We start from the raw sequence: 142,937 nt of genomic DNA on the forward strand, positions 1-142,937 counted from the left end.
AAAATAAGGTCGTTGATTGTTAAACCTGTCTCTGCCAATCACCACAACTGTGTCTGTAGCCATGGGCACCTGATTTTGGGTGAAAGCGAGGGAGCAATTTTTGGCAGGGGGGGGGTTGAACAAGGGTGTGAACTGATGCTAAAATATCATAACTATCAAACATTAGTCAGCTATAATCATTTGCACATGCGTGTGTTTAATGATATAGGGGTGTTCAAAGGCCAGTGCTACATTTATTGTTTAGAACGTTGTGGAAGTGTCGGCTTGCAAATAAGTCATTATATTAACATAAAATAAGGCATCATTTCGAAATAATCAGTCAAAATCTTGAGATAATTAAACATTATTTCAACATAGTCAAAATCTTGAGATAATAAGACATTATTTCGACACCATCAAAATCCTGAGATAATAACACATTATTTTGTCATAATCAGTCAAAATATCGATATACTAAGACATTATTTTGACATAGTCATAATATGGAGACATTTAATCATTATTTTGATATACCTGATCAAAATCTTGACCTTATTTTGTCGTAATCAGTCAAAATCTTGAGATAGTACACCATTATTTTTTCATAATCAGTCAAAATCCAGAGAAAATTAGACATTATTTCAACATAGAGAATAAATCATTAGACATTATTTCAACATAGAGAATAAATCATTAGACATTATTTCAACATGTAGAGAATAAATCATTATGTTGACATAATTAAAATCTTGAGAAAATAAACCATAAATTTCACATTATCAGTCATAATCTTTAGAAAATACATAACTGCTTTGAGATAAAAAGAAATACTGCTGTTAGAAACAGAGAGAAAAAAAATCAGGCAGTATTTTTTCTGCTCCACCTGGCTTCCAAATGAATAAACTCTGCTGTGTTGTGTGGCGTGCCTTGTTCCTGCTTAAATATCTCAGCAAAATGTGAGGCATTTTCACTGATCTTCTCTCATGACAGTTGTGTTTTACGGGAGGCTGATAAAATGTCATGAAAAATACAAGCGTACAAGTTAAACTTGTGCTCACGCAGTTATTTCCACTGGAAGTTAAATATTCTTTTAAATAAAAGGTGTGGGTGTGTTTATTTGCTCCCCCTCTAAGTGCACATGCTCCACTAGGTCTGCAGCAACAGGTGAATGTGAATATCTGACCCGTGCTGCGTTAAGTTAAAAACCTCCTGCCTAGTGCCCTGAATTAGAACGCCCTTTAAAGACTACAGTGAGCTGCTCTATTTGGATTGGTGGCTTGTGATTGTAATCTGGCAGAGTAGAAACTGACCCTGCTCAAGTGTGCAAGCTCCATCTGCATGGTGGAGTGGGCCCTGGAGGCTCTGGCTGGCCTTCTATTCCCAGCAGTACTTTATAAGAGCCTGTGCCTGAGCCAGCTAAATATCAACTCATTAGCTCAGGCAAATGGAACTGCTGTAAAAAATAGAATATTGAATCCATTTAAGTCTGAGTGAGGAGCAGTGAGAACGTATACGGAGACGGGTGGAAGTACAAATTTAAGCATCCTTTCAGCACATATTTGCTTGTTTTCTCGTCTCGGCTCGTCTTTCCCGTCCTTGGGCTGCCCTTGTGTCTTTTCTTTGTCTTTACTACCCTTTGCACTCTCTCTCTGTCCTTCCCTCCCCTCCTGTTCTTCTTTTTTTTCCATCAGTCTCTTCCCTCCAAAGGCTGGTCCTTTCTCTCTGACTCTGTGTCCTGTACTGTGTCTACCTCTTTCACCTTCCCATCTGTAATTTCCTGGAAAAAAATGCAACATCATACTGAATTTTGCTCCCTCCTGTCTGTCCTTCCTTTTAAATCTAATTAATTCTGTGATTGCTGAACATTCTTACGCAAGGTCACAGTGCTGCCTGTTGATTGCTTTCCTTGCACTGCTGAATATGTCAGGGACAACCAGCGTATGCATTCACCACAGAAACTACTTAAAGCACAAAGTGTATTTTTGGACACACAAAGCCATATTATTATTTTTCTTCTATAGTGTGATGGTGCTTTGGGGTCAGGGCCGGTCCCCGGCGCGGTCCGCCTTTCAGAAAATGACTCGCGTGCAGAGAATATGCGCCAAGTAATGCGTCCGAGGTGCGAGAAATTGAAACGCAGCACTCTTCATTCTGTCGGAGGAATGGAGAGCGGCGTCGCAAACCAAATGAAGATGCGTGTTTATGAAAATGACAGAACTGATTTTGCCACTTGCGCGTCAAATGGAGAAATGGCAATTTGCAACCAGTAGCTAATGATGGTGTTTCTTTATGTAAGCAAATTGCAGCGAAATGATTATTAAGCACTCTAAAAGAGGACTTGTGTGCCGAGGCATGCCCAGGGTATCTTGAGTCTGGCCTAGAACATTGGTATGTGAGTGAGCACTACTCCAGGCTAGTGCACGGCGCCTCATCTCCGAAGTGAGGGACAAGGCTAGACCTGAATGAGAGGAAGCCATTTTCAGCCTGCATGAAATTCTATCACTGTCAGACCTCGAGACCTGGAGTGCCATGGAAAAAAAGCAGCTCCTTGTTGACAGAATGCTGTTTTTTTTGAAGCTGCACAATACATTGCTGAAAGCTTATACTTAGGAGATCGGCTTTTTTAGTGTAAATCAGAAGGAAACGTGACTGATGCTGGGGTTTTTTTTTGTGTGTTTTTGAAGTGAGATTTCCTTGATGTACTCTTGGTGTGGTCAGGTTCTAGTGAGGAAGTCTTGCTGGGATTGGATTATGCATGCTGGGGATTCTAGATGAAGACGAGGCATTAATGGTGTATCTTAAGAGCACATTTTAAAATGGTACACAATTGGAACGGTCCGTTTTTTTTTTTCTCCAAATACGTGATAGGCTGTCAGCAAATTTAGTATTTCTTTGGCTAATAAATAATGTGAGGGAGTGCACTTGGACTGTATTTGAATGCTGCTGCTATAAGTTTACCAGAATATGATAGCATAATCAGGCATAACTCATTGCGCTAAATAGTCAGCTTAGCACTTTATTTGGTTCATGTTATTTAAATAAGCAACTGATTTTTCATTTATGAATTAAAAATTGGCCTAGTACGGGGCAGTATGACGATCCTGATTGTTATGGTGATAAATTATGTCACAATATGCTTTTCTGAATATATCCTGCATATCATCAGTGCTTAAAGAACATTGGGCTTCACTCACCAACGTCTTCCAGAGCCTCATTAGTCCCGTTTAATTGGATTTAGTGAAGTGCAGAATGTAAAATGTTAAATAAAATTATTGTTTTGATAGTTTTGATTTTTTTAAATTTGGCATTACTAGTTATTTTAATAGTTATCAGATGTCATAAAAAATCGTATTGTGAAAAGTTTTTGAGGTATCATGATGTTATATTTTTGCCATATTGCCCATCCTCAATTTGGCTCATTAAAGAGCAAATGATGTTATTTACGTTGTAACCATTGTAGGTTTTGGCTGATAGAAAGTGCTGGAAATGTGCTAGTTTGTTTCATGTGTTTCTTTAGATTCAGGCAAAAAAAGGCTAATAAAAATCAGCCAGAGAAAAAAAAACATTGGCCAAATTGGGTGTTATGAAATTAGAATCGGCCTCATGATTAGTACTTCTCTAGTTTGAAATGTTGGTGTCACTTCTATACATCTGGACTGATACGTAGGTGGACACTTTCCTGTTCACCCCCTTTTGTTACAGATATGAGTAGGCAGATCCACGGTGATGCTCAGGGTAATTGCACGCCGTGGACACAGTATAAAGCAGAAGGTCACCATGACCATGGTGCTATTGCACTTATGGCACCCGTTACTTCATTATTTTGAGGAGGAAAGAAGAGCTGAATATGGCCAAAGTGTTCATTAGCAAACTGAGGGCTGTACTTTTCTTCAGCATGGCCTTAGTCAAACAGTGCTGTGCAAAAATCAGAGAAAACCCTTCATTTATTTAATATACAGTCAGAACAGCCATTAAACACAAGTTTTTTCACTTTTCAGGAGAAATTTCTGGAGGAGAGTTCATATAAGACAATCCAGTTGCATAAGGAAGAGGAAGGTCAAAGGAAAATAAGAGAAAAGAAAAAACTTTCCACAAAATTACCTCTTTGAGAAATAGGAGCAAATCAAGCTCTACTCTTGTTTCAGATCTGAAAAAATCCACAGATGTTTCTGTCCATCATTCCACTGTGAGAAGACAGATCAACACTATGAGTCTGAAAGGATGTGTAGATGTCACAAAGTCACATCAAGTTACTACAGAGCCCCGCTGGTGACATCCTGTATAAATAAAAATAATGCATAGCCGCGACTAGTAAGGCGTGGGCACAAGATAATTTAACTGTGGCCACGACTTAGTAAGGCGTGGGAATGAGATCATGCCTTACTAAGTCATGGCCACGCATTAGGATCTCGTTCCTACATCTTACTAAGTTGTGGGAACAAGATAATTAAGTCATTGCCACGACTTAGTAATTGGTTGGAACGAGATCATGTCTTACTAAGTCGTGGCCATGCATTAGGATCTCATTCCAAAATCTTACTAAGTCATGGCCACGTGGGAACAAGATAATTAAGTCATGGCCACAACTTAGTAAAGCGTGGGAACGAGATCATGTCTTACTAAGTCGTGGCCATGCATTAGGATCTCATTCCTACGTTTTACTAAGTCGTGGCCACGTGGGAACAAGATAATTAAGCATTAGGATCTCATTCACACGTCTTACTAAGTTGTGGCCACGACTTAATTATTTCCTTTCCACGCCTTACTAAGTCATGGTCACACATTTGGATCTCGTTCCCACGTGTTAATAAGGCGTAGCCACGCATTATTTTTATTTATATGGGATGTCACCAGCAGGGCTCCATATGTTACTGATGAAAGGAAACATGCAAAAAAAAGAACATCAGACAAAGAAGCTGCTGGTGTTCTCAGAACAATGGACTGACCAACCCAGAGTCCAGACCTCACCATCACTGAATGTGTTTGGAATTTCTTGGTAAAATATCTCTGCAGATTTTTTTGACAACCTGTAAGCAAAACTTCCGAAAAGAATGTTTTTTCCTGATGCTAAAAAATGAGTAACTTGTACTAAATGGCCATTTTGACTGGAAATTAAATAAATGAAGGGTGACCTCTGGTTTTTGCACAGCACTGTATGAAATTAGAGACATTTTATCGTCTGATGAGATATTTCAGAGCTGACATTTCAGCCGTATAAGAAAATTTGTCATTCACAGTGTTACATGTATCCCTTCCACTGGACAGTGTGTGGCATCAGAATGAGGCATTTGCTGAGCATGCGCTGTGAACTGAAAATGATGAAGAGCGTGTGCTACTAGATGAGACGTTGTGGAATCAACCATAACTCATCTCCATGCTGGTACTATAGATAACCGCTTGTCGGACAGTGCTGCGTCACAGTGTTTTGATGTGCCCGGATCTTTCGCAGCGGCTCGGGTGGAAAAAGACAACAGCAACGGCAACAAAGAGGAACCTGCAGGGCTTGCAGATAGATAAGATCCACACTGCTGGCAGAAACTAGGGGAGCGTTTGATACTGTGTGTTTTAAAATCAATAGCGTCCAGACTTCGAAGGAGCCAGGAAGGAGGTTGCAGTGGTTCTTTCACATGCTGATGTATGCTAAAGCGACGCGGTACGGGGCTGCCCACATTAGAGCTGTGTGTGTGTTTTTTTTATAGAGTCATTCTGGATAAGTGGCTCTCTCTGGGGAACAATAGCCCACTGCAGACCTATGATCTGAACAAGTGACCATCTGCTCGCCCCTCCATTCTTCCCTGACACAGCCTGCGTTTGCGTAAAATACACAAGCCACTCAAAAAAACATGCCCTCGCAGATGTTGTGGAGTAGTGCACCATAGTATTTATAGCCAGTGTTGATTTGACACTGATTAGGGATTTTGATCACGATGAGCTGTAATGCTGTAAATTGACTGACTGCCAGATCCTCTGAGAGGAAGCACATCTCTGTGACCCATAGATTTTAGACATCACGGGTCAATGTTTGGGTCAGACTGCGGACTTAAGAGCTGACTGGGGTTCTAAAGTTAATTTAGGGTGTGCCGTTGAAGTAGCTTATAGAGGCAAATGTTCTCAAAGCTGAGGGCAAATGATTCTTGGAGGAAGCCAAGGATTACTCTGCAGAGAGCAGTAGGTCCCACTAAGTACCTTGTTTAGTTTGAAACGCTGAGTTCGGAATTCCTCGAAGGATGAATTGAGAGCGACTACACTTTGATAGTGTCCCTTAGAGGACCAATCCAAGGTACTTCAAGGGTCAACACATGTGCACGCAAGCTTATAAGAGGCATGCTGTTGCGGCATCCGTTCCTGGCATGCAATCTCCTTTTTTGTGCGAACAAGAAAGTGGCACTCTCAAGGCCTGCTTCCCTGGAGAGTACCCCACAAGGAAAGCAATCTCTGGATATGGAACACCTGAGTGGAGGTCCCCTGAGCCAGCCAATCCTTTGAATCAGTCAGTTAGGTCCTTCAGAAATGCAGGTTGACACTTTCGTACCCCCGAATGAGGCATCTTGAAAAGGGAACGAGCTCGTCAAGAAGCGAGTAGTTATGACAACACTCTCGTTTCATTTGCATCTTTCAATTAGCATGGCAGGTTCCACAATCTATTATGTTTGGTGTCACTTACTGGGATCTACAAGATGTTGCCAGAAGACTGCCATCACATAGCGCCAATTAATATGAATTGAGACACAATTTGAGCCACTGACTGCTGGTTCACGGCTGCGCTCTGTCTTTTGCTTCATCAGTAATTACAGCATGCTAGACGTAGACACAGTTCCTGCGGAGAGCGGCGGTGAGCGAAATGAGATTCTTGCCTCAGTTCTCCACAGACGTACCTGACTTTATTTTGTGGTGAAGCTTGGATCGACTGACAAGCAGAATCAGACAGAATCAGTTATTCTGGGCTGACGAAGACCAAAGCTTGCTATTCCGAGTTCATGTCCTGCTGTTAAGGTCAGGACCAGACATATTTTTCCTCACCGTTCATTTGAATTCTTCTTTCAGCACAAACCTCCATGCTGTTTTCCTACAGCTATCACTCTGGCCTCACACAAGGATAACACAAGAAGTGTTATAATCTAGTGTAGTCGACAGAACTGGGACGTTCGAGTGAGGGAGTGGCTCAGTCTCAATCAAATGCCGCAGTCTGATGCTGTATTCTCTGTCCTCTTACTACAGGCCATTCAGAGCAAGCATATGGGGCTTAACGCCTCCACAGCTACATTTACAATCACAGCTAACTATTTAAACCAGATGGTCCTATCCTGCCCTTTAGCGCACTGTAGTTAATGAACACTCTTGAATGTTGGAACATTAAAGGCTTTGCAGCGGTGCTCGCCTGAGTGGCATTTTCTTTTATATGTGATAAAAGAAAGTGTCATCATTATTATTATCATTATTATGCATTTTATTTGCTTTGGATTTAACCATGACAAATTATGAGCATTTTGAAGTCCATAAGCTGGAGAACATTTGTGATGTTACACTAGCATTCAAAAGTTTGGAATCACTGGTCATATTAATAATCTATGACGTTTTATATACAGTAATAAATAGGGATGCAAATTTTGGAAAATCTCTTTTGACCATCAGAAGATCATCTGTAGCTAATGGTTACAGATATTAAATATTAACTGGCAAGCCTTAAGTCAAGGATGCAACTCATCAAAATATCAATTAGATAGTCAATTGGATAGTTCTGGTTCTGAAATCAGATTGGCTGAACTAAACTAGTAAAAGTCTAAAGTCATATTTACCACTCATTACTAGCCCAATATAAAATGAACATAAACACCATCACTGAGTTAGCTTTGGCTTAATGTACCTCAGCAGTCCTTGAAAGGTGTCGCCGTCTGTCGAGCCATCATTCTCGATAATTTTACACACCCGTGTGTGAGTTCCTCAATTTGTCGTGCATCACACTTTCTCTCTGAGAACATGGACGAAATATTTGTCTGTCTTATTGCTTGAACAGTGGTCCCGAACACCTTTTCTAGCTGCAGGCTACATTTTTTAGTAAGACTATCTAGCAGAATCAATTGTTGTCTAGTGTGCCCTCATGTGTAAAGTGCAGAATCACTCCTCAACTTGAATGGAATGAATAGGAAATGCTGTTTATTGAAAATGAAATATATACAGTACAGTAAAAAAAATGTAAGTGCCTGAGAAAATTAGATTGAGCAAGCTATTAATCTGGTCAGTAAGCTTTTATTTGCTCAAAAAAACATTAAAATTACAACGAATAGTAAAAAATTTACATTTGGACTATTAAATCTGCATTTTCTGTGTATATATATATATATATATATATATATATATATATATATATATATCTTCTGTGAAGTGAAGAATCAGGCTTCTCTATTTGGCAGACTGATGGATGAGTCTGGGTTTGGTGAATGCCAGGAGAGTGTTACCTGCCAGACTGCAACTGCCATCTGCAAAGTTTGGTGGAGGAGGCATAATGCTATGGGGTTGTTTTTCAGGGGTTGGTCTAGGACCCTTAGTTCCAGTGAAGGGAAATCTTAATGCTTCAGCATAACAAGACATTTTGAACAACTGTATGCTTCAAACTTTGTGGGAACAGTCTGGGGAAGGCCCTTTTCTGTTCCAGCATAGCTGAGCCCCAGTGCACAAAGCAAGGTCCATAAAGACATGGCTGGGTGAGTTTGGTGTGGAAGAACTTGACTATCCTGCACAGAGCCCTGACTTCAACCCCATCAAACACCTCTGAGATGAACTAGAACAGAGATTGTGAGCCAGGTCCTCTCGTCCAGCATCTGTGTCTGACCTCCCAAATGCTCTTCTGGATGAATGGACAAAAAAATCCCACACACTCCAAAATCTGTAAAAAAGCTTCCCAGAAGCGTCCACAGCTGTTATATCTGCAAAAGGGGGTCCAACTCCAACGATCAAGTGTTTTGGGCTTGGCACGTTATTTTTTTTTATGTTAGCCTATAGCATTGGTCGAACAATTGTTTAGTTGTCGGTTAATTGTTTAATCGGTTAATCATTTAAATTACAGTGTAGATACAGTTTTTTCAGTCATTTTAGAATCATACATATTTACTGTACGGCTTCATCATTCTGGACACATCTAAAATTTCCTTTTTGCACAGGACAAGCACATTCAAATCCTTTCATCCATTTTCCTACAAAAAAAATTGGTTTTATATTACTGAAAGCACTGATTTGAAACTTTTGAAGTGTAGTGTATGCCTGAGTGATCTCCGTTTGGACTGCTCATCCAGACCACAGTGTTTGTTGGTGAGCAGCATGGTGTGAGTTGCTGGGAGATCCCCGTGTGTATGTGCAGGCTCGGGCTGCAATGCTACTGCTCTACTCCCCAATGCTGTCTTTGCCCATAGGCCAACATGAGTGCAGTAATAATGCACTGAATAATGCAACAGCCTGTCTGATGGGGCGTTTTTCTTTCCTTCAAGCGCCTTTGACTTGAGCCTCTGTCCTAGTGCCTTATTGAGCTTTCCTTTAAATATTTCTCTTTCTACATTTCTACCTTCTCTGCTTCTCTCTCTCTCTCTCTCCCTCTCTCGCTCTATCTCATGTTCATGGATCCCTCTATCTTCTCCTACAATGCCACTCTTCACATTTTTTGACATCTCTCCTCTCTGTGTCCTCTTGCTTCTCCACACTGAGACTGCTTTTCCCATGTCTTAATCCCCATTCTCTGAGTGTCTTCTTTCTGTTTTTTTTCCCCCTCAGATGACTCCACAGTGTCAAAAGATGGTGGAATGAGCTGGTAGAATTAGTAGGAGTGCGAGAGAAAGGAAAAAGAAATGAGGGAGAAATTATGACGTCAGGCTCCTTCTGGTTTAAAGCAATGACATTAGCATCTCCAGCCTTGAAAGGCAGATATGGATTATTTTTTCAGTGAATGTTGGTGTATGCATGCCTCAGAGCACTGGAGTTGGAGTGTAAGTGCTAATTATTGTGTATGCGTGTGACTGAAGGTGGTTTGTGGGTTCGGGTTTGTGGTATACGAGGGTGGCTCGATAGGATAGATGCCTCGCAGTTTGTGCGTGTGCGTGTTTAGTGAAAGGTTAATTAAAGAGAGTGCGCGCGGGGACGGGGAGGAGTGGTGGCTGCTGTACAAAGTGACTTGAAAATGATTCATGGAGTTGCTAGTGCTTCACTTCGTCTGCCATTTGTATCGCTGAGCCGCCTCTCGATCGTGAAGCCCCCCACCCTTTCCGCCTTTGTTGTTGTTTGAGGAGCGCAAACAAAAGGTCCAGAGGGCAGCGCCTAGCCCTTCTGTAGTCCTCTGCATGTTTTTTGTTTGTTTTTATTTACTTGATCTGTTTGGGGTTGCCAGAGGCTTTACTTTTAAACATAAAAATGCCAAAAAGGGCTGTTTGGTGCAAGAACCGCATTCAATGGTTCTTAATCCTGGTCCATGGGATATTGGACAATTGGAGTACCACTGGACATTTTAGAGTTTTCTCTTCTCTCAATACTCCTGATGAACTGACTGCCAAGCCCTACCTAATTTCAATTGGATTATTATACTGTATCAGGGCAAAGAAAACAATACAGCATGCAGAACTAAGAAATACTGCTCTAAAGGACCTTTCAGTGGGTGGTTCTTTAAAGAATAACTGGTAACATTTAACTGAAGGGCAGCATTCATAAGGATACATGAGACCTACACGAGCCTTTCATGACCATGACAATTATAAAGGCTTATTCTAAAAAGTATCAGTTCATAAAAGCTGCCTTTGTCATTGCTGATGTGATTTCATCAGTGAGCAGATGTGTAGCTAGAACTTTTAGAATGGGGTAAAAAAAAAACAAATAACACTGCATTACTGCATGAAAATGAAATGCGTTGTTTTTTCAATACCACTATTGCCAAAAGTAAACTGAAAGATAAAACTTCATTTTTTTCATGAGAAAATTACATTTTTGAATCAAGTAAATGAAATGCATCTCTTTTTCCAGGGCACAGCGTTAAGAACAAAACATTTCATACAGGCCATGGAAGTTATTCATTTAGGCTGCCTTCACTGCCGGTTAGACATGAGTGTACTGATTAGAAAGCTAGCCAGACGGCACAAGTTAACCCCTTAAAATCACAGGCTTATTAGATAGTAAGGCTTATTATTCAGTAACCACAGGGATTTCAGTGCAAACTAGCTGAGCTATTTTTAGGTCATAGAAATGTGTAATAACATTTTGGGCCATTTAAGGGGTTACCCTACAACACATGCATGTATTCAACTGTAAAACATAATTAGCATGATAAGCGATCATATCTGATAGTTAACTTATATTACCATTGTAGAGCCTACTTCATAATAAAGCTCACAAAGCAGTACTGCTGAAGGGACCCAGCCAACATTCAGTCGCCTGTGTGCTGAGCAAATTAGCCTATCACAGCAAGACATGCTAATTATAACTGCAGCATCATACTCATATAACTGATTGGTAAGTACCCTGATGACTAATTTTCACCATAAAGTGTAATTGATGATTTATTGCGGATGGGTGACTGATAATGGTTGACTGTATCACTTGCCACAGTTTGGAAGGGTACCCTTCTTCTAAGTTGTATTGACTCCACACATCCCATCTCGTCCCCAGGCTTTTTATTTTATTGATCTGTTTTAAAACATTAAGTTATGAAAATGTACAAATATGTACTTTTACAGTAGAAAAAACTTATTTAAAGTACACAATTTGACCTTAAAACCACCGTTGTACCTTTGAGAGACATTTATATTGTTTGGACCTTGATGAAAGAAAAATGTACCTGCACAGAACCTTTATGTCTATTTTCACAGTGTAAGATAATTTTACTTGAGAAGATTTTTGCAGTGTAAGCCTTTATAAATGTCTCTGTATGTTTATATCAGTAATCAGGAAAGGTTTATTTAGGTGCTGTGTGGTCTTATGAACACTTTTCTTCAGTAAAGTGTTACCAAACATAATAACCTCTTTTAGGCTAAAGTTAAAAGAACTTGTCAGTGTCTGTGTCAGTGCTCTATAAAAGGGTGCACTGATCAGAATTTTTATGGCTAAATTGGTGTAAAAATAACATGAAACAAATAAAGTGTTTCATTATAAGTATTTAAGTGTTACCACTCTAAGTTATGCATAATTATGCTACAGCATTTTGGTACAGGTGTATTAGCAGCATTCAAATACTGTGCAAGTCCACTAATTTGGCTCATGTTACTTTAGAAAACAGCAACACAGTTCAGCCAGAAGCAACACAATAAACTGCCACATTGCCGATTGTTTGTTTGGAGCGAAAAACGGCTGATTCTGATCTTGGCCAGTTCTTTTTATGCATCCGTAGTTCTATGCCAATGAAAGAATTTTCCAAGAATTGTCCTAGAAAATGCCCAAACCAAGAACCATTAAAGAGGTTTGTATAATGTACAGAATGATGCCGAACCAGGTTCAGGATGATGACTAGACTTAAGAGTTATTGTGTTCATTGTGTTGTAGTGCTGCTGCAGATACCATGGCTTCTGTGTATTCCTTAAAAAAGGCTTGGAGCAGCTGCCCCACTATGTTGAAATATTTCTTTCACGTAGGTTTGACTCATGCTTATATGCTATAAACATTGCGCTGAGATTTGAACACAGTAGTGGTTTCTCTCGTACACCCCCACCCTGTGAGAACGCCAGCTGACAAATATCGATACACCTCTTGCCATATTGATTGGCATATTGCGTTTATTCACAGTATATTACCATATCGATATTTCGAACTCAGCCTTACTGCTGCACCGTAGATGCTTTATCGCCTAAATGATTTATAGTGTAGATCGGCGCTCTCTCCTTGTGTTGTGGGGCTAAAGCATGAATCAGCTGGGGGCGGGGGTAATGAATTCTCACGTCTCTCGGGGAGTGCTAAGGTTCATGGTGGTGAACTGGGTTAGTATTGCTTCTGTGGCCCCTGCACTGGACCTCCGCCAGTTTGATCAATCTGTGTTTGACCGACCCTTAATTGCTATACAGTGATTTTGCAGTGGCTGCTTCTGCTGCTCCTCTTTGTTGATGCATTTTGCTTATCGTGTACTCGTAAATGTGTTTTGCCCACTTCCATTTTCTGTACCATTTCTCTTTCCCCCTCTCTCTCTTGTTCTCTCTTTCATCTGCACTCTCCCTGTTCCATTTATATTCCATACCTCCCCACTCAGTGCTTGTCTTGATGACTGCAGTAATTTTTCACTTAACCCCTTAAACTGGAAAAAAAAGGACCAGGGCTGCAGTGAAGTACTGGTATTGCAGTTTCATTGCTTCACGCTGCAGCTGTGAAATGCCTTGCAACATATTAAAAATGCATTAACCAATAAAGTAACATGGTTGAAGATTAGCCTGTGTTATTTTTTGTAATTTACGTTTGATGGATTCACAACCTGGATACACAAAAACACCCACAGAAGCCCTAATCTGGGACTGTAATTGCTCAGGATGCTCACAGATCAGTTAAACATTTTGAGGTTGGTGTGAGGGCTTGTAAAAGCCAATTTTATGGTAACAACAAATGCTATATTCTGGAACCCTGCTAAGGACCTACTGGCAGGACCAGATTCTACAACTAGAGACAATGTTTTCAGCAGTATTAAACCAATTTGGTTTCAGATAAATGTATAAAGTTATTGTAATATGCTAGTTATGTGCAAGTTCATAGCTTTCAAACAATTAATAGGAAGTAAGAAAGATGTAAAATTCAGAGTATATAATTTTAAATCTTTATCCTCCTTGAAATATAGAAAAAATATCTAAAGATGCAGTACTGTACAAAAATCAGAGACCCTTCATGTATTTAATTTCCAGTCAAAATGGCCAACTTATTATTTTTCAGTGATAGGAAAAAAGGACATCGTATTATACAGAAAATTACACAAAAGCATAAAAAAAATCAGTATTTACTGTGTTCACACCTTTCCTTTATTATAGCTTCCATTCTTTTGGCAGACTTTCATTCTTTTTGCATATCCCTGTTGTCGGAACAAAACCTCGTTTTCTCCAAAATGATAACTTTACAGGAGAAAGAAAAAACCTTCTATACTTTAATGTAAGTCAGTGGAGCCAGACCTTTTCCCAAGTCATTTTAGACCATTTCTTTAGGTCCATTTAGAATGAAATCTACACACAATGTAAAGGGCCGCAGCTATTTTCAAATTATGTCAAAAACTGAGGAAGGTCAAAAATGGAGTTACAAGGTTTTGTTGCAACAGCAGCGATATATGTTTCCACAGCTTCACAGTTCAGTCTTAGAAGCTGCTTGCATTTTTTGCTTCTCACATTCAAATGATGTTCAGGTCTAGACTCAGGGGTGGTCAGTCCACTGTTCTGAGAACACCAGCAGCTTCTTTATTTGATTTGCAGTTTTTCTTTATTTTCTTGTTCTCTGCACATCCTTTCAGACCTGTTGCGTTGGGTTGTCTTCTCACAGTGGAAGGACAGAAACACCTATGGATTTTTTCCTGCAGCAAGAGTAGAGCTTCATTATCTGAATGTGACAGTTTTGGTGGTCTAACAGGTCTTGTGGTTTACCACGGTTGTCCCATTTGAGTCCCATGTGCTCTATATATTTTATTAACTCTCAGTAATTTCTTTTGAAAAATTAATAACTTGTGCTTTAAGGCTCTTTTGACTAGAAAATGAAATAAATGCAAGCTGGTCTATGACTTTTGTGCAGTACTGTACCTTTTGGTGAATAAGACACTGTGTAAGTTATTATATATATATATTGTATATACAGTCACACAAATTGTTGATAATAATAAGTGAAGCTTTGAAAGTAGGTCGTGAATAGTACTTAAAACCTTGTTACCTGAAATAATTATCTAATTATAAGGGATATTTTCTTTATTTTAAGTCCTGTTTCTGCTAATAGCTAGAACCTGTCAGAAACAGCTCATAGTCCATAGTTGTTTTTGGATAATAAGCCTTAAGCTAATAAGCTTAGAGTTTAAGGGGTTAAACTTACACTACACTCTTCACAATCTGCCTCCTTTTCCTTTAACAGCACTCATTTACATTTCCTCTCTCTTGTTCTCTCTCTTTCTCTCTCTGTCAAGGTCGTGTACCTGAACAAAGCTTTGTGAGCCCCCCCCCACGGTCTCTGCACCTCGTCAATGGCGGTGAGGCCCGCCCTCTCGTTCCTGCTGGCTGTGCTGGCGTGCAGCGGGCCGGCCCGGCCTTCCCCCCCACTGCTGCTCCGACCCCGGGAGAGAGAGAGGGACTCGGGCGGGGCTTCGGGCGGGGTCAACATCGCCGTGGTCCACTCCGGCTCCTCCCACCTCCCGGAGACGAGCGTTGGGGGGGGCTCGGGGGCGGGGCCGGGGACAGGGACGGGCGGTCCAAGCCGGGCCTGGTCGGGCCAGGTGGGCGAGAGCGTGATGACGCCATGGGGTCCGGCCAACGTCATCTGGCTGGCGGTGAACGAGAGCAGCCCGGGCAGCCTGCTGCTGCAGCTGTGTGAGCTGCTGGCCACCACGCCACTGCAAGGCCTCGTCTTCGAGGAGGAGAAGCCGCCGCCCCCCAACCGCGCCCCGCTGGCGCCCATGCTGGAGTTTGTCTCCGCGCAGACCGGCGTGCCCGTCCTGGCTGTGGGGGGAGGAGCCGGCCTGGGCAGGGAACCGCAGGTGAGGCCTTCCTGAACTCTTATTCGTGGTAATTCGACAAAACATGGCACTCAGCGGTGCAGAGATTTCTCATGTACGCGCTGAAACAAATCACACACCACTGTAGGGGTTAGCTTGATTTCATGGAGGCTTTTATGAGCTGTGCACTGAATTTTAATTGAAATCGGATAGACTCCAGCTACTCCCCCTTCCTACTGCTGCCAGAGCTCAGAGGTGGGTACAGTCTGCTTGCATTTACACAATTACGGGTATTTTAGTAGTATATTCTATTTATTTGTACTTGCTTGAGCATTTACAAAAGATTATATCATATATTTATGAGAAAATCTACCTTTTAGTTCCACCTTAACATTGATACTGAGTTACTAATCCTCTTTTGGTTTAATTGCATTCTGTTCTGTTGGTTCAGCATCTGAGCTGCTCTGTGGTTTCAGACACTTTACATTTTTGCACCATAAGGATCCCAATAGGAAAAGAATAGCACCTATTATACTTAGAGCTCCTATACTAATATATGCCGAATGTACAAATATGTTTCACTGCAGTTACATTTTTTTGCTCAAATTGGCTTTTGCTTAAATATTTGACCCTTTAAATTTGGCTATGTCTGCTGTTTAATCTGCTCTTCTCCATTAATAACATGATTTCTTTTTGAACAATCAGTCACATTTTGTTGTTATTCTGATTAAGCAAAGCAATAATAACGGCTTACTGATCTGAATTGCACTGTGACTGAGCTTTATTGCATCCAGCCATAAAGAAGGACTCATGCATCTTTTATACACTGATAGAAAACACAGTAGCCCACAGAAAGCTCTGGTTCTGCACGCTGGTAAGTTTCACTCTGGCTAATGTGGACATGCATGTACCATTTAAGTGAGATTCTCAGAATGGATCACTAGTGAGATGCTCAGTTCCGTAGGGTTAATTACCTCTACTTGAGTCATAATGTCATTGAATTAACAATATTTTATCTGAATTTGAATATTAAGCAACGCCTCGTTGCTGTTTTGTTTCATTTTATGTCTATATTTTACATCATTAGAGCACAAAAACATAATGACAAACATATTGGCTCAGGAAATGCCTGTTAATTAGCAGCATTTCTGTTTATCTGTTTACCATCTAATATCACTTTTATGTTTTTCGTTTTCTCTATTCCCTGCCACCTTCTACAATGTTCTGTAGTTAATGCCAAGCAAAAACAGAAATTTGCTATCAAACATATGATTATTTACATTTACGTTCCTTATTTGGCAAATGCATTTGCATTATGATTTATCACTTTCTTTCTTTTATTTTGGCAAAAAGGTATCAACCTTAAGAGATTGTACAAACTAAAATGCAGATTTTGTAGATTTTATTCTATATTTGCAGTTTCCATCAAGTCTGTTTTATTTGCTTTGTCACAATATACAAAAAAATGCTGAATACGTATGTGTAAACTACAAGCATGACAAATTATTATGAAATTATTAATTGTCAAAAAAGGTAGCAAATACAACAAAGTTGTGTCTATGTTTTTATAAAGTTGTGTCAAATGTTATTTCATGTTGGCCTGTGCTTGTATTTTTACGGGACTGTCAGTACTCACATAGAAGTGGTCGTGTAGTAACACTTTAACTCTTTGTCTTCAGGATAACACTGTCCTGGGTTTGCCATGACATTGACATATGCCATAGACCTCCATGACAAGGAATGTCAGTTCTTTGCATTTATCCACACACTGACAGAACTGGCTGACTGACAGTATGACATAGTGTACACTGTGGCACTGGCCACATTGACACTGGTCCTGTGAAGGTGACTGGGTTTTGCAGGCTGACTTGTCAGGGCCAGAGCAGTATGTCAGCGTTTTCAGACTACGTAATACTATAGACATGCTAGATATGCCGTAACTTTGCTCTGAAATGTGGAAAAATCAGGGAACGCTTCATTTGAATGGACTTCATGACACATGCATAAGCAGTACTTGAGTTTTTGTGAATAGCTGAAGTCAGTATTTGCAGGATGACATAAGATGTTTTATGAAGTCAATGAAATTGTATTGACAGCCTTCAACTGAGGCGTTAAACTAAAGTGTTGGACATTTGTTCCATTTGTAAGACTGTTATGGAGAACTTCTAAGGCAGATGCCTAGTGAATATCACCACATTCTCTGTCAGTAAAATGTGTATGAACACTTTTAAGATGTATGATCACTTTACGGCATCAGAATCATCCATAGAACTGATATATGGAGTTCTTAACTAGGCTTCTGCATTATACGTTGAATTATATGGTAATTATGTTTCATAAAAGTGTTATAAGTGGAACAAATGTCCATCACTTTAAGGCCCCTTATGCTTACATAATGTGATTTACTTCATAAACATCTAATGTCATCTTGCGAATACTGACATAGTGTGTTCATAAATCCTCATGGTTTTTTTAAATAACTTATTCAATGGTTATGCATGTGTTATGAAGACCCTATGTAGGTATCCTTTAAATAAAGTCTTACCAAAATCAAATGATGGATGGATGTTTTTTGCGTAAACCTATTTGTTATTGAAAGTCCTTATTTGTCTGCTTTAGCTGTAAAAAATGGCCTGTAGATATGGTAGAAAAGTAATTTTTCAGCCATTACATGTGGCAGTGCATAATTCTGTCACTGTTATTTTCATTGACATGTGACAGAGCTTTGGTCCTGCTAAGTTGACTAGAAAAATCTGATTTATTCAACTTATTTATTCAATTTATTTATGCCAACTCATGTCATAAAATACATAACATCAGTTGGAAACTATGACATAACAGCATTGTGACATTAAGTTATGAAAACACACTGTCATAATTGTTCATTGCATCTGTTTTGACAAGTGCAGGCATGTAATCCTAATTTCTGATGGTTCAATCAAAGCATTCCTCAGTGGATAAAAACCCCATAGTAAACACTGTTGAGGTCACTATGTAATCAGCAGCTGCCTGCCAGAGGGGAAGTTATGCCCACTCATGATCTAAATTTAGTAAAACACTGTCTAGTTATTCGAATAATTAATGCAAATTAGCATTAGTCAACAATACAGGCCATCTGGGGTCATGCAGTTTCCTGGCACCTGCAATGACCCAATGACTAGATATAAGCAGAAGCATTATTTAAAGCGCTGCGTTAATGTGCTGTACCACAGTAAGTTTTTTTCCTGTATTCATAAGAATATATGTCTTTATTAAAGAAAGCTCTAAACACACACTATTGTTCAAAAGTTTGGAATGAATGTTTTCAACAATATGAAATCAATTACACTGTTAAAAATGAAAGTCAGCTCAATTTAAAAGTATAAGAGAACAGATTACACTGCTTGTCTTGAGTTAACTCAACTAGCTTCCCCTCTAGCTAGAACTCTGTCCATCTCATAGTCCCACAATGCATTTTCTCCTCTTGGGCTCCCAGTTATGGATAGCTATGTCATTATTGGAGTCCAAACTCACAACCTCATAGTGGGGATAAATGCTTAGTCTGTTGCACTAAATGTTTAGTACACTGTAAAAAAGAATTTGTTGTTTTAACCTTATCTAGATCACTGTACCGATACCGGCACACTTCCGTAGAGGCGTTAACTTGTGTTTTTTTTAATCATTGTTTTTATGCGTCAAATCGTCCAGTGATACAATGATGCAATAAACCACTAGAAAGTCTGACATCTCAGGATTAAATACCCACAAACCATTTTATTATCCGTTATTCACAGCAGTAATGATTGTCTCTTTTGCAACATAAGCACTGAATGAGCAAACACTAGCAAATCTGTGGGCTCTGACTGTCAAAGCCATCCACAGCTAACCACAGAGACATTGTAATCCGGAACATGCGGTCTTGATAACAGGGCAAGAGTTAGAGATCAGTTTAGAGATCTGTGAGTTAGGCTGAAATAAACTCCTCCACTCTAGCCTCTGTTACTCTGTGTATAATTATTATACAATTATTATATGCACAATTATTCCATTCTTTCAAATGAGACCAAGGTTATGACTGTAGCCCAAAGTATTTAGGAACAGTGCCCCCTTTTACTTTGGCTATGCTGTTTCAGGCAAAAGTAAGGTGACAGTTAACAGGACAACTTTGGACAGTGATACAGTAACATGTGCAATGGTCTAAGAATTTACCCCAGCATCAGGAGATTATGAGTTTGAAGCCCAAGCGAACCCATAGCTGTCCATATCTGGAAGCCCAGGAGGAAAAAATGCCTGGTTGGATTGTATGATCTGATTGTAACTGTCTGTTTCTTCAGCTGACATTACTAGTCTAAGAACATTGTAGCTTATTTCACCTCCAAAACCTGGAAAACAGCAAACTTGTGAAAAGTTAGAAAGCTGGTAGCTGATGTGATAAATTCGCAAAATTATGTTCATTGTTTTATTGCACTGAATCTATAAGAGTAGCCACTTTCCTGTGGTGCTTCCTATGTGATAGAGCTGCGTTTTGTACTGTCTGCTACGCGGCTTCTCGTCTGGTGCCTGGTAGCCTTTAGTCTGCTGCAGTGGTCCTCCTCTGCTTCCTTTATTGAACTAAACAAGGCCCAGTTTCCCTCAAGATGTTTTGGGAAACCCAGTCCAGATAAGAGCCATATTAATTTACTGTTCATTTTTATAAAAATTCATGACTATTTGAAATTTGACAATTCTGTCTTATTCCTGCTCTGTGCTCTGCAATTTTACAGTTTTCAAATAATTAGTAAAAAAAAAAGAAAGAAAGTTTAGATGTGTCTGGAATGATGGACAGAGCTTTAAAAGATTCTAAAATGTCTGTTATAATAAAATTAGTATCCATCAGAATGCCTTTTATTTGTAAATAGTGGTGATCAGTCTTGAGGTATATAGAAAATTGCATTGTAGAACTTACAGTATATAATAACTTAAAATCCTTGAAACATTGAATAAAACATCTAGAAAAAAAGTTTATAGTAGCCCTCTGGGGTCAAACTCGCCATGTGTCAAATCCGATGTTTCTATGTATGTTTCTCTATCTTGGCAATAATATAGCACAGAAATATGGTTCATATTTCCTGAATCTGTAGAGTCGCCCTTTCCATTCCAACTTATCACGAGATCATTATGAGGCTATGAGGCTATGAAGAGGGGTTGAGATGCACATCAGCTGCCTATCACCATGTGTAATTGGTGGATTTATCCACATTTTGTGTGAAACTAACAAATGGACACTCAGGAAATGACAACGGACTCACCCAAAACATCAAGAACCGGAAACACATGTGAAATGGCATGCAAAGACTTTACAGCTGCTGAAGTTGCTGCAGCGGTTTTGGAAAGTAGTGACGAAGATAATGGAGCATTTTGATATGAAACACGTGGGTGCCATGGCGAATTTAAGAAGATGTGCAAAAATCAAGAAAATGCCTTTAGACTCCAGACAGTTATATCTACACTGTGAAAGTTAATATTGCATTTAAAATAAGACACTTTTTTAAATATGTGATTCCAAACCTTTGATCAGTAGTGAGTATATTTATATTTATAATACAATCTAAATGCTCAAGACTGCCATGGTAACTGTTTCAAACTTTATTCTGACAGTAAGTGTGTTAAGCCAGTAAAATACAATAAGGGAAATATAACAGGAACTGAACTTCAGTCACTGCATGAATTTGTTAAATTGGATCACTGATTTTATGAAGGACTGAAGCAGGTATTGGATGGTATCAGGGCTGCACGATATTGACATAAAATGCAATGTTCGATAAAGCTGTTGAATATCACAATGATGATGTGAGGAGTGATAAATTACTGTTATAATAATGTGTCTCTGGCTGGATGAAATGCAAGTGCAGACATTTTGTTGGGATGTGTAAACAGAAATCTTACTAACCTTTCTTTAAACCCCTCTTTAAACAAATAGCAAAATAAAAAAATACAAAAGCACAATTTACTATTCTGCAAAATAAAAAGAAATTAAATACTAACAGCTACTTACATCAGAACTGCAAACACACTTTTTGTGCACTGAACAACTGAGAAACAGTCAGCATTACGTCTACAACCGTTTTCTATAAAGGTTACAAAACCAAAAAAATCTACATTTCTTTATTTATATAGGCACACAAGAACAAATACATATTTTTGTTTCATTTTATTTTTTTGCTTAGCTATTAAATATTGTGACGTCAGACATGCTGGGTTGTATTTATTTTAAAAATAACATTGTTCTTGATTGTAGATGAGTGTAGTCAGGCATCGTGTTCTTAGTTGGTCCGGGACTCTTATTTTGAAGGACTCTAGAGGTAGCAAGCTTCAGTAGACCAGCTGGCTAGCAGAAAACAGTAGAGCCTGAGCTAGCCTGTGTGTTGCATGTTTTCCTTTGTGCTGCATGCTGCTTTGAGTTGAATTTCCGTTAAAGCTGAGTTAGGGGTGACATTTTAAGGTCTGTGAGTGTGTTCTGTTGTTGGCCATTTGGCCAAATGGTTAAGTCACTCACCCCCAGTCTGGAAGAGGCCCGGCGCAGTAATGACGTCTCTCTGTCGCTCTGCGTATGAGGTAATTGTATATTTTCTGTCATTGCCGCTCTTCATGATTATCGTGGAAACTCGTTGCGATAACAATAAAAATACGATATGTTGTGCAGCCCTAGATGGTAGCTTACTGTAAACCTACCTCGAGGATAGCTTTGGAAATGGTAACGCTAATACACTCACACACATCAAATCACAATGTACTGTGTATGTATTTACCTGTAGTCAGTGTAATGTTCATGCTTTTTGAACAAATAAATGCCCAAATGAATGGCTTTACATATCATTTTCTCATATGCCTTCATGTGTTTGTTCATAATCATAGGGACTGTTATGTCCAAGTGGGATCAAATAGGCAAGCTGCTTGAAAGCACACCTCAGCTTGCTGCGCATTTACAGACCCGTCAGATCTCTGCATACTGTATTTCACACTTGTTTACTGCTCTGCACAAATGCAGAATTCCTGAATAAACCTTGAATAATTCATCTTTGGCCCTCATGCCGCTTCCGGTGTTTGCTGCGGCTTTAAATATGATTACAGCTGAACTGAAATGACCGCAAATCTCAATCCAAATTACTACTTCCTAGCTGCACAACTTCCATTCAACACATTTCATTCACATGATAAACATTAAGCTCCATTTCCATTTGTTCATTTAGATTTTAATGAACTGTCTAGAGAGGAACACTCATCTGTTGTGGATTGGCGGGAAGTGGAGTTAACGCAAGCTCGAGCAGGGCATCTCTCCAGAGATTTGCTCTGACTCTTCACAAACCGCCAACCGGAGTGCGGAGGAGTTGTTTAATTGGTTGAATTAGGACAGTAATTAATTATATCATGTGGTTAAATGCTTTCAAGTAAGAATAGGGTGGTGGAGCTCTGATCTTGCATTGTACGGGCACAAGAACAGCAGAACAGGAAGAGGCAAAACACACTGGAATTCTAACGATTGGGGAAAATAACAGAAAGCTGTTTGCGTCATACTGCTACCCTCTTAAAATTACAAACAAACACGCTGGGTTAGGTTTGCCTTTGCTGAATCTGCGGCTGAATGAAAAGCTCTGAAGATTAGACTGCATAGTGATTTTTCAAGATTATTATTATTGGGTCTGTTATTTTCTGTTGCATTGATTGACTTTCAGAGTTCATTTAACGTCCTGAGTGCTTCTGAATGCTTAGAATAGATTGTTTTCTTCCATCTGGACTCCAGTCTGGCCTGTAATGTGCTCCAGCAGACAATCTGTATCTCTGAGGCACAAGACTATCAATTGCAGAGCTTCTGGTTCAAGTGTGACGCAGTACATTTTTTAACCAGAGGGCTGCTGACACAATTGTAGTGCAGAGCTTAAGCCTAAGGAGTTTTTCCACCTGTTTTTCACATTTGCAAGCGTGGCCTTACTAATAGCGCTTTTTTCAGCGTGAGGTACAGTCATTTCTGGAGCTGTGTGCCCAGAGTAAAAAGACTACATAATGAGAGCTTGTGAGGCTGAGATGGCAGCCTCATTAAAGGCGGGATGTTAACCCCATGAGCTCCTCTCATACATACATCAGAAACTTATGAAACATAGCATTAATAAAGCATCCGTTCCCTGGACAAGGTTAGGCAAGGCGTAGGACTTCATGGACACATGAAACGTTTCGTAAACTCTTAGAAGTCGGTGTTGTGAAAGCAGGTTCAAACCTGTCGATACAGCACGTACATCCAATATAACTGTATTTGATTGCCTAATATACTATATCAATAAATTTGTAGTTAGATAATTACATTTGAATGGTAGAACTCTTGACTTTTGAAGGTTAACCGTTGTCTAGGTCATTTCTGAAAGATGAATTTTTGTTTTCAGTGGCTGTAAACTACAAAAGGTCCCTACTTCCTCATTAGTTTTGTGCTATATAGGGAAGAAAATACTTTACTTTAGTTTACTGAATAACAGTAAATGCACAGGAATAAATAACTGATTTTGAACACTTTCTCCAAGAATCAGCCTCAGTATTCATCACTGACAAAAAAAAAAATCAACACTAGTTGCTTGAGCGAGGCTGAAGTTGGATTGTTATTCATAGCTGTACAAATGGGTGTACCATAATTCTTGGCCTATGAAGTTTTTGAAAGTTTTTGCTGTATGTTGAGCAGCAAACAGTAAATGTATTTAGGTCTTTGTTTTTAACTGTACTGTCATTTGTCCTATTTTTGTGTTCCAGTAGAGAGTCAATAGATCTAATAAGTTTCCTTTACATTACACTAAGGCTGAATGATGTTGTCTTAACACGTTTTAAGTGGGGAAACACTTATGCAGCGTTAACATGTTGGCAGTAGACCGACGACAGTAAACCAGATATTCTATTGTTTTCAATGGAGTCGCAACGGAATATTCCTCCTTAGCCATTGCCGTAACTAGAATCAAAATTTTTCTGAGGTCCATTTTGCAGAAATGTGACCTACATAGTGAGTAAAATAATTGCCTTTTCTTTGTATTTGTTCCTGATGAACAGTGAACTTTCTCATGCTTGTTGCTGTATGCTATGAGTAGGTAACACATTAGCTACAACTTTAACTTCTCATCTAATTGCTAATATAGCCAACTGAAGAGCTTGTAGCCTAAACTGAGCAGCTACTAGAACTAGACTAAAGCATGCTGATTTATCTAGCAACGTTACGGGTGGGACAAATAAAAAAATACATTATGGAGTTTGCATTTTACAATCTATAATTATAATCTGTTAATTATGCTCATAAACTCTTACATTTTCACCATAGTGATGCTGTATATTAGCCTATAGCATGTGTGCTACATACCTTAACATCTCAAGAGGTCAAAGTTACTCTGGTATTCAGGGCTGTGTAGCGTCTGGTAGAGATGAGCAGAGCAGGCAGTTCAGTCCAGGACCAAAGCACAGCATTTCTGAGGTCATCTAAGAGCCTCTTACTGCTCGCTGTGTAGTTTCATTACTTTTTCCACACCATAATACAGAGACAGTAAACAAATCAAATTTCATTATTCTGAAAAATGCAACATAAATATTCTGTCCCCATTTGGTTGTGGTACTGTGGCTGTGCACTGAGTATAAAGTATTATCGTAATGGCATTTCTAAATTTAATCTCATGAGTGAAGAAAAGTGAAAAAACTTTCCTACCGGTGTCCTCACAGCTAGTTACAGCCATGACCGCAGCTAGCGTCACCAGCCCACTGACCACAGTGGTAAGCGAAAAGTTCTGTCAAGAGTTCAGTGTTTGCATCTTTTTGCGCTGACTACAGTGGTGAAAGACACTAGATATTGTTTTTTGGGTCTCAGTGTAAGTCCAGGATCACCCAGTCTTATACAAAAAAAACTAAAAGAGCCAAAGCTTAAAGAAAATCGACATTGCTGAAGCTCACCTTAGAGTCATCCTTTTTCACTGGTTAAGCCATCACCATGACAACGTTTCCATTTGGTGACACATGGAATGACAGCACTTTGACCGCCAACATGTGAGCACAGCATAATAACATAGAGTAGTCTAGCACACTACATTCAGCATTCAAGCTTCAAGCCAAAAAAAAGTATTTTTGATGCTGTGGGCAAAAATGATGTAATGAAGGATTATTAGAATTGTTTAGAAAAAGATAATAGAAAAAAGTCAGACAACGTTTGAGACCAGCCTTGCAAAAATATCTAGTGTGTACAACAATACACAGATGCGGAGGTCCAGGTTCTGGTGATGTATCATAAATGTAGATTATTATCGCTGTCCAAAGAAAAACAAGTATCTCCAAAACAGTAACTTTACAGAAGAGGGCAAAACCCTTTTTTTATAGTCAGAGTAAGTTAATGTAGAGATTTTATTTGAAGCAGTTTTGGAGCATTTCTGTTGATCCAATCATCATAAAATATTCACACAATGTAAAGGACAGCTGCTGAGCTCTAATTTGGCAGAAAACAAAAAATCGCAAAAATGGTGATACTTGTTTTTTTTTTTTTGGACATCAATGTATATTAGATGAGAACAGTTCCTTGTGCAGTTATTGCTTTAAACTAGTAGTTACCACAATAAAAATGAAAAAAATTCGAATAGACATATCTGATATTTCTTATTTTGAGATGGTTGTGCACTTATTATATGATTATTTAACTTATTTCTAGACATTTTTACCTGTTTAAAGTAATTTTATTAAAATTATTGCACAATACTAGCAGATAATTTAGCTTATTTCAAGCACATTTCTTAAAACAAGCAAAATTATCTGTCAGTATAGTGAGATCATTTTACTTAATACAATTACATCAAACAAAAATTGGAAATAAGTTAAATGATCTTAAAAATAAGCTTACAACAATCTCAACAGGAGAAATGTTAGATATATACTAGATTTAAGATAATTTTACTTGACAAGATAGTAGTTTGAAGAGCAAGTCAAGTAATAAAATTGGGATATATCTCCATCAAGAAATGTATAAAGAGCAACATTCTTCATTACTGCTGAAGAAAGAAGACACAACCAAATACAGATACAAACCTTTTCAGTGAGGACTGAAAATATTTGAAATTAAGCTCCCTGGTTTAGGTGGGTTAACTAGGTTGAAATATTTAGTTTTCCTCCGTTATAATTAGTGGTTAAGTGTTTCTAAGTTTCTTCAGTCAGGTTATCATCAAATCAGTGATGATGATTAACACTATACCTCATCACAGGAGTTCTGAGATGTATTTTTCCCATTTTCCCATTTTTTTCACAGAATTCAGATGAGGTGTTTCACATGGAGGGCCAAGAAGAAGGAAGGATGGAATTAGTATTAATAATAATTCTTTCTTACATGTCACAATTAGAAAAAAAAAGGTATGGAAAAAGTGAATTCAAGATATCGGAAAACAGTATTGGTGTTGACAATTTTCAAACAACACCCAGCCCTAGCTCTGTGTTTGAATTAGTTACCATACCACGCTGCTCTGCCTGATGGAAAAAAAGCCTTGAGAGAAAAATGGAGCTGTACATAACAGTGCCCTAAAACACAGATAGCGTTCCATTTCAGTCACAGCGAATAATTCTACAATAAGGCACGCAAAGGTTCCAGACCATCATGATCCACCCAAAATACATCATCTTGTATATCATCTAATGTATCTTTTCTGGGAGCAGAGGGAGAGGCAAATATGTTGTTTCATTTCTTCATTTATTGGAACAGTAATGTGTTCCTCTATCAGACTCAGTGGAACATAATTGTGTTTCTCAGCACTTCTCCACCCCCCCCACCCTTTTTCCTCGGAGCGATGTAACTGTAGAAATATGTGCTGGATCTCTACCGTCTGAAATCTTGATGGATCTCTCATTCTGTTCTTCACATTAAGCCACTGTCAGAGCCACTTTAGCTAGCAGAAACAGTAGATTAATAATTCTGAATCAATGCCAGTGCTCCCATCATGGACTATATAAATGTTAAAGAAAAGTGTTGTTTTCTAAGCACTATATGCATTCGAGCTCCTGTCTGCAGCTGTAGATTCCTTAAAACACATGTGCACAGCCCAGTTTCAGGCATAGCAAACTTATTGTCAGATTCAGCGCTGATGCTCAGGTAAAGCAAGTGCTGTGCAAAATGTAACTCGACCTATTTTAGTGATACATGGCTTCAAGCGGAAGCGCTACAGTAAGCTCTGCGAGCTTTTTATGCTAAGTAGTTCTTGATTTAAATGTAGAGGGGAGGTGAGGCTTTAAGGCTCAGCTAATGCTACACCGCAGTCACAAGATTTCCCTCTCTGGGTTTAAGGCACTTCTGTTGACTTAGTGTTTGAAAGACCCAAATTGATACCCTGGTTTAATCCCGCCGTCACACCTTGTCGACACTTTGCTTACACATCCAGGGTAGTGAAGCAGCATTTATATATGTTCATGCTATGATTAGTTCTCAGATTTTATGTGTGACATTTAGCATTCATTTGTATAGTTACCTGAAAGTGTGACCGGCTCCTTTTGACGGGGTGAAATGCATCTCCACCCTGTGTGTCTTTAATGCCCAGTGGACACTACACAACTCTTAAAATCTCAGAATTACTATAGCACTCACGCTATGTGACATTTAGCGCTTGCAACCTGCTGTTTGTCACCAACAGTGTGTACAATTTCCACTTCCTCCCGGAAGTAAACATGAGAAGCGTCTACATGCCACAGTGTTTTTCAGCAGTGAAGGCAGGCCAGCCTGCCTGCCACTTTCACTTTATGGATCCGCCTCCCATTCTGGCCCATCAACATAAGGCATGCCCATAGAATCGACAGTGCCCATTTAGTGTTTGCCAGAATGTCCTAGCATTATCATGACTTCACTTTCTTGTGATGAGGGAGGCTGCTTATGAAGGATATTGCTTTACTTTATTATTTAGATATAAATGATAAAAGTATTGAATTATGTTAACGCTGCTTGAAAAGAGATCAAAATACTTGCTATACCTGCATCTCAATAGAGCACATTGAGTATGGTCCCTTTTCATAGCTATGTGCTGGTTTGTCTCAGAGTGGTTGTGCTTGCTTTCAGGAATCTAGCTTAAAGATTAAAGATCTAGCCTAAAGGCATATTATAATGAGATACCATTACATTTTACTTATTCAAAGGGACTTTCCATCTAATCATGCTGTCCAAGTACTCTTCAAATACTTCTTTGTACAGCAGCAGCTTTTGGCCAGAGCGAGAATCAAACTCCCTTGTCTCTTTTGTCCGGAAGGTGTGATCGTGTGGTGTTGCCCACTGGGAAATTCAACTGCTTGATAGCGAAGTTACAAGTCTGTAAATCAGTGGTGCTCAACTCCGGTCCTGGAGGGCTGGTCTTAAGTATGGTTTGGTAATTTTCCTGCTCAAACACACCTGATTCGACTCATGTTAATTGCCAGGATTAATGAGGGTGTTTGAGTTAAGGAACCACAAAACTGTGATGGATACCAGCCCTTCGGGACTAAAGTTGTGCACCCCTGCTGTGAACCATTGCCATTTGGTTCGTACTGATTTGCTGCTGAGAGGACAGTCAAGAGTGTCTTCGTTGTCCAGTCAAGAGTGTCAAGATTGTCTTTGCTGTCCAGATTTTTCCTGTAATGAGCACTAAGGATAAACTCTCACTACCTGTGTTAGCTAGTTAGCATTGTTCCCTGCATAGGAGTTTGATGCAGTTGTCTAGTATTACGTACGTCTCTTTGTAGGTGGTTCGTCCAAAGCATTGCTTTACCTGGTTCTTTGAGTGATATAGATTTATCTTCTTGATTATGTATATGTATTGTTATGTATAGTTGGCCTTTCACACAGTTCAGCTCTTATTGCATGTACATACCTATCCAGGAGAAACATCACTAACTCTGCATGTAATATTTCCCACAATATTTGTCCACACAGTACTAGAACCTGCCTGTGCAGGTCTATAACTGGATTCCATACTTTCTTAGCTGAGCAGATGGAGATGTGGGCAGAGTAATGTGATGTAGGGGACAGATATATGTCAGTAACCTCCATTCTGATTGACTGCCCTGTATTGTGCCTCATTCTGGGCTGAAACACATGTTATAAGTGGGTGGGACTAAACTGCTGAAAGTTAAAGAGATGGATATATGTAAATTCTTTGGTTTGAATGACATCACAAGATCAGTGAAATCAAATTGGGCTGTTTTTGCCACTAAATATCCATATATGGCCTGTATGGACTGAAGATTGAGTGGTACATTTTTATACTTTAAACAATGTTTACATACTACATCAAAAAATGTTGTTCTCCTTAATGTGGGGGATCATTTTCAAACAACAAATTGTGTTCTTTCCATAGCCCTTTTGCCTCTGCTCAGTTTTCTTACGTCCATACAGAATATGAGTGATCAGTGCCAGCACAGAGGAGAAAGCTGGCGTGGATGTTGACTGGGAAGCTACCCCAAACCCAGCCGTACTGGCAGTGAACAGAAGCCTCAGTCAATATTCGCAGATTTTCGTCCAGTAAACCCTTCACCACATTTGTTATTGTTTTGGTTGTTCGCACCTCGCTCCATGAGTTTTTTCGCATTCTGATTGGCTACTGCTTGTGGTAGAGGAGCTCATAAGATTCACTGCTGGAAATGTCAAACATTCTTGTGAATATCAGGGTAAAATTACAGTAGGAATATCAGTGGAAAACTGCATTCTAAAAATGTTCACCACATGACAGCCCAGCACAAGGGTGAACAGGGGATTTTCTCGTCAAGCTGGTTGGATTTTGTGGATCCCAAAATTTTGTCCGTAATTGAAAAATTGGAGTTAAAATAGTGTAGCGCGCACTACGCCTGCCACAGTTATTACAGAATCGTATGAATTACTTCAATGAGCTCACCTCATTTTCCAGTTTTTATTTTTCACAATCATATTCTTGTTGTCAGAACAAAACCTCACATCTTCATTTTGCAGTTTTTAATTTTTTTTTTTTTTACATATTTTGAAAATACCTGCTGTCACTTACAGTGTGTCAAATTTTCATGATGAATGGGCCAAAAGATTTAGTCCAAATTGCCTTCAAATAAAATGTTACATTAGCTTACATTTTTAGTAAAGTTACTTCTTGGAGATACAAGGTTTTGTTCCACTAGCTAGGATATGCATTCATTTCATGAAACAAAATGCAATTTGGTTTTTTCATCAGTTGTGTTGAGATAAGTGGATATAAGTAGAAGAAAGCAGAAAATACATTTGTTGGTACACGTATTGATTCTTGCAAAAACAACAAAAGTTTTTCTTCCGACGTCTCACTGGTGCTCTTACGCCTTTAGAGGACATTGGTGAGTAACGTTTGTTTATTTGAGCTTGAGCTGTGTCACTATTAAGCGTTGAGAGCTACACCATATTTCCAAAGATTTGTAGATGCCTCTTGTCATGGACTTTTTAAACAATGTGTCCACTCACCGTCTACTCTATTGGACACTCCTACCTTGTTGATCCACCGTGTAGATGTGAAGTCAAAGACGATAGCTCGTCTGTTGCTGCACACTTTGTGTTGGTCAACCTCTAGTCCTTCATCAGTGGTCACAGGATGCTCTTGGCTGGATATTTTTGGTTGGTGGACTATTCTCAGTCCAGCAGTGACACTGAAGTGTTTATAAACTCAAGCAGCACTGCTGTGTCTGATCCACTTGTACCAGCACAACACACACTAACACACCACCACCACATCGGTGTCACTGCAGTGATGACAGTGATCCACCACCCAAATAATGCCTGCTCTCTGGTGGTCCTGTGGGGGTCCTGACCAAGGTAGAACAAGGTGAAAGGGGACTAACAAAGTGTGCTGAGAAACAGATGGACTACAGTCTGTAATTGTAGTACTAAAAAGTGCACCTGTATGGTAAGTGGAGCTGATGAAATGGACAAGGAGCGTAGAAACAAGGTTTTAATGTTATGGCTGATCCTTGTATATACATGCATGACATCACAAAAACAGTGAATGCAAAACAGGCAGTTTAGTTTCCATATATGGACTGTACGGACTGGCAAGTGAACAGTATGTTTTGAAACGTTAACAATATTTATGAACTGCATCAAACTTTTTTGTGGAAAAAAAGAGATATATTTAAGTTTCCAGCATGGGCCATTTAAAGCTTAATAGGTTTAATATTGTGGTCTGTAATAGAAGTAACTGTTATTGTAGGAGATGAAAGCATGATATTATTTAAACTGAATTATTTCTCAAAGAAGCTGAGGAATTCTGTCAAACATGAAGATTATAGACTTACAATCAATATCACATTTGTGTTCAGCAGATGAGTAGAGAAGGAGAAGATTGATTACAATGTGAACCTGATGAAAAGGTTTTGTACATGTGTCTTTTTTGTGGAAAAGAAAAACATTTTTGACTTCAAAACAAAGAATACAAAGAAATGACACAAAATTGCATCCATACGGTGTGTAAATTGAATATGAACAATCTATTTCTTTAATAAGTAACTAGTGTGTACTCATGTGAACACATTTATAAACTATGGCAAAATGACAAGAAAAGCTCTCAACTTTAAAGGGTTAAATAATTCAGGACATGGTATAGTGCTGAAGATGACACGCTGACTTGAGTCTTTATATTAAGGGTAACGCAGAAAGCAATTAGCTTATCACTGCTAGGTGTGTAATCCGCAGATAAGCTAGACTCTTTATTCAAAGTCGCAATTAATCTGATATCGAAATGATTTCGTCTAGACCACTTTGCTCTCATCAAAAACATTTACTGTAATGTCTTGTTCCGGCAGCTGCACCGCCCCGAAACATCTGCAGGATAATGATGCTCTGCTCCCCTCCGGAACTCACAGCCTCAGCCTTTAAAAAAACACAAAAACAACAGCGGCATTAAGAAAATATGGCCTATAATTGTGATCGTGACGAGCAGCATAACTCTGGCTTGACCGCTGGTGTAAACAGTATGGGCAAAAACAGGTGCCATTCCACATTCACAATGCACCCAGTGATGATGTATGCATTTTCCATTAGCCAGCGTCAAGGGAAGCATTGCCATTTTTCACCATCAAACATACAGCCTGGTGTCAGCGTAATAAATCTCCTTCAGTGCATAGGGGAATGGTCACCTTCCTGCGGTCCAAAAATAAGGGCCTGAGTGGAGCTGAACTGAGCGTTTGCAGATTGAACCAGCCAAGGACACCTAATGTCACCTCGACCCTGGGCCTTTGCATAGCAATGAACGCGCTACGTCACGCTACGTGGGCATTAAGAATGGCTGCATTGAGCTCAGTAAGCACGAGGCGAAGAGAATTAGAGTGAACGGATAGAAAGGTGAGGGGAAAGCAAAGAAAGAGAGAGGGCCATTCAAGTAGAAAGAGAACAACAGAAAGTAAGAGGATTGAGAGGGAAAAGATATCGAGCTAGCTAACAGGGAAAAGAGCAAACCCTGACACACTGAAGCTTCAACAAGCCGCTTCCTCTGCATTTCACTGGGTCACAAGGCCTTTATCCTGTTGTACCTAACGTCTCGCCACCAATACATCCACACAATTTGGCTTAGTCTCATTAAAATCTGCCCCCAGAGTAACTGAGATGTGTGCATGTCCACATTGGGCAGTAAGATGGATCAGCATGTGGAATTGGAGCTTTCTGTATGGTATTGGGTTTTCTATCACCGTATAAAAGAAGCATGATGTTGCCACGATGCTGCGCAAAAACCTTGCGTCTCCATATTTCTGAACGGACCAATTGAAATACTCCAAAATGACTTGGGGAAAAGTCTTGTTGTGTTAACCCCTTAAAATCCCAGGCTTATTACATACTAAGGCTTAACATTCAGTATCTACAGGGACTTTAGTGCAAAATGGTTGAGCTTCGTAGGTTATAGAAGTGTGCTATAAACTTTGGGTCAGACGACGGACCCTGGCCATGTACTTCCATTACGAGTTAAGAAGGTTTTTTCTTCTCCTTTAAAGTGTTTTTTGGAGATACAAGCTTCTGTTCCAACAGCAACAAAATATGACAGGGCGACACCACGTGGGTGAAAGTTAACTGATAAGGATGCTTGACCTGCCAGAAAGTTGCCCTAACCCCAGCCCCTGGAAAAGAACAAACATATTTTGTACTGTGTAACTTGTTGTTTTCCTTTTTAAATGTGTATTTTTTAAATATTTTAGTAACAATATGTAATATAGAGTAAAGCTATAAAACACATTGGTAACACTTCCCATGTAGCGTCCATGCACAATGCTTCATAAATAGCTTGATATGTAGGCGTTATATGGCATGCATAATGTTTTATAATGCCTAGTATAAGCCTGTATAATTGCATATAATTAGTTATAATTACATGCATAACACTTTGTGTTTAAAGTGTTTAAACACACTTTAGCACTTTAAGTGAATATGAATTTATAATGTTAAGTTTCATAACACATTATAATATCCACTAATAAGAACACTGTAAACATTAATGTTGTAATGCACTATAACAAGGTTCTGGGATATTTTCTGTATACCACCCAGACCCATCACAACAGTGTTACCAACTTAGCTAAAATGAAGCTCTCTATGACACAAACTTGAGCCTTTTTAAAACTTTTATATGTTGTATGAATTTGAATTTATTTTTGGCTAACTGGTAACTGATATTACATATATTATAATCCGTTATGGAACCTAACTTATGAAGTCTTATACTCTTGCTTTATAAAGTGTTATGCATGTAATTATACCTACTTAAGAACAATTAAACAAGCATATGCCAGGAATTCTAAGGTGTTATTTATACCACATTGTGCCTCATAAATGCCTTTATAAAGCATTACAAATGCAGGATTCATAGAGAGTGTCACCAGTTCATCAGAAAGTTTGTGAGTCTGAAGCCCAGCAAAGCCACAACTGTGTATAACTGGAAGCCCAATGTTTGGTGGGACTGTGTGATGGAAGAAGTCCAGCTACTGACGAAATAAATAAAAAAAACAAATTCAATATTATTTACCCAACTGATATACTTGTAATTTTAAGTTGAGCTGACTTTCACTTTTTACAGTAATTTTCACTGTAAGCCTGAATAAGTTCACATAACTTAAACATTTTGAGGTAATCCTTTGTTCTAAAAAGTAAGTTAAGTTGGTGAACAAACCAGTAAGTTAAAGTTCAGTGTACTTAAGATACTAAATCTGACAGCATGTTACAGAGGCTAGTAATGATAGGTTAATACTCAGTGTAAATGTGGTCACCCAGCAGCACAGATCCACAGCAGGGAGAAAGATAAGTCGCCTGTTTAGCCAATAACACAAGGTCAATTGGCTAAGTGAAACATATATGAAAGGCATACACATAAGGGAAAGTAGCCCGGACTCGGATGAAAGCATGTTGATTGGAAAAACAAGAGGAAAGAAACAACTATATATGCAAATAGATGGAGCCAGTAGCCAATAGAAAAGCAAGATTGGGTAAGCAAAGCAGACATGTCACTGTATTTCATTAAAAAAACTTAAACAACTTAGTGTCACTATGCACATTTGTTGAGTAACGTTAATGAGAGAGAAAGGATTAAAACCAACAGCAATGCAGTTTCACACTTGAATGTGGCAGTTCCAAAGTTGCACATGGCAACAGACTAAACTAAATTCCAAGAAGTTGATTCCAATACCATTTGAGTGTATGGAATCATCAAGAAAAGTTCCTTTAGTTTAAAGTAGTTAAGTAATGTGTGGGATATATTCAGTTTTATGTAGAACTTTATGTAGAATTTATTTGAGTTTAAACAAAATGTGGGGCACAGTTGTGCCAATAGCCCATCAGAAATCAACGGACAAAATCACGATGGCTGTGGCCAGCTCTATGTGCAGAATTTATCTTCACCGTGAATGGACAGAGGTGTAAGCTGAGTAGGTGGATATATCGCTGCTGCTGCAACAAAGTCTTGTGTCTACTGAATGGTTAACTTATATGGGACTTGCACTTTGTATGGGAGTTAATGGAAAAACATTTTGGGACATTTCTATTCATCCACTCATTATGAAATTTTAACACAGTCAAATTCTGTTAAAAAAATACAAATGACAAAAATGGTGGGGTTTAGTTCTGAAACCAACAATATTGTGTTGTTTTCATGAACCCTATGCACTTACATGCAGTGTTTTTTATCATTCAGCCAAAGTTTTTTTTTTCAGCAATAACAAACAGCTGCCTGTACCAGACAGTGTCATGAAAAAATGAGCCATTCGGGGATAAACATACACCAATCAGCTACTTCATTAAGTACACCTCATTGTATCTACACTCTTTGACCACTGAAGAACAAGTGAAAGGGGGCCAACAAAGTATGTAGAGAAACTGCAGTCTGTAATTGGACAACTACAAAGTGGATCTATATGGTACACTGTTAGAAATAAAGGTACTATGCAGGTGCATTTTTCGCTTATTAAGGTACAAACAATATAAATGTATCCTCAAAGGTACAACAGTGGTTTTAAGGTCCAATTGTGTACCTTAAATAAGTTTTTTTCCTTGTGAAAAGTACATATTTGTACATTTTCATAATCTAATGTTTTAAAACAAAACAATAAAATAAAAAGCCTGGAGACGAGACGGGATGTGTGGAGTCAGTACATCCATCCATCCATCCATCCATCCATCATCTAAACCGCTTATCCTTCTGGGTCGCGGTGGGGTGCTGGAGCCTATCCCAGCTGTCATTGGGCGGAAGGCAGGATACACCCTGGACAGGTCGCCAGTCCATCGCAGGGCAGGAGTCAGTACAACTTAGAAAAAACATATTTAAATTAAAATTATGTTCCCTGACTAAAGGTACTGAGATGTACCCTTGAGGGTACCACCCCAGTAACAAGAGCGGTACTGCCCCAGAGACAGTTTCGTACCTTTTTTCTGACAGTGTAAGTGAAGCTGTGGGATTTTCACAATCACCTCCACAATTGCTAAAAAATTTCACTATGGCTGAAACAATGGGCTGTGATTGGTCGTTTGCATGTCAGTCAAATAGCCTCTTCTTGACACAGCAGTTCTTGGTCACAATATGTGGGGAAAAGTACCAGACTCTGTCCTTTAAGACTAAAGGACAAGTATCTTAAAGTGGAAGCTACAGCAAAAGTAGAGGAGAGCTAGTGCTGGTGTACGAAGGCTTCTCTTCAGTGCTCTTTGGCCTTAGTAGGCTGTACTGACACATCATGACTTAGTGATGTGAACAGTCTGACCTATTTAAATATTATATTTTCAAACATTATATTAAAATTTACATTTCGTTACAAATGCTGGTCTTGTCACTTGCTGTTGTTTCTGCTATTTTTCAAAAGGTTTTGCACTGCGTGTGATGGATTGTGGGTGACTGAAAGATACTTCAGCTGAGTCCTTTAGATTCTCAGAAACGAGGGGGTACATTTCTCGGCCACCTTTGAAGGATCCTACAAATGGAACAGCCTTCAGGCTGCGTCCTTAGCTGTGAGATACATATGAGGAGTGTTTCAGCATGAACTGCTTTATGAATAAGACACAATACAGTGCAGCCAGACAGAACAGAGGCCATGTACAAATTTAAAAAAATTAAAGGCACAATAACACATACAGGCATTTTTAATTTGAATGGAAAATCAAGGGTAAAAATATAATACAAGAAAGTGTAGTATATGGACCATTCTATCAAATTCTATCAAAGGACTTTTATGTTATGATCTGTACTGACTGAGCACTTTATTAGGAACACCTCCTTGTTTCTACATTCATTGTCCATTGTATCAGCTCCGCTTACCGTATAGGTGCACTGTTCTTCAATGGTCAGGACCTCCACAGGACCACCGCAGCGCAGGTATTATTTGGGTGGTAGATCATTCTCAGCACTGCAGTAACACTGACGTGGTGGTGGTGTGTTAGTGTGTGTTGCACTGGTACGAGTGGATCAGACACTGAAGCTGATAGGAGCTGATAAAATGGACAGTGAGTGTAGATACAAGGAAATGTTCCTAAAGTGCTCAGTGAGTGTATTTAAACCCAAAGCATTAATTGAGATAGTAATAAGCTAAATATATGCAAAATCATTATTTATAGGGTCATTTCTGTTGGGAGGTGGCTTGAGAAAATATTAAATAATAAAATAATACTTATTTCTTTTGTTTTGTTTTTTTTAAGTGAAGTTGAAAGTTCAATTTATCATGCGTTTAATCTTTAAATACCAAAACTTTATTGGAAAAAAAAATACTGTCCCAGTTATGTCATTACCCAAACACAAAGAGTAGGCGGGGTTTATTTTAGCCACACCCCTGCATTGTAGAGCAGTAAATGAGATTGCACCCCTGTCCCTCATGGCCACATGGTGAGCAGTTAAATCCCATTGTTTTGATGTAAATGTGTCCCAAATCCCACTGAAAATCAATGTGTAACATTAAGAACTGTCACTACCAAAATACATTTTCTGCAATTATGTAAGCCTTTTATGTTTTAATAAATAATAAAATAAAAAATAGTACGATTTTATATGCATGCATTCTTTCAAATCTGTGCTACCGAAACAGTCACATTTGGTAACGTTTTGGGAGTGTTATGATTGTTTTGTTAGTGATTTAGTAGGGTTTGGAATAGAATGTAAATATAAATATATTTTAATAAAATAAACATAATTAAGACATAAGGTCACTCAAAGCAAAAGTATTACGTATTTTGAACTTTGAATCATGTCAGTAGAATCATCCATGTAGCCTCTTTAAAAGGCAGAAATCGCTTGTTCTTTACTAGCATTAGAGACCTAAGATACATTCGTTAAGGTTTTATGAAGCTCTAATACTCCTGACTTCTTGTGTCCGTCCTCAGGAGAGCGGCTCAGTCTACCTGCAGTTCTCCTGCTCCACAGCCCTGCAGCTGGAGGTCATCTTCGAGGTGCTGGAGGAATTCGACTGGACGGCCTTCTCTGTGGTCACCACCCGTCACCACGGCTATGAGGACTTCCTGGCTATGGTGGAGGGCATCACAGATGGCTCCTTCATTGGCTGGGAGAAGAAAAGCGTAGTGATGCTGAATCTAACCGACGACCCCGGAGGGGCGCGTACCCGCAGGCTGCTGAAGGAGAACGAAGCGCAGGTCAGGAGAAAAAAACAGAAAGAGAAAGAACCCAGATTCTTTTTTTGTTCTTCTTGATTTCCTTCCTCTTGCACTGTAACTATAGAGCAACTCTGACCCATTTTTGCGCCTGCACTACTTTCTGCTTTTACCTGCTATTTCTGTTTTTCATTCATTACCTTTTTTTCCCTCTTTTTTCCATTTCAGTTCAGTGTGGCCTCACTGGCAGCACAATTAACAACTGTATTATCAAATCAATCTTGGTTAATTATAGAAATATGAATGAAAAGGAGGATAACTACGCTGCTGTAATGGCACTATTACTGTTTAACAGCACCTCCTTCTAGAATAATTATTCTCCAGTCTACTAGAGCCACACTACAAAACCCTTTAAAAGTCTTCCCTGTATGCAGCTTTCATACCTTTCCCTTCCCCCTTTCCTCTGAGCTTAATCTTGTTCGTGTCTCTATTAACCTTTTCCATCACTGACTCGCGCTTCCGCACTCTTTGTCTCCTTCTCCGTTATCACTTAAGGCTGTATCATTGCATCAAAACCCTTTTTTCCCCTTATTTTCTCTTGGTTCCTCACTCTCTCTCACTTTTCCCTCTTCCTGTCTCTGTGCCTTTCCCTCCCTTCCTCCTTTCCTCGACTCAAACTGTGGCCTTTATGTGAAAGCTCCTGAAGAGAAGGGGGTCGAGGAACTTACGAAAGGGGAGATGGCATTCCGTAATGTTACTGAGCAGCATGACATTAAATGACAGTTTCCATCTGACCCAAAGGTGACCACCTCAATTCCCCACCGGCTGGCCACACAGGCAGCCGTTCTCTGCATTCGGTGACTTGACTGATTAATTCTCCCCAGTGTCTAAGAACCTGGACTTCTAAGACCCTAATCAGTGTCTGATTTAGGGGACGATTTAAACTGCATGTCATGTGTCTCCCGTGCAGTCGAACAGCTTTGCGAAAGAAAAAAAAAACACTACAGTACTAAGTGCGGACTTTAGTCAAAATTGGGGTCAGTGCTGAGCGAACTTGTTCTGTAAATCTAAAGATTTGCATTGTCCGGAAAAGTAAAAAACAATGCAGAGGTGTCAGACTAGGAGCTGCACTTTATTCCAGATGTTTGGGCACAAGGTAGCATCCAGTGGACTATCTAAGTTGGTTGCACCAACTGTATGTAAGTTCAGATGTAGGCTAGTTATAAGGTGTACTAAGTTCAGGTTTATGCATTTGTAAATCAGAAAGGGTTACACCACACTAATTAGTTTAATATTGTGTTTAGTAGTTAATCATTGTTTACACCTCCCCTTAAAGGCTCATTTTTGCTCAACGTTAAATACAGATACAGACAAAGCCTTCTGTCTCTACTCTGCATTCATTCTGTCTCTATTTGTGCACGTTCTCTGAAAGCTTACGGATACGGACGAAACAGAGGCAGTGTTGTATGGGGGCAATGGAAGTATGTGGGCAGTGATGGTTACATCGTTTCAAAAGTGTTCTTTTTCGTACGTAAAGGGAGTATAAATGAGCCTTAACCAGGTGTAGGTGCTGGTGAAACCAGTGGTAAACACAAGCTAGCAGAAAGAAGACAAAAACATGGCCGGACTATTTTTTTTTTCTAAACCGCTTATCCTTCTGGGTCGTGGGGGGGCGCTGGAGCCTATCCCAGCGGTCATTGGGCAGAAGGCAGGATACACCCATCACAAGGCAGGCAGACAGACAGACACATTCACAGGGGCAATTTAGCATGTCCAGTTGGCCTGACTGCATGTCTTTGGACTGTGAGAGGAAACCCACTCAGACACAGGGAGAATGTGCAAACTCCACACAGAAAGGACCTTGGTTGCCCAGCCAGGGAAGCAAACCCAGGCCCTTCTTGCTGTGAGGCGACAGTGCTACCCACCGTGCCACCGTGCCACCCATGGCCCGACTAGAAATGGCAAATTGCTAAAGTCAGATTTTTGCCGAGATATTTTAACCCCTTACGATCCCAGGCTTAAGGCTTATAATTTAGTAACTACAGGTACTTCAATACTCACTGGCTGAGCCATTCTCAGGTTATAGAAGTGTGTAATAAAACTTTCGGCCTGCTTGTGGGCCCTGGCCATTTCAGGGGTTAAACTAATAAACAATGAAAGCTGTGTTATGGTTTTACTTTTAGCTCTATGGAAGCTAATATCCATAGCTCCAGCTCAGTGAGATCATAGCCAACATTCATACAGTCATACACAAAAGTTTGAACACCCCCAGCCAAATTGTTTTCTTGATTTTCTAAGTGAAAATGAGTAAACATCCTCTATGGAGAATAAACTTACGTGGCGTTTTTTTCTGCCAGTTTTACTATGCAATCTCTTTTTATTTCAGTTCAACAAATAAAAATAAAGTATAATATATAAAATGTTCTATTGATTCTGCACAGGCCAAGTTCTGTATGTTATTTTCCAAGTATTTTAAATTCAGCAAATAAACAATCATCCATAATTTCAGCCTGAAGCTGTTTGAGTGCCGTTTCTATCAATCACACAGTTGTAGTTCTCTCGTTCAAATACAGCTGTTAAATGGCAAAAAAGTTTCATTGATAAAGTCAATCTTGTTACCAATTAGTTGGCTTGAAAACAATTTGCACTGGCCGTTTACATCACATGACTGAAAGAGGGAAAACACAGATGGTGGAGACTACAGTGCAGGGTTTACACGATGAACATGATTTCCTGTAAGACTGAGCTCACCTTTGATGGTAGTGTGATTGTCGTGTCTGAGAATCTAGAAAAACATGTTCACGGCAGAAAATGGCAAACACTCAACACAGTAAGTAACTGCCAAAAATTTAAAAAAGTCAAAAACAACGTATCATTGTCTGCTTTACAGCTAGCGCTGCTGTAGTTCAGAAAAATAGATAGTTGTCTAAAGGAATGAAATGCATTTTTTCTCTGAACTGCATGACTAAAGTATCCTTTAGCATTGCTAGTGCGCTAATGCACAACAAAAGCTCATCCTCAGAAACATACAAAAAAATATTATATATATATATATATATATATATATATATATATATATATATATATATATAAAGTATACTTTTTTCCCTGTGTTTTGGCCTCCTGCCCTTATGAAAATTGTGTTTTACATCAGAGTTTCTCTCTCCAGAGTTTGTAAAACTCTGTTTTCAGTTTTTTTTTCCTGTTGACAGATGTATTTGAAGGCAGTGACATCCTGCGCGTGGTTATTGCTTTGCATGCGGTGAGGATGCTTAGAACACTGCATGCCTGACATGACCAAGGCGCTGACTTTGCTTAAAAAAAGAAAAAAATGCAGATGTTTGCATTTGTGTCTTAAACCAAAGACAGATGTGGGACATAAGAGCAGGAATTGTTGGTAAAAATATTTGTTATTATTTATTTATTTTATTTTCATTGTCATACACATTTGTAATTAGTGCCTCTCCACTGCCCCTCCTTACACTGCATATGGAGAAGAGGCTGCGCATTGAACTCAGCGTGTGTCAGTTTCAGCTTTGGCAGGTAGACTGGTTTGTTCGGTCTGTGCACTGCAAACTTTTACTCTAATTAACAGCACTGGTTATAGTTTAGTTTGGCTCCCTCATTATTCTCCACCCTGGCTACAAAAGGGACTTTAAGCTTCAACGACTTTGGGGATCAGTTATAGCAACCAGAAAAAGTTAATTATCTCCATAGCATAGTAAATCAAAACTATATTCCAGATACCATGAATTAGTGTTTTTCATTTTATTATATTGCAGCTTTCGTAATATTCTAGGCTGAAATATGTCAACGCTACCCCTCCTACAGCTTGCATGCTAGACCCACCAACCTGTGCATGATCGTAGAGCCTGTACCCGTATAGTGTACTCAAAAAATGTACCAACCAATATACCAACCACCTAGTAACACCTCGAATAACACCGCCTGGAATAACATATGAACATACAGCATAACAACAACATAACTAGGTCTGGACCCAAATATTCATTCCTTGGGTAGGTGTTTTTTGGCTAAATGTAGGCTATCAATAAAGATGAACTACAAAATACTATAACGTTTGGGGTTGTCGGGAGAAACTTCAGTGACATGCCACACCCTACTGCCTCTTCTCTTATTGTATGTGCCTATGAGTTATTAGGTGAGTAGAATATTGACTATTCAACACTTGGATCAATATACATTCAAAATTTGTTTTCCTTTTCTACTGCAATCAAACTATCAAACCTTTCTACTTTCTTTAGCCCAAAAAATGAAATGTACTCTGCAACTTTATAATTTCCACTTGCGTTTACATTTACAAACTAGCTCACTTTGGCTGGAAAACTGCAAATCTGACAGCTCTGCACAGGGAAAAGAACCAGTGAGAGAAGCTCATGGATGAGGAAAACAGCACAGTTTTTCTGGTTGCTGTAGTATCCCTGCATGCTTACAGTCTCAAATGTTTTCCAAGTGTAAAATGCAGTTTCATTACTGCAGCTGCATTTTGGTTAAAATATTTGTTATTATTTCATTACATACTGCATTTTGTTTCTGTGTAAGATTTACGTGCTGTTCCTTTTTTGTTTCTGCACCTTTCACACTGATTAAACATCATTTTTGTGGGCAGGGAGAAAGATCTGTTGCTATAGCCTTGATAAAAGTCCACATTTTTATCCAAAAGGAGGATTAATCCTAGTGTTTTTAATTTAATCATCGTTAGTTGCAGCCCTAGTTGCAATCATGGAGGTGTTGGAACACATTGAGAGTATGATATATACACTCATTGGTAGGAACCTGCAGACACTGTTGCTGTCACTGGACGTCAGTGATGAAAACTGGCTTTTCATGTGAACCCTGTGTTTACATGATATTAAAACCAATAAATACATTCTGATTATGCATAGTCACATATATTATGGAGGTAGTCAAATGCACCACTTTTCAGCTGGAAAGAATCTTTCTTAAGGGTCAGATTTAAGCAAATAAGGCACAAGCAATAATTTGCGATTATCTACACCAAAAGTGCACAACAAAGAAAAATCAATCATGAAATTCCAGAAAACCTTTTTCACATTATCTAACATTATCTCAGTAGCATGAATAACGTAAGAAAAGTTGATTTATAGCAATTTGTTTTGTAGATATTTCTGGCATCAGTGTTAAAAACACGCTCTGAAAGAGCTCCTTTGCTTAACATTCCAAAGCGTTCCTCCTGGCTTCCAACACTGCTGGCAGGAGGGTATTCAATCACCAGTGAATCCCCCACATTTCAAGGGACGGTTTGTTGGAAACCTGAGGCTTAATGTCTACAACACTAACGATCAACATTTCTATTGAAGAAGCACCTTGTCTGCTGCAGCAGTCTAAACAGGGTCCTCTGAGTAGATGTTCTTCAAGCCTTTCATTTGAGGAGGCCTTGAGCATGAAAAATAAAAAATAAAATAAAAAAACACATACGCTTCTGTTCACCAGGGAAGAGGTTGCATACAGCAGATCGAAAAGACCAACGCCAACGCCAAGATAAATTTTGTACTGGGCTTGCACAGCTGACCTTCCTTGTCAAATGTATTGTAAGAGCTCGATTAGCTGAGTTGCTATGGACTTCAGGTGAACAACAACAGTACAAACAAAGCCAGTCAGAGGTCTTGAATCCTGGTGAACATACACTACCATTCAAAAATGTAGAATCACTTTTCATATTAACAATTTTAGTTGTTTACTTTAATTATATGGAATTAAATATTACAAAATAGCTGAAAATAGAGCAATGAGTATTTGTAGATGTTCTGTTCAACATTTTAAGTATAAAAAGATATTTAATTCTTGGTGTTATACAGATTTCTCAGCCATTTTAGAATCATCTTTCTAATTATCATAACTTTCTTGAGGCTATTTACAGCTTCTTAGTTTCCTACTAACTATTTGAAAGCTGTGAAATTGTACAGGACTAGCACGTTATATATACCGTCAAAAGTTTGACTCCTAGTCAAAGTACATGCCCTGTTGATTTTCTAAGTGAAAATATGTGAACACATCCTCTACAAGGACTGAAACATGGCAATTTATATCTATTTATTTGCTGAGTTTTACATTTTTTTTTTTAAAAAGTGAACAGAAATTATGAAATGTGTCATAGACCACATTTGATTTGGTTTTATATCGTTGCTGTCCAAAAAATAAAAATAAAATAAAATAAACAACTGTGGCCAAAATGGCAACATTATAGGTGAAAGCAAAAATGTTCTTCACTTCACTTGTACAGTTAATGTAAACAGACTTTATTCCAAGTAAATTTGGAGCATTTCTATTGGTCCATTCATCATGAAATATTCACACAGTATACAGGGCAGTTGCTGTGCTCAAGTAATGTAGAAAAATGAAAAAATCTTTTTCCCAGTTTAACAAATAAACAGTAATTGTGCATTAAAATGTTCAACGTGTATTCTCTGTAGAGGATGTGTTCACTTATTCTCACTCAGAAAATCAACAAAACATAATTTGACCATGGGTGCCCAAACATTTGCACACGTCTGTATATCTCTAACTGAACTGGTATTAAACGACTGCAAACTGGAACTGACTGGAAACTGTTTCTGAATGTTTTACTTTATCTTGTACCGTGTTTTTGTTTCTGTAGGTGCGGCTCCTGTACTGCTCTCACGAAGAGGCGGAACAGATATTTAAGGCGGCGTGGCTGTCAGGACAGGCCACTCCTTCGCACATGTGGTTTGCTGTGGGGCCTGCTCTATCAGGCCTGGGAGTGGAGGGTCTGCCTAAGGCTCTGTTTACCGTTCGGCCGCAGGGATGGCGAGACGAGCCCCGTCGACGCATCGCTAAGGGAGTGTCGGTGTTGACGCATGGCGCCATGGCCCTACGCAGGGAGTACGCCGGGGCCAGAGGGACAAGCTTTGCTGGGAACTGCATGACAGATGGCAACCAGACGCAGAGGGTGCCAGACAGGATCAGGTAATTTTGGATAAAATGGCTTGAGGATACATCCATGTTTTGAATCACGGTTCAAAACTTTGGAATCTGTGTTTTTAATAATATGAATTTTTCTCTTATGCTAATCATATGTAACCTCATATGTCTCAAAAAATTAAGCTAGGAACATGTTAAAAATAGAAATAATGATAAAAAATGTAGAAATTTTAGATGCATCAAAAATGACAGTGCATCTGTATAGAGAAAACTGGATAGCATCGAGAAAGAAGTTCTAATGAAGTTAATATGCAGAATGAGAACTTGACAAACACACTTTTCTTTACTATCAAATTGGCTAATGGATGACTTTCTGGCTAATTTTTATTTTTTGAAACCCAAAGCTCACTTGTGCAGTATACTGTGCAGGCTGAGTAAACACTTGAAACACATTAGCACCTGTACTTTTATATCAGCCAAAGTCACAATATAAATAACATTATTTGCTCTGTAAAGCTGACAGTATTCAACTCTGTTTCCAAAAATGTTGGGATGCTGTGTAAAATGTAAATAGAAACAAAATGCAATGATGTGCAAATCGTTTAAACCCTATATTTAATTAAAAATAGCACAAAGACAACATTTCAGATTTTCAAACTGTGAAGTTTTGTTGTTTTTTTTTTTAAAAAGCCTGTTTTTGCCAGCAGCATATTTCAAAAAAAAGCTGTAACAAGGCACCAAAAGACTGGTAAAATTGTGTAATGCTAAAAGAAAAACACCTGGTGGAACATTCACAACTAATTAACTTACAGGTCAGTAATATGATTGTGTATAAAAAGAACATCCCAGAGAGTCTCTCAGAAGTAAAGATGGGGAGGGTTCACCACTCTGTGAAAGACTGCACATGCAACAATTCAAGAATAATGTTTCTCAACATGAAATAGCAAAGAACTTGGGGACAGTAAACGATTCAGAGAATGCAAAGAAATCTCTGTATGCAAGGTAAAAGGCCAAAAACTGAAAAAAAAAAAATGGATGGGCATGATCTTTGGGCCCTCGGGTGACACTGCATTAAAACCAGACCTGATTCTATAGTGGAAATCATTGCGTGGGCTCAGGAACATCTCCTAAAACCACTGTCTATGAACACAGTTTATCGCTACATCTACAAATGCAAGTTAAAACTACCACGCAAGGAAGAAAACGTTTATAAACAGCATCCAGAAACGCTGCCACTTTCTCTGGGGCTGAGCTTAGTTAAGATGGACTGAGATGAAGTGGAAAAGTGTCCTGTGGAAATCATGGACGCTGCATCCTCCAGGCAAAAGAGGAGAGGGACTATCCAGCATGTTATAAGCCCACAGTTCAAAAGCCAGCATTTGTGATGGTATAGGGTTGCATTAGTGCACATGGTATGGGTGACTTACACATCTGTGAAGGCATCATTAATGCTGAATGATATATACAGGTTTTGGCAACATATACTGCCATCCAGACGACGTCTTTTTCAGGGAAGGCCTTTCTTATTTCAGCAAGACAATTCCAAACCACAGTCTGCATGTATTATAACAGCATGGCTCTGTAGTTGCTAAACTAGCCTGCATGTAATCCAAATCTGTCACCCACTGAAAACATTTGCCGCATTATGAAACAAAAATTATGACAAAAGACCCCAAAGTGTTGAGCAGCTTAAGTGCTATATTAAGCAAGAATGGGAAAACATTTCAACTGCAAAACTACAGCAGTTGTTCTCCTCAGTTCTGAGTCACTTACAGGGTGTTATTAAATGAAGCGGTGATGCTACACAGTGGTAAATATGCCCCCGTTCCAAATTTTTTTGAAACATGTTGCTGGCATCAAATTCAAAATGGGCAAATATATTTTAAAAATCAATAAAATATCTCAGTTTTAACATCTGATTTTTTTTGACACTGTACTATTTTTAATTAAATATATGGTTTAAATGATTTGCATATCATTGCATTTTTTTATTTACATTTTGCACAGCTTCTCAATGTTTTTGGAAATGAGGTTGTACTTCAAGCGAATAAAGGACTAAATTAAATCAATCTGCTGCCAAACGTTAGTGATAAAAAACTGGGAGCTGAGTTGACACTATGGAAATCACAAGATTTTCATGTTTAGGTTTGAGTGCTGCGTTTACACAAGGAAATTTATTTTACTGAATTACTGAAAATATTAAATACATTCTAATGAATATTTGCACAGTTTTGATAAATTAACAAACTGCTGAGACACATAAGCTGTATGGAAAATACTGCAAATTTTACTCTGAGAAATAAATGCTCTGGAAAAAGCACAGCAGACACAGAGGGGAATTTACTCTTTCTCTCTCTCTCTCTCTCTCTCTCTCTCTTTCTCTCTCGCTCTCTCTCTCTCTTTCTCTCACACACACTCTCTCTCTCTATCACTCTCTTTCTCTCTCTCTCTCTCTCTCTCTCTCTCTCTCCCTCTCACACACTCTCTCTCTCTCACACACACACACACACACACACACACACTCTCTCTCTCTCTCTCTCTCTCTCACACACACACACACACACACACACACTCTCTCTCTCTCTCTCACACACACACACACACACACTCTCTCTCATAAACAGAAAATAACTGATTATTGGGGTGTGCACCTGCACACACCTTAAAGGAACGTGATTACCCAACATACTTAGCAAACTGTTTAACAGTAAATTAGTCCACTCTAGTTTTCTGTCTGTTTCCTAACATGGCAATTATCATCTTTCACGCATTGATGTGTAAAAGCCAATAATCGCTGTGTTAGGAAAGACAACTGAAAGAAAACTAGAGAGGACTAATTTACTGTTAAATAGTTTGCTAAGTATGTTGGGAAATTGGGAATGATGTTCATTTAAGAAGTGTGTGGAAGAGGCTCCGAGTGGCGCAACCGTCTAAGCGTTGGCCCTATCATCAGGAGATCGCGACTTCGATCCCTGGTGATGCTACAGCCATCCGTAGCCGGGAGTCCGAGAGAGCACAATTGGCCTCGCTCTCTCTGGGTGGGTAGGATGGCCCCTCCTTCTCCCCCCATCACTAAGCGCGATGCTAGTCAGCGCAGGCGTCTGTTAGCTGACGTAACAGGTCTGGCGGTTGGCGCTTTCCTCCGAGCGCGTTCAGCTGTCCAGTGACGTTGCGTGAGCGGCAGTTCGAAAAGAAGCAGTGGTTGGCTTCACAGGTCTCGGAGGAAGCCTGTGTTAGCCTTCACCCTCCTAGTGTTGATAGCATCGTGTGATTGAGGGAGTCCTAACTAGCAGGTGGAATTGGAGACGACTAAATTGGGGAGAAAATCGGGTAAAAATTCCAAATAAATTATTAAAAAAAAAATAATAAGAAGTGTGTGGATCTGTGCAAGTTGTCAGTTCTTACTACCCTTCTACTTATTTTACTTTACTTTGCGTTTAGCTTAAGTGCATGGAACCAAAAATAAATGGCAACATGCTTTGGAATTTCAGCTTGTTTCAGTGTGCCTTGCTGCAGTTAAACAACGAGGTAAAAGGGACTAGATATTACTCTACAGCCGCTAAGTTAGCTCAGAACTCTGAGAAGTAGAGGAAGTTCCTCTCTGTCTATGGCCGGGGACTGACGTTTTCTGAAACAGGATGAGAAAAAGGTAAATGAATAATATTAACTAACATGGAAACATATTGTCTTAATCACTCTTGGCCGTTAGGCTAAAGTAGAGTAACTTACTCACTGACTCTGCTGTCTGAGTAAAATTTGTGGTATAACTTAAGTGTCAGTTGTGTCAGTTAAGTATTAGCTGAATTATAAGAACTGTGAAGTTATAATACTTTATGGTTTTCAAAGGACACTTATAGCTGAACTGTAGAGTGAGTCCACTATAACGGTGCAAAGCACCTCGTTTTTAAATATGTAAAGCATGTGGGCATGGCTTTTGAATTCACTAGTAGTCTGAAGTTTCTGCAGTATTGGTTGGGGAGAGGTTGTGATATTGTTAATCGCAATTTTTTTAACTAGAAAATGTTGTACTAATTATTTTTAGATGTCACCAAGGCCTAATCCAAAATGACAAATGGGGCTGTCTGTATAGAGAAACTGAATAGCATCAACAATTAAGTTGTAAAAATATTAATACCCTGAATGAACTACTACCAAACACACTGTTGTATGTGTACTGAAAAATAACTCAGTGTACATCCCAGCACCAGTTAATTCATGCGGTGAACCAATAACAGTCAGGGGAAGATCTAATAGCAGACAACATATAACAGGTGATTTAACAGTTCAGCAAGCAGCGCACACCTCACCAAACTAACTCAAACTACTGTGTTGTTTTGACTGTGTTGTTTTGCTTCAAAATTTCTGCATAATTAAATGGTTAAGGTGTAAACAGTCATTCAGAGCAGTCTGATGTGAAATGCTCCATTCTAGAGAATCGGAGTCACAGTGGTGGTGATAGAAACCAAACATCTGAAGAGTTTAATGCCTCTAAAAGCTCCTCCACAGAAAACTATTACATTAAATGGTTTTGAATGTGCTGCCTGATCTATGAGAGCTTGTTTTGTGGCACTAAAACTAGTTTTTTTTTTTTCAATCTAATCATGTCAGATACATGCAGGACATTTTACGGCTAATTCCCAAAGAAAACTTTATTTTTCAGATTGACCTCTACTTTACTATCATCAGCATTGCATATGAAAACTCAGAATACTCACTGGTGGTCTTGGAGAGTACATAAAATGGCTATATTTGCATTGTAGACATCATGACCTCTGGTTCCCATCATCACCACTGTAAAGAAATCAGGATCAGCTTCTACAATGAACCGTTTCACATCAAAGCACTCTGAAAGACTTAGTTCACGTTTTAGTGTCAAAATAATGCAGAAAATTTGAAAAGTTAAAAAAAAATTTGAGTTCCCTTTTAATGGGCCTAAACTGGCAAAAAATCAGGGGTCTATTTAAAGGATAGTAATGCATAATTATTGCATAAAAATTGTATGCTACAACATTTTGGTATACGTGTAGAAACAGAATTAACCTGACTCACATTATTTACAACATAAAATTGCAATAAATAAATAAATAGATAAATAAATTCCAAAATTCCAGCCATGCACCCCTTTATTTAACATTTAATTAATTTATTGTTGTTCTTAAAATACTTTATAATATTGAATTAAAAACAATAATGTAATAAATACCTTATTGTGGCTGCATATAAATTTTATTCGTGTACATTGTCTTTGTAAATAACATAACAAAACACTATGAATATGATTCCAAACATTTGAACAGTAGTGCAAAGACTCTCAGTCCAGCGGGTGTTCACGTATAGTTTTGTGTTTTCCCTGCTCTAATCTACTCGATTTGTTTCATTAAGAGTTTGATCAGTAGCTGATGAGTTTAGTCAGTGTGCAGTGCAATGTGCAGTCCCAAAACTGAGTGAGAACTGCTGGCTTATATCCACTGATTCTTGAATAAGATATTTTAGATTCCTCATGAGCTGAGTGCAGTGGTATCTTTGTACATCATGAGCCCTGAGGCTTCAGAGCGAAAGTGTGAGGCAACTATTCAAAGGATTCGGGACATTTCTTTTCCCTTTTTTTTTTACACGGTAAATTACATGTAAACCGACTGATATTACCCTACTTAAATTCTAAATAAAGTAGGTCAACCATGAAAGAAAATCAAATCAGCTTCTGGATGAATAATGGAATGAATATAAAGCCTATTCAGAATGAACATATCAAGCAGAACCAGAACTTGTGCCGCATACAATATTTATCATGCAGAAGCTACATATTGATCTGCCATGAGCAGCGTGGAACATTTCAGGGCTACAGCAACTCGATCATCCCAGAAAAGAACCTTCGAAATCCCGACTGTTCTGCAAAAAGCTTCAGAATATAGTTCATTGCGCCTGTAATTGTTGGTTGATTTTTTTGTTCTTTGCTTTGGAATTTGATGTTAAAGACATACACTGTGTGGCCAAAAGTATGTGGACACCTGACCATCACACTTTTATGAACTTGTTGGAAATCCCATTCCAAAACCATGAGTATTAATATGAAATTGGGCTGTAACAGCCTCTACTCTTCTGTGAAGGCTTTTCACAAGATTTTGGAGTGTGTCTGAGCATTCAGTCAAAAGAGCATTTGTGAGGTCAGGCAGTGATGTTGAATGAGAAGGCCATGCAATTGACATTCCAATTCAACTCACAGATATTCAGTGTGGTTAAGGTCAGAGCTCTGTGCAGGCCACTGGATTTCCTCCACATCCAACTTGTTAAACCATTTATGGACCAAACTGTTGCCACAATGATGGAAGCACGTAATGGTCTAAAATGTTTTTGAATGCTGTAGCATTAGCATTACCCTTCACTGGATCTAAGGGGCTGAGCTCAAACCCTGAAAAACGGCCCCAGACCATTATCCCTCCTCCACCAAACTTTACAGTTGACACTGTGCATTCTGGTAGGTGCGTTCTCCTGGCATCCACCAAACCCAGACTGGTCCATCAGACTGACTGTTGTTGCGCATATTAATCTTAGGCTTGTATGCAGCTGCTTGGCTGTGGAAACCTATTTCGTGAAGCTTCCAATGCACAGTTCTTGTGCTGATGTTGCTTCCAGAGGTAATTTGGAACTACCTCTGGAAGTGAATGAAGCAGCAGGGCATGTGCAATTGTTACTTGCTACGCAATTCAACATTTAGTGGCCCCATTCTATAAGTTTGCATGTTTTACCGCTTTGTGGCTGATGTGTTCTTGCTCTTAGACACTTCTGTTTCACAATAATAATTCTTACAGTTGACCAGGGCGGATCTAGCATGGCAAAAAATTTGAGCTAACTTGTGGCAGAGGTGACATTCTCTGACTGGGCCACATTTAAAGCCACTGACCTGCATAGTATGACCCAGTCTGCTGTCAGTGTTTGTCTATGGAGATTGCATGGTTATGTGCTTGATTTTATACACCTGCTTGCAAACATCTGAAACACCTAAACTCAATAATTAGGAGGGTCCATATACTTTTGGCCATATAGCTCAAAACCTCGTTCAGCTTTACTAAATAATAAAACAAATAGAGAGATGGGGCTGCCGTTGTATTGCTTTGAAATCTTATCAAATAACGCTTTGAGCAGTGCTTTAAACGGCACAGCATTGTGCTCCAGATGGATGCATTTCAAAGAACGCCAGGGTGACGTGCTTCCATCAGGTTGGAACCCCTTTTGGTACCACAGGTTTCTAAAAGAGTCTCTCTTTCACAGCCCTCCGCTTCTCTCCCTTTCTTTGTCTCACACGAACAATTCCACCTGCGTTTGATTTGCATTTGACAGCCAATACTGGGGGGAATTGCTGATCTCCCTGCTTGTCAGTCATAGTTCTGGTAAATCGTTCCATCTCTGGAAAAAAGAGAAGAAAAAGAAAATGAGCGGCATCAAATCAGAGCGTTGACTTGTTTTTTAATGGCGGGGAGCTTTCATTGTCAGTCAGTCCTAAACTGAAAGAATCATGAATCTCCTAACCGGCTTTAAAAGCCCATCACTTGAACATGTCGCTGGAAAACGCTGAGCTAGACAAAGGAAGATTCCGGAAAACACTCCACTTTAAGGAGTTCCTTGTTGTTCGGCAGACAGGATGGCATTCATCAATAATTGGCATGACAAGATGGTTTTTTATAAGGCTGGCCTTTTCTATATCAACCAAAGATGGCACTGATCCAGTACCAGGTAACAGTATCAGGCCCATATTAGCAAAAAAAAAATGGATGGACATTGGAGGGAAGAATATTAGATGCAATCTTGTAACAATTCTAGCCTGAAATAGCTCATACTCACATTGTATGATGTCATGTTAACCGTGTGTTTCTTCCTGTGGGGTCTTCATTCCTTTTCATTTCATTTTATTAAACCATTTCATGTTTTTAAATCCAACTGCATTATTCACACCATAAAAAGGTTATGTTAGGCTAATGCTAGGCTTATTTCTGTTGTTGGTTGTAGAGTGTTCGAGTATGTTAAAGGAATGCTTTGGTGAAAAATCAAATTTTACATAATTTCCCACTTACCATAGTTGTGGTCGATCAGCCAAGACATGTGTGGTGTCCAAATTTAGCTTCTTTAGTTTAGAACTGGAGCTAAGGCACTATGCTGCTAACAAACACTCAAAGTCAATAGTCACCCAAATCTTTAGTGTAAATATGTCCCCAAAGCTTCTCTCAACCCTCTCTAACTGCATCCAGGTCTTCATTAAGCTTGTGTAAACTTGGTGATGTGGTTTTGGACACAGCTTCACTGTGTAGCTGAACACTTGCACTGTAAAGACTGATTTGGAGTTTTAAAAAAGTAAGTAACCTCCCTGCCTTAAAATTTTGTCGACTTTATTCTACTTTAAATAATGTTACTTTAACAGAATGTAAAATGCGTGATAATTGTTCTTTTAACATACTATGTGATAGACAGTGAATTTTACGTTTTAAACTGCCAGTTTACTTACTTTAATTTGTTAAAATGATTATTTCTTTTTACGGAAGAGATTTGGGTGCTATTGATTACTGTGTTTGTTAGCAACATTAGCTCATATTTCCAGTGATAAATTAATGAAACAAAATTTGGATGTCTTGAGCAATCGACTACATCTGGGGGACTACATAAGTGGAAAATTGTGTAAATAATTTTCACAGAACCATTATTTTAAGTAGGGGTGGGAATCTCTAGGCACCTCACGATTCGAATCGATTACGTTTATATTGTTTAGCCTAAACTAGGACATTAACACATACTGAGACATACTGGACATTAAATGTTGCGGCTCCCAACGTGGTTTGATTTTTGTTGAAAGGACAAAATGTCTCTTCTTAACATTTGGGTTGTGACTCCTGATTTAATGCAGAGGCCGCCGGTCGGATTTCTCGCTCGTCCAGTTGTGTTTTTGTTAGGTGCCGCCACAGACTGTCCGGACGCAGCACTTACCCACTTCCAAGTTCTGCCCTTTGCATTCCGTCAACATTACGTTATAAATTAAATATTTAGAAAATCGATTTTTGACATTTGTGAATCGATTCAGAATCGCTCACGTCTGCATCGCGATGCATCAAGAATCGATTTTTTCACCCCTAATTTTAAGCAATATAGCATAATTGCTCATCTTGATGCTCATGTTAAAGGGGCATTCTAGCCTAAAACTAGCACTGGAAGTTATTTGTCATGTTCTGTAATATTCACCATTCACCAATTCACCATTGTATAGCACCATTGAATTCATAGCGTCGTCAGTTTGACAGAATTCATGATTTTGTTTGAGTGGGCTTGTTTATAACAGACGTATATGTGTAGATAGTGACGTATAGATAGTGCTCCATTAAGTGAAATTCTTCAATTAAAAAAAGCATAGCAGTTTTTGAAGGTTTAATATTAGTATCAGCATCAGAAAACAAAAGGTGATATCATGTCATCTCTATCAGTCTAACCCAGAGGAAAGAAAAATCTAAAAATAGTCCATATGCAAAGGAGATATTTTTAACGGTTTTTCAAAATATATGTAAAGTTTGTAATACATTTCTACATATACTTGACATTTGTCATTACTGTTGCACAAAAACTTTGTATCTCCATTTTTATTGTTTCTCATCAAGTCCTGTTACCCTTTGCCTCATATTAAAGTTTATGATAAACGGACCAACAGAAATGACCCAAAATTACCTGGAAAAAAATCTTTTTACACTAACTTTCATTGCAAATTAAAACATTTTTTCCTTCTCATGTAAATTTAGCATTTTGTATATGCAAGATTTTGTTCTGACAGCAACGGTATGTAAATATAAAAAATTGACACTATTACATAAATGTCATCTACATATCTGCATATATTTGAATATATTTGCATATATGTGCATACATTGGCATATGTTTAAATATTCAAAAATCAATCATCAGTATAGCACATATACTTTTATTATGAGCAAATATATGTACATACATTTGTCTTCAATATGGGAGACCTGCTTAACATCTCAGACAACAGCGAGTCTCCTGCTGCTCAGATGTTTCTCCTGAGAAAAGGACCCCAGTGTGTCTCCTCTTGCGGTTTAGTAGAGATCTCAATAAAGTCTCGCATTGTGCTCAGATTTGCCAAAATAATAATGCTCATGTTCATCTGCAGCTAAACTCTCATCTCTGCTTTATCTCTACTGTATCTCTTGTCTCCTTTTCCTTCTCCTAAGGACTTGTAGGAGAATCACCATTAAGTCTTCTGAGCCATCAACGAGCAACATTTGAGCAATAAAATATTCCTGTGGGAATGTGTACCTTAAAGTGAAGTGAAAGCAAAGTGTCACTGCAAAGTGAAAGAATCATGTATCTTATAACAGGTTTTCAGAAGGCAGTCACTGTAATGTGTCATCACGCTAGTCAAAGCATGGTTCCGGAAACACTTAGCAACTTTCTCTTTAAGGAGTGCCTTTACATTCTTCTTCGACAGACAGGATGCTAGTCACCACTCATTGGCACGGCGAGCTGGATATTTTTAGAAGGCTGAGCCTTTTTTTTCCCCCGTGAACCAAATGCTTACCTTAAACACAAGAGCCCAGAGTCTGTCTGTGAGCAGTGTAGACTTGCTAAGGCAGTGGAGTGAAGCTAATGCTACAGACTTGTTGCCCCCTACTGCTGACTTTTTGTCACTGCTTAAGGTAATGGGGTGTGATAAATGCTCACCTGCCGAATCCCTCGCATCTTTCTAGTCAGATTACTGCTGTTAAGCACGCTTTATCGTCTGTTTCTGCTCTTCTTTTTCTTTCCTTCTTGTTTTCTTGTGCTTCTTGTAATATTTTTGAGCTTAATCGGAATTTATTCTGTAGTTGCTCTTTTCCTCTATGTCCATCCCACACTCTCTTTCTTCTCCTTCATCTTTCACTGCTCCTCTCTTTCCCTGTATCTCCTGCTCATCTCTCTCTTGTAATCATTGCATTCCTTCATCCTCTCCCTCCATCCTTGCTTCCTCCACTCCTCTCCCTGCATGTCGACATTGCTGTCTCATCTTTGATCTCATTCCTCTCTCTCCATCTCTCTCTCCTGGCTGCTTGCCTCCTTCATGGCTCTCCTCTTTTGTCAGTTCCAAGCTCTGTCTCATCCCTCTGTTTCTCCTCTGCTCTCGTCTCCCCCGCGGGCGTCTCTACAGAGGCAGCGTATTCAGTGTCGTTTTGCATGTAAATAGGATAATTGGTTATGGTGGCAGAGTGCACTGGGAAATATCGCAGGCTGTCACCAGCAGAGCACAAATCTCCCTAACCATCCCAGACATGCCATCACGCACGCAAACATACTATATCTCCTCCTAAAAAGCGAGGCTAACCCCCCGTTTCCCAAACTAGCAGCCAAACGTGCTGTCAGATGCAGCAATACGCAGACAGGATGCTGAGATGCCTGATTAGCTGCTGTAGTATTTCATTATAATCAGGTCTACAGTGATTAATCTACAAAGTCAATTAGGTGTCAGTGATGTTGGTTGTATGGATGATTCTACTGATTTGGTTCAAAGTCAGTAAAACATTTCAGGCTTTTAACAGACTTGGACTTGGACAGACCTTTTGCCTTGAGTGACCCTATACCTCATGTTTTTTTATTAATATAAATGATTGGACAGTCCATTTTGTTGCTAACAAAGCAACCGTAACTCTGGGCTTCGGTAGTGACTCTTTCGGTCGTGACAATTCTTGCTAATTTTGAGCATAACTCAACAAGTCAGTTTGTGACTAGCAAACCCAGCTTTAAACAGCTGTGCACATATAAGATCAATATTTTCATTAGAACAAAGACTTTGGGACACATTTACTTCAAAACAATCAGATCTAAGTGTTCACCACGTGGCCATGAGGGACTTCCTGCTCTAAAATGAGGGGTGTGGCTAAAATAAGGCTCCACCCATGGACTAAAACTTGTTGGGTTTCAGCAGTGACATGAAAACATGGGACAGCATTTTTTATTTAAAAATTAGTCTAAATCCGTCATCTTTAGGTTTAAAGGAATCAAGAAGATCTTAAAAAATAAACATTTAAAAATAAATGCAAAAAAAAAGTAAGATCAAAATTTTATTATTACTGTGTTTACATTTAATAATAAAAATGGATGCCTGTTTTAGAGAAGAAGGGACATAGAATAACTTAACCATCATTTGCTTCCAGAAGTTACAATTTATAGACAAAGACTTTAATATAAAAAGAATTAATCCTATTTCTAGGGTATATATATTAATTAATAATATGTGTGTGTGTGTGTGTGTGTTCATTCCACATTATATATCATATATATACACACACAAATATATATCATGCGTGATGGATGATATCGAATTTTTATATTCTAAAAAATTTAATCTGGTCTCAGTCTAGACTCTAACTTGATGTGTCCTGATCTTGGTCTTGACTTGGACTTTCCTCTAGTGGTCTTGACTATTACTCTTCTAATCACTGTAGACTCTATAATGCTCTATTCTGACAGATTGCAGTACACTGCAGGAAGTGTTGGAGCAGTTTAACTTTGTTGAATGACTGAACAAAAACGTTTGTCGCACAGACATGATGGCATAATTCTGTGACGGGGCAAAGTGAGAGGATTCAGTGGTCCTGTTTGTACCACTCCAGTGGCCATACATGTTAACTTGATGCTTTGATGAAAGATCAAATGTACTTCTGTCCATTTTTGTAGACACACAGTGTCAGAAGCCACATTAACAAGTCTGTTTGAGATTACTCAGTTTGCATTATGCTAATTGGTGGGGTATAAGGTTGTACTTGTGAGCTACATTAGACTTGTAGCCCACGTTGAAAAGAAGCTAACTTTGTACAGCAGTCATGTCTCTTATGAGTGAATACATTTGGGCTAGTTGGAAAAATTGAGCAAGTTTGCCAAGCTATTGCTATAATTCCAGAAATTCCATATTTATGATATTTTTACGGTAACATTTTGGCCTAAAACATTTTTTAAAGCCATTCATGGTGGAAAGGTACATGCAGGTTATTGTAAGGCAAAGTAGTCCCCAAAGAAAACTGAATCTCTTTATCACTACTTTATCATAATCAACGTTACATATAAATACTCAGAAGACGCGTAGGTTCACTGGTCATTTTAGAGAGTAAATAAAATGGCTATATTCATATTGTAGACAGTGCGCCTCCTGTTTCCTGTTGCCACCACTGTAAAGAGTTAGTAAGTTTGTCTACTATGCATCATTTCAAGCCACTCTAAATGACTAAAATTTTGAAAAATTGGTGGAATTTCTCTTTAAGGATAGGAGAGCAGGTCTGAACATTGACTTTCTCATTTTCCCTCACTACCTCGGTTGCAGGCTCTCGGGCTCAGTCCCAGCAAGCTGTAAAAAATAATGTGGTTTTGAACTGACTCGTAATGTAACTTCATTTTTGGGGTGTTGGGTGATATTGAAAGTGCTCTCTGAAGTACTTTTTGATCACACACACTCGCACACACACATGCGTATGCACGCACACTCACCCAGTGAGCAGGGTTATGGTCAGTGCAATGCAGCAATATTGAAAAAGCACTGAGCTGTTGCTAATATACACACACACACACACACACACACACACACACACACGGTAAGCATATTCTCAATGTGTGCAGTGATACTGAAGTGTCTCTCTCTATCTCTCTCTCTCCCTCACGCGCACACACAGCTGTGTCGATGGTGGAGAGAAGCTGCTGCTCATCACCATACTAATGCTGTTTTAATGGAGACATTAAAATCCTCTCAATGTTTCTGATGTTTAAATACTCAACCTCACTTTTCCCCTCCTCCTTTCTATCCATCCACCCACAGCTGTTATCTCCTCCGTCTGTCATCCATCTCCACCCTCCGCTAATTCTCACCCTGTCGCTGACTCGTTTTAGGGTAACGTTGCCCATTTTTCTCAGAATTTAGTCATAGGCAGTTCATGTGGTACCGGTGTGGTCTCTACTCGCAGACCTCTGATGACGTGTCATCATTTTGCAGTTCGCCATTAGCATTCCGACTAGCATTCTGGGTTAAGCCATTTTCCACTGTGGAAAAAATAAATGGCACCTCATCATGCTCTGTGATTACCTGACAGTGCACCCCCCACCCCCCCACCCCCATTAACACTGTCATTTCAACTGTGGGGTTGTTACGTAGTTGAAATAAAAACACTTTATTTTGAGGACCCCACAGAATACTGGGGGTTTAATAAAGTGTTGTTCTTTGTTCAGTAAAGTCCAAAAATTAGACACTAATAAATTGGCTTATTCACCATGTATTAAGCTTTATTCATTATGATCTATATTATATTAGGCAGCATTTGATTCCTATGTTCTAGGTAGTGCTATGTGACATCTGGAGTTTTGTGTATTACAACTAATAAGAGTTAATTAGTCACTAATATTTTGATATGTTCTATACTTTGCCATAATACCATTCAAATACATTACAAATACCTAATGATCATGCAATTCTGTAGCAAACTGAGGTATTAGAGGTAGGCCATTGGTTCGGACCATGAATTTCAAATCTTAATTCCAAATTCCAAAAATTAAAAAAAAAAAATGTCTTTACAATAATCATTTCTGCTAGCTCCCCTATGAGATTTTTAATAGTTTGTCAACGATAAGTTAACGCTGATGCACATGAACATTTTTCTGGCTGTTCTAGATTAAACATAGATATTTGAGGCTTGTGAAAGAAATTCATATTTTTGTTTGAAGCTTGTAACAGGTCTTAACATTCAGCCCTGTGTAAATAAAAACAAAACGAAATGATGTGCAAATCGTTTAAACCCTATATTTAATTGAAAGTAGTACAAAGACAACATATCAAATGTTCAAACTGAGAATATATGCTCATTTTGCATTTGATGCCAGCAACACGTTTCCAAAAAGTTGGGACGGGGGCAACAAAAGACTGGTAAAGTTGTGTGATGCAAAAAAAAAAACACCTGGTGGTTAATTGGCAACAGGTCAGTAATTGGCATAAAAAAAGAGCATCCCAGAGAGGCTGAGTCTTTGACTGCTGACTCTGACTGCATGGGCTAATAGTGCACCAATTTAAGAATAACGTAAAACAACAAAGAACTAGGATTTCATCATCTAAAATACATAATATTATTAAAAGATTCACAGAAATCTCTGCCTGCAAGGGACAAGACTGAAAACCAATACTGAATGGCTGTGATCTTCAGGCCCTCAGGCGACACTGCATTAAAAACAGACATGATTCTGTAGTGGAAATTACTGCATGGGCTCAGAAACGCTTCTGAAAACCACTGTCTGTGAACACAGTTTGTCACTGCATCCATAAATTGCAAGTTAAACCTCTACCATGCAATGAAGAAACCACATTTAAATAGGATTCAGAAATGGTGCTGCTTTCTCTGGGTCCAAGCTCATTTAAGATGGACTGAGTTGAAGTGCAGAAGTGTCCTGTGGTGCATTAGTGCACATGGCATAGGTAATTTCCACATCTGTAAAGGCCCCATTAATGCTGAACGACATATACAGGTTTTGGCAACATATGCTGCCATCCAGATGACGTCTTTTTCAGGGAAGGCCTTGCTTATTTCAGCAAGACAATGACAAACCACATTCTGCACATATTACGACTCTGTGGCTCCATAGTTAAAGAGTCCAGGTGCTAAATTGGCCTGCCTGAAGTCCAGAGCTGTCACCTCCTGAAAACATTTGGCACATTATGAAACAAAAAATACGAGAAAGGAGACTCTGAACTATTGAGCAGCTGAAATCCTGTATCAAACAAGAATGGGAAAACATTTCAGTTTCAAAACTACAGCAGTCGGTCTCCTCAGTTCCTAAACGCTTACAGAGTGTTGTTAAAAGTGATGAAGAAGTGATGAGACAGTGGTAAACATGTGCTGTCTAAACTTTTTTGGAACATGTTACTGGCATCAAATTCAAAATAGGCATATATTTTTCAGAAAACAATACAGTTTCTCAGATTCAAAGATTGATATGTTTTCTTTACACTATTTTCAATTGCGTATAGGATTTAAATATTTGCACATTATTGCATTCTGTTATTATTTACATTTTGCACAGCATTCCAACTTTTATGGAAACGGGGTTGTATATTTTATTTTATTTGTATGCTGAAATTTTACAGTGACTCTTTCAGTATGGCATAGAAATGCCACTTTTTCTATGTTTAACAAGTAATAGTTAGTAATAGTTCATCTCACTGAAATATCATTGGGCTACTGCTTGTATTTGCAGTGATGTATGTTGGACTTTCAGAAGTCTTTACGAAATTAGTTCTGCCCATTGGAAATCCAAGCATGATAGGTTGATTATTGTGCCACTTCCTAATTATGTTAAAGGTTATTCTAACATGTGAGGCTTTTAGTTCAGCTTTAGTTCCTCGGGTCCTAACCAGTGGGAGAGCTTGCATGGCTGTATCTATCTAGACACCACAGAGGAAAATAAATACAGATTGGATCATTTTCTGTTGGCCGTTTCAAGATCTTTCAAGACAGTTTGATTCCATCCAAAACTGCATAGAGTATAAATACAATAAGCATCATGATTGTACTAAATAAAAATCAATTAAAATTACAGACATATATATTTTTTTCCCAGAAATCATTATATTCTTTCTGAAGGCCTAAAGGCCCTGAAGGCTCACTAATGTTACAGTTCAGAGGTCACACGTTTCAAATGCACAATAAATTTTTCCCAAATGCAAAAATGCAAAAGTTTGTTACTTGATTACATCACAAGTGTAGTAAAGTGGCTACACATGTCCCCATCCATGCAGCTTGAGCCCACCAGCACAGCTTTTTCTGAATGCTCCACTTTCTGTAAATATGCAGACACCTTCACTTCCTTTTTTTCCCCATAATAGCTTTAAGTCTGCTCTTTAAGCCTTTACTTCAAAGCCCAGCTTATAACCTTTCTCTTTTCTCAGTACTGTCATTATGTATTATATATGTATCACATCACTGCTACAAAAGCTCCTATCTACAGAAAAGTAACTTTATAGGGAGTAGTGGGTGCTATGGCCAAAAATGTATCTAACGGTGAAATTAAGATCTCTGACGGTTTTAATATATACATCATAGTATAGTCTGTTTATGTATATTTTTCAAATAAAATCAGTTTGGATGCTTAAGTAAACCTAATTTAATTTATAATTCCTTAATTATAAATTCTTATTGTGCGATATCCCTTAACTTTTAAATAAAGAAAATATTTAACAACTGTATTAAGAATTAACTATATATATATATATATATATATATATATATATATATATATATATATATATACACACAAAAACATAATTTTTTAGTTTATATAGACATACTTAAATCTGATCTCTTTTCACAACGTACTGGACTAACTTACTTCCGACTGCAGCTCATTGCACGGGCTGTGAGGGACTTGTTTTAGCACTGTGCTTTGCACTGTATGTACGTTGTGTCATCTATGCTTATTTGTATCATACCAGTATTATATTATTGCCCCCCACCATTTACAGTAGAGAGAAAAAACCTTCTTAACTTTCAGCACAACTTAATTTTGTAATTTTAGACTATTTCTGTTGATTTATTTGTCATGGAATGTTGAAGTAGTATAAATGGCAGCTAGCATTTTTTTTTAAATATTCTGTCAATGACAAAAATGAAGATCCAAGGTTTTGCTCAGACATTGATGATACACCGATCAGGCATAACATGACCACCTCCTTGTTTCTATGCTCAATGTCCATTTCATCAGCTCCACTTACTATATAGGAGCACTTTGTAGTTCTACAATTACAGACTGTAGTCCATCTGTTTCTCTTCGTACTTTGTTAGCCCCCTTTTACCCTGTTCTTCAGTGGTCAGGACCCTCACAGAGCAAGTACTATTTGGTGGATCATCCTCAGCACAGCAGTAACACTGGCATGGTGGTGGTGTGTTAGTGTGTGTTGTGCTGGTCTGAGTGGATCAGACACAGCGATGCTATTGGAGTTTTTAAACACCTCAGTGTCACTGCTGGACTGAGAATAGTCCACCAACCAAAAATATCCAGCCAACAGCGTCCTGTGACCACTGATGAAGGACTAGAGGATGACCAACACAAACTGTGCAGCAGCAGATGAGCTATTGTCTCTGACTTTCCATCTACAAGGTGGACTGACAAGGTAGGAGTGTCTAATAGAGTGGACAGTGAATGGACACAGTGTTTAAAAACTCCAGCAGCACTGCTGTGTCTGATCCACTTGTACCAGCATAACACACACTAACACACCACCACCACATCAGTGTTACTTCAGTGCTGAGAATGATCCACCACTCAAATAGTACCTGCTCTGTGAGGGTCCATGGGGGTCCTGACCACTGAAGAACAGGGTAAAAGGGGGCTAACAAAGTATGCAGAGAAACAGATGGACTACAGTCTGTAATTGCAGAACTACAAAGTGCACCTATATAGTAAGTGGAGCTGATTAAATGGACAGTGGTCATAATGTTATGCCTGATCAGTGTATATAGAGTAGTTGTTGCTGTTAATTGTGTGTGTAGCTTCTTTAAAGCAACCTTGGTCATGAGAAAAATATAAATTGACCTCTTCACGCAGGCCTTCTAGTGGTGTAGATGCCGGCTTCTACACTTTAAGAGAAAGTCTTATTAGCTTATTAAATGTATTAAATCACACACTCTAGAGGATGTGACGCAGAGGGGCTTACGGTGGTTAAAGTAACACATCAAATGTGTCAAAAGATACACTGCCAGACTTGCAGCTTCCTCAGTCTCTCCCATGCCACTGCTTTTAGATGCAGTGCAGCAGTTTGTGAACAAGTGCAAAATTCAGTCAAATAGTGCAGAGCATCATTGAATCAGTGGTGAAACAAAGCTACTGTAAAGATGAGACACATAAATAACATGGTTGTGTGTGAGTGGAAATAGATCAAAATGGAAGATTTGTAAGACTAATAACAGAATAAAACAACTGAACAAACAAAAAATATGGCATGGGGTATTCCAGTCACTTTATGATCTTTTTCATTTTGATTACACTGGGAGCCAAACAGTCATAAAATGATGAGCATGTGCCAGCTGTTCATGCCGTTACTTAGCAAACCTTTTAATTTGCTTTATGAGCAGCCTTTGTTCATTCAATTGCCACTACTAATGCTCATTTCTACTAGTGTTCCTATGGGACATGTACTGTCATGTTAGTGGCAAGCTAACAGTGATACACATTTTGTAGCAGTTTGAGCTAAAACATAGACATCTGAAGCTTGTAACAGACATTTTAGCTTGTAAATTGGGAACTTACATTGGCTTCTTCAGTAAAGAACCCTGGCGTTGAACCGCTGACTTTTTGATTTCTAGCAGCCACTTACATTCACAATCAAGGTATTAAGGCCTTGCAGAATGCCTGGATTGGTGTTTTTGTAAAATTAGAACAGGGCGGAGGTTGATTTGAAGGGTTTTTGAGGTTTGAGCTGATGTAAACTATTGCTTTTGTTCATCAGACTACATTTGCTATGCATTGTTTGTTTTACAAACTACTTGAATTGCTTGAATTGCTTGTTATCACATGAGGTACTTTGAACTGACAGACCATTTTTACAGCGTATGTTGGTGGTTACTCCAAAGCATAAGGCCTTCTCTCTGGCTCCTGAAGTCCAGTGCATGAGCTAGCTTGGCTGAATCTGCCTAAACATCACAGGAAAAATCCTGACTCCCTGAAATGAAAATTAAAATTACAGACATGTCATAATCAGACATTAGTAGGCCTTCATTGAAAGGCCTAGGAGTTGCCAGCAGGTTCTCTATGTTACTTACTTGCTTACTTAAAATGGCAATTCACAACAAAAATCTTTTAATTTTCATGGTTAAAACATTACGTTTTCTTTTAAAAATAGGTATGATGACAGCATTTAGAGACTACGCTAAATGGATGCAAATTCTTTTGGCTGATAACCAACTGTCATTCAGAGATTATTAACTATTAACCAGCAAGCCTAAAAACACAACCCATCAAAATCTAAATTTTAAAATGGATAGATGAATAGTTCTGATTCTGAAAGCTGATTGGCTGAGCCATATTCAACCTTGTCGTAAAGTATTCGATACACACACACTTATGAGTGCATCATATACTCTTCTGTATACATATTAAGAAGTGTTCCTTGAATGGACTGTGGAATATAGTACTGATGGGTCAGTCAAGCATGTATATGAAGTAACAGCCTGAAACTGTTAACACACTTAAAAATAGTTCTTCAAGGGTTCTTTAGAAAATGGTTCTATATAGAACCATTGAACTCAAAGAACCGTTTGCATGAGTAAAGGCTTCTTTGCATCATGCAAGGGCTCTTCAGAACGATGAAAAATGTGCATGAATGTGCTATAGACAGTCCTATGTAGACCTTTTTTGAAAAGGATTCTTCTATTGTTACAAGCTTGACACCATAACACTAAAAGAACCCTCTTGGGTGCTATATAGATCCCTTTTCAAAAAAGTTCTATCTAGAACCATCTACAGCACAATCTCCATCAGTCTGAAGACCCATTTCTTGATGCAAAGGACCATTTAATCATGCAAAGGGTTCATTGAGTGTTCGTGGTTCTATACAGAACCATTTTCTTTACTCAAGAACCCTTGAAGAATTACCTTTTGTAAGGGTGTACTCTACATAAGAACCCAGTTTTATTTCAACTGAAGGGGTGACAGCTATAATATGTTCATGATTTTATGACTAAAACTAAAAAACGACCGGAATATATATATAATGATGGGCTGCTGAAAGTTTTATGTTCTAAAGTACTAAATTGACATGTTCCACTTATTACTAGCCCAAGTTAAAAGGAACATAAACATCAAGACTGGGTTGATAGAGCATAAAACATTGATTCTTGTTCCCTTAACTGACTATTTGAAATTGAAATAACTCAAAAGTTTAAGGCAGCCCAAACACTAACTTCCATCCGTCCATCGTCTAAACCGCTTATCCTTCTGGGTCACGGTGGGGTGCTGGAGCCTATCCCAGCTGTCATTGGGCGGAAGGCAGGATACACCCTGGACAGGTCGCCAGTCCATCGCAGGGCCCAAACACTAACTTTTTTAAGTTAAAACAACATTTTTAAAAAATCCCTAATAAGAAGATTAACCTCTTAAATGGCCACCTGCTGGCAAGTCCAAACTTTAATCACGCATTTCTATATAAGAATATCTCACTTTTACATCACAGTCCATGTAGTTACTGAATAATAAATTGTTGGCTGTATTAAGCCTGAGATTTTATGGGGTTGAAGAAAAAAAAAAGAGAATGAACTATTTTTCCCATTTGCAGAGAAGAGATCAACATATTAGCATTATTATTATTATTATTATTATTATTATTTCCCCACCAGTTGCCACTCGCAATTGGCATGTGGCGCAGCTGGGATTCGAAGCTGAATGCCAGCTGTAGCGCTCATGTCTGCTTTGCTGAACCGAGCCCGTCAGTATCTTTATTTCTTCATATCCTCTGCTACTAGACTATATCTCCTCCCAATCTCTTATCTTCTTTTCCCATGCTTTACAGTATTTGCCGGCTCTGTCACTTGTTCATCCGCCTTTGTGTCGTCTCTCTCCATCTCTCTGTGTCAGTTCGCTTTACTGCTGGAGTCTTTGTATGTTAATATACCTCGTATATGGCCTTTTGTCTTTTCTCTCTCTCTCTTCCTTTTCCTCTTTATTCTCACTTTCTTTTCCTGAATGTGCGCTCATTGAGCACTGTTGTAAATGTATGAGTGACATCTGTATTCTGATGCAGAGCTGTGCTTCAGGTTGTTTGTTCACCCCACATTGTATGGCATTAGAAGAACACATGTAATGTCAATGCCTGTGTCGCTATGACAACATTGCAGGGGGTGAGAGAGAGTCTGAAAGAAGAAGACGAAGAGAGAGAATGAGAAAGAGAGAGAGAGAGAGAGAGAGAGAGAGAGAGAGAGAGGGGTTACAAACACTGTCACAGTCTTCAGCTTCTGCTCATTTGAAATGCATGTAGGCCAGAGGAATTATTTCATACTATAAGCTCTTTATTGAAGGGCCAGCTTTGAAACAGTCATGTGTGACGCTGATGGGAAGAAACGAGTGCAGCGATTTTTTCCGCCGTTACTGTGACTGCATGCATGTATAGAGAGGAGGTGATTAAATAGATTCATTCACACAGCCAGAATATGTGTGACATTAACAATGCCATTCATCCATCTCTTCCCTGTCATCTTTTTTTTTTCAGCATATTGAACCGTATCAAGTGTGAAGAACCATATCAGCATTTTGAACCGTATCAAGTGCGAATAAATGCGCTTCTTTCACCAGGAACGCCATCGGTTTCCGGTTCCATTAGACAGGCATTAGACCAACAGCTTGTTTAACCAGTCGTCCTGACCAATACACGCTGGAGTGAGTATAATCTCTCATAGAGAGGACTGTCATAAATTATGGATCACGGATCAAGTGCAATTTCTGTGCAAAGGCCCGAGCAGCAAGACTTATGACACAAATCTCATTAAAACTGGGCCGAGCATCCGATAATATGATGGGCTAAAATAAAAATGAAAAAGGAGCTGGCAAAAAGGGGCCTGTCTCCTGCAAAACGGTCACAGCCACGTCGATGAACAAGCAGTAGAAGATGATGACAAATTGCAGACAAACGGGGCAGCTCCCATTCGCCTGTTTGCCCATTTGCTCTTGTGTGGTAGGGAGTAGAAAACTGTCAGTTTTAACCTTTTTGTTCTTCTTTTCTTCTTCTTCCACGTCGTCCCAAGTTCCTCTCTTTTTCAGCGTTTTACGGCGCGGCTCTTAGACGCCCCGTTGTCATGGCGACTTACGAGAACATCTCAGCAGCATCCTAAGAGCTCTAAACAGCGGAATATTGAAAACAAGGCAGCAGCGTGATGACTGGCACGCTCCGTCTCTGACGAAGACGTGCGATAAAAACCCACAGAGTTATCCCCTCCGTCCCTCCAGGGCATGTCACTCTGCCTTCCAGCTTATTCCACCCCCCCACCCCCCTATTATTTACCTCTTTGTTTGTTCATACATTCATTTATGCGCCTGCTTAGGCCCACATAAGCCTTTTGCTCATTCTAACATGCATGATTTGGCCTTCGCTCATTTATTCCTACTACATCCGCTGCCATTCTTCATTCATATGTCCATATTCATTGAGCGTTGAGCAATTCGGCGGACTCCCTCGCTCGTTTTCAATGGCGGCGGCGTCGCCGTCGTCGAGAGGTTTTTTTTTTTTATAAAGGTCCCTTGAAGCATTCAGCACAAAACACACACAATATCCAGAGTGGAAAGGTGACTAATGGAACTCCTATCTCTCTCTCCCTTTATCTCTGCCTGCTCTCGCTTTCTCTCCCTTTATCATCCTCTCCTCTCCCTCCGTCCTTCCTCCTTCCACTCTCCCATTCTTTATCACCCTTCTTCTCCTTAATTTGTTCCTTCACTCATCCCCTCTCTCTCTCTCTCTCTCTCTCTCTCTCTCCTACTCTCTCTCTCTCCTCTTTTGTTCCTCTCGCAGGTACTTCAGTAACATAACACTATCTGGACGAGACTACTCCTTTAATGACGATGGCTATTTGGCCAATCCGCTAGTGGATGTCATCTCCTACATGGCAGGCCGGGGCTGGGAAGAGGTGAGGGCAGGATCGGCCATTCATTCACTCATTTGTCCATTCATTTTTTTTTCCAGTTGTCAACAATTGACTGAAAATTCTGAGTTGCAGTTGTTATGTACTCAGCTCAGGTCACCTAGCATCTGTACCACTTGTGCTAACAGGCTAAAAAGCTCACTTTTGAGCTATAAGCATGTGGAAGAGTACATCTGAAAACATTTTATTATCAAATATAAACTGGCTTTACACATTTTTCAGTGTAAACATACACTGACAATTTCAATGTAGGGCAATTCAAGTATTTAAAACATGTTGACATTAATCAGACCATGGGAATTCTTAAGCAACTGAACCTTTTTTTCCTAATAAATAAATTGTTTAAGCTAAAGTAGCTGCACCTTCAGATGAGCCAATGCTAAAGCTAACTCTAGAACTAGTGGGAGTGAGTGAGAAGATGCTGAGAGGGACTTGTTGTCTTGTACACAAGGTCTTTTAATGCAACAGTACAAATGATGGCATCTGTACTATTAATATTTAGTATCCATCCATTAATATTTATCCGTACACAGAATGTTTTTAATTGCACATGTGAGTGCTGTATCTTCTTTAATCTGACTAATTTATAAAGCTTCAAACAGCTGTGTTAAGATAAGTTTAACTAATCTGATCTCAGCATTGCTCTGTAATGCTATTTACTGTTATTAAAGATCATATTGAAAGCATGTTAGTAAATACAGTAATTCACATAAAGTTTACTTTACCTTAGAGCCAGCAGAAGTATGCCTGTTAATAGTTTTGACACTGAGCTGTGGTCTTCCACATTGTTTAATCCATACTTTTTAGCTTTAAGAGTAAAATAAAAGTAGTACCATCCTCCAGACGATCAGATAATTCTGATTAATTTACCACCAGCTTTGTTTTTCCTGCAGGGGAGGAGTTTTGGCAGAGTTTTCCCATCCCATGACAGAGAAAGTAGTGCTAAGAGACAATTGTGATTGGCTGAGAGGCATGTCAGTCATTGTTTTGCAGACAATTGCATTCTCAAGAGTAATATTAAAGGAGTTCACAATTTTTCAACCTGAACTCTGAATCTTCCACATCTGTAGTGTACTTCTGATTGCTACAGACTTGTTGTATACAGACTGTATTCGATGCATTTCCCTTTGCTGAGAAAAGCACAAAAGCTTGTTGAGAGGAATTGACCTAAAACTCACTTATAATAAGCCGCTGGGCAGATGCTGAATAGAGTCAGTGAATGTTTATGCAAATCTGTATAATCTGTATAATTTGAGTGATTTGTTCTTTCAGAGATGAGAGTAGTTCTTCAGAGGGAAAATTTTGTGGTGATATGTTGATAGTGTGGTGGTGTGGGCGGAGTTTTCACAAGCTCCTAACTGATTTGCATTGATGTCAAATAACTAATCGTCACTGTCCACTGTATCTCCATTTTTTTTTGAGAACAGTTATTGCCCTTTACATTGTGCACAACTTTCATTATGTATGAACCAATAGATATGCTCCAAAATTCCTTAAAAGGAAATCATCACATTAAAATAGTTAAAGTGTTTGCCTTTTCCTGTAAAGTTACATTTTGAAGATTCTTGTTTTTTGTTTTGGACAGTGACGAAATGTAAATATAACTGGTTGCTCACTGTGCTGTCATAACTATTCAAAAATTGGACAAACTTCATATGAACAGCATGTCTGTCTCCCACTAAGATCTGAGTATTATTAGAGCGTATTGGTGTCAGTCTTGAATTTACGTCATATAGTCCTGTGTTTCAAACAATATTCACAGAATTTGGCAATCGGCAGCGTATATTATAAACAAGTTTTGAGTCAAATTGCTTTCTGCTTTTTTACCCAGTTTTCTTGCAAATTTATCCATGACATATTCCCACCTACTAGCAAAGTCTCTCTCTCTCTCTATCATACAGTGCTATCAGGCTTGGAGCATGAATGCTTCCTTTGAGTCACATGAAGATAGCCATTGAATTGAAATCGCAATTCCCCAATGGTAGGGCCAGTGCTTAGATGCTTGCGCCACTTGAGAGCCCTGCTTTTCTTTCTTAAACACAGGAACTGCATCAAAATTTTAGACCATAGAAATCAACGGTACAATACAGATGTAGCAGAAAGAGATTAGGTTGAATTATGCCCGAATATGCTTTTAACTTTGAACCTGACAGTCGTTTAACGCTAAGGCTAAAACAGTCTAAAGCAGTTGAGACTCCTTTAGTCTAAAACTTGATTACAATGCATAAAAACTAGATTAGCCCTACCATTAATAGCATTAGAGCTGACAGGCTGACTAATAGCATTTGAATAATGTATCAGTGACATTTCCCATCATTTAGGTGGGCTGGTGGGAGAACGGTGTTCTACGTCTGCGTTATCCACCCTGGTCCCGCTACGGTCCTTTTCTTAAGCCGCTTGATGACAGCCAGCATCTGCGGGTGGTCACCTTGGAGGAGAGGCCTTTTGTCATTGTGGAACCGGCTGACCCAGGAACAGGCTCCTGCATCCGAGACTCGGTGCCGTGTCGGCTGCCGCTGAACACCAGGTCAGAGGCTTTGATAGTTTAAAGTTTCTTAAAGGAGATTAGCAAACAAAACTGCATTTTCCATGCCTTACCACATCTGAGGTTACTTGTCTTTTTATTTACCATTTGAGAAATTGTGAATTGTGAGGTCTGTGCCGTTTTGCCGTATTTTCCTATTAGGATTTGTTGCTCGATGTTGCGTCTCATTGAGAAGAAATTTGAAGAAAAATGCCCACTAATCCCGCCATCATACTTTCACCTTCACAGCTGCCGTTTTAAATACACAAACATCTCTGATGAACAGTAGAGTGTGAAACAGTGATGCAATGTCACAATGTCATTTGAGTTGCTTTGTACTACTGTTAGCTTGGTGCTAACGTCACATTGAAAATTCCATAGAAACGCCAGCATCAGAAATGAGCTTCATCGTAGTTGCGGTAAACAGGAAAATAAAAACTACTTACAAAGCTACTTACAAGGTTTATGCATTAAACATTGCTGTGTAATGACATGCTTGGCTGGAATATTCTCCCAATTTCGTGACTGTATCTGCATGAACAAACCTAAAAAGTCGAACATGTATACTATGCTCTACTACAGTCATTGTTGAGCTCCTAACAAACGCCTAATGTCCATCCATAACCCTGCCCCTCCACTGAGCTAGCCAGTGAGAGTAGAGATCATTAGCATACAAAATCATCACCCAGAAAATAACCTGTTTTTCACAGTAAATGACAGTATAAAACACCATACAAAAGCCAAATTAAAGTATTATTAGTTTACTACTCTACACTATAGAGCAGAGGCAAGTATATTAAATTGAAAAATAAACAAAAAATATGTCTCCTTTAAATAACATCATTAGGTGACCAGGCTTTCTAGAGCAGTAGGTGGAACCCTTGTGTTTAATATAGATTATGTAACATGCAGGACACAGTCAGGTACATAAGGGCGTACAGTGTGCAATTAAGTGGAGAAAAATATTAGTAGGTATTTGTTTAGTGTGGGATGATAAAATTGCACGTGTTGTAGAATCAATGATCCAAAGAACTAATAAAAACGTAACAAATTAGACAGCAGAGAAGTCAGTGACAAGATCGTAGTCAATTCCACAGTAAAGGTTCTTGGACTAGTAGGGTGTGGGAGGTGAGATAAGAGTCAGTTTAATCTGATTTGATTGATAAGTTAGATAATTAATAAAGGATCATTGATTATGTTTTCACTGCCTTTCCTTGCTGCCAACCTTTTCTTTGCATATACAGTGCTGTGCAAAATTCACAGACCAGCCTCTATTTAATTAATTATCAGTCAAAACAGCCGTTATGTCCAACCAAATGTAGCATCAATTTTTCCATATTTTTCCACACCCCCAAAGTTCAGTCATAAAGGTGGGCATTTTCTACATCTTATGATCCAGGTAATCCCAAACACATTCAGTGATGTTGAGGCCAGTCCATTGTTCTGAGACCACCAGCAGCATCTTTGTTTATCTTGGAAGTACAGTGCAGCTTGAGTGGTACTTGATTTGGTTTGGTGGCTGGTGGTTGATTTAGATAGACCCCAGGGGGGCTTGAAGCCTTACCCCTTCATCCTTTGACAGTACAAGTGCCCTCTTGATTGGTGTGTGTAATAATTGTATTTTATATTGCATCCACCATTCTTCAAGATCTATTTCACTGAGATGAGGCTCTGTCTTACCCTGGAAACAGAGCTTGTGGATCAGCTTGGGTGCTATTGCTCTTGTGCGCCACCTCTGGTGCAGTATCAACCGCCTGTGGTTCTCCTCAGTAACTCTGACTTGTCATGCATCACAGCAGCTAATAATCTCTGTTAAAGAAAGCATCACAGTCTGTAATGTGGTCGTTCTGAACAACGACCAAACATAATGCAGGCAATAAGGGGTTTTAACAACTACACCACATTTTTATTACTGGAAAAAACAGATGAGACACTGAAGAGCTCTTAGATAGAGTTATCACTTGATACTATGTGAGAATTCATTGGTGTAGTGATTAATGTTATGGCTTTGCACGCTGGCGTTCAAATCCCTGCACACTAGTTTGTTTTTGTCTGAGACATGATTGTAGTGTCACACTGGATGAGAGATTGCAGTATACAGTAAATTAAATCGAGTTTATTACATGTTCATGTTGTCTGCTATCTTGCATGGTTGCTAGGAGTCCCAGATGCTCTAGATCTATATATTTCTTTAGGACTTAAGTTTAGCAAACTTGTTTTTTCACTTATTTTTCCTTGTATTTCCCCTTCCTCATGCACGTGGTTTGTCTTATATCAAATCTTCTTAGATATATCTCCTGAAAAATGAGTAACTTTTCACTTAATGGCTCTTCTGACTGTAAACATGGTCTCTGAATTTTGCACAGTACTGTATTCCTCAAAATATTACTACTATTTTCCTCTATTTGCAGCTAATTTTATCTTTTCATCCATCATTTCCACTGCATCCATCCCAGCAGTGAATTCCTCCAGCTTATGATAAATAACAAACAATCAAACACTGTACGCATCATTTATTCAAGAGAGGCTCCATGTTCATTTTAAAAAATGTTGACAAAGCAAATGTTTAAATTTTCTATACTTGCTACACTGACTCCTACAGAGCACAGGCAAAAATATCTCTAATATCATTCTATCTATGCATACAGTTAGATAGCAAGTACTCCTGGAAGGAAGCTGTGATAAGCAGAAATAGGTTGGATTAGGCTTTTTTTAAAGAATACAATTAATGCAGTAATACAGTAAAACTAGTATGCAGTTTTGTGATAGGGATAGTGGCAGTCTTTTTAGCGTAGTGGATCTAGGATTTCAGAAATATCTGAAAGTTTCACTTCAGAGCTCAGATGTCAGTAATGATCAACCAGAAGACAGAACTGATAGAATATTTGACTTTGAAAGATCTCTACACACAGAGAAAATGTTACAGTTTTCAGTGCCAAAAATGATCATGTTTGGCAGTAACAATATTTTGGATATTTTTTATGTGCCCTCTGAGATTTGTTCACCTAGCCTGACCTAATTTTATACTAGGAAAATAGGAAAGTTTTATGTTTGTAATAGTTTATCTGTCCTGGCTCTACCTGCTCATGTCTCCTCCCCTGTCACACTGCCTATTTCCCTAGTCCTGCCTAGTCATTAGTGTTTCCATCTGTATGTAGAAATAATGCTTTCAAGTGCAAATTGGTTGGTAGTAGAAGGAGGACGATGTTCATGTTAGTTACGTGGAGGTTGTGAAAAGATTTATAATCCTTTTTTAAATCTCATGCTCAAAGATTAATCACAGCTTGAGTATCTAAACCTGGGGTCTGTCTCATGAAGCAGGATTTATGACTTAGACAGCTAACTTTAGGCTTAGTCTTGTGGGGCCAGATGTGATCTCCTAACGAGAATGTCGGTTGACAACCATGAGAATTCCATCCAAAATGTGGGTGGAAACTTTTAATCTGCGGGTACAGGGTTCAAGTGCCTGTTCGGGCAAACAAGCAAGTTGGTTGGGGCAGTCATGGGCTGGAGGTTAAGGAACCAGCTTTGTGACTGGAACGTCGCCAGTTTGATCCCCTGAGCTGACAGTACGTGACTGAAGTGCCCTTGAGCAAGGCACCTAACCCCCAACTGCTCCCCAGGCGCTGTGGATAGGACGCCCTCTGCCCCCTAGTGTGTGTGTGCGCTTGCTAATGTGTATGTAGTGTTCCACTGCATGGGTGAGTAAAAATGTGGAGGGACTAATAAGGGTCACTTACTTTTACTGTTATAAATGCTTTACTTTTGAAAAATAAAAAAGCCTCAACTGCTCCTCATGTGTCACATGATTGGCTATTCATCATAAACATCATGCTTTTATGTGCATGCAGATGAGGATTAAGCATAGCTTGAGTATCTTAACTTGAGTTAACAGAGAAAAATGTTACCCATCTTCGTAAAACGAGTTAACTGCCGTTCTGTTTGACAGGTTTTGTGAAGCTGAATTTTAGTCAGGATTCCAGTGCTTCGTAAGACAGACCCCTGGTTCTCTACCCTTGTTTTTGTGCATGTTGTGCCTCATTTTTTGTTGTTTTTTGTTTTGGTTTTGTTTGTTTATTCCAGTGTTTTTGTTTTCATTTAAATAAAATCAAACTTTCGCCTACATGCATTCGCCTCTCCCTGCCTCTCCTGGGTGACAGTGCTAGATTTTTAATGCCCTTTCACATCAAGAGCAATTTTTGCTAGCCTGCCAAAAGAAAACCCACCACAACTGTTACAACAGCTACAAACTTGCACAGTTCAAAGGCACAAAGCTCAAGACAAGCTGCTGCAGCCCATTATATTGGTCCAAATCTATTATCAGAAACCAGAAGAAAGAAAACACACAAAAACACAGCTTTGTTGGAGAGCAAAGTATATATGAGGGAGAATCTGTGAACATTGCAGGCTGTGTGCATGGAATCATCGCAGTAGATCAAAACAAGTAGGAACAGCCCTGTTGCAGGCAGTAATTTGTATGTGAGTCCCCTTACTTTTTCTTCATTTTCTTCCATTACCCACAGCGCTGAAAGATGAAGGCATGGGAGGTGGTATCACTGCCTCACATTGACAGCTGATATCGTCAGCTATGTAGGTTTAGTGTGCTACATGATGCTGTGGTTCTTTGTATGGATATTTTCTTCAAGTAACACGTTTCTTCATTTCTCCATTTGGCTTGTCTGGTCTTTCTCCACCAAATAAAGCTTCTCTCTTATGTCTTTTACTGCTGCAACTTGTCTCTCTCCCTCTTTCTTTTCATCAGCAGCGTGGCTGTGGAAGGCATACAGTCCATGAAGCACTGCTGCAAAGGCTTCTGCATTGACGTCCTAAAGCGGTTGGCTAAAATAGTGAGCTTCACCTATGACCTCTACCTGGTGACCAATGGCAGGCATGGGAAGAACATAGACGGAGAGTGGAATGGAATGGTTGGCGAGGTCGGGCTTTCATTTTATTTCAAAGTGTTTTGTTAACCTTGAATCATTGTGCAGCAGACTCTTTAGTGAAATTGATGTGATTGCTGTCTTTGAGTGATAGCTGAACCGAAGCACTTCACAAGGTACAATGCGTTTTTTTGGGCTTGGGTCTAAATTGAATAGATCTTTTTGAGTCGTATAGTAAGAGCTCAAAGTGTAAAACATAAGGTATATGTCGTCCAGTCCTTACTTTTTCCAGATACGAATTTGTAAACTTTCAGATATCACATGATTTGCTTTGGGGCCAGTTGCACAAATAGGTCTTCAGCTAAAGCCCTGTTCAGACTGGATTCGTTATCACGGAGATGTCTGTAAAAAACACTGATGCATCACCTCAGTGATAAAACTCACAAATCTGGATGGCAATAAAACTACTATTACTACGGGAGACACACGTTTTGATGACATTGTGCCTAAAAAGTATTGCTTTGATGATACTGTGTAGATGTATGTAAATAGAAAGTGCTTTACATGCTTTACATGCCTGCACAATCTCACTTTTCTAGTAGACTTCCTTTTTTGTTTCTCCTCCTGGTTGGTAAATAGTTGAAAGACATTCAATGCACCCACTGGTGTGCATTCCAGAAAATGTTTAATATGGACATGTGCTCTTGAAGACTAAATACAGCGAGAAGCAACGATCAAAAAACTATCTTTTCCAGTGCGATGCACCATCTGCCTGGAAAATTCACTGAAATCACAGAGATTTGTATCAAAACTTATGAGACGCCTGCTGAGTTTGGTAAATAAACAGTAGGTAACTTGGCCTGTAGTTTTCTCAGGGGAGTAGGGGGAAAACACTGAACATGACCAAAACGGATGGAAATAAAATCACTGAGGAGCACCTGTAAAAGAGGAAATTACCCCAGGTAAACTTAATCCCATCTGAATAGGGCTTAAGATGGTCTTGACTGCTATGCTGAACGTAGCTAAGTCAATTTTTCAGAGAGGACTTTGTACCAACCACAGTCCACAGGCACAGCTAAGCAGAACGTCTGAACTCAGAGCTGACGTGCCATTGTGATAAACGGACTTGTTTGAAGCAGTCATTGTAGTCTAGAGAGTAACGCCTGATTTAAGGCCAACCAAAGTATTTGTAATGATCAATAATGAATTTACTTCCAATATCTCTTATTAATAAATCAAATGGAAGTGATGTGGCACGTGAACTGGAAGACTCTCATTCACTGCTTTTGTTTAGAGCACATCATCTGCGATAAAATGCGCAGTTATGGTGACAAAAGATCCTGTGGTAATGGACGTCCACGCAACATGTTACAGCTATTCTACCCGTTTTCTTTAGTGATTTTATAACTTTGGTTTTGGTCTCGTTGTAGAGAGTAGGGCAGGGGAATCGCTGTGTCAGTAAAGTATCTTCAAGACGGGACGTGTGCAACATAGCGCAAAAGCCCTGTTTCGCAATGACTGAGAATTGACATGCAGACTGCACGTCACACAGCAGCGATGCGTTATTCGCATCTATAAGCGGCGCAGTTGGTTTCCTGGTACGTTAAATCTGCAGCGAGAGACTGTCACACACTAAAAAGTTGCGAAGCTGAAGTTGCTTCTCTTTTGAATTTGGAACGGGAAAATTCGAACAAGAACCTGGAGAATAAGAAGCGACTTCAGCCTCGTAAAACAGTCAAACGCTGAGAGACATTTTACAAGAAACTGATCTAGTTTTGAATAAAAGTTTCCTGAGGGAAAGGGGAGGAAAGCGGCTATAGCTAAAGCTTAAAGCAGAGCAAAGTAAGTGCGCTCTCGTTTATATTGTTTAGCCTATACTATGACATTATTACATACCGACACATACTGGACATTAAATGTTGCGGCTCCCAAGGTGGTTTGATTTTTGTTGAAAGGACAAAATGGCTCTTCTTATCATTTGGGTTGTGACTCCTCATCTAACCTGGCTTTAATGCAGAGGGAACCGGTCGGATTTCTCGCTCATCCAGTAGTGTTTTTGTTATGTGCTGCCACAGACTGTCCAGGCGCTGCACTTTCCCACTTCCAAGCTCCGCCTTTTGCGTTGCGTCAACATTACGTTATAAATTAAATATTTAGAAAATCGATTTTTGACTTTTGTGAATCGATTCAGAATCGTCCACGTCCGCATCGCGATGCATCTAAGAATCAAGTTTTTCCCGCACCCCTAATATATATATATTTAGAAGGCAATATTCAAGGGGCATTCCTGCCTAAAACCAGAGTTTAATGAATTTGTTGTGTTTTTTGGTATTCTGTAATGCAGCTTTATGTCCTTCAGCCTTATTGGTTTGAAATAACTCATGATTTTAGATTGTTTTCATGTTTTCGTTCATCATTATTCACTCACTACAGTACTCACTACGTGAATATATAATACAACCATAAGAATCCCTTATGCTGTCAACCAGTCATTTACATTTACATTTACAGCATTTAGCTGATGCTCTTATCCAGAGCAACTTACAAAAAGTGCTTTGTCTAGAGAAAATATCTTTGCTAGTTACCAATAGGTTAAAGAGAAAGCTACTCTTGAGCTCTGATATTGATATTTAGAGAAAAGAAACAGAATTAGACATAGTGCAATACGATACATTTCAATAAATGCAGTGCATTTCAATAAGTACTTAACTCAGTGCTCACTTAAGTGCTGTAAAAAGAGATGTGTCTTCAGTCTGCGGTTCAAGACCGTGAGAGAGTCTGCTGTACGGATGGCCAGAGGGAATTCGTTCCACCACCTGGGTGCCAGTACAGAGAAAAGTCTTGATGCTTGTCTTCTACGCTTCTTGAAGGATGGCGGGTCAAGCCGAGCTGTACTTGAAGCTCGAAGGGCTCGAAGTAGAGTTCGGGTTTTGACCATTCCCATCAGGTAGAAAGTGACTGGTCCATTTTTGGCTTTGTAGACAAGCATTTTAAATCTGATGTGTGCAGCTACAGGAAACCGTGAAGGTAGTGCAGCAGTGGAGTGACATGAGTGAACTTAGGATGATTGAAGACAAGCCGTGCTGCTGCATTCTGAATGAGTTGCAGGAGCTTGATGGCCTGCATAGGAAGACCAGCCAAGAGCAAATTGCAGTAGTCAAGCCTTGAAATGCCAAGAGACTGAACTCGCACCTGGGTGGCTTCTCGAGTGAGAAAGGGTCGAATCCTCTGGATGTTGTACAGGAGAAACCTGCATGACCAAGTCAGGTTCACAGTATGAGCTGAGAACGACAACTGGCCATCCAGAATCACACCAAGACCTCTTGCATCTTCAGACGGAACAGTCAGAGAGTTCTCAAATGAGATGGCAAGATCATGATGAGGACCTGTAGTTGCAGGGATGAATAGCAATAGCAGCTCAGTCTGCTAGGATTGAGCTTCAGGTGCTGAGCTGCCATCCATGAAGAGATGTCAGTCGGACATGCCGAGATGGGACTCGAAACCTGGGTACCTGAAGGTGGGAAGGAAAGCATTAGTTGAGTGTCACCAGCATAGCAGTGGTAGGAGAAGCCATGAGTGGATATTACATCACCAAGAGAATGAGTGTAAAGTGAAAAGAGGACCCAGCACCGAGCCTTGTGGGATGCCAGTGGAGAGCCTGCATGGAGGGAATGTGGACCCTCTCCATGTTACCCAATAAGAGCACCCCTCCAGATAGGACTTAAACCACTTCCACACAAAGCCAGTGATTCCAAGGTTGATGAGGGCAGCCAGAAGGGTCGTGTGGTTGACTGTGTCAAAAGCTGCAAAGAGGTCAAGAAGAATCAGAACAGATGACAGTTTGGCTGATCAATCATGACCTAGCCACTGATCTGAAGGCTAATAAAATACAAACAAGCTAGCATTAGTGTAAATCTCACCTCGATCGTCATACAAAATCGTAAAGAACACAGCAGTTCTGTCTTTATTCAGTACAAAAAGGATCCCAGATGCAAATGTTTTTTTACCTTTTCAGACAGAATGAAGAAGCCAAACTCAGGTAAGGTATCTAGAGAGCCAGGTATCTATCTTACTATCCGTAATTTTTAACTTTAGTTGTTCTCCTCATCTGATAAGCCATTTCTATCATTTGAGTCATCCATTCTCTCCATTGTAGTCATGATTTGAAGACAGTTACTGCACAAATGGCTGCAGTAAGATATTCGACTTCCCAGCAATGTTAGTTATCTGCCTTCCTTCAGTGTTCACCTGCTGATGAAAAAACAGACCCCCTGCTCCCCTAAAAGCACACCAAAGTTCCTCACACCTTCAAGACAGATCATCAGTAGGAGGTTTTCCTAGTATTCAATTTAAAAAAGAGATCTTGTTCTGCTTCTACTGTGGCACCACTGTAGGATGCACATAGGCATGTTTACAATAGATGTACTGATGGGTACGTTTTCATTTTGGCAGGAGTGTTCCTTTAAGAATATAATGAGAATACTTTTAGACCACCTGATTAAGTGACATGCAGTGTGATTGACAATAGCAGCATCAAATGTACTTCACATTCATGCTCTTATGTAAGGTGACTGCAAAGAATTCCACCCAACACTGTTTGAGCCTGTCATGTCTGTAGCAGCGTCAGTGATGTGAGTGGGTGTGCTTTTTTGTTTTTCTTTTTTTCTAATCACTGTTCTTTTTCCTGCTGGGTCCTCCAGGTGGTTTCCAAGCGAGCTGACATGGCCATTGGCTCACTGACTATCAACGAAGAGAGGTCAGAGGTTGTGGAGTTTTCCGTTCCCTTTGTGGAGACTGGCATCAGTGTCATGGTTTCTCGTAGCAACGGCACCGTCTCTCCATCTGCTTTCCTTGGTGAGATAGACCTTGGTGTCTGAATATGGAGTATTCTACTGAATTGGATTAAAGTCATAAACTTTTTACTGGACTTTAGACTAAAATCTTTTTTGTGACCCTGTACCTTAATTATATTTATTTTTTAAATAAATGAAGGTTTTATGGTGTCACTACCAAAATAATCCAAACAGTACTAAAGCTTTACCAAATGTTTTGGTGGTGGCTGTTACAGTAGTGCAATTTTAGCCAATTTTGAGCTTGGCTCAGAAACGTTAGCCAGTGCATGACTAGCAAACTCAGCTTTGAACAGGTATACCCACATGAAATCACAAAATTTTACTTAATTGCAGAAAATATGTGTTTCAGTAGTGACAATTCTTAGTGTTACACACTGAGTTTCAGACTTTGGGACACACTTACTACAAAACAATGGGATCTAACTGCTCTCTTTTCCTGCTCTAAATTGCAGGGGGTGTGGTTTAAAAATGGACTAAAACTCTTTAGGCCTGTTTACACCATATGTTTTCAGTGATCACATCACATCTGGATTTCACTTGACCGCATGAGAAGTCAAGTGTAAACACTAGGGATGCATCAATACTGTTTTTTTCAGACCAATGAAGTGCATTAGCTAGCTATGCAGTAGCGCTGCAGTGGAGAAGAGTGGGTTTCTGTACAGTTATAGTTTTGCTCCTCATCTGTGTATTTTAACATCAGTCTCTGTAACTTAGTGACAGCGGGAATCACATCCAACGCTAACGCATCTGAGGAGCTCACGTGCAGAATTTTATGTCTCTTCGGAGTCTTGGCTGGTTGGGCTGTACTTCAATGTCCGCTAAAACCAGACACACACTGTGTGATTTTAGAAATCTTGTTCTTTGGTGAGTCTGTATGTTTGAACAGACCATTATGTATGGACACCGTCTATGATTTATATACTTACACTGTACAAAAACACTCACGTCTATGCTACAAGAAGCGCAGCCTCTACAGACAGTTCTGTCTACAGATGATAAAAAAATAAAGCTGTTTCATTCCAAATAACACGCTGTGTGCCAAGTACTGTGCAAACACTGAGAAACTGAGCAACGCTGCTAACACTGAGCACTGAAGCTAAACCAGGCGGTGATGTACATGATAGGACAAAACGGTCTCTCTACAGCCTGATTTACAAAAAAATCTCGTATTAGTGCTTATAACTCATAATTCTGTTCAGTCAGAGAAGTCTGCATAGACAGACTTTGGTAGCAAATGTTGACTTTTTTCCATTTTGCTAACCTGCGTGTCTCCACCCATACTGGGGAAGTGGTTGTGATAGCGTTTGTGTGAGTGTTTACAACTAGTAAAAATCACACAGTGTATTGCTGGCGAGAATGTTCTAAGGCTGAATGTTTAAAGTGACAGACAGCTTGTGTCAGACTGCGACGGAGTCAGTAACTCTTCTCTGTGTGAGCTGAGCCTCCTTCACTGTGTTTGTTCCATATTGTTAGTGTACACTTGGCTTACATCACAGCTGGTATCGGAATGTTGGTATCAGTGAATTTTTATGAGTACGAGTAAATCAGCACGGTAATGGACCGATACCTGATACCAGTATCAGTATCGATGCATCCCTAGTGATCAAATTACGATCGCATTATTCAAACCACATTCGGAGGTGGTCAGAGACGGATCTCAAGTGCGTTTAACACAGGTTTAAACAGAATGTGTTTTTGTTAGTTGTATACAATTAGGTGAGTGGAAATGCATCTGCTGATCGCTGAATAGCAGATGAGAGAATAAATAATGAAACGGAACATGGAGGATATGTGAGGGTGGCTTTATCCCCAAACAAAGAGCCCTCTTGCACTCAGGGCCCATGAAAGCATCCTAGCCGAGGTTGTCAACTCATGTTGTAACAGGCAAAAAAGTAAACAAAAGTAAAACGGAAATGATGCATGTGTTGATGTGCTTTACACAAAGGAAACCTACAGTCTGATCTCATCTGGTCACAGAGGGGAAGCATTTTAGTGAAAGTGTAGATGAAGTCTGGCCAAAGTTTATCCAGATGTGATCCGGACATGAAACACATGTTAATGCAGGCTCTTTATGTTTTGGTGGTGATATAAAAACATGGGGCAACATTTTTTTGGAACAAAGTTTTTAGTATTTAAAAATTAAACTCATAAATACTCTATAAATAATACTTTTGTACATATTTAGTGTATTAATATCTCAATTAATGACTTGGGTTTAAATAGATCATAACATAGTTCTTGTAAATATTTTAGGTCTGAATACTTAATTTTTTATATATATATTTTTTATGACTGCAGTTTGAACTAATTAGGTTGAATGCTCCATATAATTTTGAGGTTTTTGTATTGTTCTGTCTTCTACATGGTCCTGAATATGAAGCTGGAGAACTCATCACAAAACTGCTCTGCATTACAAAAGAGACAAAACAACCACTGTGTATTTTTTTATCACACAGTCTATTTTTCCCTCATTGTAGACCACCGATTGCCCATTTTACTTGATGTCTGGCAATTTTTGGAGCTGCTACTGTGGCACATGAATGCATGGCCTTGATTTCCAAATAAGATTTGCCTGCACATGGTGCACCACCAAACTGGAATCAAATAGGGGGGTAGAGCGATTTCAGTCATTTCCATCAAACGAATCAAATAACCACAGAAGAATGTTGAGGCAGATTTAGTTCTGTCAGTCAAGCTTTTTATTTTTTTATTTTTGACATTCATGGTGAAGGGAATCAATCAGACTCACTCAGTTCCACTGTGGAAATTACCATATCCAGACATCCTTTCCGAACTCAAGATGGCTTGAGACTAATGAATGAATAACACGTTGTGATTTTTAGCGTCTTAAATTACTATTTTCTTCTTCTTCTTTAACAAGGCAAATAGATTAACTGTTTCCAAATTGAGGATAAATGAATGATGAATTCATCACATACCACCACTTGAATTCGTCATGTACCACAATCAGTCGTATGGTTTTCTAAAGCAAAACTGTATAGCACAGCATGCAAACTCCATTGTATACCAATATAATCTGTCTTGAGTCCTTTAAATGTAGCTCAAACATGTACTGTTTGTAAATTGTATTATCTCTTATAATAACAGATACAATGTTGACATGTGCACAGTGGCTAACTAAACATATCCAGCCTACAGTACACTTCAGAGAGAAAGCCACTGTAACTAATAATGAATATCAACAAGAGAAAGGATGGATCTATTTAGATAAGCACACAGCAGATGACAAATTTGATTACCAGCTGTGGTTCAAAGCTGCAGAACCAAAGAATAAATGCAAAACCGGTCTTGGCTTTGAATGGGTTTTGGGTAAAACAGCAGCTCTTTAACCCTGTCTTACTTAATGCGTTCATGATACATTCAGAGACTTTGACTTTGTCCTCATTAACCCCTTAAATGGCCAGGGCTGCCGGTGGGCCCAAAGTTTTATTACACACTTCTATAACCTGAGCATAGTTCAACCACTTTGCATCGAAGTCTCTGTAGTTACTGAATAATATGCCTGAGTATGTAATAAACCTGGGATTAGCTGTGTGCATATTGGGAACATTGGGCATTCCCTTGTGGAAGAAAAATGCATTTAAGTGTACTTTTAAAAAAAAAAATTAAACATACTTTAATGCACACTAAGTGTATTATTTTAGAACAATTTAAGTGTATTTAAAGCATTAAAATGTTTTTTTTCATACAGCTTAAGTTGCAGTTAGATAGATTTAAGTATGTAATTTGCTACTTTTTAAGTTATAGTGCAACTAAGATGCACTTAAGTGCACTTAAAATTAGATTTGAGCATCACTAAATGCAGTTAAATACAGTCAACAAATAAATGATGTGTTGAAGTGTAATTTTATAAAACATAATTAGGTATACACAAATATAGTCAACAATAACTAAATACAACATACATACACTTAAATTATATAAGTAATTATAAGTAATGTTGCTCATTTCAAATATGATGTCTGTAATACATTTCAAAAAAGTTGGGACAGGAGTGTGTCCCACTGTGTTACATCACTTTTCCTTCTAACAGCACTTATTAAATGTTTGGGGACTAAAGACACTAATTGATTCAGTTTTGAAAGCAGAAGTTTTTCCATTCTTCTGTTATACAGTCTTCAGCTGCGCAACCATATGAGACCTCTGTTGTGCACCACACGCTTCTCAATAGGAGACAGACAGGTCAGGCCTGTATTCTCTGATTACACAGCCATGCTGTTGTAAAACATGCAAAATGTGGCTTGGTGTTGTCATGTTTAAATGAGCATAGATGTCTCTGAAAAAGATGGTGTCTAAAAGGGCAGCTAATGTTGCCTAGTGTGTAGGTATCTTTCTGTTTCAGATGAGCTCAAGCCCAGAGAAGTCAGCAACATTTCTGGATGTTGTTTACATTTGGCTTCCACTGTGCATAGTAGAGTCTTAACTTGCTTTTGTGGATGTAGTGACAAACAGTGCTTATGGATAACCGTTTGTAAGTATTACAGAGCCCATGTGGTAATATCCATCACAGAAGCATGCTGGTTTTTTAATTAAGTGCTGTCTGAGGGATCAAAGACCATGGGCATTAGTTGACCACAGGCATTATTTTCACAGAGGTTTCTTTGAATTACCTGGATTTCTTGATACTATTAAACACTGAAGAGGGTGAAGTACCTAAAATCAAATGCTTGTTGAGGAACAATGTTTTAAACAGTTCGACAATTTGCTGAGCCTCGACCCGTCCTTGCTCATAAAGGACTTTTCTGAATGTTTCTTTTACACCCAAGCTTGTTTACATCACATCACTCTTTAAAGTGTTTTCTGAACGTTTAATAACACTCCTAGTCTTACAACCTCTTTGGAACTTACTCTGGAATTTTAGAATATACCAAAAACAATGAAGTTGAAAAGTTAAATCATTAAATATCTTTTCTTTGTTCTGCTTCCTCTAAATATGGTGGATTTACAAATCACTGCTTTCTGCTTTTTGTTTTTATTTGCATTTCACATAAACTCCCAACTGTATTTGGAATTGGGTTTGTTAATTGTAACAGTGCAATGGTGGCAGACGGAACCCGACACTCGGAGATGAGGCTAGAGTTAAAAGCTTTAATGCCAAAGGGATGATCCAAAACCACAGTCATAAAACAGAAACAGATAGTCGAAAACCAGAGATCCAAAACTGAGTAAAGGGGCAAGACAAAAAGCAAGGCCATAAACGGAAAATAGGTCGTACAAGTGAACAGGTAAAAAAACATTAAGGAATGCTCAGTATGCATGACTAAGTGATGATACTTCGCAAAGTGCAGGTACAAACAGACTGGTTAAATACACAGATGAACAGGTGAAAGTGATTTAAAAGTCCGGAGAAGCTGAACGTTGATAGGTGAATCTGGGTGAGTCTGAGTCATGAGATTGAGCAAGGGGTTCCGGGAATTGTAGTCCGAGGCGGTCGAGTTGGCCAGGCCGAAGGGATTCGTGACAGCTTACGTTGCAATGAACTCTTGGTTGTAACTGATTCCTGTATTTGAGTGTTAGTTTAAGAAACATTGCTTTAAAATATACTATATGATACACTTTTGATAACAATTAAATGCATTGACGTTACACACTGGGAGTGAGAAGAGTATCGCCCACGCACTGCTGAAAAATCAGACAAGTCCGGCAAAGATAAGAAGCCAGACACAAACCAAGCAAATGTTTCAGCTTCTTGCTAACATCAGTGCTCATAAAGCAGCTCTCTAAACCTACTCCTTTTTTGAAGACCCAAACAAATTGTCCTGACCTGTGTAAGTTCTGCCAGGGACTTCCTAAAGTGAATGTACAACAACTACAGGATATACTCAGTTGCAAAGATAAAAATCAAATACATCAAAAACACCAATAACCGTTTCAATGTACAACACATTGATCAAAAATAGCCTCTATTTATAAAAAAAAACAAGATTAAGATCCTCTTTCATACCATTAGAAAACAAAGATAAAAGTTCACAAATGCAGAAGGCCTCCCTCTGTAAAAATCTTTTGTCCTGATCTCCTCCTCCATAAATCTGAAAGAGAATGTTTAGCCGATTCAGAATGACGAAAAACATGAGACGTGTCATCCTGTCTTTGAATGGCACTCATATGTTCAATTATTCAGATCCACAGAGCTTGTCTGGTTTTACCAACATGCAACTGAGGACAAGAACATATGATGGCATAGCCAACATTTGTGGATCTACAAGTTATTATCTGATGTTATATGTTTCAGCGGGTTTTCGAGGGTGTGTAAAAGATTTACATTTCACAAACTGAGAACAAGAGATACACTCATGACAAGGAAAATGACCTTGCGCTTTGAATAGAGTTTCAGGATCAATAGGAACAATTCAGATGTTCTACTTTACGCACCTGCGGTCATCTACTTTGTATGTTTTGTCGAACGCAAAAGTAATCACTGTTCTTTCCAGCTGTACAAGGGGAACCCCAGTAGTCCTTTTATGTAATTTATTAAGGAATGACATCTAATCTGTATAGAGAAAATGTATGTTTTCAGTGCAACAGGCATAATTAATGTGGGTACTGATTAACCCCTTAAAATCCCAGGTCTGTTACATAGTAAGACTTATTATTCAGTTACCACAGGGACTTGCATATGCAAATGCAAACTGGTTGAGCTTTTCTTAGCTTATAGAAGTGTGTAATAAAACTCTGGGCCAGCCGGTGGGGCCTGGTCATTTAATGGGTTAATATGTGTAATAAAATTTAAATTAAGTCAGTAACTGTAATGTGATTACCACAGAAATGTAATGCATTTGCACTACTTTACAACAAGAAAAGTAATTGCATTAACCCCTTAAAATATCAGGATTATCACATACTAAGGCTTATTATTCAGTAACTACAGGGACTCCAAACTGGCTGAGCTATTCTTAGGTTATTGAAGCGTGTAATAAAACTTTGGGCCTGCCGGTTGGCCCTGGCCATTTAAGGGGTTACATTACATGCAAAGTTTTTAACATTATATATCAGCATGTAGTTGAGATGGCCTGAATAATTTGAACACTTGAATGTTCACTTGTTATGTTGATATCCATTTCTCTATTTATTATTCAGAAGCTTAGTCTTGTTATAAGCCACAAAATTGCCTAAATTATAATAAGCTTAATCAACACAAGCCTTTAAATAGAACAGTTAATGTTAATATAGTAATATATTGTGGCATTTGCAAAGAAGCAGATACGGGAAACAGCTTTTAGGAAAGGCTCTTTTACTGAACTGGCAGCAATGAAGCACTGCTGCCCAGTGCTGGCTAAAACGACCAAGATGCAAGCGGGTGTTGGTGGTGGGCACTACCCCCTGTCTTCCCCACAGCCTGGCACAACACAGCACACACAACATTGCTGCAAATCTTTTAGACAACATCAACAGCTATTTACATGTTTTTAAGTCTCTCATTGAGAGTCCGGCACTTTCTTAGAAGGCTCTGTGCATCCACGGTTGAACAAACCAATATCGGAACACTACAATATTAATATAATATACATTATTTCACATTTGATGAATCATCTCAAATGTGTAAGTAAAGTGATCCTTACGGGGGTACTGCCTCACACCATGGCCGATTTTCAGTTCATTCATCACAAGTATAGGCTATAGGTCTTTGCTGCCTACTGAATGTTTTGAACTTCAGTAATGAACACATGCATAAAATTATGGCTAATTATGAAATGCAATTATACATTTTTTGAAGTGTTATTTTGAGAGCTAGGATTCAGAGTGGAATTCAGATCACTAAGGGCTTTTCGTTGATTTGTTTCATCAGAGGAAGGAAAAAATAGACCCAAGTGTGAAGTCTGCTGCTACAGATGAATGCAACCTCTGGCCAAATGACATGTTTTATTGATTAGACATCCTCTACAGAGAACACACTGCTGGACATTTTACAAATTACTATTTATTTGACAGTAATTAATCAACATATTGGGAAGAAAAATAAAATCACAATAAAAGTGGCCTGTGCAAAAGTTATGGCATATGTTTTTTTTTTCCAATATGTTAAATTCAGTGAATAAACAGAAATTGTGCACTAAGATTTTCAGAAAAATGCCAAAGGTGTAAGATTATTTTTGAGATTATTTTCTGTAGAGGATATGTTTGATTATCACTTAGAACATTAACAAAACATGTTTGACCAGGATTGTTCCAAATTTTGCATATGACTGCATGCATTTGTTTTCTGGCTCAAATTAGTAGTTTTTGGCACAAAAAAACTCAACAAATTTTCAGCTTTGTTTTAAGTAAGCATTCTTTACATACCTACAGAGTCAAGAAATCATGTCATTAAAGGAGAGGAGTAGATTAAAAGGCAGAAATAGCTGCCTTAATGCCTCAGCATTAAAGGATTTGATAACAATGAGGAGAAAATAAGGTACAGAAGGTATAAAGACATGGTTGCTGTGCAACCGCACTGCTCTGACTGGCGTCTACTTATTATAAACAGTCTCCCACTGTTAGTTGCAGCCGTTGTCGTTTCTGTACCACTGCAAATCTCGAAGGGCAAAGGCTCACACGTTTCCCTTTGAAACATGAAACCTGTTCCCATCTTGCTCTATGGGGCAAGCATCACTCCCCTTTAAACTGTGAGACGCTTTAAACAGATTGAAGTGGATGAGTGAAATGGGATTTGTGGTACTCTGTAGAAAGGAATAGCACCTCTAGGTGGCTCTAAAGAGAATTCACTCTACTGTTACTTACTAAAACATATGACATGAGATGCTTCTTTGTGCTGTAGGGATTCTTGGAGAGCCAAGAATTCAGTACCCAGCACTTGTATAATTGTTTTAAAGCCCAAAATACACAAGTTCTGTCTAATTAGGTTAATTTGATCTTGTGGGTGCACAATATACATGTACAAAGCGTGTCCTATGTATGTATTGGCATGCGCGCACTGCGGGGGGCTTCTAGGATTAGACATAAAACATGCCCTTGTTAAATTAAATTGTTATGCTGATGGCTGGCGAACATTCACAAAACTGTATAAATATAATATAGAAGCAGCTCTAAGTTTAGTCACTAACCTCAAAAAAGACATGCCTGTGGTATCCAGTCACAATCCAGATCAAAGTACTAGTAGGTGGAGTGAGCACATACAGTTGTATACACAAGTTCCATTCCAGGTTTATTTCATACTATGGCTTATTTTTGAGTAATTACAGGGACTTCAATGCAAACCAATGGAGCTATTCTTAAGAAAATGGTTTTATACAGAACCATGAACACTGAAAGAACCCTTTGCATGATTAAAGGGTTCTTTACATCATGAATGAGTTTTCAGACATCTTTTTAAAGAGTGTACACGAAGAGAAGTTAACACAAATTCCACAGGGAACAAACTTAAATATGACGTTTTCCTGCAGATTTTAGAGCACAGTTACTGTTCATTTGCTGAGTTTAACATACTGGAATATTTTATGTTTTATTTTTTTCCCCAGTATGTTAATATTACGTATATAATATATATGTATATAAAATATAACTTAAAGACAGACTAAGCATTTACAAAGCATTTACAGTGGACCATCCAAATAAAGTATTATATTATTATATACCAATATTCAATAAATGATTTAATTCATTACTAATACTGATCACATTGACCTATTTGTAGCAATGTAACTGCAATAATACAGGATTCAGTTGCAGTAAGTGGAACATGGCTCAGACTGTAATATTCTTTCTATTAGCAGCCGTGATTTTAGATGACTACAGAAACTCAGAGTCACATTTTGACTTTTGCCTGCAATATTCAAAGCACATCATTTACATTTTTAGTTTAGCCCACGCAACAGTTTCCGCCTCCACCCCACCCCACAGGTTAGGGTTACGACCTGCGCTCTTGCAAAGGCCCCGGAGTTCTGAGCTACACCGCTGGCCCTATGAATAACACTCCAATATTTTGGTATACACTGGGCAGGCCTAGTCTCCAGGCTGTCTCACTAGATAGCTCATCTGTCTGTCTGTCTGTCTGTTGTTCATCCATTCGTTCAACCTGTGATGCCAGCATTCCGTCTGACTGTATTCCATGGATGCACATCCAACAATAAAGCGATTAAGAATTTTACCTTCTTCAAAGCATTGCCCCATAAAGCTGGAAAATGTTTTTATTAAGCCATGAACACAGTGGGAGCCTACAACACCACCTGCAAATATAGAGTGTGTTTCACTCATTTCTCCCTGCATGCACTGTTGTGTTCAGTTGTGCTTAAGTGATGTAGCAGGCCAGAAGTGTTGGAGGGAGGGATGTCAATCGAGCATTCTCACTGGAATATTAGGCCCATACTGTTCTGATCAGTGAATTTAGCTGGTTTGTATGCATTATTTTATCATATTTTTTTTTTAATGTTTGCTGAATGTTCAATTTTAGCATTATAGACACATTTTAAATAGTTTACACTGTGTTCCTTGGGACTTGAAGTGATTTACAGAATAGGTCTGGGCTAAAATAATTATGATAATATTTTTTTGTTGAAGTATCAAGATTATTGATAATATTGTCCAACCCTCACACCCCATATGCACGCTATTGGCTAGAGCTTAGATCTAATTTTTAATATTAACTAATTCAACGATAAACTCAGAAGAATATAGTACTAAGTAATAAACCATTTTTCCAAATTTTCACCTCTCGTTTTGAAAGTTGTAACTGTGCATGTGCATTCGTGAGCTCTTTCTGGTGTGGGATCATAGTGTGCTTCCACCTGCCTTACATATTAAAAAAGGAGGTGTTTATTGTCGTTACAATCTCTGGAATTCAGCCATAGATCCCTGAGGGAAACCATGAACAATCTGAACCATCAGTACACTTAAGCTGTAGAGAAAATGCTTAGAATGTAAACACTGTGTTTTTTTTTGGGAACCCCCACCAAAGACAGTGGAAAATACACTCTACTGTAGCTTATCAGCTTATTAGTGCCTTGTAAGAATACACTGTTTTAACAGTAAAAAGGTAAAGCATTATGTGTACATTTTATTTTACATTATTTAGCTAGCTGTTTAAATCAGTCCTCTTAAGTTCTTTTTCCCATTGTCAGTTGGGATGTTCAGTTCTCTTTCCCAAAGCGGTTATTATCGCTTTTGAAGCATCGACTTGTCATAGGCTTACTTGTCAATCATTGCCCATATCTGATTATATCACCAGAGTGTTATCTCAGAATTACAAATGAATGTCCTGACATTTTGTGATGAGCTCTTTTCAGAATGGAGGTTTTTACTCTTGACCACCATTTAGCCTTGCTGTTGCCCTCTCTTTTTCAGAGCCTTACAGTCCTGCAGTGTGGGTGATGATGTTCGTCATGTGCCTGTCAGTGGTGGCTGTAACTGTCTTCATCTTTGAGTTTTTCAGCCCTGTTGGATACAACAGAAGCCTACAAAGTGGGAAGAGTAAGTACTATTTTTTTTGAGATTTTTACCGTAGACTCATCTAGAATGAAATCAGCATTGCAGAACTTTGCTGATTACTACGTTGATGTATGTAGTCATTATTATGATAATTCAATTCAGCAGTGCATGGAAAACAGATGAAATGGAAAGCAGGAGCAGAGTGCAGAATCCGTTCTGCACTCTGCTCTTGCTTTCCATTCCATCTGTTTTGCTGTGCTTCTCCCAGTTCCAAGGCTTTGTCAATTTTTTATCTCTCTCTCCGTCTCAGAGGCAGGAGGATCTAAGTTCACCATAGGGAAGTCTGTATGGCTACTGTGGGCCCTGGTCTTTAATAATTCAGTTCCTGTGGAGAACCCTCGAGGAACCACTAGTAAGATCATGGTCTTGGTGTGGGCTTTTTTTGCTGTCATCTTCTTGGCGAGCTACACTGCAAACCTGGCTGCTTTCATGATCCAAGAGGAGTACATAGACACAGTGTCTGGCCTCAGCGATAAGAAGGTAATTGCTTCATATGTAATAGCCTTCTTCTTCTAACACCGATCATGGATTGGTGCTCTGAATACTGTTCTCCATAACACTCCATGCTATTAAAATTGCTGGATCCTCTCTCGAACAGGATAAGATGATTTAAAGCCTAATTAAGTGATTATCACTGGAGATAGCTCAGGAACAGATCCTTTGGGATGATACTCTCCTGATAGAGAATGAAATAAAGTGCCCATGAAGTGTATCTGGCGGCATTTGAAACATTTGGCCTGTAATCTGATTGGCGGTCCGATGGATTCTCCCTTCTGTTTCCTGCCTGCAGTTCCAGCAGCCCACAGAGCAGTACCCTCCGCTTCGCTTCGGCACCGTCCCTAACGGCAGCACGGAGGAGAACATCCGCAGCAACTATCCTAATATGCATCAGTTCATGGTGCGCAATAACCAGAGAGGTGTCGAGGAGGCCATCGACAACCTCAAGACCGGGTGAGTGGATGATCACTCAAGAGCAAAGTTTTTGAGAGGATAAGGTCACTAGAACTTCAATATGAAGGCGTCTTTGCACCTCAGATTATAGCTAGCTCTCACACAGGGTTGAAGCACTTCCAAAAGTGGCACCTGAACCTACGAGTGGGAAATGTGATGATATAGTTATCATGATAAATTATGCCCTAATGTGCTTTTCTAAGTATATCATCTGTATCATTAGTGCTTTTAGAACGTTCCACAAGTATGGCTACCATAGGCTTGTAAAATTCCTGGACAGTCAGTCAGTGGCTTGCTTTTTTACTAAATGCAGTGGATCGGTAGCTATGCTCACACTGCAGTCTAAGGTAGATAGATGTCAGTTCAGCTACTGAAGCTGATTTTCTCAGTTATTGCCTTAAAGTGCTGCCTATTGCCTATACATGTCACCAGCAGTGCACCTTTTCCAAACAGTTGTTCCAACGTTGAGGAAGATCTGATCAAATCAAACTCTTTGTATACGAATTGTTTGAAAGAATAAAAAGAAGCACGTTAATCTTGGAGCTTGGATTCCTAGACATTTTTCGCTGGAGAGGCAACCAAAAACCTGGACAATCCAGAGAAATCCTAAACTGGTTGCCGCCCAATCCACAACTGCATGCACAGTGCCCGCAAAAAGTATTTGGACACTAACCATTGGTAAACTTTGGTGAAGTTTTTTAGGTTACGTCATGAAATATGTGGAGAAAGCATGCTTTTGTCTGACTGCGCTAAGGATAATAAATAGCAGGGTTTCCCAGCCTGTTAAACAGCGTGCACCAAACCACAGCCCCGAGCAGTTGTCATAGACTGATGATGCCATGACGCACGATTAGCCTATGTCCTTCTGTTGTCGAGGAATGTTTTGTCCCCAAATGATGAAGTTATTGGACGGTTTCATAGCCTCCTTCACTCGCTTCTCACCACACAGGCAGTGATTTTGGCACAATAGCGTTCCCAGTGGTGATGAATTTGTGTCCTGTGTAGCTGTTATAGTATTCTTGATTGAATGGCTGCACATGATTGAATGAATTTTTGTCTCGTTATCATTTTTGTTCTTGTCTTCAATGAGTTTGCAGCCCCAGTAAAAAGTTTTTTAGTGTTGTCAGTTTTTTTATGTTTGCCTTCTTTGCTTATGCTTGCCATCAACTAAAAGCAGCCGATAGCACCGACATGCACCTACAAGGACATACAGATATGTGACGTAGGCTGATACGTTTAAAATGACATGAAATTAGTTCATGAACAATTTAATGGAAGAAATAAACCTTACAGCACTGTGTAAAACACTATGTAAGATTTGGGGATTCAGTGACCTCTCTGGTGTAAATGTGTAATTGCATGCAATGTGCAGTAGAACATTTTGTAACATTGGTTGTGCTTCAGACCTCTTCTCTGAGCGGATGAGTCTGATGATTGTGAGAGTATTCAAAATTGGTGAAGGACATGTCTCCTGAGGATGTAAGTGAATGATCTACTATTGTCATCATATCTTCATCAGTATCCCCTTGATTTTGCATTTGAGACCTGAACACTAAGCCTCTTTTTGAGCCTGTGCATCTGACGTTGATACATATAGATGTAGGGCATAAAACTCATGCGAAATCCGACCTGGTGCCTCTGACTTTTAAATGATTATTTCAGGCTTTACAGGGAGAATCACAGCAGCACACACACCATATTTTAGAGTGCTTTTTTTCTCCTGACTGAGCAATGCTATTTCTTTCAATTTTAACAAAACAAAATTTTACAATGCGTATCTTTAAACAAATAATAAGGAAATTAAATTTATGGAAAACATTAAAACTGTTGTAATGATATTAAGTACATTAATAATAATAATAATAATAATAATAATAATAGTGGATCACAGCAGTTATGCTGGGTACTCCATTGTTTTCACTGGAGCTGTGATGGAAAATTCTTCCACTGTCAAGAGTTCAGGATCCCAAATTTTGCCATCAGCTGAAATAGAGAAATAAAATAGATGTTGAATTCTTTGGGCTCCATGGAGGCCACATGTCTCACTGTGTAATTCTATACAAACAGTATTACGCAACAAAAGATAAAAGAGTACAGAGTGTCCTTCTGCAATCTATATTGCTAAAGCTCTCCTCTGATAATCATTGATTTCCGCTGATTATCTGATGCTGTAAACATGCCAACATCTGTGTGGCTTCATGGCATCGTCGGTCACATTCCTCTATGGGGTGCATAACAACGTTCTTTTTGCAAACATGTGAATGTAGTATTAAGCTACTAGCTCCCCGCTGCTCACATTGTTTCAGCTTGGTAACAAACAATCCACAGTCTAAAGCCTGGTGTTTGGGAACCTTTCATTTAAAGCACAGAGGTGGAAACGTCAAAGTCTGGGATGTTTTTCCCACAAAGGTGTCTGTGAGCTTGTGTTCATTGATGGGATAATTAACTCAGAAGTGTTCAAAGACATTCTAGATGCACACCTGTAGAAATCCGCAAAGAAAATTCTCAAATAACAGAAGTGGATCTTTCAACAGAATAACGAACTGAATCCCGCAACAAATAAAGAATACTTTGCCAAAAAGAAAATTACAGTGTTGGAATGGTCTGTTTAAAACAAATGTCACTTAGTGTGAAATTTTGTGTCCGAACACAATAGCGTTAATACATTTTTGTGTATGGCAGAAATGTCCAAATAATTTATTGGGTTCGCTGCATTATAAAAAAGAATGAGGTATTGAGAGCCAGTGCGTAGCAACTGAGTAAACTGTATATTGTCACAAACATCTGATTTGATGTTATCCCATTATGCCAGTATCTTGTTTTATGAATGTATTTTTTACCAATTGTTGATTTCTTCCTCTTTTTCCATCTTAAAAAACAGCAAAACACATTATGCTCTTTTTAAATGTGGCTTATTTGGTGTACTTTGTCTACTACAACTTTAAAAAAAAAAAAAAATATCACATATCATGAAAATATCCTTAACTATAACGGTCATATTGTCTTATGCTTACCTGACTCATACCTGAAGTGGCTCTGATGCACTTTTACTGGAGTGTGAATTAGAACAAATTGCAGTTGAGCCACTTTGGGACCACTCGTAGCAACCACTCCTGCTTGCCTAGCAACTGATTTTAGCCTATACTCTCAGACAGTACTTTATTATTATTTAATATTGGTAATGTAATGCTATATTGGTTTGGCATAGCCTTTAAAAAAGGTGTAAATTGACTCAGTCCTTATTTGCAGGCTGTGGCTATGATAGCTGCCTCTGTTTTGGCTCATCATTGCGCATTAAATTACATGAAGTATGACTATTGCGCTAATGTTTTTCTAGCCAAAAAGTCTTAAAGTCGAAAAGATAATGGATTATTCCAGAGAATCAAGACAGTCTTTTATGCAACAGGGAAAACAAGTGTGCTAGAAAGTAATGGATGGATGTGGGTGACACTGTGGATCACAGTGGAGCCGCTAATTATTCTGTCGTCTGTCTCGACTTTGGAGAGGGAAAACTGACTCCTACCCTTTTGTTTGACGTGTCTGGGAGGATCTTGATTTCACCAGAATTGTTACTTCCTCAACACAGTTTCCCACCCACTAAGAGTGCTATTTTTTGTTCAAAGCAGTGTATTAGCAAATTAGCAAGGTATTGCATGAAGTGAGACTTTTCCGATTGGCATATGTTCACTATCCAGAAGTATCCAGACACTATTCTGATTAGTGAATTCAGCAACTTTAAGGTGTTCCCACTGCTGATACAGGCGTTCAGCTGCACACACACTGCTTACGTAATCTCCATAGAAAAGCATTGCCAATAAGAATGGCTGCACATGAGCCTAAGATCATCCCTCCCAGTGCCAAGTGTTGGCTAGAAGGGCATAAAGCCCCCCAGCTTTGGGCTGTGGAGCAGTGCAACTGTGTTTTCTGGGGTGATGGACTTTCCAGTACCTTTGGGATGAGTTAAATCCTCACAGCAATGTTCCAACATCTAGTGTAAAGCCTTCACAGAACAGTAGAGACTGCTACCGCAAAGGGGGAACAATATTTATAATAATATTTTCAGAGGAAATGTCAAATGAGCAGTTGTCTACAAACTTTAGATGTATATTGTAGCATAAATCAGGGACTTTGACTCAATGTTATAAGAGGTAAAGGACATTGATACTAGACAGGGCTGATTATCCACATGAAACATCTCACTAAGTAATATTTCTTGGTGAAATAGTCTCTATGTTTCTTGATATGTACTGATCTGACAGTTGACTGGCCATTTTATTAGGTACACCCACCATTACAGGTGCACTTTGGTTTACCATCTGTTGATGTACAATTTGTCACACTCTATTAGCAAAAAAGGGACCACTATAGGACTGATCAACACATCACTGCTGGCTTGAGAAAAGCCCACCGACCAAAAATATCCAGCACCGTGTCTGCATGTAGAAACTGACTACTGACTTACCACTCTCTAATCTCTAATCTCCACTATCTGTAAACTACAAGCTGAGCTAAAGAGGTAGGTGAGTATATTGAAGTTGTCAGTTAGTGTACACAGTGTTTGAAAATCCCAGTGATGCTGTGTCTGATAATGACCCACCACCCATTTCTGGTGAAATGGCCAATAATTGTAGGAACACAGGGTAGAGGTTTATGAACATTTGGAGGCCCTAAGCAATATCCCACCCCAATACTATTATTATTTCTGCAAGAATGAATAAGAATTCATTTTTTTTAGATCAGGGAGAAAGTTCAATAAATGTTAAGCTAAAGAATATAAAGCAAATAACTATGTACAGGATATATCAAACCACTTTAGAATGTATATTGAAGGGTGTTTAGATTATCTCACATAATCAAATTTGCATTGTTTTAATATAAAATATCTTTCTTAAGAATATATTTACTGCACATAGGAACATAGTTCTGAGGCTTTTGTGTTTCTGTGAGGCTTGTGGTGTGATCCTTGAGAAGGATGCTTTGTCATGAGATAAGGACTTGTTTATGGCCATCTCCAGTCTATCCTACCAGACATTACAGGAGTTGGAACTGTGTATTTCCATCATCGTGAAACTGGGTGAAAGGTGACCATTTGCGAACCTTCAAGGTCTTTGGCCTGACTGAGAGTGACTGTTGCTGATGTCATTAGGATGTGCATGAAGGACACAGCCTTTGTTGACTGAATATCATCAGTGACGCAAAGTCTCAATGGTGTTGAGTCATGTTTCTTACCCAGTCCAATGCTAAGTTCTCATTACCTGGCTGGGACAAATCCGATTTTTGGCTTTAATGAGATGCAGATCTAATGTTTTTATTAATCAATTCATATGTTATTTTCACCGCACACCGCGCCATTCACTGTAAACATGGCAGCAGCACCTAACCTGAATGTCAGTATACAGTGCATTAACAACACATCTGATTCTTTTTTGGCTTCGTTTTGCTCTAGCAATGAACAGCTGAGGGTTTGTTATTCATGACTCTTGTGGTTCGTTCCCATTGCATTATAGATGAGGATGTGCACATGCAGGTGGCCTCAGGATGCAGGTTCATTCACATTAGTGACAGATTTGAGTCACTTACCTACACGAATGTGAACCATCAACTTACGAAGATAGAATCTAAGCAAAAAATCAGAACTGAGCGATGAGGCTTGTAATGTGAATGTAGCCCAAATGTGCAGTATAATAGCTTTGATTTGTAATGATGAATCAGCAGTTGAATATGTAGACCGTCTGATTTGCATATAATTTGCATAAAGCTATAACTGCTTTGACCAAGTCTCTGTTAGATGGGAAAGACACCTGCGGGTGCTCTCACCCCCACCACTCTCTCTCTCTCTCCCTCTCTCTCCCTCTCTCTCTCTCTCTCTCTCTCTCTCTCTCTCTCTCTTTCTCTTTCTGTTTTAGCCTTTCTGATTTCTTTCTTTAATCTTTTGCCCTAGGTAAGGCTTTACGTGTGAGGTTATGTGTGTTTGTACAAACCTGTTTAGATTATTTTTCTTCATTTTTCTCAATTCTTTAAATTATGTTTCCTTTTTTTTACATTTTATAATCTACTTTTGAAATCCAATGTGTCATTTTCTCTTTTTAGTTTTTGGGGTATATCGCACCACAGAAATTATGAGTGGGTGTTTTCATGCTTTTCTAAATGTTTATCTTAGTCATGCCATGGTAAATTACCCAACAATATAAAAATATAGATATATATAAATACAGTGAGGTCCAAAAGTCTGAGACCACTAGTGAAAATGCTTCCATTTTGCACTTCTTTCTAAGTTAATACAGAGTTTTTCATTATAAATGATCTTATCAGCATTGCAATTTGAAAACTAGAATCTTTGAAATTTTGTAGTTTTTGGTATTTAGTCCCCCTTTTGCTTTAAGGACGCCGTGCATTCGAGCTAGCATGTACTCCATAAGTTAGTGCAAAATCCTCTGATAAGTAGATCAAATCCATCAGAGAGTCATCTTAGCGTTTTCAGTGGCAGGAATAAGACTAAAAATAAAAACAAACCATTTTGTGCGAAGCCCTTAAGATGATCAATTTCACAAATTTGCTTCAGTTTGAATAGTGACCTAGAAATCATTTCTTCATTTTACTTGTCATAACTTTTCTTTGTAAAACTTTACATTGTTTATTTTCCAGGTTTAAATGAAAAAATATGAGATTTTCATGGAAATGTTCATGTTGTTGATGATGTTTGGCCTTCATTTTATATTGTTTGTATGTATGTTTTGGTGAGCTCTGTTGAAGACGGCATTGTGGCATCAGTAATACAGCATTTATCAGTTGCCTTGAAAAATATTTTAAAAGGTGTGTGTGTATATATATATATATATATATATATATATATATATATATATATATATATATGTATATATATAATTAATGCATAATGCAGACATCAGGTGGACATAAATATGCATTGCACCACATCTTTGTTTGAAAGAGATTATACATATTGGCAAGAACACAGAGCCATATTTTTCCAACCTTGTAATGTGTCCAGCAAATTTCCTCAAAGATTATTGATGGGCTTTGAGCTTATGAGCGAAAGCAGCAGCATTCTGGCTCATTACAAAAGCTCTGTCCTTGCTTGCTCTCTCTTCCTCTATGCTTTGGTGTTTTTTAAAGATTGATGTTCAGTGTTTCAGTGTAATTATTAAAGGGACACATTGGCCAAAATAAAAAATGAAACCGTGGCTACGTCTGTTGTGGACATGCTTACTTGCGTCCTACAGCAGTGCAGCAGCAGTCTCCAAAGTCGCCACAGTAATTTCAATTTAAAGACTAGGAAAACCACCTTCTGGTGGTGTATTTTTAAACGACAACTGCTTTGGGGCGTATTTTTTTTACGTGGCTGTTTTGAAATGTTTTTGGCTAGTGAATAGAGAAAGAAGATAACATTACTGTTAGGATTCTGAATACCTTGTTTCAGACATGTACCTGTAGTAACTGGCCTCAAATCATCATTACAATGGAGAGAATGGATTACTGAAATGACACAAATAACAGATGGCAGGGGAAAACAAACTCAAAGCTACACGTACCTGCTATCTAGATGCCTTACCTCAGTCTGAGATATCCCTCTCACTCTCTTACTTTGTCTTTTAATGTATTCTTTTCCACAGAAAACTGGATGCATTTATCTATGATGCAGCTGTGTTGAACTACATGGCACGGAAGGACGAGGGTTGTAAAGTAATGACCATAGGTTCTGGAAAGGTGTTTGCAACTACAGGATATGGCGTCGCCCTGCACAAGAACTCCCGCTGGAAGCGGCCACTAGACCTTGCTCTGCTGCAGCTGGTGGGAGACGGTGAGAGGATCATAGTTTGTTTAAACTTATTGCTATCAAATAAGACATTGTTACACTCTTAAAAATAAAGTTTTTTGCAGCAGTGCCATAGAACAGGTTTCACCAACCCTGATCCTGGAGACATACCTTCTTGTGAAGTCTAGTTCCAACCCCAAACCACCACACCTGCTCCAACTGTTTAACTTTTTCAGAAATCCTTGATTGGCTGGATCTGATGCATTAGTGTGGAGTAATAGGTGGGCAGCTAGTAGATGCAGGTTGAAGCTGAACCGTGCAGGAAAGTAGATCTTCAGGAGGAAGATTAGTGACCACTGCCAAAGAACGATTTTTAGTTTTCTAAAGCAGTGGTACTCATTCCCTGTCCTGGAGTTCAACTACCCTGCACATCTTAGAGTTGCCACTTCTCCCAAAACACCTGAAGCAACTATTGAACTAATTAATAAGCCCTTCAGCTAGTTGTGTTAGAGCAGGAAAAACAGTAAAACATCCAGGGCAGTGGTACTCCAGGACCAGGATTGAGAACCACTGGCTTAAAAATCCCTAAATGCATTTTGGTAAAGGAGATATAAAGAACCTTCTTAAGGTTTGCATAATATAGAAGTTTCCATACTAAATAGATTTTTAAGCCACCATTTAGGAACCTTTATTTTTAAGAGTGTGCAATGCATCAGTGACTTTCCAGGCTCTACAATATGGGCTAAATATTATTTTGTGGTTATGTTGAAATTACAGTATGATAAAACATATTGTCATTGTCTAAAAAAAACACACACACACACAATTATCTGTGTTTTTATCGATTTTTTAGTGTTCTACATCATTTGAGCATGGCAGCTGCCCTTTACATTGTGTGAAAATTTCATAAAGAATTGACCAATAGAAATGCTCCAAAATTGCCTGGAATAAAATATCTTTACATTAACCTACATCAAAAGTTAAGTACATTTTTGCCCTCTCATGTAAAGTTGCCATTTTGGAGACTTGGACAGTGACAATATAGTTGCACATTTCATTCTCATTAGTTACATTTGTCAAACTATTTCAGTGCCGCTGAACAGAATGATCTCTGAATTCTCCATCTCTGAGATATCAGCATGTTCACAGCACAGAGCAGAGTTGTTGAGTAGCAACACATGAATTATTTCTAATTTGGGGCCTTTTGCAATATTATTCTGCTGTTGCTCAATTGCAATTTTGATTATTGTACAGTATGTTTGTGCAGCTCTGACTGAGGTCTAACATTAGCCTGCACAAATCCAGCTTTATTTGCTAGCCGCACAAATACTTCAGCGAGCCAGCAGTAGCTGGTCTAATGCTTAAAAGAGTAATTCAATGGTTTCCTTGTGAACCATTCCTTTTGTTCTGTTTCAATGACTTTGGTGATTTTTTTTAGAAACTCCTGCTTATAAACTAAGATACAGTGTAAAAATGGCCTTGTATAGGCTTCTTGTGTCACAGTATGAGAGAGCACAATTATTTCTAGAAACAGCATCATGATATTCTGTAATATGTATAGTATTCTCTCCATCTTATGGGAACACCTGATAAAACAGAATGCATGTAATGTTATATAACTCACCTGGGGCTATTTTACTGCTCCACACTTGTTTGAATGCTGTGGGTAATGATACATTTCCATATGTCATCACTTTCTTTCTCTTAGGCGTATGAAGGTAACTGAATCTAGTACGACCGGAAAACTAGATATCATGCATATAGTGATCTAATGCTATAAGGTTTCACTCAATATGTAAAATATTTTTCAGTACTTTACACAGTAACTTTGGGATGTGATATTGTTGAACTGATTTCATGCTTTGCAAATGTACAAGACTATTTTTTGAGTTCAAAACAGTGAAGGAAAAGAAGGAAAAGGGAAATAAATACATGTGTTTAAAGGAGCACTAGACAATTCTGGAGAACGATTGTTGATGTTTGAACTCAACAGCAAAACAAACACACCCCTCCCTTCAGTGCTCCTTCAGAAGCTCCGCCCCCCAAATTTGTGGACACCCATTGTCAAAGCGAACACGCTTTTTTAGATCTTTGTGGCCGTAAAACCCTCCGCTAACGTTGTACTGACAAATACCATGATATAGTGTTAGAGTGAACAATGACACAGCAAGTAATATAACTAACGTTAGCTAGGATGTGGGTTAGCAAATTGTTGCTACAGTTGCTGCTGTGAAGCTAACTAGTTGCTATCACAATCATTTGAAAACAGAACAAAACAATACTGACCTACTGATTCTCTGAAACCACAGCAGCTAGACTACATTCCAGCACTGCAGCTTAAAAGGTTCCACCTTTTAAAGGTGCAGCAGTTAAGACGACAATCCGGCACCTCAGCTTCTTGTTAGAATTTTCTAGTTCCAGCTTAAAAGGTGCAGCAGTTAAGCCTACATTCTGGCACCTCAGCTTCTTGTTAGAATTTTCCAGTTCCACCTTAAAATGTGCATGCACGCTGTGTGGGCGGTCACTGTCTGGGAAGGGCAAAACAAAACGTGGGAAAGGCCAACGTTTACACAGTGCGGGACTAACATACACATGCGGCCGGTCCGGCTATGAAAACAAAAAACAGAGAAGCTCGGATTACAGTACAGAGGAGGCGTGACTTCATTCTCTGCTCTGGTGCCTTTACACCACTATGTCTTTACATAGAAGGTGTTTATTTTTACAATGTTGCATATAACACCATTAAAACATGGAAAGTGGTGCAAGTGTTGGCCTAAGTGTCTCTACGTGTTGGCCCTGTCATCAGGAGATCTCCTGTTCAATCAATACCACAGCCATCCATTGCCAGGAGTCCAAGAGAACATAAGTGAGGATAACCCTCTGCACCACTCTGTTATAAAACAAGCGTCATTACCTGCTGCTGAAGAGATTCTATGTTTGACTGCTTTTGCCTGCAAGACACCCAGATGTTTTTTTGAATGTGAATCTGTTAATGTGAATAAACAGAAAAGGTGAATGCTTTTTCAGTAATTGATTTTCAGATGTTCAGTTTTCCCAGACTATGCCTGTTTTTCTGACATCACTCTTTATTTTAGAGAGCACACCTATTGGGCCTATTTAGAATCACCTTTCTAGCATCTTATTTCTATGAATATCCAGGCCTTAAATAATTTTTTTGACTCATCATTGTTGTTTCTCTAGCAATCAAAGGATTCAAGAACAGGCCATAATCTAGCACTGTTGCTTTTTTGTCTTATTCTGTTTTATGACAAACCATAGCAGTCCGGTCACACTATTAGTCATTACCAATGTACCATTTTGGTACCGAGGCTGGGATCTATTCAGAATTGCGCTGTTAACTGCTGTTAATGAGCTTGAGTTAAACAGGCTAACGTGTGAATGCATATGTTTTATGAATTAATTTGTAGTCAAATGGAATAACTGTCTTCAGATTCTGTCTTGCCTAACTCTCAATCCTAATTCTGAGTTGATTCATTCATTTGTAAATTGTAAATTGACCCCAGCTATGCACTATATATTCCTCAATTTAAAGCAGCTCAACTGTGTCAAACGCGGCATTGTCATGCTGAGAAGCTTTAATAGCAGCTAAAATGCTCCTTTATGTGTGGAATTTAGAGTGGGGAAGGACACAGGCCTCTAAAGAATAACCACAAAAATCAGCTCGTAGCAAAGTTTAGATGGGAAAGGGTTAGACTGCCATGACTGGCTTCACCTTGCCTCTTTTAATCTAGCAGAGAGATTCTGACTGTTTGACGAGGCAAGATCAGAGGAGCACAGCAGTGTTCTAGGTGGGCTGTTGCTTTCAGTTTAGTCTCCCACCAGCAGAATGATCCCTAATGATGATAATGATATGAATACAGCTATTCAAAGAGTCTGCTATAGTTCAAGGGGAATGTAAGAGGTGAAGGATTAAAGGATTAAGACATGCAGGTGAGTGGTCTCTTAAGCAGTCATATGTAAAGGCTGTCATGATAGTATAGAAACTGGAAACTGCATGTTGAGCCATGGATTGATGGCCAAGACTTCAGTGAAGGAAAGGGAAAGAACTGGGACATTGCTAGCACTGTACTTAAAGGCTACCTGCATAGGTATCCCATGCATGACCATGGAATAATGTATTTCTAAACATTTATGAACAGTTTTGTAGCATCATTCTCAGTTAATGGCAGCTGTTAAAATTTCATGAGGGATGTTACATTAACTTCTATTACTTTAAAAATATAAGTTAAAAATGTCTCTTACCCTGTAAAATTATCTTTTGCTGAGGTTTTGTTGAGAATATTCATACATGTATAAATGGTGTTGTTAAATAGGCCTCTGCCTGATATGCTCCTGGGTAATGATGCTTCAGTGTTATAAATGGAATAAACATCTGTCACTTTCGTTTAAGATCCCTGATGTCAATACAATGTCATTTACTTCATAGAACATCTGGTAACATTTTACTGTAGGGTTCTATTCACAAGGCTACATGACACCTACATAAGCTTGTCATGATAACTGATATAACACTACATAAATGTTTATTAATGCTCATTCCAATAGGCATTATTCGCCATAAATGTTTCATTTGCCAGTTTTGATCAAAGTAGCCTTTATGACAGATGACAACTATTATAATATACATTAATAAACATTTATGTAGGGTTATGTCAGTTGTCATGACAAGCTTATATAGGTGTCATGCAGCCTTATCTTGAAAATACTGACATAAGCTGTTCAATACATATGTATTCATTTATAACCCCAATTCCAAAAAAAGTTGGGATGCGGTGTAAAATGTAAATAAATGTAAATAAAACAGAATGCAATGATTTGCAAATCTCATAGACCCATATTTTATTCACAATAGAACATAGAACACATATCAGAAGTTGAAAGTGAGACATTTTACCATTTCATGAAAAACATTAACTCATTTAGAACATGATGTCAGCAACGCATCTCAAAAAAGTTAGGACAGGGCCACCTACCATTGTGTAGCATCACCTCTCATCATCATTGTCATAGATAAAACAATCCTTTTGTATTCCACTATTGATAATCTGACATTGGATAAACTTTCTATGAGATGGCTTTTCTTCTGGAAAAATCTAGAATGCACAAGTTTTCCTATTTTAAAGCCTCTCTTACAAAAAAAGTCATGAGTTTCGCATGTGAGAAGAACATCGTTTTTGCAAGCAGAATGTGAAAAATATGTGATCACGTAAGAAAAACATGATGACTTGTAAACATGTTGTTTTTGCACACTTCATATGTGAAATATATGCAAATTTTCTGTAAGGGCTAAAAAGTTGCACGTGATTCTTCCCCCCACCCCCACCCCCCCGCTCACTTTTTCGCTGTTTTTCTCTTCCCTTCTCTCTTTGGCTTTGTAGAAGCTCTTTTGATGAGGAAGATGGTGAGCCTCTTGTCATGCTGAAACACTGAATATGAAAGGAAGCTGTAAGAGGCTTATTGAAATTTGATGAATGAAATTAGGAAAAGTCTCAAAGTTAATGAACCCACTAATGAATAGCCAAAGGGTCATACCAGTAAACATTGCACTAGTCAAACAGACTTGATTCTGACATGTATTTGAGTGGGGATTCTCATTAGTGCAGATTTTCCCTGTTTCAATAAATGTGACGAAATGTGATGTGATTTCAATTCACATTATTACATTTTCCATTACCTATGCCATTGCCTAAGCCATGTTTCTGGGCTGGATTTTCATAAATTGACAAACTCACAATTAACCCAGGGCCAATGCAGTTGTGGGTGTATTCTTTGTTTTCAATGAAAAAGGGATTTACCATTGTCTTTCTCCTTCTCTCTCTCTCTCTGTCTTGAGCCAAGGAAGGAATAATCCTTAATAGAAAGAAGCCATCTAAATGCATGTAATGTGCTCTCTACCATCGCTCTTGTCTTGCCTTTACATTCTTCATAGTGACATTTTTCCTCTGACAAATGTACTAATGGGTATTGTTGGGCGGTAAGCCCATCAGTCCGGAGCTTTCATCTCCAAACCACTTTGGGTCTGTCTTCTCACAAGATGCTAGAAACCAACCCATTTCAGACCTCCATCAAAGCTGTTATTATCTCCCTCCATCCATCTTTCGCTACCACATGGATTTCCTCTTTCTTGCTTTTTCATGTTTCCCTCTTCCCTCTCTCTTTTTCCCCCTTTTTCACCCTTTTGTCACAATTCAATAATAACTTAAACAGACAGAAACCACCACTGGCTCAAAACTATTCTCTGTGTGCTCCTTTCCCATGAATAAGAGACTCTGTTTCTCAACAAAAGGTCTTAATCCTGTTCATTTCTCCTCACTCTCCCTTATCTGCTCATCCTCTTTTCGCCGCTCATACTATTTTATTCTCTGTTCCCTCCATTCCCTCGTTTTCACTGTTTGTCCTTATCTTTTATGAACCTGTTTATCTTCTCACCCTTTGCCCATCCTTCCATCTTTTTTAGATGAAATTGACATGCTTGAGCGGCTCTGGCTTTCTGGGATTTGCCATAATGATAAGATTGAGGTGATGAGCTCTAAGCTGGACATAGACAACATGGCGGGGGTCTTCTACATGCTCCTGGTGGCCATGGGTCTGAGCCTCCTGGTCTTTGCCTGGGAACATCTGGTTTACTGGAAGCTCCGTCACTGCTTGGGTCGTTCAAAGGGACTGGACTTCCTATTGGCGTTCAGTCGGGTAAGCAGATGAAGCCAGTAGTATCATTTATAACTCAGGCGAAGGGTAATCATGTCTGTGTATAAGACTTGAAAAGAGAAAATGGCAGATGGTAATCTGAGACAGGCAAGATGTAAATCTATAAAATGGACCCTTCCAGGATACTTGGGTAATTTCTGTCGCTGTTGTGACAGGACACCAAGTATTCTTACTGAATATGCAGACAGATTTCATCAGAACCTACAACCTCTCTCATTCTGTAGAAAATGTATATTTCATTCTTTCTGTATTTCTACAGTCTGGCTTGTCTACTTAGGTTAGTCATGAATTAAAATATGAATAAACCAGAAAGTCTCCTCAGAAAATGAAAGGGCATATTTTTAAGCAATATGTAAGACAGTCAAGTAGAATGAGATGCTCAAGTAGAGGAAAAACATTAATAGTGTTGCCATTACCTCTGAAAAGGGTTATTTGAGGTTGCAGTGTGTGCTGTCTTGCATCATCAAAGTGCTGAAAATACTGACACTTTCATTGTTATGCTAATATTTCAAGTCTAGTGTTTTACTGAAGCATTTTACTAAGTATTGGAATGGGTATGTGTCACCAAGGAGGACAGGTTGATACCCTGCTTCACAAGACACTTTCTGAATAAATCTTTCTTTTGTTATCTTTTACAGGGAATGTACAGCTGCTGCAGTTTTGAAGATGAAACAGCCCCTGGAGGTTCTCAAAGCACACTTCCACAATACCATCACGTCTCCACTATGCCCCCTCCTCCCCCACCTCATGTGGTTACTACATCTGTAGCCAACCCTTCTATCACCATGGCACAACAGCAACAGCAACAACAGAAACATCACCAGCAACAGCAGCAGCCAGTGTACAATGCCCTTCTTCCTGGTTCTCCACCAACAGCTGGGCATTCAGGCATGGCCCTTGGGCCATCAAACAGCCCAATTCTTGGAGCACCCATGCCATGCTCCACATTTTTGCCTCGTCATGATCGACGACTGGCTGTGGTAGACCGGTGGACACGTCCAAAAACTGGCCCTGAAAAAGCTAGCAACGTCAGCAGTGGAATGACAGACGTTACACAATTCCCACAGGGCATGCCTTCTCACTGGGCTGCTGTAGGTGGGGGGGAGGGTGGTCTGGATGAATATAAGCGATACTATGGTCCAATTGATCCAGAGGGCCTAGGTGTATCTGCAGACCCACAAACTGTAGGTTCCCAAACTCCAAAAAACATGCATCGAACAAAGTCCTCTGGAAACCCGAGGTTACCACCAAAAAACCAGCCTTCTGGGCACTTACCCATAAACCCAGCTTTACCTCATCCTTCTCCACCACAGCAGTCCTTCTGGAGGAGAAGCAGTCTCTCAAAAAGAAAAGGCTCTGGAGGGCCTCTGTATGAAAACATCCTTCCATTGGGGCGAAGAGGTGGGGGCAGATATGGAGTGAGGGATGGGGTGGGTCGGAGGGGCCGTCGCCCTCCTCCTTTGCCTCTTCCTGTGCCTGTACCACTCTCCTCCCCCACCCAAACTCCTCCTTCACCTTCACCTTCTGTGCACTACACATCCAGCTCCTCCAGCACCTCCAGTTCCTCTTCTAGCTCTTCTTCTGTATCGGTCTCACGATCCAACTCTCCTTCCTGCTCCTACTCTTCTTACTCATCATCACAGAGTTTCAGGTACAGGGCTGGAGCAAGAGAAGCATATGAGGAGTATGACACAGATGAGCTTACAGAGGAGTCTAGCCTTCTTTTGGGTAGGAGAAAAAGTCGTTCACGTATGTCATCCCGCTCCCTGCCCTGCAGCCCTCCTCCCCCACCCATACCACCTCGCAAACCTCGCCCACAGAAGGCCCAGGTGAGAGACAGAGCTGAAAGCCAGTTGGCACAACTTCAAGAGTGGTGGGCCTCATGGGGGGAGAAAGAGAGAGCCAGGAGAGCAGGTGGGGGTAGAAGCAAGGGCAAGGAAGAAAAGCGGCATCATAAAGAGAGGGAAAGGGAGAGAAAGAGGAGGAAGAAAGGCCGAAAGAAAAAGAAGAGGGAGGAGCGAGAGAGGGAGAGAGAGCGCAAGAGACGTAAAGTGAAAAAGAAAAAGAAGAAAGAGGAAAAATCCAGAAGAAGGGAGAGGGAAAAGCGGTCTGAACAGGAGGAGGGTGACGCTGAGAGAAAAGAGGTATTTGAAAAAGGAATAGAACAGGATTTTCCTTCCTATCCGGGAATTAGGCGCAGCTCTTTTCGAAAAAAGAGCGAAAGCTCTAACAGGAGTTATGAGTGGGACATATCAAGAGAGGGAGGAAGGAGGGAGAGAGATGATCAAGAGGGTGATGATGAAGAAGGAGGTAGGGGAAGGGAAAAGCACCATAGAAGTCCTCAGTCCTATCACCATTCTAGGCCAAGGTCTAACAGTAAGCGTTACACCACTTCAAGTAAACACTCAACATCCGTCAAATTTTGGGGTAGTGGGAACCCAAATTCTGAGTCTCCTTCATCATTTCTACCCCTGCTTCCTCTGAACTATAAGCGAAGACGATCTTTTGGGTCTGAGAGAGAGGAACGTGGGAAAGGAGGTGAGAGTCGACCCCTTTTGGGAAAGAATGGAAGAGGTAAGTCCCGTTCAAGGGAAGGTCTGGCATTCCATGAATGGGAATCAGAAGAGGAGGAGGACTCAGAGGAGGAGAGAGAAAGAAACGAGGAACGAGGAAGAAGAAGAGAGAGCAGAGGAATGGAATCTGAGTCTGAAAGGGAGAGAGACAAAACTGTTGAAATCTATACAGATGATGAAGGCTCTTCAGGGGAATTTGGTAAGTTTGAGAGATACTGGGAGGGACACGAAGGAAGGGCTGTTGGAGGGATTGGGGGTGGAGGCTGGTTTTTTGGTACCTACCCTGCTAGAGAGAGAGGTGGCAGCATCAACAGTAGGGATGACTTCTTTCTGGGATTGGGAGGTGGTGAGAGCAGCTGGGGTTTTGGAGGGGGATCAGGATGGGGCTCTGGAGGTTTAGGATCAAATCAGTGGCCACCTCCTCCTTTGACCCCTCCACCCCCAAGAAGATACTGGTCTGTGGACAAATTACCTGTGAAGACTGAAAAGAAGTCTAAAAGCAGATCCCAAGAGAAGAGTCGAGGCCATACTGCCTGTTCCTGCCACTCACCCCACCACTCTAAGTGGAATCGGCTGACCTCCCGGAGTCAAGAGGAGCTGGTGCCTCACTGCCAAAGTTTCAGCAGCACCACCCGGCCCAAACGGCAGTCCTCCAAACCGGACCGGGCTCAAAGCCAGGCCAAATCTGGAAGTCAATCCAACCTCAGTGTTCAGAGATCACAACGTTCCGAAAGGTCCAGAGAGCCATCATCACCTCCTCAGACTCTGCCACCATCTTTGCCTCCCCCTATGGTTCCAGCTCTCCCTGCACCTCCATCATCCTCTCATCCCATTCACGTTCCTCCACCCACCTCCTCCTCATCTGTCTCATCCCCGTCAGCCATTTCTTCAACACCTGGTGCCCCGCAGCCCTCCTCCATATCCTCCTCCAGTGCCAAGCTCCAATACCAGAGACTGCGTTCAGTACCCCAGCCTCAAAGATACCAATCCCCCCATCTTCCCCTCAAAACCAAGAGTCTGTGCTCTCGTCGAGGATCTGCCCACTTTTCCAGTGTGGAGAGTGAGGTCTGAGGCACATAATCAAATGAGGGACATCAGCAAACCACCCGGGTGGCAATTTAGTTACTCGCTTAGAAGACAAACTAGGATTGGCTCATAATGGTGAGGTGGGCCTCCTTCATTTCTTGCACAAGGCGCTGTTGTGCTTCTGAATGAAAAGTGGATCGGGTGTCGCACACATCGTGGCTTTCCCTTTTTTACTGCATAAGAAAGGTACTGCCTTGCTGACATACCTTATATACGTTAGAGGGGGATCGCTCAAATGCGACTGGCTTCGCTTCTCTCAGTTCTTCGGGGCACTTAGGTGAAGGGGTCGAATATTCTGGATGAATGTGGTGTTTCTTTGAGTGTTGTGGTGCTTGTGGACTCAGGCACGAGCCATGGATTTCTCAAGGGGAGATTCAGAGGCAGAAACCCTTTTACCAACCCCCATATTGTCCAACCTGTTTTCTCCAACTGTTTGAGCTTTGAGTCCCGACATAATTGTTGTTTGTATTTGTATCTCAAGGGATGCGTTCACTTAAAAAGGTAGCAGTTCACTTTTGGTTCCTCCCAAAACATATCCCCTATCTCTGTTGATTAACATCTAGCATTCTGCTTGTCTAGGTCAGTGTGTTTGTATTCTTAACAACAGGGTAAGTCAACCTTGGCTGATAATATTGGCTCATTGAAGCTGAGTGCCAAACCTAAGTAGAGCTTACGCACAGTCATATCATAATTATATCTCATTTTCCTCCCTTGAGCAATACATACTTATCTACAATGAAACATTCAATACATTTTGTATTCATGTGTTTTAATGCATATATATGCATATATATATATATATATATATATATATATATATATATGTATATATATATATGTATATATATTCACATAGTAAAAATGTGAGCGTCTGTGCATTCTTCTTCAAAACAGGTGTGTTGATTAACATGAGCACTGTGCTATATTACAGTGGGGGCACACGCAACATTTCAACTACCTAAAGAGTCAATGGCAGCCTTTCTCCTCACGACTGAATGTACACGTTGCCATGACAACACAGTGTGCTGCAACCAAGAAGACACTTTAAGATCGTAGCTTATTGGGGGGAAGTCTTCAAGTCAGCACCCAGTTTTGGATGTCTTGAAACCATTTAAAGTGCATAGCTAAAAGAGCTAGCCATATTGCAGCACTGTACCCTCAATCAGATGTCAACGTTAGATATAAGACATGCCATTATTCTGAGAGCGATAAGCAGGAGAGCACTGTTTACAGTTTAGCACTGTGTTTTTACACCTTTTTTACTAACTGCTCTGCTCTGTCACTTTACTAGTTGATTTGATATCCATGCGTGTCTAGTTCATACTTGTCACAGCAAAGGTGAAAAAAAAATGGACACGTTAGGTTTCTGAACAGATTTATATTGATGTTTTGACTGTAAATTTATTCTGTCAAGAGAAAAAAAAGAAAAGCTTTCTGGTACTTTAAGGAAAAAATCTATGACTGATGATCAGGACCTTGGAAGACCTTGAGAGACCTTTTCACTTGTTTGATTTAGCTTTTACCATTAACCTAGTGCTAGCATTTGATGCGATTGCTATGACTGACTGTGAATACTGCTAAGGGCACCTGCATGTTGGTACTAGGCCTGAGTCAAATATGTATTTTAAGGGTTCAAATGGTAAAAGAGTGCAGTTTCAGCTCTCTTTTTGTTATTTTTGTCCTTGTTTCTTCTGACCGTAAATTTTTAGATGTTAAGTTATTTGACTGTTTTGAATTTCCCCTTTGATTTGAAACCTACTTTTTTGGTTACATATTTGACCCAGTTCTGAGCACATACCAACGGGCTAATTTTGTTTCTTTGTGTGCTTGTGACTGCATCTGAGCCATATTAAGCTTACCTGTTGTATGCTGAGCTTTTCAAAAGTAGTACTAATTAATCGGAGTATATATATCGTTGTCATTGGGCTGAACAATAATGTCAAGATACTGTGCACTAAAACTCTAATGACTGTGATACAAATCAAGGGCAGTTAAATGAATTTCCATGAAAAACCAGAGTCAATGACACATTACTTCACTGTCACAAGCTCACTGTATGCATTGTTTATCTTGACATTAAAATTTAGCATTTGGCAGCTTATATATACATCCTTTGATTCCAGTTTTGATTGTTGTGCAATACTTGTCTGGATTACTTTATATATAGATGTACCTCATATATGTGTTTGTGAAGTTTAGATAGCAATAGAGAAATAGCTGTTCAGCAAAACAGTCTAGCTGAAGACAAACGTATTGTTTTCACTCATTTCTATTACCAGATTTAACGATTACAATGTGCTACATATAATACCTGCGAGAAATTATTTCAGATTTTCCTTTTTGTTCCATCTTCAGTACATATCAGTTCGGTGAACATTTAGCTACGATGATATATTTGGAAAAATGCTTTATTCTATTTCACAATACTACAGATGGGCAAATTTTCATCAGACTAGTTAACCCCACCACAAATCAGTCTTAAAAATGGCCTCTCTTTCTCTATTTGTCTCTTTGTGTTGATAGTGTCTACTTTTTTACTATGTGGTGGATAAGTCTGTTATCTAAATAGCAGCATATATATAAAATATAATAATATAATTCAAAGATAAGATATATATATATATGTTTACCTACTAAATTTATTCTCTATGAATTGGTCTTTTTGTCTCTTTGTCTGTCCTCTCTTGTCTCACACCCACTGCTATCAGAGACCAGTGTCCTACTGTGTTTGAGTCACACGGCCGGCCATCGACCACTCTGAGTTCCAGTTACAACCGACGCCGTGATTGAAGTATGTGTGTGTCCAGACGACCGTGTCACTGTAGTAAGAGTTTCGGGCTGTGGTGGTGGGAAAGAATATTTTGGGAATAACGGAAAAGGCTCCACAATGGGTTTGACGGGCTCCTAGGCGAGCGTCCAAACAGGGTGGCCGCTGCCACCCCAATGTGTGTGTATGGCCGAGCCACAAGCTTCGCATTATGCTGTGTGCTGGCTTTGAAAGTGCTGTTTGTGTGTGTGTGTGTGAATGTGTGTGTGTAGTGTTTGTGGTGAGCTACAGTGCGGAAAACACACACGCACACAGGCACACACACACACACACACACACACACACACACACACACACACACACACACACACACACACTCATACACACACATACACATGCACACCATGCTGCTCTGTATTAATCAATGGTGATGTAGCTGAGCAGAGCCAATTCTGTTATATGCCACTGTGCCAGGACGGCAGTGCCCCTACTATGTTAGGTTCCTTGTGCCATACTCCTTTCTGTGGGGGAGCCACATGGGGGCCATGTGCTGGGCCACTCGATCATGGGAGAATATACTATGCTGTGCTGCAAGCAGAACAGAATAAAAAGACTTTTATTACGACGACCGGCTGCCAATTCTTTTCTTTCTTTTGTCACACTGGGGCTATTCGTGTGTTCATGCACAGCATGTTTTATAGGTGTTTTAGAGCAGAGATTACTAAGTGAAAGACTCACGGCTGGTTTCCTAGACAGTAAATAAGCCTAATCTTGGATTAAGTTGCAGTGCCAATGGGGACTCAGCACTGGAAAATAGTTTTAGTCTAGGCTCAGGGTTAATCTGTGTGTGAGACACAGGCCCACAGTGACTAACAGTGTTAAAATCACTGTATTTTAAGATAAACTGGAACATCCAACATTGTATCACGGATAAAACGGCAAATGCCACATATTATCAAAGCAAAGAACTTCATAGGTTAGATGCTTTTTAAAAGTGTGGGAAGTTAATGTTACTACAGTGTTGTATTTAGAATAATTAAAGCACATTCTAAACTACAAATGCTTTGGGGTGAATTTCGTACCTTTGAATTTCTTTTTTATTGTTGGACTTAATGTTACTGCTAGGAAGCTGAATATCTTGATTAGAAACATCAGTAACATCAGTCATGATTTCTTTATCACTGTGGTGGAGATTCTTTAGTAGAGATTGTTTAGTTGTATTCTAATAGTTGTATGATGTATTTTTGTAATGCATGCTGGGTATCGTAGTGAGAGAACATAGATGGACAAAAACACAAAAAGAACACAAAATTATGAATTCTTTCTAACTGACGAGGCTGAGCGATGCAGTCTTGCGCTACAGATTACTGCATAGCGTGTCGAATAACATTAAATGCTAATTTTGGCCTTTAAGGCCAATTTCCGGTCTAGTCTGGGGTCTAAGCATGCAAAAAATACTTTCTGTAGTCTGGTTTCAAAGCAATTCCCACAATTCTTGCCCTAAATGTACTTAATCTGAAGTTAATCATGACAATGGTCCATTTTTAGAAATAACACCATGTCCTAAGGTGTTTTTCAGTGTGTTACATTTACAAACTTGTTATCATGCATTTTGTCGTCATTTCCACTGCTAAGTGACCCATACCTGAGTTTGGTTGTCTTTCTAGCTGGGGTACCAGGCGTGTCAAACCAGAATGGGTGGAGCAAGAAATGGTTGAAACCACTGAATGGTTAAACACAATCATCACAGAATCATCACTCAGACAACTGCCAGAATCACTGTCTGTGATTCTACACATAAAGGCAAACATAGAGTAAATGCTTAATTTAGAGCTTGAAGCTCCTCCACTGTTGCTGCTGTTGTTTACTAGTTTTTACTATTAGTGTTTACTGTTAATACTAGTGTTGCGGGACAAATCATGAAACTGCCATGCAACCTCCAGAGAACCCCACCCACTCTAACAGGTTCTGTTATGCAGTGAGGTAACGGACACGGGTACTCAACCAGGGTGCGCATAGTTCTGGGCTCAAATTAATAACTATACCCTGGTGTGCCACACTACCCAGTGGTAAAACTGTAGAGTGCATATAAGCAAATCTGTTTGAATTTACTTAACAACTCAGCATAGTTAGGGGGCAGGTGTGTGGTGACGTAGGAGTGCAGTTTGCACAATGCTAATTAGTGAGGTGTAATGCTGGGTTCAGAAGTTAGAAGTTAGTGCTTGTTATTGCATCATTTTCAATCTCCGTGTTTGAGTGACAAAGTGGGAAAACGTGTATGAGCAGACAGTTGCATCAGATTCGGAGGTGGTCAGAGACAAATCTTGACCATGTTTAACACAAATGTAAATGGAACTTGCGTTCGTTATCTGTGTATAGTTGTGTTAGCGGAAATGCTGAAATGAAAGATGGAGGATACATGAGGCTAAAGTTTCCCAAACCAAGATCCTTCTTGAGTGCTGGGTTGAGAAAAGCATCAAAGCCAAGTTTGTCAACTTGTATTGTAACAGGGAAAAGAGTAAACAAAAGTAAAATGGAAAGGACATATGTGATGACGTGTTTTTTATGCAGAAAAAGTACAGTTGGATCTCATGTGGTCATCCTGGGGACGCGTTTTAGTAGACAGTGTAAATGAAAGGATATCCAGATATGATTCAGTCACAAAACATATTAATGCAAGGTGTAAATAGAGAGCAAAGTAAGAATTTTTGTAATTTACTGTAAGAATATGGATGAGAACTGTAAGAAAAAGAAAAGATAAATAGTCATCTTGGTCAGTAAACTGAACTAAACAAGAGCAGCGTTCCGGATTGCACATAGCAGCACAGTTTATACTGTAAAATGAACGTAAATGTTTCTGTCTTACTTACAAGCTAAACAATCGGTGTACAAGCAGTACAAGCTGTGCCTAGCGTTACCCATTTTTACTGTGTACCTGTTAGCCTTGAAAGCCTATCAACTGCAACCAGATGAAGAATTAGACAGTGCTGCACCCAGCAGTGGCACCAGGACTGCTGTTTTGGATGGGCATGACAAATTTATGGGGGGGCCAAATTTTCAGCAAACTCTCAGCATCTCTTGCGCAGCTTCATTCTCTCAGACAAACTTTCACCATCTCTCGCCCAGTTTCTCAAACTCATTTTAAATGCATATTAAATGTTTATTCCTCCTCTTGTTTTTCTTTGTATTTCTCACACTTTTTATTGTTCAAACAATGGAGTAAGAAATGAACTGCACTGAGAGACCCACCACTGGCTGCACCGCATTGCTAGGCACAATCGTACCTCTGCCACTGGCTGCGCCGCTGGTTTCCACTAACTCTTTTTAATTGGTCTATATTCCACATTCTCTGTAATTGGACTGTATTCTCTCCTCAGAGTAGGTTTACCATTTCAACAGAGAGCTAACAACAAATTCTAAATGCTGAACAAACCAGCTTTCTTTTGGTACTTTTTGAAGGCTTAAATGCTGTCATTGTTCATCAAGTCACTTAATGTGAAAACATTTTTTATGGGTTAGTTAAAGAAAAATTGTATTTATATTAAATATTATGTATATAATATTATACTTTATGTATAAAAATATGTAGAAACATATAACATTTTCAGCATGGCAAAGATGTATTATTTTTAAACCAAGACATGTTTGGAGTCCACATTTTGCTTCTTTAGTTTAAAACTTGAGCTGTGAGGCTAATGTCACTAACAAACACTAAAACTCTATAGTTGCTCTAATGGTCTAAATCATTTATGTAAGAATACTTCACCAAAACTTCTGTCAACCCACTCAAACCACATCCAAGTCTAATTAAGGTTGCACAAACTTGCCAATGTGGTTTAGGACACAGCATGACTTTCTGTGAGCTATAAAAATGAAAAAAAAAAACATTGCCTGTAGCTGAACGCAGCAGGAAGTGTCCATCAAAAATATAGAGGAATCTTATCCAAGATCAGTCATCTAATTTACAGCTGCTTTGGGAATACCAGCCCTGGTGTTTTCTGAACTGTCTCATGGTGAAGTCTTCAAGTTTTAGAGTTTACAGTAAGTCTTACTGTGTCCTAAAAAACATTGAAAAGTCTGTGTAACCTTAATAAAGACCTGAGTGCGGATTGAGTGGACTGAGAGAACTTTCAGTATTTACACAAAAGATTTGGGTCAGGGGTCGGCAAACACCGAAAAAGTCAGTTTTACCAAAGTAACATTTTACCATCTTGGCTGTAAATATGTCTCAGTATGTGCTAGTGTACTAGTATAGGCTAGAAAATATAAATGAAAACACAGACTTACATTGCTCTGCTTTAAGCTTTAAGCTCTGCTTTCAGCTATAGCGGGTTTTCTCGCATCTCAGGCAGGAAACTTTTCCACATAAGTGGAATAGTTTCATATAAAATGTCTCTCAACGTTTGATTTTTTACTATGCCGAGGTCAGCTTCTCATTCATGAACTTATTGTTCAGTTTTTCCTGTTCCACCTTAAATGGGGCCTGAGGTGCCAGAATGTAACTGCTGCACCATTTAAAGTGGAACGGGAAAAATTCGAACAAGAAATTGACTACAGCTTTGTGACTTTTTAGTGTTTCACAGTTACTTGTTGCAGATTAAATGTATCAGGAAACCAGCTGAACAATTATAAATGTAAATAAGTCCATTCATCTCCAAATTATCAATGTTCATCTTAAATCTTTCTCTTTGCCGCTTCATTAGCTATTAGCTAGACGAGATTGCTGTCTGCATTGCTATAGTGACCATCAATGTGTGCACCAACCTTAAGGGTTAAAGGGTGAATTAGCAGTTATACATTAACTCCAGCGTTTAAGACCATTTATTGTTAAAACTGTGTTCAATTAGCAGAGCTTCATTTTACTGCAAAGGAGGATTATTTTATTTTTACCTAAAAATCTAATTCTGCAGTGGAACCACAACAGGGCAGTAAAAGAGCCACATGCAGCTCCGAAAAGCCACGTGTTCCCAACCCCTGATTTGGGGGACTTTTGTTTTCTAGTGTTTGTTAGCAAAGTTAGCCTCGCTGCTCCAGTTCTAAACTAAAGAAGCAAAATTTGGACACCTAACATGTCTTGGCTGATCTGGTTCATCTGGGGTAAGTGGAAAATTAATTTGACTTTTCGCCAAACTCTTCCTTTTGAAAAGCCCATATACATATTCAGGGAAAATACAGTCAACAGCAATAGCCATGCTCAGTGAATATTAAAACACAACCAATCTCTTCAGTCTACCCATACTGGTTTGATTCAGTGGTACTATTTTGTGAGCATGACCTACAGTGGGATTTCTGATGACTCCGCAGTCTCTCATCTGATGTAATATTCCAGCTTGTGCAGCGCTCGCTTCAGATCAGCAGGTGTGCTGTGTGTGTGTGTGCGTGTGCTGGGATGGGGGGTGGGGGGAAGTGAGTGAGAATCCAGGGAGAATTACTGAGAATGTGAGATAAGAGAGCTATCTAGGATGGAACAGTTAGTATGCAGGTATGCGTGAGATTGTTTGACCCAGGGGTAATGCAAGCTTGCAGTATGCAGTTGACAGCAGGACTCAGAGCCGTGTGGATGCTACCATATCTAAGAGTAGCATGAGATGCGCCAGAGAATGAAAAAAAGGAAAGGTAACCATGGGTTACTTTGACGAAACAGGCCGACTCTAGAACGTGTCAGACTTTGGTTCAGTTGTTTAAAGGGACCAGCATTGCAGTCTGTAGCGATGAATCATGTTCTAACAATCGTATTCTAAGGAATATTTCATATTACTAGTATTCTAGAAAGGATTGATAAGAATCGTCAATGAAAGTATTTGCTTAATTGAGAAGCTGACCAAAGAGTTGGGGCCTTTTCTACCCTTTTAGCCCATGCCAGTGGTCATATAAGCATGATTCATCATTTCATAACATTTAAAAGGCAAAGTTCTTGTTTCATTGATCTTGCAATCGTTGATCAAGGTGTGGTGACCTCAAAAACAGCAACATCACGGTGCACCAGTGGAAATGGAAAAAAATATTAACAAATAATATTGTGTTTCACCTTCCCCTCCCACCACCCCACCTATGCTTGAGCGAGCTCAAAAACCCTCCCCAAAATGCGCCACTATGTGGAAGAACAGTAAGTAGTTGATCAGCCACAACTTGTTTTGTGTCCAAACTTTGGTTTAGTTTCGCACCAGAGGCTAATGCCACTAACATGAAATGGAGGTGGATAACCATCTGTTTAGCTCTGTGCAAACTGCATGTATAAATCACATGCCAATGTTGAGTTCAGAGAGGGCCTAATGATTTTTCTGAAACAGAAATACATGTCTGCAAATCTGCATTCATTTCAACCTCATGCTTGTTCTATTTAAACTCTGCAAGTATTGTACAACCACTCTTATTTCACTATTACCTTTGGTTGGAAACCAAACACAAAGAGCTAAAATCTTGAAACCCCCAAAGGAAAATGATCCAATCTGGATTTTTTTCTGTGTGGTATCTAGGTAGATACAGCCAAGCAAGCTTTCTCATTGGTTAGGCCTTCAGGAGCTGAACTGAAGGCCTAACATGTCATTTTAACCCCTAACATGGCAAGGAAGTGACAGCTTAACCAACAAATCAGATTTTGATTTGTGATGTTGGGAGCAATTTTGTGAGAAAAAATATCACTCTAGGCCTTCTGGAAGTCTTAGATACGTTACTGATTACGAGTATGAGTGGTACAATGCATTTCAGTCACAAGTCTGAAATGAAGGCTCTTCATTTATTAAAAGAGTCACTACAAAACTGTTACAAGGTTGAATATGTTAATGTCTGTTACAAGCTTCAAATAAAACATGGACAAGCTTCAAATAACCATGTTAAACAGCCCTTAGCACACATACTAACATACTACTAGCACTAGCATACGGCTAGCTTAGCACTAACATACTACTAGAATCCTACTGGGTCGCTAGCAGAAATCAGCTTTAAAAATAGTGTTTTTTCATTATTTTTCATCAAGTTTTGACATTTATAGCCCAAACTGAAGGCCTAGCTCTAATAGTCATGGTTCACCACTGCTTATTAGCTACCTTAGTTCCAACAGGCCTCATTCACCAACTGTTCTTAAGAAGAAATTTCTTCTTAAAACCCACTTACGCAGTTTGCACGATGATTCTGACATTCGCCAATGTTTTCTTAATTAGGATTCATTCTTAGGTAAGAATCTATGCTCACTCAAGAGCACAAAGGTGTGAACAATTCTGCAGTTTAAAAGCACATCATGAATCTGACGTAGACTTTTTCTTACCTTTGGCAAGAACACATTTAAGGAAGATATTGGTGAATGAAGCTCATTATTATTAGCTACCTTAGTGAATTTCAGGCACCAGAAGTTGGCTGATCAACTTAATTTGGCCTTTGGCCAGTACATTATGGGTTTTACCTGTTTCACGTACCTGACTAATCTCCAGCCAAATTGTCAGTAATTTATGAGAGTAAACCTGCGGTGATATAAATCTCTGTGCAGTGCTTACTTTTCATCTAGGTTTACACTGGAGCAATCTCTGCTGACACTTGTGGTTGCTTGCTATTCAAAGATCTATTGATACGTGGTCCCGTTTGTGCTATTCAATTACCTCTTCCCAGTTCAGTTTAATTTGAAGACTGCCAGCTCTGCCAAAGTTTAAAAGATTTTTCTGCTCCTTTCTCTCTTGACGATGTAGAGCAGAAATCAGGCCAAGGAGAAAGAAGATGAGAGGCAGAAGGTGTATTAAAGGAGTCAGAGAGAGAGAGAGAGAGACAGACAGAAGGGGCGAATGAATGAACAGGGCAGGAAGATAAGAACTACACTAAATTAATTTAATGGTAAAATAACCAAAATGCTGTTATCAAGCACTTCCTCAGGTCAAACATCATAACTTCCAATCTCGATGGCCTTTCACAACCACTGATTGTGATTTTGCATGTTAGTTGAATTTCAGGCTTGTGGGATTTCTGTAGCCTGCTAGGCTCAATCTGTCTGACAGATTAGTTGTCACATTTTACGCAGCACTGGGTTACTGGCTACTCACAACACTAATCACACAAAGTGATTCAAACCTACAGCTTCAGTCAGCAAATGCATCGAACTGTATAGTCATATGCAAAAGTATGAAAAACTCCTCAACTCCTGGCTGAAATACATGTTTTGATCATTTTCAAAAGGAAAATGAGTTAAAATATAAAATGTGCCATAACTTTAGCACAGGCCTCATTTTGTCTATTTATTTTTATTCAATATGTTCAATTCAGTAAATCAACAGTAATTAAACATTAAATATGCAGTGTTCTATGTAGAGGATGTGTTAACTTATTTATTATCAAAAGTAATTTGACAAGGGGTGCCCAAACTTTTGCATACAGCTACATAACCTTTAAATCCACATCACTCACTGCAAATAAAAGAAGGATGAAGGAAATGTATTTACATATATATTTCAAAATATGTGCAATCTTGAAATACTTTTACATACTTTTGACATTACTATAAATTATAAATAATAATATTAAGTATTCACAATATTATATATATTTATTCTACATATGTGCATATATTTCATTACATTGATATACAGGTGAACATAGAAACGTGTTTACATATTAGCACATTTAGAGCTGCACTATGTAAGATTTGGGGATTTGGAGACCTCTCTGGTGGAAATGTGTAATTGCACGCAATGTGCAGAAGAACATTTTGTGACATCGGCTGTGCTTCAGACACCTTCCCCGAGCGGATGAGTCTGATGTTTCAAAGAGCATCAAAAGAGAACTCTGGTGAAGGATGCTGTCTTCTGAGGATGTAAGTAAATGATCTACTATTGTCATCATATCTTATCAGTATAGTGTTTATTTTGAGGCCTAAACATTGAGCTGGAACTTCTGTCTGAGCCTGTACATGTGATATTAATATAGGACTTGCAGCAGCGCATGACTCGCAGCAGCGCATGCACCCTTTATTTTAGTATGTTCCTTTCTTCTGACTCAGTAGTGCTGCTTCTTTCTACTTTAACAAAAATGATATATAATGCTGCTTTAAATATGTTTAACTCATATATATTAAGACCTTATATATATTGACATATATATGTCACACATGCTTTTAATATGAGTGAAATATACAGTACTTTGCAAATGTTTTGGGCATCTATTCTTTTTAAAGGCTATTTAATTGGACAAGCTTTTGCACTGACAAATAATATTAATACAAATAATAGTAATTATAGTCAGTCAGTGTGTTACATGCTAAAGTTATATGCTGTTTTGATGGGCAAAAAGATATTTATGGCCTAGATAAATGGTTTTAATCAGTTTGCTTAGGTGCCTTTTGCACTTTTGTACTGTATGTATATCTGTTTTTCTTCTGTATTTTGCCAGCAGTTTGCCAGCTTGATCTCCTGTGATCACGTACTATGATAGAACCTTCAGGCTTGTGATACTAATATGACTAAATATGATCACATCAACTTCTGTAAATGTTCTAGCTTAGGTGATACACACTGCTCAGTAAAATGGAAGATACATCACACAGCACAGCAGCTCAAACAAATATGCTCCATGTTTACTGATTCTGTTAATGGCTATTCATTTCTAAGACTGATCCCTCCAGTCTGAGTCATGGACCTTTGACCTCTCAGATGAAACATGTTCTGTTCTGTTTTTATACCACTAGAGGTCAGCATTACCTGTTTTTCTCTGGTCAGGGAATTCCCTTACAGAGGGCCTCGGCCCCATAGTCCATAAATCGTGGCGGTGACCTATTGCATCGACTATGCTCTTTAACAATGCTTTAGGACTCTGTCCTCTGTGGCAGGTGCCAAGGAATGAAAATACTGCCTGGCTCTGCTTGGCCCACAAAATCTCTGTGGACATTTTTACTTGGTGTAGGGTGCTTGACCTTCTCAGGCAGTAGCAATGATGTGTTCTCTTGATATACTGTTCGTATGGCAGATAAAAGAATTACAGTGCAGTGCAGTTGCTTCCTGTACTGACAGCCCTGAAACAAGCACAAATGAGAGAGGATACTTAGCGTCTTGTGACATCTGCTTGAAACCCATGAAACCCATTTCCGCAACTCTAAATGTAGTTGATTAGAGTTTGGTTTGGTGTCTGAAGCTTCCTTCTTTAGTGTTGTGCTGGAAGCTAATGCAGCTAAAAGGTGTTGAAATCTTAAAGCTACTGATTAGCACCCATCCATTGTTATAGAAAACAGCATATCACATAGAATAAAAGTGAAAACACTTTACTTGAAGGGTGTCTACATAATATATTCATAACATCTTACATAAACGCTTCATAACATATTAATGAATGTATAAACCAACATTTATAAAGTATATATGTTTTACATGATATTAATATAGACTACTTTGTCATTTTACTGAGATACTTTTTTCAAACTAAAGGTCCCCATTTTTTATTTTGTGCATGTATATTATTTTCAGTAAAATGCCTCATTTCTGGACAGCCAAAAATAAAAATGACCTTGCTTGGTTGTTAAGTGCTTTGACACTCAGGCACATTTCACCTATCCTTTCGATTTCTTTTTAATTATCTGTTTTTTCTTAAGCACTTGTCACTTTGCATATCACTTTACTGCATGGACAGTAAATTACTCTTAAATATGCTTAGGAACAATCATTTGACTGAATCTTAGTATGATGGTGTGATCAAGTGTCAAAGCACTTAATGAGCAAAGGGGTAGAGCAAGGTCATTTTTATTTTGGATGTCCAGAATTGAAGTGTTTTACTGAAAATAATTTTAAAATAGTTGTAAAATAAAAAAAAAAAAAAGAGAACTTTTATTCTGAAAAAGAAATCTCTGTAAAATTACATAGTAGTCCACATAAACATCATGTAAGTGTGTATATCATATATGCTTTATGAATGTTGATTTAAATGTTCATGAACATGTTATGAAGTATTTATGTAAGATGCTATGAATGTGTTATGTGGACACCCTTCAAGGAAACTGTTACCACAAAAGTCAGGTCACCTTAATACAGAATTTTTAAAAACCTCTCTTCTGAGTCAACTCAGCTTGAGGGAACTAAAGTTCACCTAGAAGTTCACTGTAGGTCAAGTTCATATGGCTACATGACAATGTCATTAATAACTCATGACAGCTGATATAAAGCTACATAAACATTTATGAAGGCTGAATGTAATAAGCTGCAATTGTCATAAAGGCTGCTTTTGTTGACTGCAGTGTCAAGCTGACATAACACCGATATCAAGTGACACAGGTTTCTGCTGACATTAGGCTGTCATAACTCTTTCTGGGGTGAAATGAGAGCACATTATGACAGCTGACCTTGTAGCTCAGTGTATTTTAGTTATGGTAATTATAGAACATAACATGACAAATGAGGCTGGTGGCAAAATCAAACAAAGGTGAGTAAGAACACTCAAATGAAAATCTACTGTATTGTAGTTATTTGGCGAAGGTTTTGACACTATTATGACAGAGTTATACACGGACTGGCCGCTTCAGTAAGTACACCTCCTTGTATTCAAACTTTTCGTCCATTTTATCAGCTCCACTTAACATATAGGTGTGCTTTGTACCTTGTCGGTTCACCTCTAGCTGCACAGTTTGCCTATTCTTAGTCCAGAAATGACACTGAGGTGTTTAAAACCTCCAGCAGCACCACTGTGTCTGAACCACTCATAGTAGTGCAACACACACTAACACACCACCACCACATCAGTGTCACTGCAGTGCCAAAAATGATCCAAAGCAATGACACTGTAATAACAGAGATATGTATACTTTGTCTAGCCAGTAAGTCAAGAGAGTTTCTGTTTATAAAATGTTATGAAACCTAAACATAATGGCAAAACACAGAAGTGAGTTATGTATATTTTATCTTGCTTGGCTCTTAAGTAAAATGATCAGTCATTTTTTGCTGAATGTTGTGGCACTTAACATGCTGCTTTATGGAGTCGCGTCTTTCCATTTCTCTCCTGCTGGTGGTGCTATAAGAAATTGCTTTTGTCATGCACAATGTTAAGTTGTTTTTTGAAAAACTACCTTGATTTAGGATCGTTTCCGACCAATTTGTGTTGTCTTGGGGAACAACTTAGGTTAGAAATTTTGTCAGAATTAAAATGTCGAGTGAAGTATTTTAAAAATTGCTGTGAAATGGACACTGAACAGAAACAGGAGACAAACTGTGAAATGGACACAATGCCACTAAAAAGTCAGCTGTCATAAATGCTGTCTTTTTACCCCAGACAGTGTTATGTTACAATCTATTATGTAACTTAATGCAACCTGATATTGAAGTTGACAAAAGCAGGCTTTATGTGAACTGCTGCTTATTGCAATAAGCATGAATAAATATTTATGGTTGCCTCCATATAAACTACAATTAGCTATTTTTTGAATCAATTATTATCAATTCCTACCTGCTAGCTAGGGCTCTCCTGAACACAAGTTTCCCCCAGACTGGGAGTGAGTGCTTCCTACTCTTGGAACGCCGGTCACGGATGGCAGTTAAAAGATGTTTTAAATTGAATTATTAAACATTTTGTCATATTTTCACTCTTTCTTTGACACAGAAATGTTAATAATTGTAAAGGTTACTAACAGGTGCCAAAACATACCACTGGCAGTGTGTGAGTTTGAATCCTAGCGATGCCAGAGCCATGTGTGAAGAGGACATGCTCAGCCCACTGTTTTCTATAAACATGCACTAAACTGCAGACTAAATTCAAACCTGATGGCTGCTGATAATATTTGTAGCTATGTGATGTACTTTTGTACACCTATATATTAATAGATAATATATATTTATTAATATTAATAGACATCTATTTGATATTACTTAACAACTACTTGCTTGCACAATGCTGATGGCTCCCATTACTTATCTACATTGCCCAGCTATGTTAGCTACACTGGCCTCGTAGCTCCAGTACAAAACAGCAAACTTCGGACCCCAAACATGTCTTGACTGAGTATATTTTGGGGTGAAAACTGTGTGAATTTGAGTTTTGACTGAACCGTGTCTGCAGTGGAGACATGTCCTATGTGGCCCACAAAGCATTGTGGAAATTCAGCCTCACAGTTCGGTCAGTAAAGTGCCTGGTCATTCTGCTGCCTCAAACACAGTTCCAGCCAGAGAGACATGCAGTGATGCTAATGATGAAGTCAGACCGGGTTAATTTCAGCAAGGAAGAGACTGATGAGTCCTCACAGAGAGGGTCCTGTTCCACATTACCCCCCCCCCGCCCCCCAACACACACACACCCTCAGGACCAAAATATGAGATAGGCTTATGAGATATGAGGTACAATGGGGATGATAGTTTCAGGGCAAAAATGTGACAGACAGAGATAGGGAGAAATGTGTGTGTGTGTGTGTGTGTGTGTATTTCACTCGTTTTAAAACTGACAGAGCATTTTTTTGGTTACTGAAGTTAAGGTTAGGGTGATGTTTAGGGCTACATATATATATATATATATATATATATATATATATATATATATATATATATATATATATATATATATATATACATATATATGGAACGTATTATTATTATTATTATTATTATTATTATTATATACATATTCTGAACATTGAAAAAGAGAAAAGGGGTGCTCTCCGTATTAATTTTAAATGCTAGCACACCTCAGCTTTAATTAGCCAAATGAATTAATAAACAGTGTCTCCTACTAAGCCCTGTGTCAGTCTGCCTGATAAGAACAGATTGCTCTGCCATTTCTGACCTGAAGGGGCTTACATAATGCGTCAGTTAGCTGTGTCTCTGCAGCCATGTGACAGCAATGGACAGAAAATGAGCAATGACTTTTCCCTTAAAATAAAATCTGTCTCTCTTTTCTTTATCTGTCATCCTCTCTCACTTGTGTGTGTGTCATATGTGGTTGTGAGGATATAAGGGTGCATTAAAACATGCAGGAAAAACATGTAGAATATCAATGTCCTGTAATAATAATAATAATAAGTAGAAGAAGAGGAAGAAGAAGAAGAAGATGATGATGATGATGGCGATAATGAAGAGGAAGATTTATCAACTGTTTTTATTAATAGATTTCAGCCAAACCTCAAAACTCTCCATGAAATCTCAACACATCACTGCAGATGATGAAAAAAGCTATTTTTTTTAAAGAAAGTGTATGATATAGTAAGTAAACACTGTTAGAGCTTTAAAGTGTACCACTGATGCTCAGATCCATAAAGTCTATATCGGTGCTGTCCAATGAAAAAGATGTATCTCCATTTTTTCTTTACATTGTGCGAAAATTTCATGATGATTGGACCAACAGAAATGCTCCACAATGTACTTGCTTTTCTTACTTTTCCATTAACTTACATTGAAAGCAAAGAACGTTTTTGCCCTCTCCTGTAAGGTTACTATTTTGGAGATACTTGTTTTTTTTTGGACAGTGCCGATATATAGAAGCTAAACTGATAAATGTCATTGTTTTTGTCATGAAAATCAGCACGTTTACATCCTCCTACTGAACCTACAGCAGTTTAGCTCTGCTCACTCACACTGAAGTTATAAGGAATGTTTTAGCCTGCACTGCTTTTTGAATGAGGCAGAATATTGGGCAGCCAATCATAAACAACCTCATTTAAATATATCGGCCTTAAAGGCACAGTTACAAGAACATTCTGTTTAATTCTAAAGGATGAGAGGTTGGAAAATATGTAAAAATGAATGTGTAAAAATGAACTATGAATTATCATAAAACCTCACAAACATCACAAATGGACCTCATTTTAGGATATGGATGTAGGATATGGGCCCTTCAGTATACTTGTAACATGTTTCTCATAAACACACACACACACAGACACACACACACACACACACAGACAAACTTTATTTGAAACATCGAGCTCTAGAAACTTGAAGGTCCAGAGATTTCTGTGACAGATGTGGCAAAGCTGGACAGCTAGGGGCTACAGTACACACACACACACACACACACACACACACACACACACACACATATACCACACACTGCCAGTACACCCAGGCTGAGCACACTGAAGCTCCAAACTGGGTCACAGTCAGAGACACAAATCAAAACAGTCCTAAAAACAGCCACAGAGTAGCACCAGACACCCGCATCCTGAATCGTGACCATCCTCATGAACACACGTCCACCAGCCCGTCAACCACATGTTCACTGTTAAAGCAGACCCTTAAAGCGCATTCACAAGTATGTGTATTTATAGATGAGTTTAATATGTTTACTTGTGGACTCCCTGTAGGCCTGTTTGCTGCCTGCCAGCCTGAGCTGACCTGAGGCTCCTTCACTTCGATCTGCTGGATTATGCATGCGTGTATGTGTGTATGCGTGTGTGTGTATGAGTGTGTGTGTGTGTGTGTGTGTGTGGGATACAGGAGTCCTATACTGTCCATCTGTGCATGTGTGTGCTATGTGCACTCATTCTAGCCGTAATTAACTTTCCTGCAGGACGCGAGGGATTTTCAACAAGACTGCACCTATTCTCAAGAGCCTGAGCTGAAGAAGACGGGCTTGTAGGAGTGTGGAGTCTGTATGTGTGTGTGTGTGTGTGTGTGTGTTTTTGTACATTTTCAGGACAAGAATGTCTGTTCTTCATAGGAGAGGCAGAGGAAAACATGCCTAACCCACACTGTCGAGAGAAACAAAATGCGTTTGACTTTGTAAATTCTTAAGGCCTAGAAGGCCTTGAGGGTTCCCCTCTGTAACTACCTAAATATCAGTATCAGTATGTCCTATATAGGTAGTTACAGTTTGGAACCCTCCTGGCCATCAAATTGTAAAAAAGCAAAATTTATTCACAAAAACAGGTCTAAAAAGAAAATAATTGCTGTGGTACACTTGCTATTGTATCTTGGTAGATACAGCTAAGCGAGATCTTGCATTGCACTTCAGGAGCTGAACTGAAGGCCTAATGTGTCAGATTAACCGCCAACATAATTAGGAACTGACAGTGAAATCAACCAATCATATTCTGACAATTTTGTGAGAAAAACATCATTCTAGGCCTTCTGGACGTCTTAGGCCTTTTGGAAAGCTACAGTTCCCATTCAGACAAGATGTAACACAGTGGTATGAAAGTGAGAGGCTGTAATCCAAGAGGAGTTGGAACATCTAGCCAGTGATGAAAATTAGAAACTGTGTTCTCTTTACTTTCATGTAAACCATGTGTTCACGTTAAATATTTTGTACATGTGAGCTCAGCATTTACACAATGAAAATGATGTTGTTGACTTATTGACAATAATAAATACATTTTGATGAAGCTTATTTTACACACTTCTATAGCTATAATAAATTCAAGCTAATAAGACAAATGTGAATAATCGTGATTTAATATATATACAAAAATACCTATGGGATCTATTATCATCACATAGAGGTAAGCACACACGTACATACATATATATATATATATATACAAGCAAACTACCTATACCTATACATACTTATATACTTAGTCACACACAATCTATGTAAGTGCCTCCTGGGTTGTGCTGGAGCCTATTTCAGCAGTCATTGGGCAGAAGGCAGGAAACACACTGGACAGGCCACCAGTTCATCACAGGGCAGACAGACACACAGGCATATACATTCACACACATTCACACCTAGGGGCAAATTAGTAACCCCAGTTCGCCTGACTGCATGTCTTTGGACACAGGGAGCACATGCAGACTTCACACAGAAAGGATCCTGGGCACCCGGCTGGGGAATTGAACCCAGCGCTACCCACTGAGTCAATGTGGCACCCATTATATACACATGTGTATATATATATGTATATATATATATATATATATATATATATGTACATAGGCCGATCAGGCGTAACTCTATGACTACCTCCTTGTTTTTATGCTTATTGTCCATTTTATCAGCTCCACTTACTATACAGGTGCACTTTGTAGTTCTACAATTACAGACTGTAGTCCATCTGTTTCTCTGCATACTTTGTTAGCTCCCTTTTACCCTGTTCTTCAGTGGTCAGGACCCCCATGGACCCTCACAGAGCAGGTACTATTTGGGTGGTGGATCATTCTCAACACTGCAGTAACACTGATGTGGTGGTGGTGTGTTAGTGTGTGTTGTGCTGGTCTGAGTGGATCAGACAGAGCAGTGCTGCCAGAGTTTTTAAACACCTCAGTGTCGCTGCTGGACTGAGAATAGTCCACCAACAAAAATATCCAGCCAACAGGGTCCTGTGGGCAGCGTCCTCTGACCACTGATGAAGGACTAGAGGATGACCAACACAAACTGTGCAGCAGCAGATGAGCTATCGTCTCTGATTTTACATCTACAAGGTGGACTGACAAGGTAGGAGTGTCTAATAGAGTGGACAGTGAGTGGACACAGTGTTTAAAAACTCCAGCAGCACTGCTGTGTCTGATCCACTTGTACCAGTGCAACACACACTAACACACCACCACCACATCAGTGTCACTGCAGTGCTGAGAATGATCCACCACCCAAATAGTACCTGCTCTGTGAGGGTCCACGGGGGTTCTGACGACTGAAGAACAGGGTAAAAGGGGGCTAACAAAGTATGCAGAGAAACAGATGGACTACAGTCTGTAACTGTAGAACTACAAAGTGCACCTATATAATAAGTGGAGCTGATAAAATGGACAATGAGCGTAGAAACAAGGAGGTGGTCATAATGTTATGCCTGATCAGTGTATATGTATGTATATATATATATATATATATATATATATATATATATATATATATATATATATACACACATACATATACACTGATCAGGCATATATATATATATATATATACACATCTATATATATATATAGATGTGTGTGTGTGTGTGTCACATACACATGTCCCATATGTGTGTGTGTGTGCATTTGTGTGTGTGGACACTGAAGAAAATTACTCTTGCAAGCTCATGAAGTTCAGACTTGTTCTGTGCTGATAAAATTTGGACCCCCCACAGTCCTCCTAAATTGCTTCTTTCTTTCTTTCTTTCGCTTGCACTCCCACCTTATCTCTCTCACTCACTTTCACTCCTCATAAAAATGCAGCATACTACCACTGTACTGGGAATGTGTACAGCACCCTGTGTGTGTGTGTGTGTGTGGTGCAGAGAGACTGCTGGTGGTGCAGTATGTAATGCAGATTTTTATGGTGAATAACACTGCAGGTAATAATGGATCACCCCATCAAGTTTTATATGTGTGATGTGTGTCTTACTGCTATGTGTGTGTTATAAAACGTCAGTTAATGCATCATATGTTGCTGACCCTGACTGTATATAGAAATTTGCAGCATTTTTTATATCTATTTCAATATTTGACTTTTTCTCCACATTCTCACCTCCTCTGTCACTACATTCTTTTTTCTTTGTTTTTTTTTATTATCTAACATCTCTGCAGTCATGATGCTGACCACAGTTGTTATTATTTTTCAATTACAGTTACTCTTTTCTCTCACCCCCTTATTTCTTGCCTGTTCACCCTTTTTTTTAGTCAACACAGAGAAAGCGCCAGGTTGGGAAATAATCTACCACATCCTTTTCTCCAGTAATGCAGTATGACAGCTTCCATATGCATATGAATGAGCGATGCACATAACTACCCTCTGCACTCATTTTCATAATCCCATTATGTTAAACAAACCACTGTAGCTCCTCTATGAGGTACCTTTTATCCTCTTTCCTCCCTCATCCCCTGTGCCCTGTCAGTCTCTCCTCTTTCTCTCTCTCTCTCCATTTTTTTTTCTGCTGAATTCACAGTTCTTCATCCCTGAGTATTGACTACTCACAACACTGCCCGATAAGAACTCCCTGAAGACTCGCATGTAAAGCCAACACACTTACAATATTGATCAATCTGTACATGCTGCTCAATCTGTACATAGAACATTTTTTCATTATCTTCTATATTGTATTGTTTTTAACTTGGTCCATCTCAGTCGGAGCTACTGCCAAGACACATTCTGTTGTATGGGGTGTGCATTATGTTGATCAGACATGAATTATTATTAGTAATTAGATGATAATAACAATTATAAGTAGGTGATTAGAAACCTATAAATATGTTCTATTTACATTGTAACACTGCTTGTTTTTATAGCTATTTATTTCTACAGCATTTTAAAACGCCAGCTGCCCATTCATTGCATTACATCACAGCATTTTGTCAGCTGCATTCTGATTGGTTATTCACACATCTGTGTATATGCACTTACACATGCCATTTCTAATCAATTAGATGGGAAACAAAGTGAAATTGTAGTTAGCAACAGTGTACAGCTGCCTGCTCTGGGCATTGTGATGAAAAATTCGCCTTTTAGAGCCAAAACAGCAGCATGTGATTTACCATGTTGCATGTTAGTTCAACGTCTTCTGAAAAGGCAGGTGGTTCTTGGCCACATTTTGCAGTGAAAAGCACCAGACTCCCTTCCAATAGACAGAAGTCTTTAGAAGTCTGGCTTGTGAGAAAAGGAAGTGGAGCAAACCTCCGGCAACCCCCCAAAGCATAACACAGCCAGTGAAGCCCACCAACTGTAGGGGTCAAGCATTCAGGCCTGTAGCATTCTCTTGGTGTAGAGCACACATGTACTTGCCCATTTGTGGAGAATATGGTGAAGGAGGACTCAAGTGACTTTATCACTTTTTCCCACATCTCTGGTTTTCACCATTGAACTCTTTTATCTTTGTAATAAGAGACTTGGCATCGATATTCTCTTCTGTTTTTCCTTACATGTTTTACTAATGTGCGAGCGTAATGCTCACTGAATGTATGTTTTTGACTACAGTTTCTGTCAGGACCAAATTTTGTATCGCTTATGTCTTTTTGTTCATTTCTTGACGTCATTAGAAATCACCAGCTGCCTTTTACAGCGTGTTATTCATTAATTCATTAATTATATTAAAGAATGGTGTCATAGAGGTGCTCCAGAATTACTTGGAATAAATCATTTCTCTCAATAAATTCCACTAAAAGTTAGGAATTTGTTTTCTTTCTCCTGTAAAGGTACCTTTTTGGAGATACCAAAGTTTGTTCCAACCATGACAATATATACACAAAACAATGAAGTGTCAGACCTTAAATATTTACAAGGATTATGTAAAGGCTTTAATTGAGGTAGCAATTAATTATCATTTATAGGGTACTTTCTATTGGAAGGTGGCTGTCTCAAACTCTCTAACACCTACATTTTAACATATGAAAATAATGCTTTTTTCCGTATTTTGTACAATGATTTTTTAAGATCTTTTAGATTTATTATATCACTATTGAAACACAAAGTTATTTTAGCCACATCCCTGCATTTTAGAGCAGGAAGTGAGGCTGCATCCCTGTTCCTCATGGCCACATGGTCAACAGTTTGATCTCATTGCTTTGAAGTAAATCCGTCCCAATTGAGGCACATACTTTCTTAAATTAAATATGTTTTTGTGTTTTAATGAAAAACATTATGATTTTATTTGTGTACAACTGTACAACTACTCATGTACTGGCTAACATTTTTGAGCATTTTTAACAAAATGAGCTAAATAATTTGGTAAAATTGTGATAGTGTTATGATTGTTTTGGTGACAAAATAGAATGTTCATCATTTATTTTTATAAAATAAACATAATTAAGGTATAGGGTCACTCAAAGCAAAAAGATTTTATTCTAAAGTCCAAGTCAGTTAAAAATCTGTAATGGGTTTTTAACCCTGACTTTGAACCAATGTAGTAGAATCATCCGTATATATTGTATATCGCTGCTGTCAGCACAAACCTCATATCTCCAAAATAATAACTTTACATTACAAGGAAAAAACATGCTTTACTTTCAATGTAAGTCAATGGAACCAGACATTTTTCCAAGTCATTTTGGGCCATTTCGGGCGGCACGGTGGCGCAGTGGGTAGCGCTGTCGCCTCACAGCAAGAATGGCCTGGGTTCGATTCCCGGACGGGTGACCAGGGTCATTTCTGTGTGGAGTTTGCCTGTTCTCCCCATGTCTGTGTGGGTTTCCTCCAGGTACTCCGGTTTCCTCCCACAGTCCAAAAACATGCAGTCAGGCCAATTGGACATGCTAAATTGCCCCTAGGTGTGAATGTGTATGTCTGTCTGTCTGCCCTGTGATGGACTGGCGACCTGTCCAGGGTGTATCCTGCCTTCCGCCCAATGACAGCTGGGATAGGCTCCAGCACCCCACCGCGACCCAGAAGGATAAGCGGTTTAGATGATGGATGGATGGATTTTGGGCCATTTCTGTTTGTCCATTCATCATGAAATTTACACACAATGTAAAAGGCGACAGACATTTTCAAAAACTGTATGCCAAAGACTGAAAAATTACAAAAATGGAGATACAAGGTTTTATTCCAACAGCAGCGATATATATGCATCTGTATACATTGGTAGATATACAGATAGATGGGTATCTAAAGTATATTTTACACTATGTTCTATCTAACATATTCTTAATGCAGGCATTAGGTTTGTCCTTCAAATCATATGTAGAATCCAGCTGTTCAGATGACACCATTGTGCACTATTTTTATCAGCATGTATTGGGTTTCCCCACCATGAGTCTAAAAATAGAAGGAGAGGAAAAAAGGGGGGTGGGCAAGTGAGAGGAGTGAGAGAGAAAGGAGGATGAACGATTGAAAAACTAGTCCTCCCTTGCTGGTGGAGCCTCTTTTGCATTAGAGTGGTGGGTCGATAGAGTGTGTAAGTTCCTCAGTATTAAGACCATCCTTCAGTATAATCATTAATGCAGGTCACTCCAGTGTGAACAGACAAAGACACATGCATGTACAGTACACATGAAATACTGATGGCACGCAATTTACATTCAGTGACTGTCAAGTGCAGGTGTAGTTCCCCCCTTAAACCCTATGGATGTGCAATTAAGCATGCAAATCAATTCCACACTCATAACTACATAACATCACATTAGTTTCATAGTAATTACCAAATAAACCATAGTAGTTATATAATTATAAGCATAAAATGAATAACTGGGTAATATGGCTACAGTTTAAGGGGTTAAGCCTGATCCTTCAACCTGCTATGCAGTCATTTAAGCAGCAACTCTTTGGCGGCTGTGGTCTTTAATGCCAGAACCCTCTTTTTTGCAGTGTATAAGCTTTTTATCTACTGCCTACTAGGAAAATCTCTTGACATGTGGTCACATTGGCAGTGACTTTTTGCCTCTTATCACCCAAACCGCTGATCGCTCACCGCCTGTGGGTGTTTCTGAACTCCAATTGACGTTATTCGCCATGATTTCACTGACGCCAAGCAGAAATCAGATGCATTGCTGAGGAAAACAGTATTTGATCTTTGTGATAAAACCTATTTGCGGCTAAAGAACCATAGGAACAATTATCTCTGAACCAAAAATGAAGCACACCTATAAATAAAGTGCATAGTATACTGCTGAATGCTCATTTCCTATTGGTAGTCGCCACATCACTTCGCTCCTTATTTGCATATAGTTAAACTTAGGTCAACTCTGTCGCATCACCAACTCTCGCCAGCTCTCATTGTAAAATGAATGACCTCCGTCCACTTTGTATCGTGACACTGGTGATGTGAACATACGGTTAAATAAGTAGTTTTCCTGATCATTTGATTCTTCTGTTGATAGAGCACTTCTCAGTTTTCTCACTGGAGGATGATTCTGTCTGATTTGGCCATAAAATGGCCTTCTCCTTTACCTCTTGCTTGCTACCAAACTAGAGTGTCCTAAAGTAAAATCTCAACTGAAATCCGTATTTTAATATTTATGGGATTCCATATCATTATTTGCATACTACATACATCTGTCATATTATATAGTTCACTGTGTATAAGCCACAATGTTAGATTTTCTTTGCAGTGGTGGTGATAAGAACCAAAGGTCAAGATGTCTACAACACATACATAGCCATTTTATTTACTATCCAAAACCACCAGTGAATCTACACATGTCTTCTGAGTTATATGTAATGTTGATGATGGTAAAATTGTGATAAGTCTGAAAAAAAAAAATCTTTGGGTATTATTTTGCCTTACAGTGCCCTGCTTGTACTTCTCCATGACGAATGTGTTTTAAATCATAAAACAATGTCTCAGGCATCAGGCAGCATATTTGTAACTGCAATTCAAATCAAACCACTCTGAATGACTGTTTACATCTGAACTCTTTAATTTTGTAAAAACTCAAAGGAATTCTCCTTCAATGGCAGAGCTTTCTTTATGGTTACAGATATATGGTTCTAACAAAATACCTGGATTAGTACAAAACTTTTCCATGATGCGATGGTTCTTTAAACGTTATGTGTTCTACACACACACATCTCATTTTTTTAAAGAATCATCTCATGAATGATTATTTAAGGAGTCAAAAGCAGTTCTTCTAAGGCATCACGCCAAAGATCCTTTAATATTAAGTTTGTTTGTAAAGTGAAGGATGGGCTAGAACAAGCAAGGATTCAGAAACAGCATGGGTGAAATGGTGGAGCTCTCTTAATGACAGTGAGGGGTATGCTCATTATTAGCAGTATGGCAGCAGCTCACATTGCTGTCAAACAAACAAAAAGCCTCCAACCACGCCACCTAACTGAAGTGCAGTCTGAAATCTTACTGAGCTACATCAGCAGGCTGAACACTTTCTCCATCATTCTAACAACAGCCAGGCAGTGGAGAACCTTGAGTCTTAGAGCTACGTCTTCAGTTTAGGCCCTAAATGTCAAAATGTTAAAAAATGAATAACGAGAACAACCTCTTTGACAATGCTAATTTATGTTTGCAGGATCCCCTATGGGATTTCTAATAGTATGTTAGCACTAAGCTACTGCTGGAGCACTTCTAGCCATTCAAGATTAAACATAGACATATATAACATGCAATAGAATATATTTTATACCTTGTATGGTGCAGTTTTACAGTGACTCAAGCCTGTTTCACACATACTACCTGTGTGTGGCAGCTACAGTTCAAACACGCTGGCCATTCACATGTACAGTGTGGTACATTTGTTTACCCTCGGCAGCATTCTGACATGTGATTGGGCAATTGCGTCAAGTCTAGTAGACCCGAATCTGTATGCAGCACTAATATTTTGTTTGGTTATGTTCATGAGTAGAATAAAATTAAGTCAGTGGTCTCCAACTCTGGTCCCGGAGAGCTACCTTCTAGCAGAACCTAGTTCCAACCACAGTTTTCCACACCTGTTCCAGCAAATCAACTTCTTCCCAAATCCCTGATTGGCTGTATCAGATGTATTTGAGTTAAACGGGGGGGTGGGGCAGCTTATTGGATGCAGGATGGAAGTAAAATCTGCAGAAACCTATTTCTAAATACTGCACTGCCTCAGTGCTGTATCTGGGACATTCTGCCGCTCTGCCTGTTAACCTGTTAACATGAGCACCAAAATTAAAAGCAAGACACGCCACGTTGTTCATGCCATGCTGAGGTAGTATGTGTAAAGCGGGCCTCAGTAAAGAGCCCTGGCAAAGAACTACCACTGCTGTTTTTGACAGCTGATTGAAACCCATGGTTTAGCCACTGTTTGTTTTCGCAGTCAATGACTCAGCCAGAACTTTCAGAAGGCCTTGAATGTTTCTTTACTCATTATTGTAGTTCCTAATTATATTGGTAGTGATTTTTTCATGCAAGGCTTTCAGTCCAGCTCCTGAAAGTCTAACCAGTGGGACAGCTTGCTTGGCTGTATCTGCCTAGATACAGATAAAAAAAAGCCCTGATTGCACAATTTTCTATGGGGCATTTCAAGGTTTTTACCCTTTTGTTTCCAACAAAACCTTAATGAAATAAGAGTATTACTGCATTACTTGAGCTGAAATACAAAAAAGCATGATGACAAAACAAAGTAAAATTTACAGACCTATCATTAGGCATTCTCTGAAAGCACAGGAGGCTCTGAATGCTCCCCTCTGACAGGACTGGTCATGTCACCCTGACTAGGAACCCAGTTAGAGTCTCAGAAAATACACACTCAATGACCAGCGCAGGTGAAATGGTAGAACTTTATCTACAGAAAATAAACAACAGTGGTTCCCAGTCCTGATCCTGGAATACTCCTACCATGAACATTTTATAGTGCTTTCCCTGCTCTAACACACCTGATTCAACTAATCAGCTAAATAGCAAGCCCTTCCCAGCAGGGACAAACACTAAAATGTGCAGAGCAGGGCTATTTTAGGACCAGTGTTGGGAGCTACCAACATACCAGATACTGTCCATTAAACATAGAGCTCTCTAGCCAAGGCCTCTCTGTAATGGAGCAGACACAGAGGCTGCATTTGTGCAGTCTAGCTCACAAAACAAACACAGAGGCAGACACAGAAATAACATCCATGACAGAAACAATGGAGCGCGATAACTACAAACCACGGGACAAGCATGAGTACAGCACTGGAACAGTATGAGTGCAAGTGATGTTAAACAACAGGCAAAGGAGTAACAAGAGCTGCATAAACACAACAGTAACAAGACACAGATACAGACAACAATGACCTTCGATAGTGTGAATGAAAACCTCCTCTCATTGTCAAGAGATTGTGTGACTTAAGAAGAGCATGCAAATGACCTAAAAAGATTTCATATAAAACCTCAAGTCTCTAAGGGAAAATGAAAGAGTGCTGCTTAGGAGAACACATCACTATTTAAAAGAAAAAGTTCTTGAAATGTTCTTGAGTTGAAGGTTGCTTTAAGAGAAAGCTTTTTGCTGAATGCTTGCTCAGTCTTAAGTTGACACTCTGGTCAAAATGAAAAATGTAACCATCACTACATCTTGTACATGTTGTAAGCATGTCTACTCACTTCCTATCATGCCACAGTAGTCTCTATAGTGAGGTTTTCCGGTTGAACCCCTTAAAATCCCAGCTTTATTACATACTAAGGCTTATTACTCAGTAACTACAGGGACTTCAATGTAAACTGCCCGAGCTATTCTTAGGTTATAGAAGTGTGTAATACAACTTTGGGCCTGCTGGCAGGGCCTGGCCATGTAAGGGGTTAAAAGGAGGTAACTCTCCTTCTGATGATGCAATATGAAGATGGGAAGAACTACAATTGTTTTGGGCTGGATTTTGGGGGGCGGTTTAGATTTTTTTCTGGTAACTGGTGAAAGCAGATGGTTACTACTGGTAACATCAGTTTCCACATAATCATTACAATGGAGAGAATGAATTACTTAAATGACAAGCTAAGAACTGCGGTTAGCAGGGTAGTTACCTGGCTATCTAGATATCTTACTTTTGTTGCCTTCTTTTCTCTGACTGGAAGAGTGAAAAACCTGGCATGACTTATGTGCTAAATTAGAAACAATGGGCTTCATTCACCAATTTCTTCCTAAGCTTATTCCTAAAATTTTTCTTGATAAAGGTCCTGATCAGACTTATGACGTTGTTCTTCATTCGCAGAATTTTTCTCACCTTTGTGTTCTTGAGTGTGTTTAGATTCTGTTCTTACCAAAGAACAAATCCCTAATAAGAAAACACTGGTGAATATCAGAGTCTTCGTAAAAACTGCGTAAGTGAGTTTTAAGAACAAAATTTGGTCATTTTGGTAAACACATACATAACATGTTATGAAGCATCCATAAGGCATTATAAACATTATACATGGCTATAAATGTTTTATACATTAATTACACTTCATGGCCATGTTTACAATGCATTGTAAATTGTTACCCTAATGCATTATAAGTAGTGTTAATAGCATATTATATTGTCTGTGCCAAATAAGTCAGTCCCAGCTTACAGAATGTAAAGTGAGACAAATAAATAATTTCACTCTGAGTCTCTCTTTCTTTTGGTCTTCCTCTCTTTATTGTTTATTGCACTAAAACGCAATATTGTGATGTGACTTCTTGCTGTATTTTTCTCACTTTTTCTCTCATTTTTGTTTCTCTGTCATTCAGTCAGTGAAGAGAAACAGAGCTGCAAGGCCTATTTATGAATTATTAACATACACAGATACATTCTGAAGTCTGTATTGATCCTGCATCTCAAAGTGTGATAAAGGATTCTCTGATGCAGAATATTGAACTTAGCAGCCACCCGGTGTGTGTGTGTGTGTGTGTGTGTGTGTGTTTGTGTGCTCTTCTGCAGGTGTGGACTGAAAAGCCTGAGGCTATGAAGTGCAACACCTTGAACCACTGCTCTCTGTCTCTCTCTCTCTCTCTCTCTCTCTCTCTCTCTCACACACACACACACACACACACACACACACACACACACTGCATAAACACACATCCTGCAGTCCAGTGTAACTTTCTTCACTGCCACAGCAAAGTAAGCATTCATACATTCACTGCAGTGAGATCGACCCTCTCTCTCTGTCTCTCTCTCTCATGCATTCTCCCTCTTGTTCTGTTTCTCTCTTTGTTTCTTCCTTTCCTTAATCTGCCTCTCACTTTTTTATTTTTGACTCTTCTTCTCTTTAATTCTCTCTCTTTCTCTGTCACATTCTTTCTCTCTCTTGTTCTTTCTTTCTTTCTTTCTTTCTTTCTTTCTTGCTTTCTTTCTCTGTATCACACTCTCCCTCCCTCTTGTTTCTCTCTCTCTCTCTCTCTCTCTCTCTCTCTCTCTCAATCTTTCAGTTCAATTAAGTTAACTGGTTTGAATTTTTCACAGTGAAGAAGAATGTGACCTCACGACCTCATCTATTGTACAGTGACCACACAGTCTCTCCTCTCTGGGCAGCCAGGACGTTTTGGCTGTGTTCACACTACCAGGTTGAAGTGGCATCAGATTTTTGCCCTATTGTGACTCAGATCTGATGTTTTCAGGGCTGTGTGGACATGCAAATCTGATCTGTTCAAATCCTGAGCCACTTTCATATTTGGTCCTAGATTGGATACATATCTGATTTGTGGCCATGCGACCTTAATGTGAACGCTTAGATCGGAATTCTTATGCTTCTTCCACTGCAGTGTTGTTATCATTCAGCGTTACCATGGCAACAGTGCCAAACAATAGGTAAAGCCTGTAAATGGTAGAAAAGCAACACATCTCACCCTTTTTTACCTTCATCTCGCTTTAATAATGAACAGCTGAGAGCTGTTCAGAGTTAATTATCTTCACAGCAAAAGCTTGTTCTGCTTCTCAGTTCGTTTGCTGTTCATGATATATGTGATTCTGGCTGTGGTCACTGAGTCCGTACTTGGTCAGG

At 39.1% G+C, this 142,937-nt stretch overlaps 1 protein-coding gene across 1 annotated transcript; it reads left to right on the forward strand.

Annotated features, from left to right (window-relative positions):
• Positions 1-15,205: 15,205 nt before the first annotated feature.
• grin2da (glutamate receptor, ionotropic, N-methyl D-aspartate 2D, a) lies at positions 15,206-112,708 on the forward strand (the record flags this gene model as incomplete). Its single annotated transcript, XM_036565529.1, has 14 exons — positions 15,206-15,643; positions 38,391-38,657; positions 45,256-45,584; positions 69,085-69,199; positions 71,536-71,741; positions 72,385-72,387; positions 76,501-76,672; positions 81,319-81,472; positions 92,770-92,895; positions 93,164-93,393; positions 93,704-93,864; positions 101,496-101,683; positions 108,117-108,349; positions 109,006-112,708. Coding segments are annotated over 14 exons (5,628 nt in total), but the record flags the coding sequence as incomplete, so codon positions are not given.
• Between the last annotated feature and the right edge of the window lie 30,229 nt (positions 112,709-142,937).

Source organism: Colossoma macropomum, unplaced genomic scaffold (genome assembly GCF_904425465.1).
Source record: "Colossoma macropomum unplaced genomic scaffold, Colossoma_macropomum, whole genome shotgun sequence".
Lineage (NCBI taxonomy): Eukaryota > Metazoa > Chordata > Actinopteri > Characiformes > Serrasalmidae > Colossoma > Colossoma macropomum.